Below are 144,179 nucleotides of genomic sequence, written 5' to 3'. Positions count from 1 at the left end.
CCTCTTCTCCAGGTTGAACAAAGCAAGTGACTTTAGCCACTCCTCATATGGTTTCTCCTCTAAACCCTTCAACAAATTCATGGCCCTCCTCTGTAGTAGCTTTATATCCTTAATGTCCTGTGGTGCCCAAACCTGCACACAGTACTCAAGGTGAAGCTGCACCAGTGCTTTGTACTTGTGCATCATCTTACACAAGACCAGACTTTTGAAATAACTTAGCTTCCATTTAGGCCCAAAATACATGGTCAAATATTTTGGGGTACATTTCAAGTGCTGAGGTTTTTTGAAACCTTATTTTCATGCCTTGGAGCTTGAAGCTTTCAAAGATGTAGTTCTGATTATGGAGCTAAATCTGGACTGCCAAAAACATTTGGAAAAATCCCATCTCTGGATTGGAATGGGGTTGGAGAGGGAGAAACCCCTCTGCAAGGCAACACCAAAGGGTAATCTGGGGAGAGCTCACTCCTGGGACAGCTCCCAAGACACAGTATCGGTGGAAACCTCAGATTTTGCCTTGTTTCCTCCAGTGCTGTTGCAGAAAGACCAAACACCTCCCAAGTGCCCTCATGCCACATGTTAGGCCTGGCAACATGTACCTGCAGTTTCATGCTATGAAGACAACACACCCATAGGCTCAGAATCAGCTTTTACAACATTACAGACACCCCAAAATGTGAAAACACAGAAGATTAACCTCATTGCAGGGCTACAGGGGCACCAAAAGGCATCCAGGGGAGACCTGTGCCCGAGTGCAAGGCAGTGTGGATGCAGATGGGCAACTTGATTTCAGCTATGTGGACTTGTACTGGGGGTCAAGGATCACGCTCATTTAATCATGGAAGCGTGACCTCACCATACAGTCTGGATGGTAATGAGGTATAGGTCTCAAGACTTCAGCCCTCTTCACAGCCTGAGGACACATTTGAGGTGTACCCCCTAGTTAGTAACAAAACTTGGAAAAAACCTGCAGGAGCAAGATGTGCAACAGCTGTATCATAACACATGACAAAACTGCGAAGTTAAGGTTGCATCTTCACTTTTGGAGGTTTATACAGTTCAACTACTTTTATTTTCAAACTTACTCCTCATTTAGATGGTGAAGCTCTCTAGAGCAAAGACAGTTGTTTTAGTTATGTTTGGAGAATGACAGCCTTACAGGGCTGTAAGCCCAGAAGTAGTGCTACATAATAGAAATAAATAAGACATTTGCAGTAGCACCCTTTATTTTTACTGATTTAATGTATCATTCAAGAGTAAAAGTCTCAGTAGAAAGCTAAGTAGCAATCACCTCTCATCCTGCTTTCAGTTGAGTTTAAAGGGTCAGATTCTGTGCCAATGCTACATTCATTCTGCTGAAGTAACTGGACCTGCACTAATTTACACCAGCTGTTGCTTTGGTCCATTTGTAAAAGTACAGCAATTTGTTAGACACATCCGTGGTCGATGGTACAGGTCTTATGTACCAGCCCTGCTGGTACTACTTGTTCCTTGTAATTTCTTGGATTTAGATCAATACAGTAAGTACCATTAACTATTCTTTAATTTTAGGCTTTCATGTCCCATTATATTACTTTTAAATTGTCAGCTGGATGATATAACAGGTAACATGATGGACACATCCAGCACCAATTAAGACTTAAAAGCTAATAACCGTCTAAAAATATAGATGATTGGAATTACCTGAGAATAATTTTATCAGAACATCTTTAGACACGTGTAGGTCTTTTATTCTAGCAGTAAATGCTCTTATCCCATGGCTCTCTCATGCAAGTGCAGCTGGAGGTAGGAAGGATATTCCAGTTTTGAAAGTGGCAGAGACCAGCAGAGTGATCCTTGTCCTCTAACTAAAAGTAGGACGAAGATTCCTTCTCAGCCGTGTTTGCTGCACATTGATTGGAGACACCTTATATCACTCCTGCATGAAAAAAAAAATCATTAATTTGGAGCAGGTAGAAAGGAGACGGAGAGATGCACACTGAGACTTTCAGCTTTCACATCCAGCAGACTAAGAAAGTTTCATTCCTAACAGAAAATCCATACAATGAGGATAGAACAAATATCTACGAAGGAAGCCAAGTTTAACTGTGCTACAAAAAGTTTGTGCCAGTGTAAATAACTTCAGTTAAACAACTTCTGACTTACAATGACATAAGTGAGATCTAGATATTCTTGGAAATATGTTATTTATATTTGATGTTTGGTTTCCAAACATGTATTTGTTGAATTCATCGGCATTTTCATTTTTTTTCCCCATACTCCTCCAATTTTTTAAACTCATGGGAAGGTAAGGAAGGAGATTTTTGGTTTGCTGGCCAAAAAGATTCAGTGGAATAAAGATGCCCTGGAAATTGCCACCATCTTTTCTGCTTTTTTTCTTTCTTCTTTCTGTAACTTTAACTTCTCTGTACTTGGAAGAGTTTCATTTCCATCTAGCCAAGCTGTTTGGTTTTTTTTTTCAATTTAAAAGATGCAAAAAAGAAAACTGAAAACTTGTTCATTCTGTTACATCTAATGCCAGAAGAGGGAAGAGGAGAAGAGGGAAGAGGAGAAAGAAAATAGTATCCAAAGTATGAAAAATTCTAACATATTTTGTTTTTAAAAGTTGAAAGAACAAGCATTTGTTTCATTTTAAAGATTAACAGAAGTGTGAATGAGGAGAGATAAAGCATTCTCAGTTGAAGAAATCCAGCTGAGAAATGAATTTCCATAAGAAGCTAGGATGATATAGAGACACTTTGCAGTACTTTTTTTTCTCTGACCAGAATAATTTCTGTAATTTCTCTTGCTCCTGTTACTCTGTACAGGACTTTGCATGAGCAGAAGGTAGTCTCTATTTCATATAATTGGGGCTTCGTTATTTAAACTATGCAGAAATGACTCAAAGTGTTGGGCATAAAAGCCCTACAATAGCTGAAGAAAAGAAATTTAGTCTCCAAAACTTCCTGGCTGTAAGTTAGGTGCTTCTCAGCTCTCTGTCACTATAAAAGAACTTGAAAAACTTTTCACCCCTATAATTGCTAGATAATTTATACCTCCCACATAGAAATAAGTAAGTGATAAAGTAAGTGTTTAGGCTACTTAGGCTATTCCTGAAAAGTAATTCCTTCCAGAAAAAAAAAAAATTCTACAGCGCGCGCGTGTGTGTGTGTGAAGAATAATCTAGTCTGACAAGAACATTACATACTTGGCAAAAAAAAGTCTTAAAAATATGGGGCTTGCCTTGCTGGGTGAGCCTGAATGGCTGATTATGTGTACTGTTTTGAAAGGTTTGAAATACATAATTTTGTAAGACAGCAGGGCACAGATCCTGCCCGTCTCTGAGAAAACAGCCTGACAAAGCCCTGTGATAAGAACTAGCAGTTTCCATTATTCAGAATAACCCTCAATTTGCCTTGTTCTCTTGCAGCAGTCACTCCCCAAGATACTAGGGTTACAGAGTCTGGATTTTGCTATGCATTAGGCAGTGGCTTCTATTGCTGTCTTTACAACCCATTTACAGGTCACACTGAGTGACCAAGGAGGTAGAGAGTCTATTTGCATTTTATTCTAGAGCTGTTCTAGAAGCAAAACTCAGAACCCATGTCTGACTGATAGTTTAAGATTGCATCTTTTCATTTAGTACTTCTAACACCCCAAGAGCGGTTTCTTCAAACCCTTTCTAATTAAGTGGCTAAACCATGCAAAAGGCTAGAGGTAGATTAAGAATTTTGAGACTATTTTGTTCAGATGTTAAGTGGTGTGTGCAGCAGTAAGCATATGGGCATGTCTTGGTTTGTGGGGGGTGGTTGCAACAAGTTGCAAGAGCAGCTCTATGTACTCACCAACAAGTACCTGGAGAGTCTTTATTTCTGCACGTGGCACAGGGAGATGAGAGAGGGTGCTGTGAAGTTGTGCTGAAGCACTGTCATTCCCCGCTCCTATTCAGCTCTACACTTCTCCATGGGCAAGGCTGTGTCATTCCCTAAGAAATACCTGGAACATCTCCTGCCAAACCAGTCAGAGAGAAAGTGAAGTGCAGGTGGCCCAGCCCCCATCACAGGTCTCAAAATAAGCTGCCCTTTAGTATCTGAAACTCATTTCCCTGGTAAAATGTCCCAATTTGCTTCAGAAAACAAGGAGGAAAAATCCATCTCCAAAAGATGACTTACCATTAGAAGGGGGTCTGTGTGAGCAGAATTTGTTCTCTCTCCAGCGGAGGAACCTAGAGCAATATTGTGTAGATTCATGAAAAAGCTCCTTACCTTTGCCTTGTCACAGGCAAACTCAGCCTGGCAGGTTTTGCTCTCCCAATGTTGTTCAGCTTTAGCATTAGGTGAAGCAGGCAGCAAGGAAAGAAAGGTGGGAATGACACTGCAGAAATCACAGTGAGCTCTGATCTAAAACCCTGTGTACAGCTCCATGCACCCCAAGCCAAGAAGGATAAATTCAGCTGAAACAGGTGCTTTGAAGGATGGTTATTTCAGTCAGAGGAAGAGAAAACCTGTTCCTGGAGGAAAGCTCAGACCTGGGCTTGCTTAGTCTAGCGAAACAAGAGCTGAGACATAGCTGGCTTAGAAGATAAACAGCAAGCAGAAGAAATATTTAAGGTAAAGAAAGAACATGTACTTATAACTGGTTGTGAATAAGTTCTAGTCTTCAGATTGGAAGAATGTTTTTAAACTCTGACTGAGTTTGGATAAGCTTCAAAAGTATTGGGAAGGGAAGGGAAGGGAAGGGAAACTAGTTTTATGTTTTCCCAGTAACAAAAAGGATGATGTATTGTGGCTTTCTGTACCATGAGAACCTGGACCCACTGATCCAGAAAAGCCTTTCACAGTTCTTGAATTTCTTTATTTCTCCACTGAATTTAAAACCTCTCCAAATGTCTTGATATATTTTCAGAAATATCAAAACCATAAAGAACTGTACGGGGTTCAAAAGACCTAAGCATCTAATATGGAAAAAAGCTGTTTGTTTGGGGTTTATTTTTAATGTTAGATTTCTTTATCTATTAGAAAAGTAGCCTCTAACCTGAATGCCTTTGCAGATCATTTTCCAATTCACGCCACAATTTCAAATCTTTGTGAGTAAGAGTAATTGAAATCTGTCCATGCCACTGGCTGTTACCCTATAAATAATATCAGAGATCAAATAGACGCCTAAATGAAGATATGGAAGGATCTAATTAAATTAAAGATTACAATATTATATAAGAAGAAAGAATTATGTTTAAAGTAGACTATACTATGTGACAAAGGATAGTTTTATTATTTCATTCTTTTGATTTGAATAACAATCAAATGATAGCTATGAAAACTCTAAATGCCTCAATGTGTAATTAAATATAGAACAATAGATTGATATGCACCAAGAAGCAACAAATATTCAGTTGAGAGCAACACTTTAATACAGCCAGAAGCATTAAATAATTATTTATACATAACAAACTAATCTGGACAATAGAGCAATGGAGAAAAAAAATGCCTTTTCCAGGGGTTACCCTTGGAACATGCCACCAACATTCCTTTAGATCTGATCTTGTCTCACTGGCAATAGTATTGGGTGTTTGTCAGAAAACTCAGTTGCTGTACAACCAACGCAGCTGCCCGATGAACACCGTATTTTGCAGTCTAGTACTAACACTGAATGTTGCCTCATGAGGAGTTTCACAGAAATTATTACCAAGAAAGTTCAGACTTTAAAAACTACATCTGGATCAAAGTTGCCTGCAAAGAAGGGCTGTAAGTTGCTGCATGTGTAATAAATGTCCTAATAAATGGTCATTTCAGCCAATATAGATTTTTTTTGTGACTCTAGTAGTTGGACAGCTCATCCATGACCATGGGTTATAAACACTTTTGATGTGCCTGTGCTTGATTTACAACTGTAATATATTTGTAACAATTAATAATGTATTAACCCTTTAATGAACCCTCCATGAACAGAATCTAAAGACCTAGGCAAGTTTAAAACTCTGACATTCCTGACTGTGATAGTTGTGTCAGAGGCTTGCAACATATTTCCCACATTCCCAAAGGCTAAAATAAATTGTGATTCATGGAATTTTAAAAACGTGTCATGCACTGAAGTCATAGAATAATTTTAGGCCAAAAAACAGTGCATGTCAATGTAGATGATGGACAGATTTTCTCACAAGACCCACTATTCATAACTGTTGTCTCAAAGCAGTGAATAAGCAATTCAGAGTTAACATCGACTAGTGCAACAGGTACCTGTAGAGTGCAGAAGTTACTAAACCTCAAATATATGCTTCAATAAATTAAAAAAAGTAGGGAAACATCTTTGGAAGCAGTAATTTGAAAAATCTTTAGAGAAAGCAAGCAGGTAGTTTTCTCTGTGCCCTGGTTCAGTGCCTCTGACAGCTCCCTTGGCCACTATCCCACCCCACATCCCATAAACTCTCAAAGCCTCCATGAAGTTAGTCCCGTGGAGAACTTGAAGCAGGAAGAAACCAAAACAAAAGGAGAAGCTGGAGTGAGATGTCCACTCTACAGGGTCTTACTTCATTTCCCTGAGCCTTTCTCATGAAAAACAGATGAAGAACCTGAAAGTAAGTAACTCTCAGTCTTGCGTATCACTACTATTCCTGCTAACTCCTTCTATGGTCCCTGCAGTACATGAAACACCAGATTTCCAGTCCAAAGACCTGCAATAGAGCTAAGACTGGACGAGTTATTATATGTCCATCTGTTTACCTCTTCAATTTTTGTAAGAAAGGCCTTTTTATTGTGGCTTTGTTTTTCTCTGGTTTATGTGCTTTTAGAGGGACAGAAGATGGTGGAGTGACGTATCTAACTTTACAAAGACCAAATATTTTCAAAAATTGACTTATCAGGGAAAGTGGTAGATGGACTTTCTGGGAATTTCTGATTTTATCCATCAGAACTTTTCTGCCCTGCTTTCAAAGCACCAGGCTGAACATGCCAGCTGCAATTCCACCAGAATCCATGAAACAGCTGACATTTTGCCTCATCTTTACAATGAGGAATAAGTCAGCCTTTTTAAAAACTATTACTTATCCTGGCAGGAAAATGGAGGGCAATTAATTAGCAATGGCAAACATTTCCAAGAAGATGAGAATAATGTATAAGTCTTGTTTTTTATATTGGTGCCTGATGTGACTTGAAATATCTATATGCTATTTCTGTTAATGTAACCTTGGAACAAAGACAAGAACAAGAAAAGCAACCTCTATTCCAGACCTTGCAATATGCTAAAAGAATTCAACCAACACCACAGTAGATGATGTAGTTGCCAGGTGACATGTGGGTCCTGATCTGGAGATAGAACTGAGAAAAGTTCAAGCTCCTCTACTTTACACCAAATAATGCTTTCCTCCAAAAGCCTATTAGGCTCTTAGGAAACACCTGCAAATCTAGACCTAATTAAAACCTTGACTAGCCTACAGAGCAGCTGATTAACTTGCAGAAAATATTATTTCTGTAACTGTATCTCCTCTCTGTGCTTCTGTTTATTCTCTGAAATTATTCTCTTTTAGTTTCTTCTGTGGACACTTGCCAGAAAACAACAGTAAGGCAACACTGAAAACTGGCTTAGTCTCAGAAATTATCAACTTCTGGCTGCTTTCTATTTGCACAGCACATGGAAATTCCAAACAAACCATTTGTACTGAAAACAGGCAAAACAAATCTGAATTTGGAAATATTTCCCCAAGCCGCTGAAGTTTTTTAAGACCATGGACTGAAGTTAGAGTAAATCTGGTCTCATACGCAGTTTCGGTGGCAGAGATTTCACCTCTTGCAAAAGACACTGTATTTGTGCCTCTCTGTTTGGGGAACAGGCAGGAAGATTCCAGTGCTTGTCAGAACCAGTCTCGTCGTCATTATATTCACAATCCAAAATATACTGAATATTTTTCTTAAGAGCCTTCTTTTTGCTGTGAGTGCTCATTCCCTTCCATTCCCCGTCAATAATAAACAGAAAGCTGCTCAGACCTGCCCGCACCCCATTGCTGTGGGCTCTGCTGCCATCAAGTGGAAACCAGCATAAACACTAAGGACCCCATTCCCTATACCTGTGGTTGCTGGTGTATTAATGCCTCAGGTGTCATCCAGACAGGAATGGACAACACACAGCAGAATGTAGCCAGCAGCTTCCCTTAGTCGCTGATGGCAAAGCTGTCTTCTCTAAAATGTTGCACTGAGGACTGTGCCTTAGGGCAACCGGTCAGTAGTCGTGAAAGCACGTTCTTTGTGAGAAATGAGCACCGCTCACCCTCATCAAAGTGTTTGACTCAGCAGGGTCATTTCTTATATGCATAGATATGTCTAAAACCATGTACAGATTGAGATGTCCCTCCAGAGTGTCAGGCAGTGGTGGGGTGAGGGCAGGTGAGATGGGGGTCGAGGGTGATGTCCCACAGCACTCAGCCAGAACAGCAGATCAGGGACAGGTATGGGGACCAGGGTCAGCCACAGCCCGGTGATGGCCAGACCAGCCCATGGTGAAGGGCAGTTCTCAGTCTGGCAGGAATTAAGTTCACATTTCCCACCAACCTGAGCAAACAACACAAGTATAGGCTGATCTCAGTGATGCCTTCCCATCACTGCTGTTGAAGCTGAGCTGATTTGCAGCAAAGTGTGCACAAGGCCTCTGACCAGCAGAATGATATGCTCTCCTTTGCTTGCTCTCCCTCTGGGCACACACATTTCTTGTACATCATCTTTTTGGTGCAGAGAGCAACTTCTTTGTTTGTTCTATTCACAGCATATGAAGACTCACCTGGCTGACTTCTGTGTGCTACAACATTTAGAGTTACATTCACCCCGCAGACATGAAAAAGAAAATATACTAAAAAACAAAATAGTAAAATAATTTCTGACTCGTAGACTTTTGGTGCTAGTCTATATTGCATATAGCCACTACTGAGGATGGGACATGTTTTCAAAGACTGAAAATAGTGTAGAAGTCTTTTCTAGTGTGCTGGTTTTGGTACACCAGACATCATGCAATGAGTGCAAGGAGAGCAGCAAACAGCAGGCATTTAACTGCTGTTTTGGAAGGAGAAACCCCATTTCCCTTTGCCATCATGCACACGGGTGGCCAACACTCCAGCACAAATCACACCGTCGCCAACACCAACCATCCAAGCACCCTAAAACATAAAATCACTGTTGAGCTGTTATCTCTCACAACAATAATTCTGGGGGATAGCCTATCTTTCTGACAGCAGACTTTTCCTGGGAGGCAAAGGCAGCTTCTAGGTTTTTTTCCCTAAAATATGTGGAAACCACATCTCCAGAACAAACCACAATTCCAAAAGTTTAGGATAATTGTGCCCACTGAGAGATAGTTTGTTTTTAGTTTAGTGTAGAAAATTTACATTGCAAACCTCAACTTTTTTAGGAATGAGACTACATATCAGCTTTTCTCTTTCATGTTTACCCAGGGTTCAATCATCAAGGATTCAGTCCAGCACAGAGATAGATTTCAGCAAAATATTAATCCATGCCATATTGATATGATGCATGGCAGTCGTGCTGTGATCCTCTGACAAATTTAATGCTGGATTTGTAACAAACGAGAGAAGTGAACTTTTATACTTCTGTAAAGTGTGTATAAGTGTTAAAGGGTGAGTGGGTCTTACTGATCACTCCTTGGCTCCTCAGTTGGTGAATGAACTCATGGATGGGAGTCAGGGAGTCTCGGCTGGTGCGATATTGCCACCGGTGCACTGTTGTGGTGGCGAGCGGCACCTGTTGTTCTTTGACCCTCAGCAACCCCACAACAGAATGGTCCTTCGAGAGGCCAGGCAAGGTAGACAGCTGTTTAGTTTCTTCTGTCTCCAAGGCAGATACACCAAAAGCCCACCTGTACCCTTTTGGGTCCTTGAAATACCCTCTCCTGAGGTAGTCTATGCCAAGGATGCACGGAGCCTCTGGGCCAGTCACAATGGGGTGCTTTTGCCGCTCATTCCCAGTTAGGCTCACTTCGGCCTCCAATACAGTTAGCTCTTGGGATCCCCCTGTCACTCCAGCAATGCTGATGGGTTCTGCCCCTAGTTTGATGGCATTAAGGTGCACAGTGCACCAGTGTCCACTAAAGCTTTATACTCCTGTGGGTTGGATGTGCCAGGCCATCAGATCCACGCAGTCCAATAAACCCAATTATCCCTTTCCTCCACCTGGCTGGAGGCAGGGCCCCTCTAGTCCTGATCATAGTATTCACTACTTGCTTCTTGTAAATGCGAATCACAAGTGTCTCTGTTAAGATCAGAAATAAAATCAGCACTTCTACTCCTCTATCTGGGGACCTGCTTACTGGAAACTGGAGCAGCAACTTTCCTGGAAGAACCCTGAGTGATTGATTTTCCTTGCAATTCACGTACCCACATGCCTAGGGTCAAGGGAGGTTTTCGATCCCATTGCCTCATGTCCTCTCCACAGTCATGCAGGTAAAACCATAGGGTGTCCCATGGTGTATATCCTCTCCTCTGAGCAAAAGGACACTTACTCCTAATGGCTGAAATACTGGTCCATATAGATGGGGAGTAGGACATAGCCTCTTTGAGCTGCTGAACCTTCTGGGACAGGTTCTTCACAGCTGAGATGAGGAAGGAAGAACTATGTGCTTTGTAATCCTGGAGTTTATCAGTCACATTCCCCACCATTGGTGCCTCATCATCTCTTCAGGACATCACTGCCAATGAGTGTACATGGGATAATGGTGCACTCCATACAAACTTCCGCCACATGGGTTGTGTGCACTCGGCTTCATCTGGATCTTTGGATGACTGTTCATTGTCCAGGTAATCACAAATCACCACAAGCACAGCTAATTCCCTCAGGTACTGGATACCTTTCTCCATGGTGGTCCATTTTCCTGGGCAATATATTACATCTTCTTTGAAGGGACACCTTTCCTTCGAGTCCGGACAGGAGTCACCTCCAGAGGCTGAGGGCTTGTGTCCCTTTTCCAATTGCTTTGTCAATGGCCCCTTCCCTGGAAAGGGATCCCGGTTGTCTGGCTTCCTTACTCTCTAATAAGCTGGGGGAAGAAGAAGGAAGGAGGGGACATTTGGAGTGATGGTGTTTGTCTTCCCAAGTAATCATTACATGTGATGGAGCCCTGCTTTTCTGGAGATGCCTGAACACCTCCCTGCTGGGAAGCAGTGAATGAATTCCTTGTTTTGCTTTGCTTGTTTGTGTGGCTTCTCTTTACCTATTTAACTGTCTTTGTCTCAACCCATGAGTTTTCTCATTTTTACTCTTCTGATTTTCTCCCCCATCCCATGACAGAGAGTGAGTGAGCAGCTGTGTGGGGCTTGATTGCTGACTGGGGCTAAACCACAGCAATAAGGCACAAAACAGTCACAAAGTTCTGCTTTTTATCATAGGCTATTATATCATATAAGTCTTTCATATACTGATCAGGTTCCATCCCCAAAATACTCATTTCTATTCCCTTTAGTCTCCATAGATTTTCTTCTCAGATGGTTAAAAAATTTCTATTTTCTAAGAATTTCTATTTTCTAAGTTCTTTCACATGAGGTCATTTGGGATTTTGTGTCAATATTGTCTTTCAGTTTAAAACATCTTCACTCAGTGACTATTTTCTCCTTTCTCTGTCATGCCTCTCCTCGTGTTTTTATATAGAGCAGCTATATTTCTTGCTAACAAAGCCAAACAAGCCAAAGTCTTGCCAGATCTTTCTGCATTAGTAGTATAAAATCAGCATGTACTTGCCTTCCATTGCACAAATATGTATGACCAAGTAAAAGAATGGCAATTGAAAATAAGGACCAAAAATATTGGGGGAAAAGGGGAAGCCACTCAAAAGCCCTGTAAATAGAGATGGGAACATGACAGATGTCTCTGTTCCACAGCCATACTGAGAAAAAACACAGCAGTAATTTGGTCTGAATCAAAATATAACTGCATTTCTATTCAAATGTTTCCACAAAGTAATCTGGGACAAATAGTTTTGGTTTAAGTGGAAATCTCTTATTCAGTCCTAAATGATGTGTTTAATTTGGCTGTCTTTTTGATTATTTGGTCTTTTTCTAGGCCTTGCACTTCACTTTTTGTTTAGAAAAGAGGTCTTCTTTAGATACGGTTTAAGAATTGAGAACTTCATAGGTTTCAGATAGGTTTGTCAAAACAAACATTTCAGCAATACAGAATACTTCAGTCTGAAAATGTCAAAATTAAATGTTTTGACATTTTCACAATTTATCTTTCTCTTTTACGGTGTTAACTATTTACAGATTCGACGTGACCTCACAGTTTGCTTAACTGAAATGTCTGGTTTTGGCAAAGTTACTAGTCTTCAGAAAATAAAATGGTCCATATCTACCCACTGGATCTGCCTCATCTTACTCTTCATCCTGGGAAAAAAGGTGGTTGACAGCATTATCTGCAAAATAACAAGTAAAATGGAGATGGTGAAGAGAATTCAGTTGTTATCTGCTTCTCCCAATACAAAAGCTAAGAAACAACAAGTGCACGTAGCAGATGGCAGGTTAAAAAAAAAAAAAAGTCACTGTAGAATTCCTTTGTACAGAATATTATAGAAACTAAAAGGTTTACATGGGCTAGAGGGATAAATTTATGGAAAAGAAGTCTTAGAGGATGACTAAAAACATAGACATGACCTCTGGCTCAGGAAGTAACTCAGCTGCAAACTGTTGAAGACTAGGAGAATATTTTGTCGAACTATTCTCATGTCCTTTCTCTGCTCCCTGTGGATGTACTTCTGGAATTTTTCTGAGGAAGGATACTGGGCTAGACAGACCTTTGATCTGACCCACTCGTCTGTTCTCAAGCACATTAGTGCAAATAGCGCAAAGAAACAGAATTAATGAAAGAACCAAGCTTGGCCGCTCTGCCTGTTGAGCACAGCTGTGTTTCCACAGTACAAACCCTATTAAAAGTGTCACATTTGATGTCTGCAATGCTCTTCTGGGTTCCTACTGAAAAGTGAGCAGCTGCCCTTCTGGGAGGGTTTAACAACCCAGATATTACCTGTTTTATTTCCCTATTGATAGCTTGTCCCATTGAACTGTTTACTGTACCATATTAGTCTACTTTATATCTTCTCATGTAGGGATTCAGATCTGTTGAAAACAGCAGTGCCAAAAAATAAGCAGAAAGCAACCTGCTAAGATCTTAAAGCAAAAGAACAGAAGCGGAGAGGGGAAAAACTAATATAACCTCATTTAGATATTAACTCAATAGCTTTAAGCCCATCAAACACCAATACTTTATATTTCACTTCACTCTGCATTAACATTTAGCACAGCGTGGGGGTGAAGCTGCTTCTCAAACCCAGCTCTCCCCACTCAATGCTGATTTCACTGAATGCTTTACAGAATGGGGTGGCAGCACCATTCTGCTTTCTCTTCTAAAATGAGCAGAGAGAAAATTGAGAAAATTAAACTGATTAAACATTATTTTATGCCTCAGTCCTTTAGTTGGGTTCTTAAGCATCATGGTGACAGCTGTTGGTCTCACTCAAATACGTAGCCTTGAAAAAGTACTTGAAAATCTGCTCTGTGATACATATGCACTGTGTGGAAATCACTGTCAGTGGAGTGGGAACCAGTGCATGGAGCACTGCAAGAACAGTCAGGTCAAGCAGGGGAAATCCCTGTTTTTGTAACACCTGTAACAGTTGCTTCGTTAATTATTACTCAAAAGAATAATTAGTTTTGCCACTTTCAGAAGCATATTGTGTTCCCAAAGAAAAAGCTAACAACACTCTAATAAGTATAAAAGTGAAAGAGGTTCTCAAGCGTTTGTTCATGGATCACTTGCTAGAAGTTTGTAGAGGTAAAAAAACCAGTTGGTACCTCATTCTGATTCCCAGCTGCATTAAAAACTGCAAATATTCAATATTATCAAAATATTACTTTCTCTGTCAGCAGCTGCTGATTTTTTTACTGGAAGGGTGCAACACTGTAATTGGGAGTTTATTGTCCATGATGTGGTGACAGAGTTCACAAAAGATTACATGGATCACACAACAAAAATCATGGTAAGGTTGCAAAAGAAACATTATGCAATGACTCATTGCTTAAGGGCTACATTAATTAAATATTAATTAGGGTCTGAAGTGTCATATTGAGAACTACTGAGGTCGCTTAAATTTGTGGCCCCAATTACAGCTACAAAACACTTGGAAATGTGCCCAAAGAGACACAAAACATACAGCAGTGTACACAGAAGTACTTGGGCGTAGTTCTTCAACTCAGTGCACGCTATTGCATGAAGGGAGGGAAAATGAGGAAGAAAAATCAGGGTGGAGAATGACATGTAGCTGTAAACATTATGCTACAGAAAGATGCTGCTGTTAGAGGAATAGTGAGAGGCAGGTGGGTGTGGAGAAAGAAGAGGGGTGGTCGCTGTTCATAGCAAAGGTGCCAGAGAAGGGGGAAGCCAGGAGAAAGGATGGGCTCAAGATGAAAGAAGCCCATCACTGCCCTGCACTGCAATGGTCTACCCTTGCCTCTACCCTAGTGCTCCCACTTAGGCTGGACGTTCCCCAGTAAGGCTGGAATTCATTTTCATCCTAAAGAAGAGGTCTAAAATAAGTCAGGTGTTGGAGCAGCAACTGGGAAGCTGATCCTGGTGGTTTACTCTGAAGGGGCGAGTCATATTGACACAGCATTGGCTTCTAGGTGAGTGTTCAGAAAGACCCCCCTGGGTCCCTTGTTTCACCAGGTGAAGGTCCCTTGTTTCATCTCATTCCAAAATTCTCATTCTGTAAAATGAGAATAGCTCCCCTCCTTCCTAAAGAATTTTGTGACAGTAAATAAATGCCTGGATATTCTAAAATGACTGCCTGAAACAAAGAGGTATGAAAAGCTATATGGAAAATCTCAGAAGGAAATTAATAATTTTTGTTTTCAGAGCAGGTTTTTAAAGTTTTACAGCAATAAGGAATGGTGGTCATTCACTGAATGAGGGAAAAGCAAGACATTGTATAGCTGCTCATGAAAAAGGTCCTGTAGGGAAAGAAAATGTCTTTGGTAATGCATGTGATAATTAAAAACTGTGTAATAAGGTAGCTGGACAAGAAGTCTGACTTAGGGTTGTGCATTGTTTCATTTTTCAGTGCTAGTCTTGCAATTTTAATAACATTCATTTACTTCTGACTGTGTAACACACATCAGAGAGATCTCAGATCACTAAATGACAGAGCATCCACTCCTTAATTGATCTAAAATATGCAGTAGGTCTTTGCAAATGGTATGATGCAGTTTTCTGAAAGTACCTTTTTGTTAAGGTACTATCAAATGCTTCAGAGGTTTGTATCTCAGTAAGCATATTGGGCATTGAAATTACTGGTTGCTTCATTGTAACTTTATGCACCAGATAGCTCACAAGTACAATGGTAGGGCTGATGAATTCAAGTTTTTCTCATACGTACACATACATATACAGACAAACACACATGCAGGTACTTGCACACACACCCCGCACCACCTCTGTCATTATAACTCTCTCTTTGCCTGAGTCTCTCTCATTGAGGGTATTTTAGACTTTCAAAAGAACATCAGTGATGTTCTCCTGCATTTTGTTTCTCTTTAAAAATGTTTTCCTTTGCCATTTCCCCCCAGTTCAGTGGCCTCTGCAAACTTGACAAGAGGGCACACTTTGTCACATCCTCCAGACTGTTGGTAAAGATGCTAAATGGGACAGGTCCCATGACAGACCCCTGCAGTATCTTACTTGTTAATGGCCTCCAAGGTAGAGTGTGACCCATTAAACCAGTTTTTAGTTTTACTCCCATCCAGGTCATAGTGCCTTAACTTGAATCATGCTTGTTTTATTCACCTTCCTTTACACAGTCCTATGTAACCAATATCAAAAGTCTTGTGTGACAAAGACACATATAGGTGTATATAGGAATTTGTGTTCTCCTAGGAGACAAAGTAAGTTGCATCCTAAAAAATGTCCTTACAATAACTGTAAGTAGTCTTATTAATGTTATGATTGTGAGAATGCTGTGAGACAAAAAAATCCAGGTTCACATTGCACAGGAACACAAGAGGATGACAGTCATTAGCAGAGATGATGAAAGAAAAGAAAAAAGACAGTGAGCACTAATTCTCTGCTGCCCGTCATTATTTCAGGGAAACTGGACACTTTCCAAAGCCAAGCAGTTTGTGCATTGCTATGCAGCAATGAAAAAGCCATTTGGGGTCGGCAGTAACTGTAAAATAAATGGACAGCAAAGGAATCCCTCATTACTCAGCTTGACTGGAGACAGAAGAATACTTGATGATGGCTTTTATATTCTGTCCCTGAAGGTGACCACAATTAAAACCAAGCCAGAATGATGATGGCTAATGGGATGCCACTGAGATTCAATCATTATGTAGAATTTCATGGTATGTGAAGTCAGAGCCAGTAACACATTTCTGTGGTCTAATTAAAAACAATAATGGAAATTTAATGAACACTGTTAGTGTAAAGGCAGAAATCTGTATTAAAAAATTGTCCTAACAAGAGAAGATGGAACATTTGTGAGAGCCGAAGAAAAGCCCAGCTGGCCGAAGGATCAAAAGGTCAAACATATTTCACTATTGCTTTTAGTTTCCTGTAGGAATTATAAACAGAAGGATCTTTGAGAAACTTGGTGCAAGAAAAATAACTTTAGCAGCACCTGAAACTATAGTGGGCAAAGGTATTTCAGTGGCATCCACTGTAGCCTGAAAGAAGAAATTGCTCACTTCTCTGGGTGAAACGTATTAACCTCTAACAGGCAGTGAGTTAATAAAAATGACTTAAGACTTCTTTCTGGCCTTAAACTCTGAATCTATGAATACCAGACGACACCTGTGTAAGGCCAACTGCTTGTCATTCATACTGTGATCCTCTTTCCTAAAGTATTAAAAGGACAATGTTCTTTTTCTCTAACTGCCCACTTGCACATCTTAAAAGAGTTTGTAATCATATGCCAGAGACTTTGCAAGTTGTTGCTAACCTCTGGATGACCTACTTGGAAGCTGTGAACTTGGCATACGTGCACAGAATTGCAGCAATGCCGCTACCAGCACTTGATAAAACTGGCAATATGACTAGGCCCTGGTTCTTTCATTTTTACCAAGTCCTTCTTTCCAAAATATGGATTTCACATAAATCCTGTAGCTCTCACAGCTTTGTCATGACAAACACAGCGACAGTGACTACAAAATGTGAGCTCTGATTTACTCCCATCACAAGACACAGAGGCAGCAAGGGCATCTTTGAATGAAACAATTCCTTATTCACAAAGCTTTGAGCACATACTAACATGAAAACATCTTCCACAAGGTAGGGAGCAAAATGTAAGCTCCTCTTAGGACGCAGGAGAAGGAATGGCTTTCCAAAAGCCAAGATGGATGGGAAGAGTAACAGGCAGAGAGAGGGAAAGTTGTTGGGAAATCCTCTCTCGGTGCTCAGGCATTGGCATTAGGGAAAGCACCCCGGGCCTCTCCCTGACTGCAGAAATCAGCTGCTTCCCTGGAAGGTCTGAGGGGCTTTATTGCCCTGCTGCAGCCCCAATCAGAGGAGTCTGCAACTTGTGCGATGCCAACAGCTTTCTACTTGCACCTCTGCTGCTCTTCCCTGCAGCACTGCAGTCTGCTGGTCACTTTTCTGTGAAGCTGTGCACCTTCATACCCCAAGGATGCTGGGGCAGAGTTTTGTACCCCTCTATTCAAAATGCTGTCATCCTCCCAGCTTGGTACTCCCAGTTCTGGACTACAGCATCGGATCCATTGGATTTCTCATGAGAAGCAATTGCTACCACTGTGCAAACCACCCTTTTTGGCTTTTTATCCCTTTTCACCCTTTGTTTTGGAACTTTTAGTGTAAAACATTATGTTAGGGAATGTGTAGTGCCTAGGAGATGCCAATAGGAGATAGCGGTGTCTTACATAGCCAAGAAGCATTGCTCAGTAATACATTTGAAAAAAGCTGAGGACCCAGTTAGCATGGACACCACATGCGTAATCAAAATATGCTCTGAGCAGTTTGATTAATGTAATGAATAAGGGTGACTAATAAAGAGGTGTAGTGCATCAGGGTGAAACCACAAAGGGATCACCAGCTGCACTGGAGAGGAAGACTGTCTGGGAATGCCCACCACCAGAACCACCACCACTGCTTCACCTCCCAGCTAACTGCCATGGAAAATTTGCTTTTCTTTTTCCTTTCCCATATCGCTTTTCTCCTTCCTTTTCCCTTTTCTCTTTTCCCCTTTCTTAAATCTGTGGGTTTTTTAGCCTTTCCTTGAAAATGGCCATTCACACCAGAGCTGATGCCCCTTGGTTCTTTATATCATCAGTCATATCCAGACACACTCTCTGTAAAACATCCATGTGGGTTTTGTTAGATAAAACAGCTGGGTAATCAATCACTTCAGTGATTCATTGCTGGTGCCTGGGGTGCCTAGGTTTTCCACTTTTAGGTTTGTAATGATTTAATCTGAATTAACACCTAACAAGCCTAAAAGTTCTTCCTTCTTCTTGTCTGTCTTTTCTGCATTTAAAAACTCTAATCCACAAAATGCCGAGTCTTTTTCTCTGAGCCAAACACTTCTTCTTTCAAAAAACTGTCCTCTCTGCCTCTCTTACCTTCATCTAACAGCCTGGAAGAATACTTACTGGATAGTTACTACCAGTCATCTCTGCAAACTCCTTTATTACCCATAACATTTTCAGTGTAAGGTTTAGAATAATTCCTTATAGTAACTTCAGATGGTGAAAAATGGGATGGAATTCTTTATAATGTATACTTGTAAAACTGCAATCTTGGCATTTTTAATATCACCTCAAAATCCTGCTATACTTTACCAAGGCTATTGTAGGAGGCAGCATGCACCAGTAGAAAAGGCAGTGTACTAAGACTCAAAAATGCTGGTATCTATTCCTGTCTGCATGACTCCCTTTTCTGTGGTTTCTGGCAAGATATTCCACCTCTGTGCCTTAGTTTCTGTGGTACTTTATTTGTGGTAAAGAGAGCATTGTCCTCACTGTTGTCTGCAAAGTATTTTGACTCTAGACATGAGACAGGATTTAGCTAAGTATAAGTGGTTTTTGTTAGATCCAGTTTGTTAACAATTAAATCTTTATTAACAAATAGGTCCTAAAATTAGACCATTGTGAGGTCAGCTTATTTCATTTCACCAAATCTAGGAATTTGGTGACAGTGGAGGAGGGAAGCTGCTGGAAGCTGCGTGGAGGGGTGCCCAGTAAGGTTCTGCTACTGCTCTTTTATACAATCAGTGCAAATGAAACATTCCCAATTTCCAGCTAATTATTAGGACTGTGGGTTATTCCACCCATTTTACCCATCTAGAGAGCAGCAGTCTCAGACATCTGATTTCCTGCTCTAGTTGAGGAGAGAGACAGATTCCTTGAAGAGCAGTCCCTCCAACTGTTAGGACACTACCCTGCACAATGACATCTTTATCTGGTACCTTATCTACTAAGCATACTGTAACTGCAATGTCCTGGCATTATACATACAGTTTTGTAGTTATATTTCTTTGGTTGCTCATAACCTTTTTGTGAAAAATTAGTCTGCTGAAATCCTACTTCTCATCTGGTTTCAAGAGATGTTCTCTTGGGTGACTGCAGACTTTCTATTATTCCTTAAATTTATGATTTGACATTTTATGTTGTTGATTTTTTTCCCATTTCTAGTACCTTGAATCTAAAAATAACCTACTTCTTTATTGTGTGATATCCTGAACCTCCTTTATATTAAGCACTTCCCATAACACAATGTCATAAGCAAGTTTTGTCAGCACATTTCCACAATAAAATGATGTGAAAATATTTAAGAAATCAGTCACTGGGCTACTCCTTGAGGAACTCCACTCCTCCCCTTCCTCCACTCAGTACATTCCCCTTCAAAAGAATCTACAACTATCTCTCCTCTAACTAATTCCTTATTCACCTGAAATTTTTTCTGCTAATCTGCATCTTCTCCAGTTTCCCATTTGGTGTGGTAGGCCAGACAGATGACACCGATGGCATTTCTTTTGTCTAGAAAATGAGTTAGCAAAGAAGGATGTCAGGCTATTCAAATGTGATTCACATTTAGTAAACCCAAGTTGCAAGTTATCTCATTCTCCATTTTTTCATTGCCTCTGGTTTCTTTTTTCATCAAAACATGCATCATGGGCCCTGAGGGCACTAATAGGCCTTAATTGCCCTGACCAGCCTTGCCTGAGGCCTCCACCCACCCCTTACAGCTCCTCCAGGAACCCCCACCCCTGGCTGTTCCCTAACAATATGTTCTTAAAATTCTCATACTTTTGAGATCAGAATAATGGGCCTGTAATTATATAAATACCACTTTTAACCAGCCTTAAATAACATTGCTGCATTTTCATGCTTTCCCTGACTTGAGATCTGTGTTGGAAGTACTGCTATTAGACCAATTGCTTTGTGTATTCTCAGGTCTCTTTACAGAGGAATCTAACAGAGATGACACTCTCCCCTGACATGGAGTCATCAATCTCTGACATTTTTATGTGCACCTCAGTTCTGGTAATTTTTATTTCTATATTCTTAATCACAGAGCTGTCCTGCCTTTGCCCATATGCTCAGTGTCATCGTCTTTACTAACAACTAAGAAGCACAACAATTAATGCTTCATCAGAAAACTTCTTTCTGTAGATCCACATTCAGTTAGGTCATTAGGTACATGCCTAACATAAAGGCCAGGGGGAAAATTTGCATGTTTCAACACTTCACTCTATTAGACACTTGCACCCAGTTGCCAAGCTTGCTGTCACAAGATTAGTGACTTTCTGCACTTCAGCTCACAAAATGTAGTCTTCAGGCGTCTCAAGGAGCTGACACAGGTGTCAAGAGACACTTTCCAAGGCTAAATATTGGAGCTTGCATTTTAATACAGTACATTATTACAGGCAAATATTCTCATCTAGCAGCTATGCACCATATGGTTATCTAGTTTCAAGCAGATTGCTAACCCCAGACTGCCTTAATGCAAATAAATCATGGCATTCTCTTAATATATTGGAGACTGCATCTGTTATCCTGCACCTGTCACTACTGCAGCAACAGAATGATTTATGGTTCTAAACTTCAGCTTGTTACGAAATGGCATATGGATAGACACACGTGCCACCATCAGTTTGGGGGACAGATGGAAACGTAGCACTGTCATAAACTTCCGACACTATTTCCCGATAATATCAAAACTCTCTGATGGACAGTTCTTTTGAGAAACACACCTAGAAGCAGGTTGCTTACCAACAGCTGAATGTTTCTTTGATAACTGGAACAATACTTAACATCTGCTGGTTTAACTTGTCTTACATGACATGAGGTCCATTTAAAACATTTGTCCATACTGGAGAAATTAAGATCAGTACATAGCTTTAGAGTACAAACAAGAAAAGAACTTCTCTAATTATTTGTTGTTTGCAACTCAGTTTAAAGGTGATTTTAAGGGAATTGCTTGCAAGTGTGTATATACATATACACACAGCTTACAGAAAACAGACATACTAATTTTTCAAGAACCAGTAATGAAATATATTCATAACTTGGTGAATAAAAAACAACTGCAACTTGCTTTTAAGTTGCTCCTTCTTAAAGATAGGATGAATTTCACCTAACTTTACCAATCTAATATAAACATGTGCGTTTTGTGACCCTATGGACAATGAAGGGCAAGTACTCCCATTTTAAAATAGTTGTCAGAGATAACTACCTCTTAAGTACTTAAGTGCAGAAAACATTTTTGTACTATGTGCCAAAATTTAATCATATAAAAGAAGATCATCCCCAAGACTTCTCTAAACATTAAGGTTAGGAATTAGCATGGCTTGTTCAAATTAAATTATTCATTCACCTGCTTGCCCTATTGTTTTTCACAAACTCCTTGCCCTAGCTTCCATCTACCAGTTGACTGTACTATCACATATCACCAAGAAACTCTTACTGATGTCTGGTCTTTTCACAGTGTTTAAACATAACAGCAAATAATTTCAATTACATCATGGAAATTATTCACGTAGCTTGAAATATTACCAAACACTTTGAAGACATTTACTTGGAAGGGTCTTGTTTTTTCCTGTTCTTTCATTTCAGCTTTCAGAATTGCCACACTGTATGCTTGGAGAGCAGCAGAATATGGTTTTCTTCATTTTCATATAACACCTTAAAGAGCAAGATGAGATGGATGAAAAATGCATTTCTGCATGGTTTTTCTTCTCTCTCATGGCCAGATTTGAGCATCTGAATTTCTAGTGCCTAATAATTTTATACATCAGTACAGGCAGACTATTTTTGATTGTGCTTTTCATTCGTACCAAGGGTCTGTAAATGCCACCTGATCTGGTCAGAAATTTTATGTAACACATTGTTGTACTGGAGTGTTTCATTCACATTACTTGTTTGATGGATACTTGCCTGGCTTCCTGCTAGCTCACCTGCTTCCTCAGCAGCCCCCAAGAGACTAAAAAAAAACTTATTCCTCAGCTTTTCAGCTCTGTGACTGCACAGGATTAAACATGATAGCTAAATTCACTGTTTCTTCAGAAAATTGCTGGCTGACTAATGAAAGACCATGCACTTGAGTAGTTACCTCTACATTCAGGTTCTTAAGAGCTTCATCCTGTCCCAAAGAAGAAAGCCTGTTGGACCCCCAACTCCAAAGTTCTCAGACTCTATCAGAGACTACCAAGCAGGATATTGTGAGACAGGAGCCTTCCAGATCCCTGGAGTGTATCTGCAGCTACATATTGAGGAATTTTGGCTCCATTAAAATTTCTGGCATATTAACTTCTTGCCCCAGTTCTCAGAACTATTTTTCATAGATGTCGAATTTGCTTTTTCAGCAAGCTGTGAACTAGACACCTTGCACTAACAGATGTTACTATACATCTCAGTAGACAGCTCACAGCTCGCTAGAGTTTTTATATTTGTTCGATGTTGCAAGATTTGCAGGTCTTTAGCTGTGCAAAATTGTGGCTAGGGTACTTAACAGGATTTTCAAAAAGGCCTATGGACATCTAGTTCCACTGATTTCAAATGTGCTTTTGCATTCTAAATATTGAAAACATTTGTGAAGTTACTATTATTGCCTCTGTGGCAAATATTCTGCAACAGAGGACAACGCTCCCTAGATTAGAGTTTTTTTACAGTCTTTTTATATTATAAGAACTATCAATGTTCTACGGTTGAGCTTTAGAGCCTAGAAGATATTTCAAATGCACAATTATGTCAAATTGTTAGCAAATTATCACTGCTTTCTAAAAAATGCATGTGTGGATTTCCATCCATGAATGGAAATTGGTCTTTCAGAACACACATAAATAAACTTCAGAATATTGGGCCAAATTCCGCCTTGACATAAACACAGTAAAATCTCAGTATTTTACCAAGGGTTCATAGACTGTAAATCAAGACAGATTTTGGCCAGTGCCAAGCAACAGAAATGTACCAGCCTTGGAGGAGCTCTAAGTCACAAATTTAATTTTTCTATTAAAATTGAGTTGGCTTACACAAACTGCAACTCTCAGTCAACAGCTTCACCCATAGGAGAAACAAAAAATGCTATGCCAACCTTATGCCTTCAATGAAAATACATCATCAATGTTATTAGTTATTTAAGGATGGATCCAAAGCCTGTGGAAGTCTGCCACTTAATTTAATAGAATTTGGAACAAATCCTTCAGAATCATAAACAGATTAATAGTAAATAGAAAATACTACAAAAAGGACAAAAAGCAATCTCAGTCATCCTTCATTGGTTTATATCTCCTACAGTTGGAAAACTACCCTATGGAAGTTACATATTTCTCATGTATGAAGCTGCAGATACAGACAAATGTGCATACAGAAATAAACATTCTTCAAGTTTTATCTTTTCTTTTCTTTATTTTATATATAGGCTATTTCAAGCTGAAACAAAGCAGCCTGAAAGAAAGTGGGAAAGTTGGCTAAAGATGTACCTTAAGTTTCAACATTCTGAATGAAATAGAAAAGACAAAGAAATCATTGCTGTCTGAAACTGTATTGAAGTTATTTTTAGCTGAGTTTAAAATGTTTCTGTAGATTACCAACTACTATATACAAATAGACTTATTTAACAAATCAGTAGCCTCTGGATTGATATTCTTTATAAAATGACTGTTCATAAATTTTATGATAATTTAGTGCTTTTCCTGTAGTTCTAGATTCTTTGAATACCATAATAATGTAGTAATTCCAGGCTTCATCGGAAGCCAAACTAAGTTTCTAATCCCTAGAGATAAAGAGAAAGCAGCATGCCAAGGGACAAAAACCAAACAGCTAACAAAAGGATCAATTAAATCTGTATGTTTTTTTTATCCCAAATCATAGTTATTGGATCTATTAGGATTTATCTGTGCTGAACTACTGTTAAGGATACAAAAAGGCTATGCTTGCATCACATGGGGTCTTATTATACTCTCATTATATCATTATATTATTATATTCTTATTTATGTTATTTTAATCAATGTAATTTTGAGGTGGAAAGTAGAATTTGGTTTGTGAGACAATTTTTCTTATGTTATTGGCAGTCCCTTTATCCCCTTCCTGAGATGCATTAGGGTCTCAGAAAAGACCGGAACCCCAGGCAGTACCCCAACAGAGTCAGTTCAGCAGAATCACTCTTTTGAGAGCAGCAGTGATGGTAAGAGATTCAGAAAATATGGCCTGCCTAAGAAGTTGAAAGAGCCAGGATCATTCAGCCTAAATGAAAGAAAAGAGAGCATGTTTGTAGGCATTTATATGAAATATTGCCAAAAAGTGGAAAGGACTAACTCATTCTTTATTCCTGTGATGGACAGGATGACAAGTCACAGGATTAAACTGCAAGAAGGATAATTTAAATTAGATATTAGAAAATGTAATTTGATATGGTTTTATAATAGCCCTTTGACCTGTCCCTCACAATCCCTACCACTGAATGCATATTAGGGAAACAAAGGATTTGTATAGAAGATAGTCTGTATTTTGATAACAGAAAAAAAGACTAAGGCATTCAAGCATAAATCTGCATAATTACCTAGATTCTTTGATTTGTGGAAAGTGAAAAGATCAAGAAGGCAAAAAAGTGGAAAGGAAGTGGTGACTTAGATCTACTTTTTCCATACACTTCAAGTGTACATTTTATCATAATGAATCCATAATGCAGGATTTCCCATATCCTAAAGGAATTATCCCATCATTCCTATTCAATTAAAAAAAAATTAATCAGTGTCTTTTTGAACCACACTAACCCAGTCCCTTTTAAGACACTGAGATCTCATTTATGCACACAATCACAAGTTTCACAAAATCAGTTGCAGTACAAGACTTTCATGTTAAGGGCTCATTATGCCAACCACTGAAATTATAAATAAACTTCTGCCAATTGCAACTCCACTTTTCAGTCCAACCTAGAAAAACTATGTAGTTACATTTATTTACTCCTTTTACTTGGAGGTATCAAAGCGCTTGAGAAACTTTAATTATTCTCACAACAATCCAACAAGGTAGCAAAGTGTTAGTGTGACCTGTTTAAACCACAAGAAAATAGAATGACAAAGACCTAGTCACTTTCTTGAGATCATGCAGAAAATAAGTGGCTATCATTAGAGCAGATTAAATAATTCTTCTTTTCTATTCACTAGATAGTGCTTCCTCTCTAACAGTGATAACATCATGACTCTTTATTTATGGCAGAATTGTGCTGAAGCAATTCCACTACATTGCAATAACTGATGGAAATAAAATGAGAATCTGGTCCATTGAGTGTGGCATTTCTCCTTGTTGTCATTTGCCCTTTGTCTCAATTTTAACACACAAATTTGATGTTTCATAATAGCGATTCATCAGATCGAGCTTCCAGAGCATCCAATTCACTGAAGCTGAAAGTGGAATTCCTCACTAGGGAGAGCCAGAGTCAATGGAAGTGGTAAAAGGTCAGCTGCAAGACAGTTTGCTTTCTAAACTGTATGTGGAAGTTATATTATTTGTGCAGTACCATAACAGGATGGATGTTCATTTGACAAGGTAACAATGCAGATACCTCATTGTGCTAATACCATCTTTCAATAATGTAATTACTTCACTAGATGAGGTACCTGATTCTTTAATTAAAATTAAGAAATAAAAAAGATTTTAAAACTATTTAATTGCATATATTTAGAAAACTAACAATGGATTATCTAAAGGTTGAGTAGAAAACATTACATCAAAAACAGCCTCTTCAGACACAGCGATTGCAAGTTTGACTTCTTTGGCTGTCTCATCAGATTCCACACTGAAGATAAAACCCCACATTGAATGCTTTTATTAATGTGCTCAGTTACTACCTGGGATGTTACACCGTCAATCTAGACATACAAAGCTTTCTGAATGACAGAGTAGAAAATAGTTTTCTCAAAACAGTCTTCAAGGTTGCTCTCAAATAGATTTATAGAAATTAAACCATATCAGCCACAGTTTCATTTTGGTGAATCCTAGTGAATCAATCTTTGCTAAGTTTACATTTAGATGACTTCAATATCTTTTTGTCTCTTGAACAGTTTTAGAACTATATTAGTTTCCTGAATTACTATTGCTAGACACCATCCATACCTATTACAGCATAGAAATTAAAGATTAAAAAAAAAAAACCCACAGTGCTTCTATTTGTCGTTCAGTAAGCCTAATTTTTCTTCGTCATTCAGGAGTGATTCTTAGGGAATGTTTCTGAATACTTTGATAACTCCAATTCCAAATTACCCTAACAATGAGTATACACCAACTCTTTGGCCAAAACTTCATTATAGGTGATATCATTGTTAACATTTTTGCTGATAGTTTAAGATAGGTTGGGCATTAGGAAAAGGTTCTTCCCCCAGAGGGTGGTGGAGCACTGGAACAGGCTCCCCAGGGGGGCAGTCATGGTGCCAAGCCTGACGCTGTTCAAGAAGCACTTGGACAACACCCTCAGAGACATGGTGTAAACTTGGGCACTCCTGTGCAGGGACAGGAGTTGGACTCGATGATCCTTGTGGGTCCCTTCCAACTCAGGACATTCTATGGGTCTATGATATACCTTATATGCTATATCTGAGTTTCGCCAGATTCAGCTGATCATGTCCTGTCCCCTGTCTTCATGACACTGAACCGTTATGCTCCATCGTATATATTAAGCCCTTCAGTTAACTGCAGATGAGAATAGAGCTACAGCAGATGAGAACAGACCTTGGTTCCTCAGTGGCAACCAAAAGCTTTTTGTCCACCTAGCAGAATATATGCAGTAGGTTTTTTCCACCTCTGCTTTACCTCTGTTGACATTAATTGTTGTGAAGTAGTTGTATAAAGTTATATTATTAGATCAGTGGCTTTTATTGAGTGCTCACCTGGGCATCTCTGCACTGCTTCTCAGAGGCCCACTTAAGGCTGTTAAGCAAATAGGTCTCAAATGTCTCAAATTTGCTTCAGTGAAAAGTTTTCAACAGAAATCCATTATTATTAAATTGGATCCATATATTCCTTTGCAAAAGAAAATGTAACAAATCAATCAAGAGAAGTGAGTTAGCTCTGTGATATTTTTTAGAAAAGAAGTATATCTTTAAGCACGTAATGGTGTTTGTTATTTCATTTCTGAATTCTTCACAACCTCTTTTTGATATTGAAGTGCTCAGAACAGTTCATTGTTGTGACAGCCTTTAATTTCTAACAGCTATTTAATGTCTCTGTGCACTCTGGTCTCCTGTACCTTTTCACAGCAGGAGCTATATATTCTTTCTGCCCCAAGGGCACTAACTAGTGTGTAGTTCTTTTCTTCTCTTATTTTGCTTACTTTTTCTAGGAAGACAATATGATTAACATCTCCCTGGAAAATGTTATGCAGCATTCACTGCACTCAAGGTCAGCTATACTGGTTCCCTTCTAAATGTATTAAACAAACCAGTCCTTCTATTACTACCAGCACTATTATTACTCATTAGTTGTAGTGCAGGAACACTGCAGTGCCTCAGCTTCATCCTGCTAGGCACTCCAGCAACACAGAGCAAACAACTGAACCTTTTGTCAAGGAAAAAAGAGGAAACAATGGATATGACAAATAAATGAGAGGAAGTGCACACTAATAATAGGAAATATTTTATGCCAAATTTATTACAGAGGGGAAAACAGAGAAAACAAATGTCATACTGGTGACAGGAAGGTGAGCTACTCTGTATACATAATTACAAATAATGTGCTTTCTTCTCCAAAACCTGAACAGGCCAGTCTGGAAAAGGCAGTGCATCCTGGAGTGTGAATCTCCTTTCTCTTCTGCAGGCAGGAGGGCTTACAGCAAAGCCTTCAACACATTTGTAGACTCCTTCTACCCTATATTGTGATTTTAATTACCAGATGTCCATGCACTCCCAGTTCTTCATAACCAGCTTCATATTTGGATACTGTGATCTCCTTAAGGGCGTGAAAAGACCCTTGAATCCCTAAAAGCCCCTGTTGTAATAGAACTTCGCTGGCTTTACTGTTTTCAGGAATTCACATTTCATATCCAATATCATCTGCCCTCTGGTGCATTCAAAATTCATCTCTGACTTGTGAGTGTGGTCATAATGTTTGAAGGGCAGTAATATTCTGGAAACTAATATTCTGAAAAGAAACCTTGAATGGCACTGTATGGATGCACCTTTTATTGTCTCCTTGGTGCCTGTAATGCAAGCTGTTTACTTTGGCATATTTGAAAGACCACACTGTTATTTGTCCTAAAACTCACTGCAGACTGATTTGATAACCATGCCAATTTCTTTCTGTTTCTGATGTCTTTAGTCTTAATAATTCAACTCATTTATCAGTGGCAGTAAAGGAATGGAATGCCTCTTGCTGTGCAGCGCTCGCAGAAGTACGAGTGAAAGAACTTTATCAATGCTACATGTCCAGAAAGTGCTATGAAACACTCAGCATGGTTCCTATATGTTATAATTCTGAATTCACACAACTGTAACCATTCTATTTGGTCCACTTTTCTGACTTTCACTCTATTTTCAGAGGAGTCCTTGACACAGATGCATTCAGCTTGCTGAGGACACAATGCTTTAATGGTCACATTAAAAAGCAGATCATCAGAAAGATTAGTTTCAATCCTTTGTTAATTATAAACTTATGTTCTGCTTTTAAGAAGCTAAACTTGAGGAAGAGTCAAAATTATGTGGTCTAGAAATCTACCTGCACGTATTTCCTGCAATATTTAAGTGATTTTTCAGGTGAAATTGTCACAAACATAAATAAAAAGAGTCATTGTTCCTCTGGAAAGACTCAGCTCATGGTTACCATTTGCATCCACTTTCAAACTTCACAGCTCCTTGATGAATTACTCTTTATATTGCATTGGACACATTCTGAACCGGTGTGACTCATTTTCCTGTGCTGGAGATCGTAGCATATCACAACACAAGAGCTACTAATCTCAGAGTCAATATAAAGTTAATTTGGAAAAGAAAATCAGCTTGCTGTACAACAAACTTAGCATAAGGTGTGGATAAACTCTGAAGAGACCCTCAAAGCACAAACAGAAAAAAGCACTTGCTTGAAGAGTGCAGGTGATCTGAAAGAAGCTGCGCAAAAATAAGCCACAAACACTGGAGTTTGTATTCATGGAATTTGATGTCACAAGGACATAATCATTTTTTAAGTTTATCATAATAGAAGATAGCTGGTTCAACACATGAGAAAATCATACAGCTAGCAAGGTAGCAAATACAATTCCACAATTTGGCTACCTTTATATAGATACTACATCTTACATACCTGTGTGGCAAGACAATTTCTGCTCTGTAGCTGTGGTAAAATCTACATCAGGTTCTTATTTGTTCAGTTTAAAAAACTGAAAGAAAAAGATATAAGTAAAACATGGATGCATAATTGTCTTTATTTTGTATTAATTTGTCTGTTCATCAAATATGGGTAATGATCATTTTGTCTATACGCTCTAAGCCTGTATGTTCATACACCTTGAAACTGGATGCAAGTTTTAAAATATTCTTATTTGTATAGTGATTAGCATGCATTTCATCACATACATATGTTCATTTTTTCCTTCCAGTCCTACATCAGTACTGAACACAGAATGAGATGTACTGATACACAGTTTGCTCCACCACAAACCACACGAACAAAGCACTTGCATATTTTGATGCTTTTAGGACTTAGTGAAACTAAAATGTAAATGTATACTGAAGTTATGGGTCTGAGCTTAGATGTTTCAAAGAAAAGGGGAGACAAGAGGAACTATCATAGGCAGCAAAAGACAGCTGTTGTGTTCAAGCACAATGTCATATAAAATAAGGATCCCCACAGCCCCTGAGTCCTTTGAAGGAATTCTCTTTCTTTGCAAGTTCATACTGTGACTAGTAATGCTAAAAAATGCCTGTTTCCATCCTTGTGTTGTAGTCTGTTCATACTCTCTCCTACTTCAGATAAAGAATACCCTGTAATCTGTTTCTTGTACAGAACCGAAAGCAAAACCCTGTAATGTCTTAGTTTTTTGATCACAGCTGAATGGCAATATAGACCAGAGGGACTAATGATACTAATGTATCAAAGAAATATTCCCCACACATTCAAATACATTTACCTAAAATTTTTCCACTTTCCCCAAGTAACATGAAGAAACCCAGACAGCCTTTTCAGAAAAAAAGTTTATTCAAAAGTGGATGAAACAGGATCTAAAACCAGCAGGCACCAGGTAACCATCATATTAATTACCTATGATTTTCTTTCAAGCCTTTGACTAACCCACCTATTTAAACTGCACCGTACCATTAGACCGTCTTTTCTTTATATGAGTATACTTATATTCCAGGCTCTGCAACCCAACAATAAGAAGTTTTTTGGAAGTCATTTAGTCTTTAAGTCATATAAAATATATGAAGACAGGCAACAAGGATCAGGATGCAAGACTCCTTTCGTCTCATCAGAGCACACCCTCTTCTCACCAGTCTGCAGAATCTAGCTATTTTTTTACTCTGATCTCATTAATCTTGAATTCTTCTACACACAGTAACTTGATCAAGGTCCAATAAAAGTGGTAGAAAGTACACCCTACTAGAGATACTCTAACTTTTGGAAGGGTAAGATCAGTTTTGCAAATCTGAGGTTTTTTTTAGTTTTCTAACCACAAGGTTGTGGTGCAAGAAATATCTCACACCATTACCGTCAAAGTCCAACATTTGGTTCTCTGATTCCTGAAAGACATGGGAATCAGACATAAACCAGACACACACTCTGGAAAAGCCAGGTTCCAGCTCAAATACAGCTCTGCATCTTGTGTTTCCTATTGCTTTTTGAAGTTGGTCCCTTCAATATGATATGTAAAGTCAGAATACTGCCAGTGCAGCGTAAAAGAACAGTGTTAGAGAATTTTCATGTTAATGCTTTTGGCAGTGAAGTCAGGAAAATAACAGCAATATTAAATAAACTGTGATAATTTTTAAATACTTCTAAAATCCTCTAATCAGTAAATCAGTCAGTGGTTTTGTATATAGAATTCCTTCATCAGAAATAGGAGACAATAAACTATGACCAAAAGCTTCAAAATGTAGTAAAAATGTGGCAACCATTGAACACAAAGATGTGACAATGGGCCGTACACCATGGGGTATGGCCCTGGAGAGAAGAGGGGTCCAGCAGAGCTGGTTGATATTCAGGGATCACCACCTCCAAGCTCAAGAAAAATCCATCCCAACAAGTTGGAAATCAAGCAAAGGTGCAGGAGGCTTGCACAGGTGAGGAAGGAGCTCCTAACTGAACTCAGACTTAAAAATAAGTGTAGAAGAGGTAGAAGCAGGGGTGGGTTAGGAAAGCCAAGGCCAGCCTGGAGCTGAATCTGGTGAGGGATGTGAAGGGCAACACCAAAATCCTCTGTAGGATTATGAGTATCAGTCATCTTGAATCACACTAGAACATATTATTGTGAGGAAAGAACAGACTGTTAAATCAAAAGAAATACAAATTCTGCTCTCCTTTAAAAGCCTTGCTTTCTCATTTAAGAAAGCCTTGAGAAAATTCAAAGCTTACAGAAAGTATTATTGAAGTAAAAGATACCTAACGGTAACTGCCAAATGAAGATGGTCAGGTTGAACAGTCTGCTAAAAAAGTATACATTTTTAATATATTATACCTCTTATGTTGTTTGTCACAAATAAGCAAACTAAAAAAATTCCAAGTTTTGAACTAGGAATAAAGTCCATGCCTTCTGATTCTGCTTTCTCTGTTGTTTTAAAGTTTTAGAGCAGGGATCTCTGTATACTACCTGATAAATGAAGTGTCAGATCTTGTGTGTATCCTGTAGGAGCCACTACAATGCAAATAAGTAAGTATAGCATGGAAGGGACAAGGTAAAAAAAAAGATAGAAAAAAGAAATAATATAAATAAAATTTATGTAAGTCAATTACAGACTTTCTATGTGAAAATAAATTTCAGGGAAAAATCTTGAAAAAAAATTAACATATCTAAGACAATTCATAACTTACTGTACAGAAGATTAATAGCTTTCTTTTCTCTTTATAACACCCTTGCCTTGAGGAAAGGGTGTTATAAAGCATAGTCAGTCTTTCTGGATGGAAAAGGAAAAGGAATGAAGGACTGGTGGATGAGCTTCAAGGGAGCTGGAACATCCAGGTGAAGCATAGACCTGTAGAGGCCATAAATCAGGAGGCCAAAGTGATCTTTTTATCCCATTTCCAAAAGAGCAAAAATCAGTTGGTTGCTGAGGACAAGCAGGAAAAAAAAGTAGGGTTTGGGTGCCTAAATGTTAAGGAACAACGCCCTGTTGGAAAGAAGAGGTATTGTCTATGTTTAATTAGTGTGACTCTAAACTCCTTTTTGATCAAGTATTGCTTATGTAGTGTTTGATGTTTTCATATTTAACCTAAGCTTAAAGACAGGATATCTTGGCCACCAGCATTATCTATTTGATTAAGGACAAATGTTCCTTTTGTAAGAAAATAAAGGAGAGTTGGCAAGAGAAAATAGCCTTGAGTTGTCCTTAGGTGACGTGACCATTTATGGATAAAAAGGGTTAGGGTACTTTGTCCATGAAGACCACTGGAGATCACCAAGGACTCCTGAAGAGAGGAAGGCATGTGCAGAAGGATCTGAAGTGGAGCCAAGAGGAGTGACTTAATGCCATTATGCAACCTGTGTAGATTAGAATGAATATGTATTAGATAGGCAGAATATGTATGAATTTATTGTATAAATATAACAAAGGAGCCAGCTTCAGTGTGCTTGATTTGTGGAAAACCACCAAGCACTCAGGTTTGTGCAATCCTCAAATAAATAAGCAATGTCTCTCCTGAGTGTGTGATTATTGACTCATTGCGCACCGGGTGTTGAATCCACTTTTTGGACAATATAAACACTGATATCTGGTAACATAGTAGAATGAGATAACTGTGATATCTGCTAGCACATATGAAACATAGAAGAAAATAATCAGGGGCAGAGAAACACATCCAGATCAGAAAGAAATCATTTAGTGGTACATACCATTGCATTATTGGTAGTTATAGAGCTTCAAAAAATAACACAAAGCTCCATAGATTTCAATTAGCAGGGCAGTCACAGAGGAATAATCATCTGAGAAAGCAGCATATACTCACATTAATTTCATGCCAAAAGTAAAAGCTAATCCATAATATTGTAGAAGATAATGATCACTCAAGATGTTAGAAAAATACTCATATGTAATATACGGATTCTTGAAAAAGAACCTACGTGTTAGGACAGAATTATCTAAGCCACTGATTATTGCTATGACTGCAACCTTGGCAAAAGATCTGCCAATAATACAATAGAAAGAGACTTAGTGACCCTACTGGCTTTTATTATTGAAAATTCACAAGTAAAGACATACACAGAGCAATGAACTGTATAACACTATGATGGGTTTGTTTCAATATTTCCTTTCATTAAACGTATTTCAAAAATATAAAATAAAAATGAAACCTTCAGCTTCCAAAGTGAAGTATAATGGATAAAAAAGATGAAAGTAATTTTTACTTTAAAAGAATGTATGTCTCAGGGTGAACAATTTCAGCAGACAGATCTCATTGTCCCACTCACAAACAACTGTTCTCAGAGGATAAATGGTATTCTAGAAACACTAATGTCTGAATACGATCCATGCCATCCAAAGCAACCAATGCCAAGTTTGCCAAACATTCCACATCTAAGCAGCAACACTTTCTGAAAGCACCAGAAAAGACTGTGAAAATTATAGAATGTAAAAATACCTGAAAAAGTGACACAACCCTAACTGCAGTACTATCTTCTTAATCAGAATTAGTTATGTGTAATGCCTCTAAAAATAACTTCTAAGTGGGGAAGCCTTCTCTTTCATATGCTGTTTAGAAACATCGCAATATAAAGTTTTAGATCTCAAAAGGGAATGTGTAGAATAAAATGTCAATGATCATCTGGCTTCAGGGTCCTCTGAGAGGTTACAGTCCTCTACAGTTAAACCAAATAAACAATACTTGAATAACTTACCCATAGAAATGTCACAAGGTTACCTTTCAAACTGGGATTAAGTACTTATTGATTCCTGTTCCCCTGCATTCAAAACTGTATTCAAAAAGCAGTCTTTTAAAAAACAAAACAAAACAGAAATCAGCAAGTCAAGGAATCAAAATTGTATTAAAGAGACATTGTTTTGACAAGCTTCCTTCTATCGCTTCACTAGCAGCAGCATTTTTAAAGAAAGGAATGCCATATTAACTAATAGAACTGTATATTCAAACCACCTGTGCAGTATTTGCTGCTATTCTAATTACTTTAGATGGTGGAAAGTATCACATTGATGTGAAAAGCGCTCCCTGAGTTTAAGATTCACTTCACTTAGCTTTAGACATATAATATACAGTTTTATATATGAACTAGGAATGCTAACATCCCTTTATAGTTATTGGTCAGAAATAGGGACTCTGAAGGCAAGTTTCACCAACCTTGTTTTAGCTATATACATTAGAAAGAGATTAACTGGGTCTAGAAATGCTTGTCTCTTTTCATGGACTGTTAAGTGACAGAAAGTCAGAAATTTCAGCTATAGACAACTACTATGTACAACATAGACCTTTTTGGTCTTGAGACTTTGATTAACTTCATTTGACCTAGAAAAATAGAAAGCAAGCATTATTTTTAATCAGATTTTGAGGTATCTGTTGCATACCTAAATGACTTCTAGGTATTTATGTTAATTGTAGCTTTAAAGATATAGGTACCTTAAACGCACATATATACCAAATATATTTTTATGCAATACATGTATTATAAAATTGATATAATGTAAGTGAAAAAATTGCACATAGTTTGTCTGTGCTCTTCTTTACTTCCTCCATATCATTTATCTTGGGTTCAAAAAGACAGTGGAAAAATCATGGAATATACAGCAAGCCTATTATCATTGCAATCTCTTTTTTTCCTCCTTTGTTTGTTCTTCGTTTTCATCTTCATCTAGTTGAAGTTGTCCCTGCTCATCGCAGGGGGGTTGGACTAGATGGCCTTTAAAGGTCCCTTCCATCCCAAACCATTCTATGATTTTATGATTCTTAAATTATAAAATTCCTACGGGAGGAATCTCTTACCAGAAGCTTCCTTAATTGAGGATTAAACCAGCTTAAATTACTTCCCATTTGTTGCATATCAAGAACACAGAAATGTGAAATTACTACAAAACAGCCACTATACTATGAACCAGATGCTAGACAGTAACTTGTTAAAATATCTAGAACACAACTTGGCACCAAGAACCTACTGCTATAGGTAGGTATGTTGAACCTGACCTGACTGAAACAAAAAATACTCACACAACTGGCTCCAAAGAACTATAACATAGTTTTTAAAATTATGCTTGGTCTTGTGTAAGTTAAACAGCTACAAAATAATTTTTTCATGTATCACATTTCAAGGTATTATTAGTGCAAAGCATAGTAAGGCCTGGAAAAAATCCTTGGTAGCAACAGGCAATCTGTCTTTACTGAAGCTAATAGTACAGGGGTTATAAGTGCAAAATGAAAAACAACAAAAAAGGGAGTCATAAAGGGGAACCGCTTAATAAGGAAGTAATGTATTATCAATTGACCAATGATTCCTTTAGGCATTTTTTCAGATGCAGCTGAGTAAAATCCTCTTCTTGATTCAAAGATTTTACCTTAGGCTGCTTCACTCTGTGTTACACCAACTAGGCACACTATACCTTACACAAACTATGCACATACCAAACATACCAACAATAACTAGCTTTCCAGACAGTGAGAAGGATGCAGAATTATAAGCCTGAGCACACACAAAAAGTGATGGAAGATATCTCCAAATCCACTGTTTGTACAACAACATGTCAAGTTTTATAACTATGAAAAATAACCTACTAGACCCTGAAAAGATGCAGGAGGCAGAAACGGAAACGTTCACAGATTTGGCTCCATGTGGCAGTAACAGATGACTAGCCATGTGGCTCAGGAGTGCTCATAAAAAAAAAGAGTAACATTCACTTCCCAAATCTCAAGGAGAGCAACGTTGTGAATCTTTCCAGAAAGCACACTGTAAATTTGCAAATATGGATACTCTCTGTACACTGATAAAGAATTCAACACCTCAAAAGAACACAAGCTTTTTTTTCCCAAGGTTTGTAAAAATGCAAGGAAAACACAAAAAATCTTTACTGGCATGTCAGCTGATGCTTTGGTCTGTGGAATTTTTCCAGCAGAAAACTCTGTGGGAAAAAACCCTTACACTCTATAGCAAGAACCATCAAATCACCTTAATCTTAAATGGTCAAAACTGGCTGCATTTTAGCACGAAGGTGCTAAACTGCAACAAAGACCTAAATACAATGTTTCCACACAAATAAATGATTACTTAAATAAAGAAATTGAAAAGCATATTTAAAACCTCATTTCCAGATGTGGTAATGCTAAAAGGCCATATTTATATATTTCCAATATCCCCGATTCTGATAATCTGAATGCAATCCCTCTGATTTCAATACACCTCTAACAGTCATTTTGTAAAATGACCAATGAAATGTGTTGAACCACACTGGAAAACAGGATGAGAATGCAGAACGCCTTTTCATTACAGCACATTAACAGAAACCTTAGATTGGCTTAGATTTATCTTTCTCTATCAGGCAAGATGAAATTTCATTAAACTACTTTTGCTGAAGTGAGTAAGAAAAACAATCTGTGAATGAAGAATGTATATGAATAATTAATGTCATGGCCACTGAGTTATTGAATCCCAGCCAAGAGAATTATTGGATGTAATGTGAGCACTTGTTAACCAAGCCAGGACTCTGTTTCCTAAATATTGCATGTACAATAGATAGGAAATGGTCACTGCTGCAACAGCCAAAGATAAAGGATAGACAGACAAATGGGAATATAATTAATAATATACCAATTTTCCATATCTGGAAATGAATCCAAATGGTTTGCTGGAAAGCATATGAAGCCTATGATAAAGTTCAGAGTTAAGTCCAGAACTCACGAGTTCACAGAACCACCCTCCTCTATTCGCTAAAGGTTATGACTGTATAAACTTGGCTTTTATAGTTTCTTTTCTTGCAGTAACCATATATAAGAACTCCTAAAATCCACACAGACTGATGCATTCAAGCATCCTCTGATACTTCAGGTGATCAGTTATCCTACTGAATAGTTCCGTTGCAATAAGTGCATGGTTTTGGTGTGAAGCATAAAATGCTTCAGGGAAATTGCTGACATGTCAGTGTGGCTAACCCCATCTCACTGGTCTATACGTTATCTAGGAAAAGGAATTTTTTTTTGATGGAGAAGTGAAACTTAGTAAAAGAAAATCTTGGACAAAGACCCAAAAAATACTTAAACCAGTGAGCTCTATCTGCCTGTTAAAGCAAATGTCCAGAAGAGTGCCACTGTTTCAGTCAATAAAATCTAGCCTGGATCACTAGAATTGGCCTTTAAGATCATTATGGCCCTGAAAGTAGGTAATGCAGGAGGTTCTTTGTAATACTGTGAATAGAGGTGGGAAAGCTATTTTTAGTAGGCAATTTTGTATTTGGTTTTTCAATTTAAATTACTGGGAATGTGGAGAGCTGAAAATATTGCTTTAATATCTCCCCAGCTGTGGACTTTTTCTGATATGATGGAAAATACCAATATCACCTTATACGTACGCAGCTGCTTTTGTCCCAGAGCATCCTAGGATATCAACAAGGTATTCATAAAAAAAAGTATATTCACTCAATCATAGATTGCAGGAATCGGATATTAGTCAGGAATACAAAACCAGTTAGAACAAGAGAGTAACCATGGACATTTGGGGCACTGATCTCACATGCAAACCCCTGTGCTTACAGTGCGTGATTAGACAGCCCTTAAAGTCAATAACTTTATTATTCTACAGCTGGATTTGAAAAATAAGTGGCACCAGAAAGGGGACAAAATTGCAGCCTTTCCTGAGATGGTAGAAGATGCAGAATACAGCATTTCTAGTCAAAAGTAATTTTTAATCTGAATGTGCTAAACAAGAATGTGCAAGATAGCTGTGAAGGATCAATACGGTATTCTTTGCCATATTCTGGTCTTCTTTGCAGACCTATGTCCACAGTACATATAGTTTTAATGAAAGATTATGAGAGTAGATAATGAAGTTCTGGAAATAAAACTACATTCACCATTCAAACTTTTTCCTTCATACCTTTTGCAAAAGTTTGAGCGGATTGATTCTCCATTTCATATTTGTTCAGTCCTCTGTTCCAGCTGACCTGTAGTCCTTTCCTGCTCCAGCAGCCATTGAGCCATGAAAGGCAGTGTGCTTGCATGCACCATAGACTCGACATTACATAACACAGGTACCTCATAAAATTGGACCAAAAAGCATAAACGTTGTATTATGGACACAATTTGTCTTTCAAAAGCTCCTTTGCCCAGCACCAGTTTGTGTACAGCTAGCAACCAGCATCACAAACAGCCCCAAAAAGACTGTTGTAAATGAGTGTAATGCACCTCACTCAAAAGAGAGAAGCAGCAAAACGTTTTATTGAGGTAGAATAATAATATGACAGGGTTCAATAAATTCAATGGAATTTAACAAAGTTTAACAGTGGTTTACCAAGGTTCAATAAGTTTGATGGCAAGGTTCACTCTATTAATTACTGCATGGAAGAAACATACAAAGGAAAATTGAGTTAGAATTGAGTTAGAATGGTTCACACAGAGACCGGAGATGAAAGGGGTGAGGAAGACCCTCCCATTGAGTCATGAGGTTCGGAGAGGACCCTCTTGGTTTCTAAACTCCTGATGGAGCTTAGATGTGGCTAGATCCAATCTTAGTCTCAGACTTAGACATTGGTGTATGTCTAATGGAATTATTTATACAAAGTTTATAGCAATTAATATCTAATAGCTACATGGATTAGTAATGTTTCATTAGCATTAATGCATTGTGCTATAAGTCACTTACCAAAGATGTGCTGTTGATAAAAGGTCTCTCTGTCTCAAGGAGCAGCCTTGAGAGGTGTCCCCGCTCAAGGGGAGATCACTGCCCATGCAGCCACTCTCCCTGCAGGGAGAGCTCAAAGAAGTCTCACTTAGGCTGTCATATTTATGGAACAAAGTGGTTGGCTTGTAGCCAAATTACATGCAGTGGGAAAGGTATGCATGAGAGTCCCTGTACCCACAACTTTCTTCGTTCCTTGATAAGTAAGTCTTGGGAAAAGCCACCTGCTATTCATGGGTTAATCGCAGGATCGGTGTTCCAAGCTCATGTATCAATGCTTACTGTGTCACTCTACTCCTTTGTGGGTTTTAGAGAACAGATTGAAACCAGAGGAGTTCATGGCCTGCCTACAGCTCAGGTCTTCACCTCCTTTGGAACCTGTATCAAACCGCTGCCAATTTGGTTAAGGGGTCAAGCACATCCATCACATAAACAAAGATGATTTTGGTCCATACTGGCATAATGTCATTCCTCTTACTTTACAGTAAACTACTGTTCTCCCAACTCCCTTCACACGTGCTCTGTATCTACCCTGTCCACACCAGTGCTGCTCCCATTCCCCTTATTCTTTCACCTACCTAGTCCTTCCTGAGCCTTTCTCAGCTCTTCCCTTAATCCTGGCATTTTCACACACCATGCTGATGTCTGTGAGGGCTGCTACAGGACCATCTTCTTTCTCAAGTCTCGTGTTTCAGATAGGAAGAAGGAAGCAGAAAATGAATCCCTTTGCTCGAAGGCCAAAGACAGAAATAAAACCAGAGCTGATTTCTTACTTTCTTGTCACCACTTTACAGTAATGGTATCAGCTTCTAAAGTATGCACACAAAAGAAAAACAGATCTAATTGCTGTTTCCTTGGAATGGCAATGGAAAAGGTGACTAAGCAGAGGTTGAATTTCATGAAATTTCATGAAATTGAACAGTGATGCTCATTCTCATGCTATTGAAAAACTGGCTCAAACCCTGGCCAGTTATTCATGAGAAAAACATAAAATTTGACAATGTCAAGTCTTTTATATCAGTAGCATCAGAAAACCACTCCCTGGATATACACCGTCTTTGCTGTTGGTATCTTCATTGCTTTGCCTTGAGACCTAGTCAAGGTCAGGTTGGAACCAGCAAGTAGCAGAAGGCGTCCCGTTTGAATGTACCAGTGAGGAAAAACACAGCCCCCAACCCAAGAGGGCTCAGCCACATTTGGCCAAGGAGGTCAGCAAAAGCAGGTGCTTTGAGGAGACTGCTGCCTAATGCCCCAGAAATGTCCAGCAGCAACTTGGCCAAACAACCCCAAAGCTATAAAAGGGCAGAGGTCAGAGTCAGCTGTAGTATTCTTTTTCCTGCCCCTACTGAGCTGTGAGATTGGATGCTGCAAGAGCCATGCCTCTCCAAGAATCTTTTGCCCTGGCCAGTCAATCACTCAGAACAGGTATAAGACGCAGAGTGCATACCTGTGTTTGTGCTTGCAGACACATGTGTGTCTGTGTGTTTCCCCATGGGTCCTGCACATTTTTCCGCTCCAATTTGATCAGCTACTCTCAATAAAAACTACATTGACTGTGGCTTATAACTGAGTGGCTACTCTTTTGGATAACAGCATAATGCTTACAGTATAGAAATTAGTGATGCCTGCTATAAAGTTGTAATATGGTCTTATGAGGTGGTGGTGTCCATGTTGGGAGGGAAAGTCAAGGATTACAGCTCCACCCTTAGAAGCCATCTGGTTCCTCTGCTGAAGAGTGCGAGAGCACTCCAACCCTCATTTTCAGCTTTTAGAAAATGTAGGGTATTTCTGTTAGCTCAAATTCTATAGGAAAGTCTTGCTTGCTTTTGCTTTTTCCAGCAAGCTGAAGCAAAGTTTCCATTGCTGCTGTTGCTGTTATATATCTGAATGCAGTTGGCCCTGCAAGGAGCACTTACACTAACCGAAGTTCCATCACTGTGAACTGCCAACCATTAAGCAGAACTTGATGTTCAAGTAGGTGCAGTATTTGCGCAGCCCAAACTCAGGCCTGAGCATGTAAATGATCAAGAGCCAGCAGAGGCAAAGAAAGCAGGCAAATGTTGCGTTACTGTTATTTGCACTCTAAACAGAATATGACGACTCTCAAAGTTAGAAGGTTGAGTTTAGATATTAGATTGTTTAAAAGCATTTTTCTGTTTCTAGAGAAAAGCAAGAGAGTGGCACAGACATTACCATATCTGCCTCTGAGTCCCTAACTGACTGACCAAATGCCCCTTTACAGTCAAGACAAATAGGGACTTAATTTTGCCAGACAAGCCAAATAGTTCAGGCCTCATAAAGAACTTCTGTAGAACACAAGATTGCAATACATTTTAATTGCTCTACCACTGCACACCAATACTAGTTCTAAAAATAACAACATCCAGAACATTAGAAAACTAAATTGTGAACCCAAAGATAAAAGAAATAAAATTAGTTAGGGCAGAGTACATGATCATCCAAGCATAACCTGGAAATACCATCTGAATATAACCAATATAGTGCTGCATTCTATATGAATACATTCATATGCAAGTGAGTAATATGAGCTCCCATGTCAGCTCCTCAATTGCTAACTCTGAAACCTTGAATGACAACTTAAATGTCAGCACTGTTAATTATTTCTCTACAAGTTATTTCAACAGAATATTCACTTAATGTGCTTGAGTCAACAAAGTAAATCTTAAATCTATGCAAGATTACAAAGGTTCCAATTATCCACCCTTCAGTTGTCAAACTTAAATGTGACCAAAAGCAGCTTCTACAATCCTTACCACACTTTGTGCCATTGAAAACTAACATTGTAAAGATACCGTAAAATAATTTAAATTTAAGATGAAACAAAATGCACAATTTGTTTCCTGTAATCCCTTCAGACAGTACAAACTCAAATTTATGATTTAGAGAGCTTATATTTATCTATAACTTGCCTATTTTAACTATGATAGTTTTTTAAAAATTCTTATGTCAGTGCGGCACAATATAGCAACTGAAGCAACTGTGGTATGTTATATAGCCACAGATTAAATGCATTATATGAAGTTTAACAGAGTTCTCTTTTTTTAATTGCAGACAAGATCACAGACAAGAGACTATTTCATTTTATATTTATAAGTAAAAACAAGTTAATCAAGAAATATTCTTGTTTATATAGCACTAGAAACCATCCCCATGCTGCTAAACCATAAAGTATTATTTTTATGCTGCAGTAGCAATAGCTACGAGGGAAAGACTATGCCATGGTAAAAGACACTACAGTAATGCAAAACATCATTATGAGTTTCCAGAAAAACATAAGCAGAAAGCTTTAAAAAAGGTATTTTTCCTTTGTTTATACATTGTCTAGCATTAGACAGATGAGATTCAACAAGGCTAAATGCTGAGTCCTGCACTTGGGTCACAACCACCCCATGCAGCGCTACAGGCTTGGGGAGGAGTGGCTGGAAAGCTGCCTGGAGGAAAAGGATCTGGGGGTGTTGGGTGACAGCCAGCTGAACATGAGCCAGCAGTGTGCTCAAGAAGGCCAACACCATCCTGGCTTGTATCAGGAATAGTGTGGCCAGCAGGAGCAGGGCAGTGATCGTGCCCCTGTACTTGGCACTGGTGAGGCCGCACCTTGAGTACTGTGTTCAGTTTTGGGCCTCTCAGTACAAGAAGGACATTGAGATGCTGGAGTGTGTCCAGAGAAGGGTAATGAAGCTGGTGAAGGCTTAAGAGAACAAGTCTTATGGGGAGAGGTTGAGGGAAATGGGGTGGTTTTGCCTGCAGAAGAGGAGGCTGAGGGGAGACCTTATCGCTCTATACAGTCTGAAAGGGGCTTGTAGCAAGGTGGGTGTTCGTCTCTTCTCCCAAGTAACAAGTGATAGGACAAGATGAAATGGCCTCAAGTTGCACGAGGGGAGATTTCGATTGGGTGTTAGGAAAAGTTTCTTTACCAAAAGGGTTGTCAAACATTGGAACAGGCTGCCCAGGGAAGTGTTTGAGTCACCATTCCTGGAGGTATTGAAAAGACATGTAGATGTGGTGCTTAGGGACATGGTTTAGTGGTGGACTTGGTAGCGTTAGGTTAATGGTTGGACTTGATGATCTTAAGGGTCTTTTCCAACCTGAATGATTCTATGATTCTATGATTATTTTTTTGTCATCGTTAAAGAATGACACAGAAAGATCAACTTGTAATTGTCATAGCAACAGGCCTAAAGGTACCTTTATCCCCTTTCTGCATTCTCTCAGAGCACTACTCTTAATTCTCAGGTTTCCTATTGCAGGATAAATTCTTATAATTCTCCACTTTTAGACTAGGTCCCAGCCTACAGTGTGATTTATCAGTTGGTTTACCTGGCAAATCCAGCTAAATCCAAGATCCTTCTGTTCGTCCCTTCAGTGATCTCATAAGCTTCTTAACAGAAGAGTAGTTCTCAGTTTAAACCAGAAACAAAATATTTAGAAACAGCATTCTGCCTCTATATCTGTATTATGTCAGGATTTGTCACCTCCTGCCCGTAAATTAGTTAGGCACCTTCAGAATCCTGATGCAGATTTTATGCCTGTTGTGATTTTCACAGATGGAAATCCCTTTTGCAAAGGTCCTTTTTAAATGTCATTCTTCTCTTTTTGCTTATGTCTTAGGGATTTTTTGTAGGTTTTATTGTGTCTCAGTGACTTCTGCATATGTGTTGATGGATGGCTTATACTGAGCCATTCCTTTTCTGTCTGTCACTTCTAACAGGGCTTTTGAAAATTAAGTTGGTATCTTCATAAACATCTAAACTAACATATAGAATGTAATTATTAAACTGTTATAGAGCTGCTATGAATCCATCACATAAATATCACTAAACCCATGTGATTTCTATGCTAAAGAAATGAGAGCTCCACTGAGCCTACTACAACAAAATGTTCAATCAAATTTTTCATCTGAAATTGCAAGGAAAGGTGTGAATATATCCTGTAAATAAAAAGTGTATTTACAGTTAAATACACAAATGCACTTACCTTTTACCTACCCTTGCATATTACACTACAAAAATAACACATCTTGAAGAATTCAAGTGACATATCTAGGAAGAATAACCAGTAGGTATATAATCATTTATCACTTAACTTACAACTCAGTTATGCTATTCCCTTAACACCATTTCTTTTATTCTGCTCTGGAAGTATGTTATATTGAACTGTATATTATTGATTTATTATTAGAAATGTACCAAAATTATCAAAATGATTATTAGACTAGAAGCATTTTGCTTCACTTAGGACTTCTTTAAAATCTCATGTTACAATTTGGTGGTGGAATGGATTTGCTAACAGAATTGTTTTCTCTCTTGCAGCAAAATCTGTTAAAATAGCTATGGCTTCACAAATATTAGGACAAGAGCTTGACAAATTCACATAAAGCCCACACCAGTGACAAAAGACATCTTCCACGACAAGACTCACTTTCCACGGTCCTCTCCAAAACAGGAATGTCTGTGGCATATACCCTGCTGGGGACAGGATACCTGTCAATGATGTGTTGCAATGCGACATAGAAAAGAAAAAGCGGAAAATAAACTCAGAGCTGCAGATATTGAAAGATCAACATTTCTCTTTACACTACTTCTTCCAGTTTTTCTACTGGAGCTGTTAACCTCAACTTGGTGCATGCATCCCAGGACCAGGCTGAGCTGGGGGCATGCTATTAACATTATAGAACATTATACCCCTTGGATCGTCACTTGGCTTTCCCTATACTCTCTTGTTACCAGCTAGCTGCGACAGTGGCTATCTTCCTAGCTAATTCTCCTTGGTTTTATGCAAGTATCAGTGTTGTACCTTACCTTGTTTGACATTTGGTCATACCCTGTTTTGTCCCTGCCCTGATCTACATCCTTTTTTCTGCAATAATGTGCTTATATTTATGTGCTTATATTAATGTTCTTATTAATTTTAACCTATAAACTGATTTGAAAGGACTTTCCTTTTTTTTTGCTGGCTATAATAATTTGTAAAGCACGTGTAAAGCATGTTCTTTAACATCAACAAGTAAAAGTTTTGGGTCTCATAAGGAAAGCTCTAGTCAAAAGATGATGTGGGTGAATAAAAGCAAATAGAAAATGTCAACAGTTTGAAATGTTTGGGGGTTTTTTTAATATAATGAATGAGATATTTAAAGGCACATCAGGGAGTTAGAAACACAACTCTGGCTAATGATGGTGGGAACTGTGCTTCTAAAAAGCTTTGAAAATGTTGATATGTCATTTTAAAATTACTTTTCTGAATTTTTTTTAAGTTGGCCCCCCATTCCATTTGGACATGACAGATGGAAGTTAAATTTCTGAATAACTGATTTCCACTGAGAGATAATGAGACGGGGAGGAAATTAAAATACATGGACTGGGAATATGACTGAAAAGTTCATTTCAGTTGCTCCAGATGAACAAACGGAAACTTGCTGGCAGTTACATTAAAAATTATTCCTAGTACGTAACACTTTAAATCATCCTAAATTTAAGTATTTGAAATAAATCAACCTAAATTTCACTATTTTTTTAAAAAAATGTATCTTAAACCAGTATTTAAATTAGAATAAATTATATCTGAAACCTTTCAAGTGTCAAAAATAAAATGTTTGTGTGATTTCTTCACATTAATTCTATTACAGTAAGTAAATAATGAAGAAAAGTGTAGTTACAGAAGTGTAATGAAGAAAATGTTTTCAGGGCTCTGGGAACAGCAGCAAGTCCCACAGCTTCCTCCCCTCTTCTGCAAGGGTTTGGCTGCCTATCCTCAAGGCCAGCTCTGACACGGTGCAGCCATAACCTGCAGTCAAGGCTGCTACAAGACAGAGCTGTGAGATGCTGTGCTGGGGTCGTGTGCCCTCAGCTCAGGAGCAGCATTTTAGCTCAGAGCCATCCTCCTGGGCCCTGCCTGAGCAACCGTGTAGCTGTGCCTGTGCTCAGCATCACACCTCGCTGCTCCTGATACTGCTGACTTGCCTTCCAGAGTCACCTCAGATCTGCCCATTGCTGCGGGCTTGTCTGGCTTTTCCTTGGTTGTGGAGGCCTCCAGTCACGGTCCTGGTGCCCGCTCTGCTCTTCTGGCTGGGTGCTGTGGGACTGCACTGTGTTGGGGAGAGCACTGCCCTGCACCTCGCCATCACCTGCAGCTGCTCCTGCTGCTGCTTGACAAATAAAGATCTAAGTGTTCCTTGGATATTCCTGAAATGAAATACAGCCATGAAAAAAGTGTAAAGCAAAAATAAAAAGATTTTTAGTAGTCTTTAAGAAAACTGCAAAGGAAAATTGTCCGTTATTTTCTAGTGTGAGTAAGCAAACTTTTTCAGGAACTGTCCTGCAACTCTGCATATAATATTATTTTAATCTTTCATTTTAAAAAATATTTTGTGTAATTCATAGCTTGAAACAATATTTCCGCTGACATTAAAACCATCTGCCTTAGCACAGCAGGTAGGAAACAAATTACATAGATTATTCCTTAGAACTGATATTAAAAATGCAGTTCACTCGGCTAATTTAAGTAAACAGTCCAAGCAAGACAAACAAAAAGCTCGAAATTCAGTGTACATAAATAGACTAGCAGCTCCCGAAAATGCTCCATGCAATCTCAGTACAATAAATACAAAGTGAATTGTACTGTCCTGCTAGAAAAAATCCCCTGATGTTTGAAGAGATCTATAAACCCTAAGTTTGGAAGCACAAGTCATTACTGTAAAAAGTTGAAATAGCTGTGATACTTAGTATGTTTTGTTGTTGAATAAGACAGACTGAAGTCCGCATAAATGTAGAGAGACGTGTCATCCAAATCTAGGTCGTTTGCACAATAATGTGAAAATCATTCTAAGCCATTTTACAAAAGTATAGCTAGAAAACGGTAATGTTCAGCTTTTGCATTATCTGGTAATAATAGAGTTCTAAAGGAAAAAAAGAAGAAGAAAACCACCCTGCCTACTGATTTCTTAAATTATGTTAAAGCAAATGTTCTTTATCCTGGGTGGTATTGCCTGAGGTGAAATTCACTCCAGCCTCCTTCAAATCGACGGTGGCTACTGGAGGCTACAGGGCCCTGCAAGGGACACGGGTGACACCGGGACGCCCGCGCGGCTCCCCCTGCCCCACGGCAGCCCCACGGCAGCCCCACGGCGCCCCTCCCTTCGCAGAGAGCAGCGACAGCCCCGCCACGCCCGGGCCCGCCGGGCTCTGCCCCAGCCCCGCCGCCCTCCCTCAGCTCTCCGGCCGCAGCCGCTGTCCGCCTCTCGGGCAGCCTCGCCCCGTGTCCCACCGCCTGCCCTGCCCCGGTGGCCGTTCCGCCTCACGCCGCCGCCCCCGCCCGCCTTCCCGCCTCGCCCTGCCGCCCTTCGCGTTACCGCGGTGACGGCAGCAGCCGCCCGGCGCCGTCCGCAACGGCCGCGGGGCGCGGCGGGCGGGGACGGCGGCGGGCGGGAGCCGGAGCGGGATGGGGGGGCAGCAGGGGTGACCGGGCTGCGGAGCTCATGCCGCCACCACAGCGACATCGGGTGCGAAAGGAGCGACGGGGGGAGCGCGGCAGGTAACGGCCGGGGAGGGGGCGGCCGCGGCACCGCCGCCCTGCCGCCTGTCCCGCCGCGGGGGGCCGGGGGGCGCCGTGGGTGCCCCCGTCTCCTCAGGTGCCAGACACAGCCAAGGCTGCCCCGGTGCCTGTGTCACCTCAGGTGCCGGTCTCCTCTGGAGTTAAGGGCGGTGGTCCTGCGGCGGCGTCGCCTCTGGTGCCCGGTCCCTGTGGAGCCGGTGCCCCTGCGGCGGCGTCGCCTCTGGTGCCCGATCCCTGTGGGGCCGGTGCGCCTGTGGCGGCGTCGTCTCGGGTGCCCGGTCCCTGTGGGGCCGGTGTCCCTGTGGCGGCGTCGTCTCGGGTGCCCGGTCCCTGTGGAGCCGGTGCGCCTGTGGCGGCGTCGCCTCTGGTGCCCGCTCCCTGTGGGGCCGGTGTCCCTGTGGCGGCGTCGCCTCTGGTGCCCGGTCCCTGTGGGGCCGGTGTCCCTGTGGCGGTGTCACCTCGGGCGCCCGGTCTCTGTGGGGCCGGTGTCCCTGTGGGGCCGGTGTCCCTGTGGCGGTGTCACCTCGGGCGCCCGGTCTCTGTGGAGCCAAGGCAGCGCTGCCATGCGGTGGTGTCTGCACATCTGTATGTACCGGTACCCACGCCCTGGAGAGCTCCACTGCTCACCCCCACGAGGAATTAGAGCTGTTCCATGCCACCCGGTCACCCATAATGCGGCTGGTTCCTGTTCTTGCAGCCAGGCTTATCCCACATCCTTGTGTCCTGCTGGACCCCACAGAACCGGACTGGTCCCAGCAACGGTCTTGTTCTGATCTACTGCTGAGATACTTGAGGGTTGTGTGTCTAGTGCCACATTTGCTAAGCAAGGGAGCTAATTGTCAATGGGAGTCTAAAACTTTGTTTGAAAGCAATTACAGGCTGGGTACAGGTTAATTAATTAGGGTGCATGAAGTGTATGAGAAATGGTTGATGAATGGAGCAATGGATCTATGACAAATTTAGGTTTATGTGTTTTAGAGTGTTTTGGCAAATCATTGACATCACACAACAGGGAATGATCCAAAACAAACTGGTCCTCCTGGATATCCAGGGCTATCCTCAAGCTAGCATCTCCTCTAGAGATCTCAGTGCTGCACCAAGTGCTGAGCTTGCTCCAGACATTTTTGTCTTGCCCGTTCCAGCCTGTAATTAGAGCTACATTCCCCTGCCCGTTTGCAATGGGAGAACTACAGAAATTGAAAGGAAAGCATAGAACTATCCACTACACACTACTTGGCTGTGTAAATGCACACATTTAAGAACCTGAATTATTTGATTTTTGCTGGTTCAACAGGTTAAAACAGCAATCAGTAATATGGAGCAGAACTTAGAAGTGTTTCAGGAACAAGCTGTCACTAAGTAAGTAATGACTTATTGTCTGGGAGTTGAATATATAATAGAATTTAATTATGTGGGTTTATTAAAAAATGAAACAAAATATTAATGATTTTAGAAGCAAATGTGATTCTGAATTTCTTTTGCTGCTTTCTATGCAATGTGAAGAGGTTACTGATAATTAAGACAACACATTGCTTTAGGTAATACTGTTTCTGTTAGTTATTTAAATTTTTAAAATCTTCATACCTGAAGAAAAGGAGGAAAAATGAAACCGATGTGGGTTTTTATTAAAATGTTAAGAAATGTTATTTTAAACTGTTTTAAAAAATAGCTGAAGTTGCTAGGCTACAGCAGTATAAACTTACATATCACAGCTCTTAAAACATTCAAAAATCTTAAAAACAAGGCTATTAATTGCTAAAGCCTTAGTCTTATTTTGCACAGGTAATAACCACAATTGTTCTTACCAAGAATTAAGTGCACTTTTCATCATAACACAATTATCTTTTTTTGATATAATCCAAGTTTAGCTCTTCTAGTGTTAACCTGAAAAAATATTAGTACAGCATAAAATCTTTCTAAAGAAGTGTAAACATGGGTGAGATTTTATGTAGGACCTCATCCCATCCAGCCTGTTCAAGGAACACAGTGATATAAAAAGTACCTCCCTGTACTGAGCAAAAAAGGATATTTATCTATCATAATTTGTAAATAAACGTTACCTATTTTTCATGTAAACCAGTTTATCATTATTATAGAAGCAGTTCAAGGTAATATGATGCATTTTAAGGGTAAAAGTATTTCTTAAAATAACAGCAACACACATTTTCTGGCCCAATAAAGTTTTAATAGGATTTGAAAGTGTGCTCTGTTGTACTGAAGAATTATGTGTGCACTTCTCATGATAGAAAAAAATTGCTGCATTCAAGTATGAGTATCTGAACAAAGTGGCCCTTATTTTGGCCTTGAGGGGCATTCTTTTTGTTAATGATATGACTGGTAAATACGGTCATATAAAAACTTGAATTTAAAAAAAATAAAAATATTGCTATTCTTTGGGCAGTTTTTTAACAAAACAGAAGCTTATTTCAAGAGTTGAGATCCTGCCTGGCCTTTGTTGTAACAGCATAGGTGAAATTTTAGGCCATTGCAGATGAATCTAGAGAGTGATTTTGTCCCATCATAAACCAGGTATTCTAGGTAGCTATTATTTCCATTAACTATAGAAAGAACCTGGAAGAGTAGTTTAGAATACACATCCAATGACAGGAGATATTTGTTTCAGCCTGTGCTGACAGTGTTCCAGAAATAATGCAGATAGCTTTAAAATTTGGGAAGATGGCTGAATAACGGTGGTAGAAATCACAACTGTTACATCCCAGCTGCAAGAACGCATAAATCGCAAATTGTCTATCCACAGATGTGTATGGCTGAAAATTGTTAAATAAATTAGTTGTAGTTCATATAATGGAACTTCGGGGTAGAAGATTCTAATGGACTATTTATCACAACCAGTTTATATATTCCCTATTCTAAAGCAAGTCTTAAGGAAAGAAAATGAATTAATATAAGCTCTAGAAGCTGGGTTAAGGATCAAAAACTAATAAATGTACTACGTAAGATGGAAATCTTTGTTAAGATTGTTCTGTATAGGTTTTGTTTGTGTGTGAATAGATGTGGTCATACATATTTTCCTATTTGTCAGCAAACCTGGGAAGAAGGCACGAAGTGGAGACTGACAGTATGAACCAAACATTTCTTAAAATGTCAGTTTCTAAATGACAACTTTATTCTAAAGTGTATGGACAATAATATTCTTTCTATATCTATTAGAAAACAATCAGAAAAATACAGATCTGTGCAGAACTCCAAAGCAAAAGGTAGATAAATAGAGCTAGAAAGGTTTAACTAGTGCAAAAACCATTTGTGATAAAGGCCTGGGGTTGGTAAAACTTACTATCTGGATTTTGGGCTATCTAAATTTGGAAACATTTAGCTTTTTCATGAAGATAAATAATTATTAATGACAGCAGAATATGAATCATCTCTATTTTCACCAATACGGAAATAGAATAAAAGAAGACTAAGAGCTTGCCTACATCAATCAAAAAATAAGATACCTTTAAGTGTTTTGAGCTCTTTTAAAGTAAATGCAACCCAAAAAATAACTGCTGCTTGCTTAAAAGTACAAGTCATTACTTCCATGTATGACGAATCCATTTGATGTATGCATTCAGCAAAGTGGGAATGCTGACTACATACGGGTAAAAAACCACATGTGTACTTGTTTTATGGGGAAACTTGTTCTTTGTGTGTTTACCTGGTGGCATATTAAATAGAAGATACCAGAGTTTTCTGCATTACACATCGGATGATCAAAATAAATTCTCATGACTGTGATACCGTATGATCGGCCATATTCTGAGGGGGATAGTTAGCACACTTTTCAAAACACTGAAAGGACTAAAACAATGGTTACAGCAGCTAGTAGTACCTCTGTGCTAGTAGGTGGGGATAACTGCCAGACACATCTTTGTGCAGATCTGTTTGTAACGCCACAGCCATGATGCAAAGCAGTTCCGGTAGCAGAACAGCAGCAGTAATCTATAGCTTCAGGTACAGCATTCCTTTTTCAGCTGCAGGTGTACCTAGAGGATCTGGGTAAGGAAGTGGACAGAAAAGGTGCAGATAGACTGAGAAGCTGTTTCAGAAGGGATTTTTCTTTCAGCTGCTCCCTTTTATATACTGGTGGCTCTAGGTTCAAGAAACATGCAAAAACTATCCAGAGAAAATTTTCTAGCAACAGATGCAGAACTTGCCTTGTGCGGGATGATTGGAAAAGGATAGGTGAAACTTAAGAGAGAAGGACGTCAGCCATGGAGGGTCTGAAAGGGTAACCTGATGATCCAGGCTAGAGGTTGCATTTGCACTTCCATAACAATATTTAGATGATCATGTGACACCCAATAAAGAAAGTACTCATTTCTGAAGGCTAAAATCAGATAGCTGAGTCATTGCTGGTGGTTCACCGAAGTGTTGCCACCTGCCAATACATGAGGCTGGAAGGGCACAGGTCCTTATAGCACTATCAGAGGAAAGGCAGTCCTGATGCAGTATTGCTTCATCTTCTGTTTTTAAAATCCCATTTTATATTCCACACAGAGGGAATCAAAGTTTGCTGCATCACTAGTGCTATTTTGAGATGAGTTTCAGGCACTTGGGGAGGGGGCATTTTTGTTTTGTGATACGTACGTCACAGGGTACTACTTGCTTGCACTTTGGTTATGATGATGATTCTATGACTCAAATTTTAAAATGGTCCAGTCAGCAACCAAGCACCACGCAGCCACTCGCTCACTCCTCCCTGGTGGGATGGGGGAGAGAATCAGAAGAGTAAAAGTGAGGCAGCTCATGGTTTGAGATAAAGACAGTTTAAGAGGTAAAGCAAAAGCTGCACGCAGAAGCAAAGCAAAACAAGGAATTCATTCACTCCTTCCCATGGGCAGGCAGGTGCTCAGTCATCTCCAGCAAAGCAGGGCTCCATCATGCATAATGGTTACTTGGGAAGACAAATGCCATTACTCTAAACGTCCCCGCCTTCCTTCTTCCCCCAGCTTTATATACTGAGCATGACGTTATATGGTATGGAATATCCCGTTGGTCAGTTGGGGTCAGCTGTCCCGGCTGTGTCCCCTCCCAGCTCCTTGTGCACCCAGCAGAGCACAGGGAGCTGAAAAAGTCCTTGACCAGTGTAAGCGCTACTTAGCAACAACTAAAACATCTCCACATTATCAACACTGTTTCCAGCAAAAAATCCAAAACAGAGCCCCATACTAGCTACTACAAAGAAATTTAACTCTATCCCAGCTGAAACCAGGACAAATGGCATTGCTAAGAGCTTTAATATTAAAAAGGCATTAAGATTTATGTGTGTATTTAAAAAGCCTTTCCAAGCTTCACACTGATAAAGTCTCAAAGATTTGTGAATATTAAAAAAAATTAAACAATTTTACTTTAAAAAATCATGTTGCATTTTAATGATGATATAGTAAATCTAACAGATTTGCTCCAATTTCGTGTAATAATTATCAAAACAAGGCATATGCACCATTTAAGCACCAAAAAAAGATATTTAATAAACACATATCCATGTTAAGGAACTCTTCTTTTGGGGGGGACCAGCACGTGACCCAGAGCACAGCTACAGATAGGGGACCACAGGATGTCTGCATGGGCACGGGGAGGGCAGGCATTTGGAGAGGTGGCTGAAGAGCGCGGATGTGAAAGGCTACCAGAAAAGAAAGGCAGCATTTTCATGCTAGCATTCACACAAGGTGGTGGTATCAACTACCAGAAGTAAAAGCATCTGCTTACATTAAGGCTTGGTTTGCACAGTCATTTACATAAGAGGAGCATGTTAGTCATCTTACTGTTCTTCAGTGGTGTGCTGGCAACATGCTCAGCAGTTGAAGGTTCTCTGGCAATAGGGATATTACCTCTGAGTGCATGGCTCAACTTGTGTTTGGTTGAGTTCCTAATCGCTTGGCATGTTCTTGGTTGCAGCGTCCCCCAAAAACATATGCCAGATTGTAATGTTTGTGACCCAAAATGGCATTGGGTGCTAATATTTGGTATTTAAATCCTCTCCAAACCTTCCTAGGATGGAGCGGTTACAGGCATACTGCTGTGCTTTTTAGCATTAACCCTTTGGTAGGCTGCTGCTACATTATTCAGATGCTGCATCGTCTTTTGTCTCTGTGTGACTGTCTCTACAGCAATTATTTTATAAAATAATATCTGTGCTCATTTTAAGGAACTAGCTATGTTCATTTTAAAAAAACCATAATGCCATTGAGATATTAGAATGACTGCAAACTGATTAGCTATCACAAAAGCACTTTATGTGCACACAGAGGTGTGTGCCATCAGTAGCCAAGACAATACATAGCTTTTAAATTTTCATAAATTAAAGAACCAATTAAATTATAACCAGTGGCTATCACTTTTACTTTTGGGGAAAATGTCAGTGAGATAAATAGTATTATTAAAAGGAAAATAGAACATGTCATAACCCAAAACAACGTCACAACATTCTTAGATTAAGTGCAGAAACTTGTTTATGAGAAGGCTAAATTAATTGTCATGAAAAGAGGTTACAATACTTTTTTGCATCAGTTTAGATATCCAGAGGGATAGTTAACAAATTTATGGAAGAATACAATTGCTGGTTTGTCAACAGGAAATTCAATATAGGCTTATAATCAAAAACAAAAAAAAGAAAGAGACTTGAAAATTATGCAACAGTATGAGGAAATGGAAATTAAATGCAGATTAAACTTTAGTGGTACAATGAATAGTCACTATGACAGATGAAAAAAGCAAAGAGAAAGCAGGTATACCACTAACAGTCTACTAACAGTATAACTGGTTGAGGTAAGGGAGAGAAAGTTGACAGTGGAGAAAAAACATTCGTTTTATTTGTACCTTCATTTAGATATGGCAGTAATTATATATGCTGATCTCTAAATCATTGCAGAGGGAAAAAAGCAGAAATTTTCACAATGATTATACCATTGAAAAGAATATTTAAAGGCATTAAATGTGAATTTTTTTTTCATGGCCAAGATAAGGTTGCAGCAACTAAAGATGCCACATTTCAATACATTTGAATATGTGATAAAGATAAGATAAAAGTGTATCTTCTAAAGAAAGTAATAAAGCTGTTTATTAGTGTAATTTATAAATAGAATCTCTTATTTAGAAAAAAATGTAAGGCAATTAAAACTAGAATGGGAAACAGGTATAAAATGGTATATACAGAAAGAAGGTATAAAAGTAGCTCTAAAACCAAGTGGAAAAGATGTAGAAAAGCTTACCAATATTTAACTCATATGAGAACAGGATATGCAGATAACATGCCACTAAAAAATTGTGTGGAAAGTAAATGTTTGCAAAAGTGAAATGAAAGAGCTGCTACCCCTCAAAAGATTAAAACTTCAACACATTATTCCACTGCCTAAAAACAGTCAGTGAAAGGTTTTCCTTCACTCCAGTGAGATACGTGCCCCTTTTGGTACTTTGTATAAAAATATCTACATCCAACATTTAATGAGCTCTGAATGTACTAAAATTGCTTAGAAGTTGTGGTATTTTTAAATAAAAAATGAAGCTAACAAAAATAATTTTATTTCAATACATGACATGAAGCAAGCATTACAGGGGTTAGTCTGCTAAAATTTTTGTCAAAAATACTGTCTTATTCTGATTTTGTATCTCAAGTAAACTGACATCAAATTGTGGGTTTTTAATGATTGACAAATGACTAATTTTTTTTTTTGGTGATGTGTAATTAATCATAGTGATAGAAAACAGTCTGGTTTTTTTCCATATGACTCAATGAAAATTAAGTTTTATAGAAAATGTATCGGCTCATATACATAGTTGAGCAATTTGTTCAATAGCTAACTTGTCTTCATAACAGTCCAAAAGCAGCTCTGAGTGTTAATGGAATACAATTTCCCTTCTGTATTTTATGGGGAGGAATTAGACAGCAGTGTACATGGTCTCCTTTATCTTTTTCCCAAACCCTGGAATTCTATGTGAAGTGGATAAGAGGCAGTAAGTCAGGAACATTTCAATAAAAGTTTTATTTAATTATGATATACATTTTTTTCTAACTGGGATGTTTCACTGGAAGTTGAAAAGATGCATGGGTTCTAGAAAGATTCTGACTTTTAAATAAATAAGTGCAAATCTGAAATGCCAGCTGTAAATTTACAGATTGAGAGAAGCCATCAGTTCATGAAACAATTGAGGTTAACTGGGCAATAAACTCTCCAAAATGCTTCAGGAAAAAATCTCATATACTCTAGAAGGACTGTATAATTTTGATGTGTAAAGTCATTTCTACAAATAAAAACTTTTAGTGTGTAGAAAGAATTATGCAATTTCTTGCATTAAAAAGTATCCACAGCCAAATTTTCTGTAATATATATCTTATTTAAATTTTTTCTTATATTCATCATCAAATACAAAGTTGGAATGGGTATGGAATAAATAAATCTCTGTATTTCAGTTCAGATAACTTTGAAGTTATCTTGAAGTTATCCAAGTTAAGATACTTTGTATATATCTGCTAAATGGTGTACATCAGGTGACTTAAACATTGCTTGAAACTCTTCACAGTTTCATTGTTTTAAATTAATATACTGATCCTATATAAGGGGCTGTATAAGAGGGCAACTAAGAGGGCAGCTTTGCTTTCAGCTTCTGATGGCCCTCCTAATATATTATAAATTAACCATATATCATTATTTTGTTACTTAGGACACATCTTATTCCTAAAGCAACAGTGTAAAATATTATCTGTTACTGACAATGAAGTTGCAATGTAAGGGATGTATTCCAAATTTAACCCCAGAAGTTTGGGGAAAAGATCTATGTTGCAGGTATTGTACAAATCTCTATAAAACCCAGCACACGGTCCCCCAAAGACAAGTCCTTTTTCAAAATGCACTCACTTCTGCGCTTCCTAGTAGAATTAAAGCTTACTATTATTATACAAGTCACCTTGTTATTTAAGTCCATTTTCTGCAAAGAGAATGGGAAAACAGAGTGTAAAAGTTGAACTAGCAATAAAGAATTGTGGTTAGATTTCAAGCCAGCTGTTTAATAACTTCCTCCAACAAAGTCTGCTTCCATCATTGTGTGCCCTTAGTGGGAAGTCCTGTGCCCATAAGCAACTTAATATTCATCTTCTCCTACTCTTATCCATTGAGGTTTGGGCCGGGATACTTTCAACTCAGCTTATGCTCATTTGGCAGTTCAGCCCTGAAAGAGCGGGAGAATATCAAACAGCATTTAAGTTAGGCAAAATTCCAGAATATGTAAATAGTTTTTACTTCAGGCAAACTTAAGAGAGGTGAAGTGAGACCATTTACATTTGAAGGCATCGTTTAGCTTTCCCATTTCTTTCTTTCTGATATTGAAAAGTGGTTATTTCCATCAGAATTAAAATAAAATCTCAGCAATGTGAATAAAAACTTTTCTCCTTTATTTGAAAAAAATAAATCTCTTTTTTTATATATTATTAGAGCTTCTCCATGTGAAGCTGAACTTCAGGAATTAGTGCATCAAATTGACATCATGGTAAACAGCAAAAAAGTGGAATGGGAAAGGAAGATGAAAGCTTTAGAAGCAAAGATGGATTTCCAGGATAAAGAATTAGCAAGTGCCCAAAGCAAACTGGATCGAAAAGGTCAAGAGGTATTTAAGAATATCACATTCTATAAAGAAAGTATTTATTCTGGGAGTTAGTTAATAGTATGCTCTAAATGGAGACCTGTTTGTTCTACCATGTAAAAATACCAAACACCCTTTAAAGGTCACTAATCATGCTTAGTGTTTTGTTTTAAAGTGTGCTTCTGTTCTGAAAAGTGATTGTAAAAATGTCATTGAAAGTCTCATATTTCTTCTATTTCCCTAAAGTCTAAATTAAATATTCTCAGTTTACCTGTAAAAAGATAATTTGATGTTTTTTCTAAATGCCAACACTTCTAGTTTCATTAGAAATTTTAAATGGAAATGTACAGTTCAAAAAGCTTCACAAAATTATGTCTTTGTAATTCCTGTTTATACCTGATTTTTGTCATTTGCATGATATACTGTCATTGTATGGTAATTTTATTATTAATAGTGAAGTTTCAAATTGTATTACCACTTAGACAGTTTTATCGAACTGAAAGCCCCAGTGTACCTGATATTGTCCATACTTCACAGTCTTGTCTGCTGAATATTCATTCAGAAGCATCAGTAATTCCTTGCACAGCACTCAGTTCCAGTTCAAGACGTGAAGTTAGGTGTTTACGCACGGGCATCCTTCTGTGAGCTAGATGCCTAAACTGCCAGTGGGAGTTCTGAAAATTTGAATTTTGAAAGTATCTCTCCCTAACGAGCAATTAGGAACTTGCCCTTAGTCATTGCAGTTCGAGGAGCCAAGAGAAAAATTCAGCTAGCCAACCCTTAAAGCATCAATTTATTTGCCTGTACAGAGATGTTTTCTGAAATATTTTACCATATTCCACCTAGCTTCTAGCTGCCCCTCCAGAAAAACACAGGTGTCATGTATGCTTTTTGGCATATTCCTCAGATCTCTATGAAACTCTCAGATAATTCAAGATATCTCAAATGGCACTGTACTTAGGGAGCTGAAATGAGTCTATAGTGTCTCCCAATATTTTTACATAAGTAGTTGAAAGTCATTTATATGATTATATAAGCCATTCAAGCAAAATTGTCACAAGAGGGCACAGCAGTTCATTGGTATAGTTGGGTCAGAAGTGCTTTCATTAAATGGTCTTTCATGACAGTTATACAGTATTATCATTAGATCATAACATAATCATACAATGAGTTTTTTTACTATAAAATCCCTAACTTGATGTTGATACGGTCTGGGTTTGTGGTATCCAGTTTTATTATTAAGTTACTGAATGAATATATATTTTTAATATCTATCTTTTAAGCAACAGCTTCTTTCAAAGTTTCAAATGACTATTCCAAAAATGATGTGTTTTGGAACACTTCAGAAAAGGTAAATCTGAATGTTTATTCTAACTGTAGGTGGGACTACTTCGACAGAAGCTGGAAGATTTACAGAAAACTAAATGTGAAATGGCTCAGAATTATGAAACTCAGCTTCAAGCACTAAAATCTCAGGTAAGAAAAATGTCAGTTTCATTATTTTATGATTGCAGTATAAAGAGCTTATACATGCCTAATGGTTTAGATGTACCTTTATGGATTTGGGAAAGATTAATTTTGTCATACAAATGATGATGACTACAACTTTCTACCAGGCTCCATTATCATTTCTGTACTGACATGTCCAAACTCTTTGGATGGATTTTGATGTGATTGTGGCATCTGTTATGAAGACAGATACTCGATTTCCTGACTTTGGGCTAATAACCTAAAACATTGGTGAATGATGAAAACAGATAATTAGATTCATACTAAAAAGATTCTGATGCACATTAGGAATTTTTAAGACTGAAACTGTTCTTGTCATGTCTTTGCTATAATGCTTTCTGGTATTAGTTTGCCTGATTTACAGGGATTATTAAAGTGATCTGATAGCTTTCCATAGGGGAACATAGTATCAAAACTAGAATGACATGGATTATTGGCACTGGGAATTTGTTTTGGCTTTATTTATTTTGGTGTGCGCTTGCAGTACAGAAAGCCAGTTGTATCCTGGGCTGCATAGAAAGGCAAATGGCCACCAGGTCAAGGGAGTTAATTGTCCCCTTCTATTCCACTCACATGAGAACCCACCTGGAGTACTACACCCAGCTCTGGGGTCCCGCCACAAGAAAAACATAGACCTGTTAGAGCAGGTCCAGAGGAGGGCCACAAAAATGATCTGAGGCTGGAGCACCTCTCCTATGAAGAATGGCTGAGATAGCTGGGGTTGTTCAGCTGGAAGAAGAGAAGGCTCCGGGGAGACCTTACTGTGGCCTTTCAGTACTTAAAGGGGGCTTACAAGAAAGGTAGAGAGAGACTTTTATCAGGGCCTGTAGTGACAACAGAACGGGCAATGGTTTTAAACTGAAAGAGGTTAGATTTAGATTGTACCTGAGAAAGAATTTTTTTTCAATGAGGGTGGTGAGGCACTGGAACAGGTTGCCCAGAAAAGCTGGGGATGCCCCATCCTTGGAAGTGTTCAAGGACAGGTTGGATGAGGCTTTGAGTAACCTGGAGTAGTGGAAGGTGCCCCTGCCCATGGCAGGGGGGTTGAACTACATGATCTTTCAAGACCCCTTCCAACCAAAACCATTCTATGGTTCTATGATTCTCGTTGACTGTGTTTGCTCTGTGCCTATTTTTTTTTTTCATCATTATTTTCCACTTCAGTCATGAATCTAAATTCTCAGTGAACTTCTCTGTTCTGTTTTTCAGCTTTTAACAAGTTAATATATGCAATTCTACATTGTTTTTCGTGGTATTATACTGTTTCCTTTACTCAATTCTTCTAACAGAGATTTAGGATTCCATTCCATTTCCAATTACTTTCTCAGAAGTAATTAAAAAGTTCCAGTCATCACACTTATCGTAGAATCATCTTGGATTGCATAACTTGGATATCATTATTTTCCTTTAGAGATTATAACACCACCAAAATCCATCAAACCAATAAATGTATAACTTTGTTACATTGGTTTTAATTTTATTTTTTCTTTTATGTATGGAAATTTGGCAAATAGTTTATGAGTAAGGAAAGAATGTTTTGGTGTTATGTAATTAACATTTTTAATCATTTGGGAAAGTAGCTAGAAACAGAAGCTGTTTGAACAGTTTAAAAGCTGTTTATAATTTACACAAATTACAGAAAAAGAAGCAATATCTTAGCGTGATTATTGAGAAGATAAACATCATACAATGAAAAATGGTGTGATTGTTTTTTATGTCTAAGTTGTAAGGTACCTTTAGCAATGCATAATTATCCCCAAAAATATAGCAGATCTCTGTTTTTTCATCCTTTTTCACATTTCCTGCAATATTTTTCACTTCTTAATTTTTTTATCCCATGCTAAAAATTACTGGGTTTATGTTACATCTTGTTGCTAAGAACTTCACTGAAATTGAGCTTTCTGAAATTGAAACTCCAGGTCATAATAGATTTTGATTGTGAGGTTGTTAATTACCCTACAAGTCCTTTTCATGATGAGGTGGGTTGACCCTGGCTAGACAGCAGGTGCCCACCAAAGCCACTCTATCACTCCCCTCCTCAGCTGGAGAGAGGAGATGAAATATAATGAAAGGCTGGCACGTGGGTCAAAATAAGAACAGGGAAAGATCACTCACCAATTACTGTCATGAGCAAAAACAGACTCACCTTGGGGAAATTAATTTATTGCCAATCAAATCATAGAATCATAGCATCATTAAGGTTGGAAAAGATCATTAAGATCATCAAGTCCAACCATCAACCCAACACCCCCAGGCCTCCTAAATCACATGCCGAAGTGCCACGTCTACATGTTTTTTGAACTCCACCACCTCTCTGGGCAGCCTGTTGCAATACCTGGCCACTCCTTCAGCAAATAAATTTTTTCATAATACCCAGTCTAAACCTTCCCTGATGCAACTTGAGGCCATTTCCTCTCATCCTATCGCCTGTTACTTGGGAGAAGAGACCCAACACCCACCTCATTACAACCTCCTCCAGATTAAACAACCCCATTTCCCTTAGCTGCTCCTCAGAAGACTTGTTCTCCAGACCCTTAACCAGCCTCGTTGCCCTTCTCTGGACACACTCCATCAACTTGATGACCTTCCTGTACTGAGAGTTACAAAACTGAACACAGTACTCAAGGTGCGGCCTCACCAGTGCCAAGTACAGGGGCACGATCACTGCCCTGCTCCTGCTGGCCACACTATTGCTGATACAAGCCAGGATGCTGTTGGCCTTCTTGGCCACCTGGGCACACTGCTGGCTCATGTTCAGCCAGCTGTCAACCAACACCCCAGATCCTTCTCCGCCGGGCACCTTTCCAGCCACTCCTCCCCAAGCCTGTAGCGCTGCATGGGGTTGTTGTGACCCAAGTGCAGGACCTGGCACTTGGCATTGTTAAATCTCATACAGTTGGCCTTGGCCCATCGATCCAGCCTGTGCAGATCCCTCTGTAGAGCCTTCCTACCCTCCAGCAGATCGACACTCCCACCCAACGTGGTGTCATCTGCAAACTTACTGAGGGTGCACTCAATCCCCTCATCCAGATCATTGATAAAGATATTAAACAAGACTGGCCCCAACACTGAGCCCTGGCAAACCCCACTTGTGACCTGCTGCCAACTGGATTTAGCTCTGTTCACCACCACTCTCTGGGCTTGACCATCCAGCCAGTTTTTTACCCAGCAAAGAGCACACCCGTCCAAGCCATGAGCCACCAGCTTCTCTAGGAGGGTGCTGTGAGAGACAGTGTGAAAGGCTTTGCTAAAGTCCAGGCAGACAACATCCACAGCCTTTCCCTCATCCACTAGGTGGGTCACCCGGTCATAGAGATCAGGTTGGTCGGGCAGGACCTGCCTTTCATGAAGCCGTGCTGGCTGGGCCTGATCCCCTGGGTGTCCTGCACATGCTTGGTGAGCTCACTCAAGATGTATCACTCCATAACCTTCCCCGGTACCGAGGTCAAGCTGACAGACCTGTAGTTCCCTAGATCCTCCTTCTGGCCTTTCTTGTAGATGGGGGTCACATCAGCAAGCCTCCAGTCATCTGGGACCTCCCCTGTTAACCAGGACTGCTGGTAAATGATGGAGAGTGGCCTGTTGAGCTTGTCTGCCAGCTCCCTCAGTACTCTTGGGTGGATCCCATCCAGACCCATAGACTTGTGAGTGTCCACATGGAGCAGCAGGTCGTAAACTGCTTCCTCCTGGGTTATGGCGGTTTGTTCTGCTCTCCATCCCTGCCATCCAGCTCTAGGGGCTGAATACCCTGGGGATAACTGGTCTTACTGTTAAAGTCTGAGGCAAAGAAGGCATTTAGTACTTCAGCCTTTTCCTCATCCTCAGTGGCAATGTTCCCCCTCCCCCCTGCCCCCACCCAATAGAGGATGGAGATTCTCCTTAGCTCTCTTTCTGTTGTTAATGTTTTTGTAAAAACATTTTTGGTCTCTCCTAGAACAGTGGCCAGGTTGAGTTCTAGCTGGGCTTTTGAGTTTCTAATTTTCTCTTTGCATGACCAAATGAGATCCCTGTACTCTTCTTGCGTTGCCTGCCCCTTCTTCCAAAAGTGGTAAACTCTCCTTTTTTTCCTGTGTCCCAGCAAAAGCTCCCTGTTCAGCCAGGTCGACTGTCTTCCCCACATGGTGACAGCCTACTCCTGAGCCTGCAAGACGTCCTTCTTGAAGAATGCCCAGCCTTCCTGGACCCCTGAAATGAGAGCAGTGTAATGAGAAACAAACTAAATCTTAAAAGAACTTCCCCCACCCTTCCCTTCTTCCCAGGCTAACTTCACTCCCAATTTTGTCTACCTCTTCCCCTGCAGTGGCACAGGGGGACAAGGCATGGGTTCTGTGGTCAGTTTATCACACACTGTCTCTGCCACTCCTTCCTCCTCAGAGGGAGGACTCCTCACACTCTTCCCCTGCTCCAGCCTGGGGTCCCTCACACAGGAGACAGTCCTCCATGGACTTCTCCAGCGTGCATCCCTTCCAATGGGTGCAGTCCTTCAGCAACAGACTGCTCCAGTGTGGGTCCCCCATGGGGTCACAAGTCCTGCCAACAAACCTGCTCCAGCATGGGCTCCTCTGTCCACAGGTCCACAGGTTCTGCCAGGAACCTGCTCAGGCATGGGCTTCCAATGGGGTCACAGCTTCCTTCAGAGAACATCCACCTGCTCCTGCATGGGTTTCTCAATGGGCTGCAAGTGGATAGCTGCTCCACCGTTAACCTCCATGGGCTACAGGGGGACAGCCTGCTTCACCATGGTCTTCATCATAGACTGCAGGGGAATCTCTGCTCTGGTGCCTGGCGCACCTCCTCCCCCTTTTTCTTCACTGACTGTGGTGTCTGCAGAGTTGTTCCTCTCACATATTCTCACTCCTCTCTCTGGCTGCAAAAATGCACAGGTTTTTTTCCCCTTTTCAATATGTTATCCCAGAGGCGCTACCACCGTTGATGATGGGCTTGGCCTTGGCCAGCAGCGGGTCCATCTTGGAGCTGGCTGGCATTGGCTCTGTCGGACATGGGGGTAGGTTTTGGCAGCTTCTCACAGAAGCCACCCCTGTAGCCCCTCTGCTACCAAAACCTTGCCATTCAAAGCCAATACAATCTGATATTGGGTAAATGCAATCTGTTTTCTCTTTGTGTTTTATGTAAAAGAATCTGGCACTTCCTAACCTACAAGCTTCTCTCTGCAAACCAGGTTATACTTCTTGCCAAGATTCTCCTTTTTAGTTACTGCTCTGACTACCTAACTTTTCTTTGAGTTTCCTGATTGATTTTCTTTTGTCTAAATGCAAGAAGTTTGGATTTCTAACTCTTAAGAATATACATCCCTTTCCCAGTCTGTGCCTCCAAACATTCCCTTTTCTCTCAGTCATCCTATTTATTTTACCAAAGTTTCCAGCACTGATGCCATTTGCATTTTATTTTCCTATTCCCATTCCTCCCCTTTCACCAAGCCATGTTTCTTCATGCAATATCCTTCCAGGGCGCACTGACTGAAGGAGGAGACTGTTAAGTGCCTAAGTTAGGAGGCCTGCCTAGATTCTCTAGGTTGTAAACAGAAAGTTTACCTGTCAGAATAATTGCAAGCACCTATGCTAGAAGGCAGGGATATCCCTTTCTGCTCCTTTAGCTTTGACTACGTCTCCATATTGAGTTTCTTAAATTACAGTGCTGCAGTGTCTAAAGTAGTCCCCGATTCTTGGCTGCACAAACTTGTATCTAAAATAGAGAGCTTCCCTGACAATATTAATCTTTGCCTTATCTCCTTTGTCTCTTTTCTTTTGCTTCTTATCATCACTTAAAAGTTATACCTCCTTCTACACTGTATAATCTTAAGAGCTACAATTTAGTTCTGCACAAATGGTGTGTTACTATTTACCAGTAGTATCATATCTTTCCCTGCAGAGGTATTCTTAAAACCCCTCACAATTTTTGTTCCTTCTTAGTCTTGGTAGAAATAGACAGGATCAGTTTTTCTAGCTCTAAGAATGCTAGGCTATTCCGAACAAATTTCTCTCTGACATACTGCTTCTATGGTCTTCAGTGCTTTTTACCCTTGCTGTTGATAAAAGCAGCTTTTTAATGAGCAACATTCCCACTGAATTGATTGTATGCCTGTCAAATGCAGTAAACCCTGTATTTTTCTTGTATTAGGGAAATAATTCCTGATATGTAACCTGAAACTCTTGGGCCATGCTGCTGCACCCATTCAAATGTTCATTTTGTCATAATTAAAGAGCAAAAACTTTAGGGGTTCATCTTCATTACTTTCTTCCTTCATTTTTTTCTATATTAATGTTTAGTAGTTATTCTTATTTTGAAAATGACAGAAATCCCTTGGCAAAAGAACAAGAATCCATTCTTGCTCTAAGCACTTCAGCAAATAATTTCCTCACTTCGACACTTAAAAGCTAGACGTCTATGTCTGAGCTACCTCAGGCTCCCTTTAGAATCAATGGAGGGAAATGGACACCCCTAGAATATAATTCATGTCAGTGTATGACAAGAATTTAAGCTAGCTGAAATGACTCAGCATTTGGAGGCAGCTTTTTCTAGCGCAGAGTAGCTCAGGCTTGGATGTCTAGCTTTCAGAAATCTAAACTTAGATGAACCCTACCCCAGAACTCACTAAAATGCCTCATCTTTTTTTCTTAACTTGTGCAACATGCAAATAGAACAACTTGGCCCTTATTTTTAAAGCAAATATCTAGCATTAAATGGAAAGGTTCTTGGCTTTTAGTTACATAGACTATAATCTGTCTGAACTATCATACTTTCATTAAATAAATCTAATATTCAAACTAAGTTTTCTCATTTTTGGCCATTCTGTTCCTTTTTAGACTGATTTCCTGAATTGTTGGAATCTGTAATTCCTAGCTTTTTTAGCATGAACAGTCTATTACCTTTCTTTATCTGGATTTGTTCTTCCCAGGCAGTTCGCATGTACCATAATGTATTCAAGGAAAAAAAATCCTGTTATTTGAAAAAGGATATCTTTCTTCCAAAGACAATGAGTTCCATGTTGTTTGAGCCTGGATAATCTGACCCATTTTAAATATTTTATCTTAATTGTGTTCTCTGGCAAGGTCAATTTCAAATACAGGCAGGTTCTCTGCAAGACTTTTGATTTAGTTTTAAAGGTGATAGCTCAGGTCTGTAAGTCCATCTCACAGGATTTCTATTCAGAAATTCTAAGTTGGTCAAATCTATCCGTGGACCTCCCCATTTCATGAAACGTTCTAGTCTAGCACAATCTATCTTCTCGTCATCTTTTCAATTCTTTTTGCTGTTCCATGTTATGAGTTCCCAAAATCATCTCAGATGACTCTAGGAAATTTTCAGATTATTTTTTAAACTCCAGTTCCTGTTCTGAATCTTTTTTGGACTTTTTTGGACATCTTTATCTGCACAGACCTCGATCGCTTATTCCAGGTAGGTTCATTAGGATTCCATTCCATTTCCAGTTACTTTCTTGGAAGTAATTTCTTTTCCAGACAGTAGTTTGCTTGAGCATTTAATAAAAACATCAGATTTTATGGATTTTGTTTGATTAGGCACAGAACTTTACATTAGAGTCAGAATTTTTTCATGAAGCCATAATTATTACAGAGAATGTAAGCCATCATATATACCTGAATTTAGAGGAACACAACAAGACACATGATCAGTATTCATAGTTGTAAGGTTCTTTTCTAGTTAATAGTCTTCACAAAGTTCTCTCACTCTTCTTCCCTCAGGACCATATTTTTAGCATTACCTTTCCCAATATCCTTCGTTTTCCTTTTTTTTTTTCTTTTTCAAAACCTGATGCACATATCTCTACCAGACAATGACAGTTTGCTATATCAAACCTGTTAATGGCCACTACCCCCTTTGCTTGTGTAGTATAGCTAACTGGCCATTTTTCTGAAGAGGCTGGTACCTTCTGAAGAAGTGGGTACTTCTACTGGTACCTTCTCTTCTCTGCCTCTGACTCCTTTGCCTCTGACTCCTAAGCCCCACTTTCATGGTAAAATCAATAGGCACAACAGGATTAAGTGTCTAATTCTCGTAGATGCTCTTTGGTACTTAATGGTTCCAGAAGAATGCAATCATCACATACATCATATTTCAACAATTTTCATGGTGAAAAAAGAAACATGCAAATTTAAAATATGTTGATGATAATCCTTCATTCTGGCTAGTGAAGGACCCTTTAAAAATGTCAACACAAGATGGCAGTAAACAAGTATAGAACATTTCATATAAACTTTGTAGAGGAAATGACACTATGGGTACCAGAGCCATAAAGGATTTCAGCAGAATTGAGTAGCTGTCAAATGACCCCGTTTGAACAGTTCATTAACATTTATATGAGAGCTTAGTGTTGTTCATCTCTAAAAAATTAACTTTATTAATTGATTCTTTGTTACATTGATTAACTATTTAGAATGCTGAAGCTTCAGTTGGCTACTCTAGTTTAAGAAAACTTTGGCCACGTGGTCATCCTTGATAGATTCTGCATGTTCAACTCTGCTTTCATTTTTAGTTTTCAAAGTTGACACATAGTTATGAAAAGCTACAGTTACATCGGTTAAAACAAAAAAAGGTTGAAAGCAGAGAAAAGTGTGAGGAAAGCCTAGAGACACCATCTGAACTGAGCAATTTATACAAAAAACTGGAGGTAAGAATATTGTTATCATATTCTAATTTTAATATGGCTTTAGAACTAATTTGTGGTTTGCAGTTGTAAACTTTAATTTCCTGATAATTGTACAAAAACTACATCATTTTCTTGCTCTGGCAAGTTTATTATTCAGGTTTTGTTCTTTTATTAGTGTTTTTAGTAGTTTTATGAGTTAATGTAGATAATTTTCTTCATAAGTGTAACTATAAATAAATTTTACTTTTTTCTGATTGATCTATGTGTACTGGATAATATAATCTGTCGCGGCATGAGAACTTTTACATATGCAGGATACTGTCACATAATACCTACCGTTAATTCAAGCATTATAGACAACTTTGACCACGTAGCACTAGACAGAAAAAGGATTTAGCATTGGAAGACTGTTTATTATACACATACCTTGCCAGCACCCATGTGCCTAAGGCAATCCACAACTTTGACCTCAGTACCTAGTTTCCTTAGGTAGCACATAAGGATCAGACAATTAAAAATACTTTCCACAGAATCCAGCATACTGAGTGGGGGCTAGATATTAAGAGATGCTGACAACAGGATTCAGTCATATTCCCTATCCCTCTAGACACAGAATGGATTTTAGCTGATTTGTTCTTGGATACAGGAAGATAACTGATTTCTGGTCATAATGCCTGCCCTTGACTTCTCAGAGTTAGAAGTTACTTTATGATCAGTGGAATGATCAAATATTTATTGCGCCAACAGGAGAGTTAGCCAGCACAGAAAACCAGCATATAGAGTGTGTCTCCAAGTGGTGGCTTCTCCCCAGATATTCTTCTGGCTACATTCACTGGTGCAGAAACTGAGGTCCAGTCTCATTTCTTGTAACTGAGCAATGTAATCTCTACCTGTACCAATTTTTGCTTCTTCTCTTTTACTTAGCCAATAAATTTACCGGTATCCTGTGCAAAGTGAAACCACTTTGAAAGGAAGAATTTCAGAGCCTGTTAAAAAATAATATTTGTTTGTTAGGTAGAAAATTAACATGGGAAGATGCTGGTTCAGATTCTGGCTGGAGAGATTATTAAACTGAGTCTTCCACATATGGGGAGAATGTTCTAACCACTGGTCTGATGAAGCATAGGAGGATCCCAGGAAAAATTACAGTTTCTCTGGCCATCCTTTGTAAAGAGCATAATACAGTACTGTGTGCTTCGAGCGTTTACTAAACTGGGTCCTGTAGGGAAAATAAGCAGATGAATACCGGTTGAAAGTGTGAGCTAGCTGCCTAGTTGCTAAGTATTTTGGAGACTTGCAGTCTTACGATGTAGATTTATGTAGATTTATGATATAGATTATTTAGACACTCTGAGAACTTTACGGTCCAAAATTTAAGATCTAATAGATTTTAAGTACTTTCATACTTCAGCTGCAATTAAGAAGGGGTTCAGGATTTGTATTTTGGACTTGCCTATCTTCTATGTTACTCTATAAGATATAGGACTAACTTCTATGACCTTCATGTGACTGTTCCTACATAACAGGACACATCCTAGCTCTACATAACATTGCTGCCTCTTCCACATGGAAAAGTCCTTAACATCAGAAAACCTACTACAGTTTGGACTGCAGCATAGCTGCCAGTATCTGCTACTACAGGAATAATAAATGGGTTATACATCTATCATTGACTAAATATATCACTACTGTGAAACCGTCTGATCCAGCTAATTTAAGAATGACCTTATTCAAGATTAAAATGTGAAAATAATGTAACACAATGTTATCATTTGATTAATTATACAGTATGAAAAATGAGTGCTTGGAATATATGCAGCAAATTCTAGTATTCAGGAAATAATTACCGTGTTGAAAATCTACTAAGCTCAGCAGTGCTTTAGTAAGGCCTTGAACCTGCAGTCCTCGTTACGTAGCCTGAAACTCCATTTGTATCACATTTTGTAACATGGGAAGATATTTATCGGTTTAAAATGCCAAAGGAAATATTAAGAAAGCTATAAGAGAAGATTTGTATTAATCTATGTTGGAAAGCATTCAATTTTGTTTCAGTAGCAAATAAAATCTTATTTTTTAAACTTTGGGGAATATGCCGGTTTAGGATAATTATAAAAAATCATCTATCTTTTTTAGAACCAACTTTTCCATTGTGAAAAAGGAAGTTTTCACAACATGTTGTAAGTTTAATAGTTTTCACTGTGTAAACAGTATACTGTTATTTTGCTGATTCTTCAGACTAAAAGAGGAACAGCTCTAGTGACTGGAGTTCTACTTATTTTGTAGGGTACTGCCTTTAAAGTCTAGTTGTAAACATATAAGATCCAGTATGATTTAAGAGCAAATTAAAATACACTACAAATAGGAATATAAATGCAAATACAAAAACAGTATTAGATAAATCTTATATCATAGTTGTTTAAAAAGCTTTTGTTTAAACTAGGTGAACTCAGAACCAGAAGTAGCAATTTTTACGAGCGCAAGATGTAAAATTTATTCACAGTAGCTGCTGTCCCATTTATTAAAAACAAAAGAAAAAAGCAAGCACTCCAAACATTTGTCGGAATATTAAGGGTTTGATTCCCTGCTGATTACTCTACTTGACATCGATACAACTTCAAAGTCACAGGAAGTACCCTCCAATAAAATGGGTGCAGTATACTCATAACTCTAAGATCTATAGCAATGGAAGTTACTTAAAATATTTTATTGTTTTTATTCAATGATTATGTTTACTGCCCAATCTTTTCAGATTAACAGTCTTTAAGACTGGATTTTTTAATGGTGGGGATGGCTGGATGTCTGGTTTATGTCATTATTCTTTTTTTCCTCTTTTCAAAATTATGGAAATATTATGTATTAACTAAAAACCCAGATTTTCCTTAGAACTATAAAAATTACAAAGTTATTTAGATAAAAGAAAAAAGTTATTTTCCCTGTGTTTACTAGCTTTGTTTTACTGTCTTTCAGGAATTTAAGGCAAAATCAAGAGAATGGGATAAGAAGGGGACAATCTGCCAGAATTATCTCAATTATTTAGATGCTCAACAAAAATTACTGTCCGAGAAATATAATCTATTTCAGGTAAAATTCCTACCTTCCTGCTTTAGGAATAAAATGAGCTGTTAGCTTAGCTAGAGTTATTTTAACTTAGTTTAGAAAATCTGAACACCACTAAGCTTATAGTGAACCTGACAATACATGGATATATTTGTAGTGAATACATTGCTTTAGGTAGGGTAGACCCATCCTGAAAGATCTAATGATACATGTGGTTATTTTAATTTTATTTTTCTCATTAAAATGAGAAAATGAATAAGTATCATGATGAAAATTACAATATTTCTGATTTTAAAAACCTGCAAAAACAGTTCATGTTCCTTTTTTAAGTATATTGTGGAAATGCTTTTATCTTCTATGCAATTAATTGTGATGACAAGTTATTGAAAAGTATCTTACCAAGTAAGTAGTACATGCCATTGCTATATCGACTCAAATATAAAGTTCCCTCAAGTCCAAGACAGCCAAAATAATTTCTATATGCGACTCCAAAATCACACTTGGAGTTGTTTGTGGGATCACTTATCCCTTTTTTATCATACTTTTCAGCTTTCAAGTTACCATTCAGTCCTTCGTTGACTTTGTGATTCATTTTTACTTCCTGATGCACTTACTACTTTTTTATTTAGCCTATTGATCTAGAATATATTTTTTAATTCCTTCCAGTCCAGAACAAAATATTGATTTAATGATGTCTTGATGACTTATCCTATCTAAAAGAAGAGAATATAACTTACAAATTAACTGGGCCACAAGACGGATCAAAAATTAAATAAGGAGAAGCCAATTATGTAGCTGACTGGTAATCCGCTTTTCCACTGTTACTAAGCTCATTGGATCTTAATTTAGTGAAACACTGTCTTAACAATTCCTATGAGACCCTTTACCCATATCCAGAGTTTCCAAGGATGACAGTTAAGTTTTGTTTATAGAGGCAGAAAACATTCTATTGCAGCTATTGAACTTCCATAGAAATGTGTTAAAAAAGCAAGGCTTTGACTAGGCAAAACTACTGACATATAGCATGGCATGTACATGCCATTGCATGTTGATTATATAGTTAGACAAATCAAAATGGAGCGCGCAAGGTGATCATCTACATTTTTCTGTTGAGGCTTGCATCGCTACCATCAATGAACTTTCTTTGAAGACGATTTTCTTCACAACTGTAACATAACACCAACTAGTTTATTAAATAGAAGTCTGATGGACTTCAGCTTTAAAAGCATTAAATGGTCCCATGTCTTTGCCTCAAACTCCTCTTTTGTGAGGTCATTGATTTCCAGCTGGAGTCTTGCGCTATATTTTTCACAGGATGCCTTTTAGATTTTGGTGTGTCAGACTCCATAACTTAGATGTCAGGGGGGACCTTATTTATTTTCTATAGAAATTAAACTTACCTGCAAATTTCTTTGACTTTTTATTTGATATTCAGCCAGTGGTCGGTTCTACTTCAGTGTTCAGCCAACAGAAATACAGGAACATAGTAAATGACATCAGAAGCTGCCTAAAGCATGGGTTTTTTGCAATCCTTATCAATGAGATATGGTATTTGTAACCCTATTTATTTTTAAGACACTTTTTCTTGCTCAGATTGACCTCTGCACATGATATATGGTTTCCAGGTTATATTTTGTTGTCATTTTTCAGCTAATTCTCACTCTTCTGAAAGATTACTGCTGCTTGTTAATCTCCCAGTAGAGGGTTCCATGTGGATAACTTTTTGAACAGCAAAAACAGTTACCATAGTAATTGTGCTTCTTCACAATGCCTGTGCATTCACAAATACTGGCAATACCAATTTTCTGAAGTTTTGGCTTTAAAATTTTAATTAGTACAAGGAACTGAATGGAGTGTGGGACTCTGCAGAATCACAGAATCAGAGAAAGTTGGAAGTTGGAAGGGACCTCTGGATATCATCTTGCCCAACCCCCTGCTTGAGCAGGCACACCCAGAGCAGGGGGCACAGGAACGCATCCAGGCAGGGTTGAATGTCTCCAGGGAAGGGACTCCACAGCCTCCCTGGGCAGCCTGTGCCCCTGCTCTGGCACCCGCACAGGAAAGAAGTTTTTTCTCATGTTTAGCTGGAACTTCCTGTGTTACAATTTGTGCCCGTTGCCCCTTGTCCTGTCATTGGGCACCACTGAAAAGAGTCCAGCCCCATCCTCTTGACACCCACCCTTCAGCTATTTATAATCATTGATAAGATCCCCTCTCAGTCTTCTCTTCCTCAGGCTGAACAAACCAAAGTCTCTCAGCCTGTCTTCACAAGAGAGGTGTTCCAGTCCTCTCATCATATTCATAGCTCTCCACTGGACTTGCTCAAGCAGTTCCAGATCCTTCTTAAACTGGGGGGCCCAGAACTGGACACAGCACTCCAGATGTGGTCTCACTAGGGCAGAGTATAGAGGGGGAGGATAACCCCCCTCAACCTGCTGGCCACACTCCTTTTAATGCACCCCAGGATACCATTGGCCTTTTTGGCCACAAGGGCACAGTGCTGGCTCAGGGTCAGCCTGCTGTCCACCAGCACTCCCAGGTCCTTCTCAGCAGAGCCGCTTTCCAGTAGCTCAGCTCCCAGTCTGTACTGGTGCCTGGGGTTGTTCCTCCCCAGGGGCAGGACCTTGCACTTGCTCTTGTTGAACTTCATGAGGTTGCCCTCAGGCCAGCTCTCCAGCCTGTCCAGGTCTCGCTGGATGGCAGCACAGCCTTCTGGTGTATCAGCCACTCCTCCCAGCTTGGTGTCATCAGCGAACTTGCTGAGGTTACGCTCTGTCCCATCATCCAGGTCACTGATGAATATGTTGAACAGGACTGGACCCAGCACAGACTCCTGGGCAACACCATTAGTTACAGACCTCCATCCAGACTCTGCCCTGTTGATCACAACCCTCTGAGTTCCATTGTTGAGCCAGTTCTCAGTCCACTTCACTGCCCTCCCATCTAACCCACACTTCCTTATCTTGTCTAAGAGGATGCTATGGGAGACAGTGTCCAATGCCATACTGAAGTCGAGGTAAACAACATCCACTGCTCTCCCTTCATCTACCCAGCCAGTCATGCCATCATAGGTGGCTATCAGGTTGGTCAAGCATGATCTCCCCTTGGTGGTTCCATGTTGACTACTTCTGATAATCTTCTTTTCCTCTACATCCCTGGAGATGGTCTCCAGGATGAACCTGCAAATGATTCTTCCCCAGGTTTAAGGAAAATATCAAAGTAGTACAGTTAATGTAGTAACTGAGCTGTTTATACAAACTATTTAATGCTAGCCCTCTAGTCAAAGGTTAATATCTATCCCGAGGCACACATACACACAACTCCTACTGAGTTCAATGAATCAACGAAGAACATTTCTCTCAAATTATTTTTTATAGGTAACTGTTTTGAGTAGGTCATCATAATCACCTTTTTCACACTTGGGTCTAATTAACATTCAGTGCAAGTGAAATACACAGCCAAGGAGAAAAATCCTTTAAAAAATTTTGTGCCCTTGAAAGTTTCTGAAACATTTTTCTTACTGAGGGCAAAGAACTTGAGAATAAAAAAAGGAAGTATCCTTTAGAGAAGTAATGCAAACTGTCCCAGTTGTGCCATCTGTTCTCAGCAAATACTGGTGAAAATAGAAATAGCTTTATGGCTTTAGTAGTAATGGTCTGGTCTTAACAATGTACGTATAATTATTGAATTTCATTTGAAAGATTTTCTTGATTTTTAGAAGCAGACCCAGAATTACCAATTCCAAATAAGCAATAAGAAACAAAAACAAGAAGAGGTAATTACCAATGGCCAGCCTGAAAATGAAAAGGATGAGTTGATTATTGAAAAGCTAAAGGCAACTGTGAATGAAATTGCACTAAACAAGAATAAACTAGAAGAGGAAAACCTGAAACTCCGGGAGGATCTAAAAATGTACCAGAACCAGTGCCAGGTAGTAATAGTTTTTCTTCTTCATGGTGGCTGTGGAATTAGTGTTGGACCATTAATTACTTAAGAGTATACTTTTTAAAGTTTTACTGAGATGGCTATATTTAAAAAAGCCTGTACATTAGTTATATTATTTGCAGGAATACAGAATGAGCTGTGAACAGTACAATTTTTTGAGTAACACTCAAACAGAAAACAGAAATATGTTTGATATGTAGTAGTATATTTCATTCTTGTCTGCTTATCTAGGGTTTTATAACTTTTCTATATCCATAGCATCTACAGGAACTTAGCCTCATTCACTTCGTTCCTTGAATATAAATTACTCCTATCAGATCTCTTTATCTGATTTTTACCTTGTTGTACACTGTGCCATATAGCTAGCAAATAAGTATATAGAAAAGCGTATGGTATACTTTCTATTGAGAGAAGATTTTGCAGTCAATGAATTTTTAAGTTGTCAGCTATGTGAAGAACCATCAGTTTTTATCTTATCCATAGTGTACTGTTTTTGAATGTAGGACTGATCTATGAAGACAGCCATTTGGGCCTCTTCTTTTGGTTGTGATGTATGAGTTCTGACAAGACTGAGATAATACAAGATCTTTACAGCCTTTTTATCAGCTGTGTTTGAAACAGATCAGGAATGAGATTCTTGTTGCTATTTTTTTCTGGTAACATATAAATTATGCTTTTGCTTATTTATTTAAGCACTTCAAGGTTTAGTAATATATAGAGTGGCCTACAGTGGCCTCGACTCTTTCTGGAGAAAGACATTCTGTTTCTGTTTATAAACAACCTTGCAGAGTTATAACTTCAGATGCAATATACTTTTTAGGACTTAACATACATGTGGTGGAGGTTAATTTCAGGTGTTGTCAGAACAGCCAAGTTTAGCACATGTTGTTTGTACATCTCTTTTGCACATTAGTTCACTGAGTCGTTTGCCTATATACAAGTTATTGGTATGGAAGCAAAAACCTCTGTTTTGAGGCTTGTTAAAAAGGCTGCCTTCAAAAGTAGTGGGACTAGAATATGGAGTGGAACAAAATCAAAGTAGAGAGGGAGGTGCTGATCTCTTCTCCATGGTACCCAGTGATAGAATGCGTGGGAATGGTTCAAAGCTGCTCCAGGGGAGGTTTAAACTGGACATCAGGAAGCATTTCTTTACCAAGAGGGTGGTCAAACACTGGAACAGGCTTCCTAGAGAGGTGGTTGATGACCCAAGCCTGTCAGTGCTTAAGAGGCATTTGGACAATGCCCTTAACAATATGCTTTAACTTGGTCTGCCCTGAATTGGTCAGGCAGTGGGACTAGATGATCCTTGACCCTTCCAACTGAAATAGTCCTATTCTATTCTATTCTATTCTATTCTATTCTATTCTATTCTATTCTATTCTATTCTATTCTATTCTATGGCAATTGGAGCAGGTGGATAGATGCTGTACGACAGAGAGAGTAGATGTCATTGTGCTGTGTAGCCTTTACAAAAATCTTCAAGCTAGAGGATTTTTTGAATCATGTGAATAGAATACAGGAGCTTTAGGGGAAGCACTGAAGACATGTTAAGTAGAAGTGGAGCTAGATGTACATCACATTATCAGCTAGCGGGCAGAAAGTTGCAGAACAACTGTGCTGGTGGCGTGGAATACTGCTGTGTTAGAAAAGCCACATTTGCAAATAGCTGCAGAAGGGAAATACCAATGTAAAGTCAATGTATGGTGAAAATGTGTAGCTCAGAGAAAACATTTTTTAGGAATGTCTGTATGAGAAAGAATGAAGTGCAAGGCCAGTTGCAAGCCAGAAGAAGTAAGCAGGTTTCCGTGAAGGGGTGCTAGGTGGAGGATGGGAATAATTGGACCTGGTGTGGGTAAAGGAGAGAGGAGTAGATGGGAATCTTGGTGGGGAGAAGGCTGATGGCAATGGCAGGAAGCCTACTATTGTGCCTCATATATCTTCTATGACTATGACCATTTCATGTATGCCTCTAAATATTTCTCATACTATTAATTAGCAAAGAAGCAGTGATAAAGTGAAATGTATGGAAGACCATACAGGCTCTACAGAAAATACGAACTTTAGAAGATCCAAACTGAGACTGCAGACTATTTCTCTACCTTATGAATGGTATGACAAACTTAACTGCAGACATACATGAGAGGCAGCCTGAACACATCACATAGGAGGCTTGGTTCCTGGAAACTCTGCATTAAGTCAGCTGCTGTACACTAATTTACATAGAAATACAGCATATATTTGTATTGAAAAGGTTGAACCGCTTTGAGTAGAATTAGAACATAAGCTGATCAGGAATTTTTTGAGACTTCCTTTCTATACCAAGCATGGCAAGCTAGTTGAAGCAAAGCTTTTCACAGAAGAAAACAGAGGATTTGGAAAAGTCTTCAATTTGAAACAGACTCTTAAAAATATGTTTCATTAGATATTTTCTAAATAAAACCTAAAGTTTTCTGGTTCAAAATTAATTTTCGTTTTGGTGTTTTAACTAGATGCAATAGCTATTTTCTAAAATAATAAGTGGTACAACTCTAAATGATTTTTTTGAAGTCATGTGTGAAACTCTTGACCTGAAGTTCCGTTTCAATTATTATTGTGGCTGCTGCTGTGGCTCCTGTTGGTCCTGCTAATATTATAATTCACAGAAGAAAATACAATTTATGTAAATATGTATGATGACTGCAGTCTGCCACAGATGATATGACTTCCACCACACAGTTGTGCAGCATTCATTCCTCTTATCTACCCCAGAATGAAATCAGAGGGGTAACCCTCCCCCAAGTTCACGTATTATAACATAATCGTGGCTATTTCTTGAATGTTGAAGCCATGAAGATGATCACAAGCAAGTCTTGCAGACAATTTCAGCAATTCATTAAGATTTATTTCACTTGGATATACCCAGACTTGCATTTCAGAGTTTAAAAAAGCTCTCTCAGCCTTAATTTAACAAAGGGTAAGACGAATGAATCTGTATATGCAGTCCCTATAAAAAACACAAAAGCACTTCATATCTGTCTTCAACAGCCCTTTCATCCAGAGGAAAACCACAGGCTTCTTGCAAGGAAGGTCATTCTAATATGAGGCTCTAAGGAAAATAAACCTTTGAAGTTCCTTGCTTGCGGTGTTGTTTCTGGATTCCAGTTGTCTTTTGAAAGTTTAAAGGCTTTATTTTTGCTTTTAAACTTGGAAAGTATGAAAGTATATTAAAATGAAATGAAGAAATTATGAAAAATGCTAGTGGTTTTAGTGTAATAGTTTAAAGGCAAAGGATCAACATCCTTTGATTATTTTTTTTCTGGAATATGCTTTTGGATCTTGAGTGAGAGGAAATAAATATTCCTCAGATATTATTATTGCAAGAATCTGATTGTTATTGTTACTTTTATTATTTGTGGGTTATATTTTGAAGTTCTTATCTTTAGTAAGTTTTCAGCATACTTTTGGGAAATTCAGAGTTTTGGGGGAAATCAGATTTTATGATGCCAAATATAACATGTATCTCCAGATTGTCTATCACATTGTCAATCAGAAATTAAAGGTAAAATAGAAAAATCTTTCTGTGATTATTTGAAATTTTTGTGATGTTCATTTAAATAAGCAATTAACTCCATGCAGATAGAACTAGTTTTGGAGATGATTGAGCACACACCTCATCTAAGTATGTAGGTCTAGCTGTATCTGCTCCAAGCTTCCAGCCAATGTTTAATGAAGACATGCCCTAATCCTGCCTTTCTCTAGCCTTGTAGTTTTCAAGCTTATAAATTTGGAAATGCTGTTAGGAAAATAGAAAATAGAAGTTACTTATGGCACTAATTCTCGTATAAGAAGCATGTTCTAGGGTGCAGAACCTGCTGAAACAAGCAAACTATGTACTTTAGATGCATTTAGTACAATAAAGAACTTCTGAATTATGTTTCCTATAATAGTTTCAGAGACAGATGCATTGGAACATTGCAAGAGCTAAAGAATATTCAGCATCTGATTTTTAGATGACATTTCTGGAGAAAGGAACTGTCATGAAAGCAATGCCTTTCTCAGAAATGAAACTCAAAATAAAAGCATGTATGTCCTTTCATACAAATTGTGGAGGTATCCAAAATGATGTGTTAAAATACAGCATTTTGAGCTGTCTGATTTTATTTAACTATTTATGTATTTGCTTGTTTCTTTAGAACATGGAGGCAGGCTTTTCAGAAATGAGAAATGAGCTGCAGTCACGGGATGCACTCTGGAGAAGGATACAACTGGAATGCCAACAGTTGCATACAGAATTATTGAAAATCAGAGACTATAAAGATATGCAGGAAATTCCAATGAAGTATGTATGTTGAAGACAATATTTAAATTAACAAGTACTTCTGAGCTAATAACTTTTTTCTTATATTTGATTTAAATTAAGTATCTTAAAAAGATACTCTGGATTCAAATGTCAGATTCTAAACAATTTTAGAATAAACATTTTCATTGGCAATTATATATGAGAACATTGCAGGCTCTGTTAAAAGACTTTAATACTGCCTAGATCTTTACAAATCAATGCTTTTCTTATATGTTTACAGTCTCTTTCATTTTCTCAGCATTAAAACACTTTGGAAGCAGCGCAATTTTAAGATTCTTCCTAACCTCCTTTGAGTAAAACATTCATCTTTTTATGGTTTATCTGATCTACTGTAGCTATTTGAGATTATATGAAATACCAGCCTACAGGAGAACTCAGGGTTCTTTCTACATGCACTTGCATTGTCCTTAATCTCTATAAATCTCTCAAGATCCAACCTGGTTTAGGCCAAACCTTTGATTGTGGTTTTTTTTCCCCCCCATCAGTAAGCAGGTCTTCCCCAGTTTTACACTGTGGAGAGGATACTGTAAGGTAAAGTTTATTGAACATTGTGCTCATTTCATGTTTTATTTATTTCTTATTTAAAGGCATCAGTCATCTTGTGTACAACTTACTGAACAACTAGAAAATAAGACTGCTGAGTTATTATTGTTGGCACAAAGCCAAGAATGCCAACCAGGAGAGCTAACCAAGGTATTTCATAATATTTCATAATATTAAGTATTCCCAGATCTTAGGTGCAATATAGGATTTTTGAAAGAGAGTAGAGTACTGACCTTGGGTAGGTGCATATGCAGAAGAGAGCAGGAAGATAACCTGTGGGTTTAGGAGAGCATGAAGTTTTCATATATGAAAAAGTCTTCATATGTGGTTGCATTTCTGGAGGTAGTTGTATAGCTGTAAAATTGACATTCTGATTCTGTGCGCTAACAACAGAGCTAGCTACTTCACTGAAATAACAGGAGAGGCCATGCCTAAGCATCACTGTGGTTCAGATAATACCATGCAAGTAATAAACCCTCCAAGGCTATGAGTAATTAATAGGTTATAAGAGGTAACTTGTAGCTTGTAGGTGGTCTCAGATGTAAGATATGCTAACAGATCAACTGATAGAAGTCACTATGGCAGGGACCCACACAAAGCTAGGTTTAATCAGTCACCTGCCGCACAGTCTAGGGCAGCGCTCTTTAGTTTGAACTATGCATCACATTGTATTGCACATTTCAGAAGTGCTGTGTGCAAGCGGTAACAGCATGGCACTGTGGAATGGCATATGGCTTGGCAGGCCAAAGCAGTTTGGGAGTAGAGGATACTCGGAACTCCTCTGACAGGCATGTTGCAGTTTTGCTGAGTAGCAATGTAAGCAGGAATATCTCTAATTGGATGCAGCTGACTTGGATGCAGCAATTTTGGCACGATAGTCATGATCTAGCTCTTAGCTTTTTTGCGTCTACATCTATTTGTTTATAATTCCAGTATTTCTGTGTAGTTTGCATAAATAAAAACAAAATGCCATCTGTTACTGATTGCATACAGTACTGCAAGGAATTATTAAAATGGGTTCAAAGGTTGTTATGCTGGGTTTTGTAGTTTTGTTCTGTACATAATAAAAAAATATCCATCAGTACTAAATTGTTCGTTATAGTAGAAAGATTATGAAAATGATCGCTGTGTTGATTCTTTGGAGAACTCTACACAGGAGATAGTGCAGGAAGTGTGACCTTAAATTTTATATATAATGGCAGGAAAAATTCTCATAAAGTGATTTACCATTTATATCCTTTATTTCTAACATAGTTTCTCATTGAAGAGTCTCTAGATTGATATATTTATATTGCTCCTAAGTTAATTTAGGCTGCATTAAACTTATTTTAAATGTAAATTAACTTAGGAGCAATATAAATAAATCATATTTAGTTTTATTGAATGGATATTTCCTTGGATATTCTTTGCCATAAATTCCAGTTCTTAAAATTAACATTATTTTTATTACATTCTTTTTAAATATTAATTTAAATGCCTTGTATTTTGTTCATTTCTAATACTAAATAGGCGAATGAAAGCACAAGAGAAGGGTTGAAAAAAGATGTAAAAATAAACAAAGCTATGTGCACTGACTCATGAAGACGTTTTATTATACAATCTCAAAAATCTCTGATTTGGTTAGTAGAGTTGGTGTCTTGGAAGCAACACCAAAAAAAGTCACTGATAGGTAGCAAGTGATGCAATCATATTTACTGCACAACATTTTTTCTTTTTGAAACATATTTGCTACAGATAAGAAACCGTGTTTATCGAGAGGAACAGTCCCATTGCTCTGAGCAGGAAAGAATGAAGACAGAAATCTCTGACCTGATAGAAGAGCTTCATCAGAAGGAGATCGCTATAGCAACTATCATGGAGAAAGCTAGTCTTCTGGAAAGACAGCTAAAAATGGAGTTAGAGATAAAAGACAAATTGTTAGCAAAACAACAGGTATGCAAGCAGGCAAAACCAGCCTAAATCATTTTACTCTACACTACTGATAATGACGTACATTATCTGTGAAAAAAGACATTACATTTCTTGCTGTAGTTCTCATCAGCAGTGCTGTAATATCTGTGAAGTATAGTAAAGCAGCGAAATTGATACTGGGACAAGAAGGCACTAGTAAATGTCAACTAAATTGCAATTCATTCTGACCATCAAATGTAGTTACCATTTTAACATGCAAAAGATCTTGAAAACTTCCAGTTTGCTGTTATTATATGCGCCTTATCACTAGAATAGTTTATTAGATTATCTAGAACATTTTCTAATTTTTCAGATTTTTTTTAAAAGCTTTTTGAAGAGTGTCACAAATCTGCTTAGAAAATTCTGGTATTTTTAAAGTGGAAAACTGTAAGATACCAGAGTTTTAATGGCAAATTTCAGTTTTAAAAACAAATGTTATCTTCATTACTTAGTTTTGTAAATCAAAAGAACCTTCATATTTAGAGGTTTCTGGGTATCTCTGGGTTTTCTGAGAGGGTCACTGCATATTGAAATTTGTGATTAATGTAAAACTTTACTTTTGACAATAGGAAAGTTAGTGTTTGGGAAAATGAAAGACGTCTCCTACTGTGTGGCAGTCTTTATGAGGCCATATTCCCTAGTATATCACTCAAAGAGTGGATGTTGTTCCTAGGCATCATGACTAGGATTTCTTCCAGTTTCAGTGGCCTGCAAGATCTGTCCCTCTTTATGTCTTGTAACTGCATGTGAACTCCCTTCTTTTCCTAAGTGATTGCTTCTTTCAAAAAGGTAAATAAAATCAGAGGCATTGCATTTGTATATCTTTTATACATGGTTTAAGACTTCTTTCTGCTTTAATATTGCCATATTTTAAAAGATTATAGTTATTTTCATATTTCTTTATGTATATTTTGTAAAATTTACTATATCTATACTTAGTGCTATCTCAAGTTAACAGTAACATTCTTGTATTTAACTAAGAATTAAATCTTTTCCTAGTTGTTGGACTTCCGATACAAAGTTATCAAATCTGAAAACAAACATCTAAAAGATATGGTGGAAAGCCAGGAGTGTAAAAGTTGCACGGTAATTTTTTTTTTTAATCTATGCAATGTGCAGAACATTTACTTATATTTATTGTAAATATAGATTGAGACCATGGCACATTTAGATATTTCTGGCTTGCATAAAATAAATAAATAAAAATATGGTGTGTGACATGATCAAAACCAAGTGGTATTCACACAAAGCCTGAAGATGGGTATAGCTAGGAATAATTTTGACCTTAATCATAGTAAACTAGAAGTAAGCTAAGTTTTTCAGTAACTGTCTAGACACTAAACACTTTTTGGGAGCCTGTTTTTTGTAAGTGAAATCACTCATTTCAGAAAATATTTCTTTTTAAACAGTCATCACTCTTCACAGATACAAAAATATGTCCCTTTTCTTACTATTTTACCCCTTTGTTAATATGATATTTAAATAACAGTGTAAAAAAACTGACATCTTTTGCACCCACCTAGCTTATTTTCAGAGTTTAGTATTTATTTCTCTCCAAACAGGGGATATTTACAGTTTAATTCATAAAATTATGAATTTATATTATCATGAATAATATCATGCACAGCTATAGTTTATATGGATGTAAAAAATATTATATACACTGCCTTCCACAAAAAGCTTCTAAACATCCTGTTTACGGAACATCTGCAGTTGTTGTATCTATCACTAGAAAAAACACTGGAATGTTGCTTGTAAATACTGCTGTAAATACATCTTTGGGGGATTTGTAGCCTGTAGACTGACAAATGCATGAAAGAATGTCATGTTTTCCACACCCTTAAAATTGCATATATGTCTATCAGTGATGTATTACCTATACATACATGTACAGTATTACAGATATATTTATGTGTATATATGATATATTACTGTGGAAGCATAGATGGGTGTGTGTGCGCATATCTAGCTCTCCTCTACAATGATATTCTTCATGAAGATTGAGAAGAGCTGTCTGACAAGAATCCTTCTAGGTATCACGTTTGTTAAATTTTAACAGTAAAATCCAGTTACTAGATAGACCAAGGTCACTACACCTACCAGTGCATTTGTGGACTTAATAATTCTTTCCTACTTTACTAGTGTATTGTGAGGATCTAAACATTAAAGACTGTGAGGTATTTGATATTAAGATTGCAGGGACTGGAGATTTTATGGATGTGTTTGTACAGTACAATAGAGCACTACACAGACCCCTCGAACTAGTGCCAGCCCAAGTCAGTATGGGGTAATGCATCATCAGGCAGGGTTACTTGTTTAGATTTCAAAAGCAATGTAGCTGTGCCAGCTCAGTTTTGGGGCTCATGGCATTATAACTGTACTGCTGATTCTAGAGCTTTTAGTGGTAGGGTGACTTAGCACTCTCCTTCTGCCTCTGTTCTGCCACTCCTCTCCACTTAGGAGACATAGCTAAGCCCCTACCCCCCATCCTCACACAAAATACTAAATTTTCTTATACTTTCTCGCACTTCTGTGCCAGCTTGGCTCATAAATTTCCCCTAAAACTAGCTAAGCAATGCAGGGTTTACAGGAAGAGGTGACAGCAAACAAGTTAGTGCAAGGAAGTCAAGCTTTCAGGTGCAGGAGCCCAGCTGCACTAGCAGTATACTAAGAAACAAATCTTTAATATTCATGGGTTACTATGTTCCAAAAGAATAAGGTAAATCTAGAAATATGTGAAAGCACAACTTAATAAAACATATGGGTTTTGAGTCTTTTCTGTGTAATCTGATAAATCTTCTGAGAATTTTCTGTTGCTGACAGTATACTGTTATTGCAAATGGGTTTACACAATGCAGTGCAGTATTCTGCAGAGAGATACTTCAAATTAGCTAGCTCAGGTGTGCAGCATAGGCTTTATGGAATAAGTGATAAGACAGAAAAGAAATGGGGTATCCTGGCTAGTCAATTTCCAGAGCCAATCTTCATCTTCCCTTCTTGATATCCTAGTGGATGGGGATCTTTAGCTCCTAGTCGCCATGTACGTGCACTTTCAGTATTTTGACTTGTATACCACGTGGGCTAACCCAGCTGAGAAGCTGGGTTTGGACGGAAAGCACTGTGCTAATGTGGCCTTACTTTACTGCTTCTGAAACTGAAGGTGACGGTATCTTGACACAGATATTAAATTATGCCTGTAGGCATACCCTGTATCTAGTATAGTAACGAACTTTTATAATTTTTCTTGTTATTTTTGGTGGAATTGTTACTGGAGGGAGCAATACAGTCTGCAGCTATAGCTGTTATGTTTGCTTTTATGTCATAAGTTTTACCAAGCAAGCAATGAATTTACAACAATAATATTTCGAATGCATGTTTGTTGAGAAATTTTAATTTGTTTTATTGTATTATAGAGGCTGTTATCCCTTCTTTTCCATTTATCTACAGCAGTTTTTTTTTTCTGGAGGCAGTTTTCTTGGTTTGCTGTAAGTGCTGCATGATTATATGTGGTAGCTAAAGTGCTGCCTGATTATATATGGTAGCCAGGTCTTTCTGTAGCATAGAACATTGTTTTGTGTTTGCTTGTTAAAAATACTAACATCTATTTATGGTGGAAAAAAAACACTATTTAATGATGGGTTTATCTCCTTTCACAGAGTATAGATTTATCTAACAAAGAATATGGAGATTTCGCAGCTTCCATTCACAAACTGGAACATGAGAATGTAAGATTACAAAATCGTCTTGTTAAACTACAAAATGACACAGAAACATCAATACTGGGTCCCATGGGCACATATGGAGAAAAAGAGCACAGCTACCAAACCGATTCAAAGATACAAGAAAAGGAAGAGAGGTAATATTTAGATTGTACACATTTATGAAACTTCCTGTAAGCTTTGTGGAAGCATCTAACTGGGTCATACTGTTAGACTTCTTTTCTGTTTCTGTTCATTCAGAACTCTCACCAACATAAATATCAGATCTCGTTAGTATATTTCTAAGACTTTTTTCCAGGTGGCTAACTGAATTTGGCAATAAATGAAGTCCCAGAAATGTTTGATCATTATTTTAATATTTGGCACACGAAACAACTTAGAAAACTTTTTATATGCTGCCTAAGTAATTCTTAGTTCAGGTTTTGCAACACAGGACAGAATGTATTTTTACTGCCACATAAAAACAAGACAAGGGAAGGGTATAAAAACCAACATGAGAGGTAAACTGCTCCCCAGGAGGTTATCTTAATAAGCAGTTTGAACTACAACTCCTGCTGAAAAGCTTTGTGTCCCGCCAGTTTCATTTGTTGGAAGTTTCATTAAATGTATTTTAATGTCTTGTCTAGTTTTGGTGTTCTTGGGTGACCTTATTTTTAAAAGAAACATAATTTCAGATGCCCTGAATAAATCATTACTACAATACACTCCTTGTTAGGGAAAAATAATGAGACTTAAGAACACTCAGACTCATAGAAAACATGTTGTAGTGATAACTTCCTTCTTAATTCCCTGCATGCAGTGAAGCACTGAATTACCTTCAAACGTGTTATAATCATGGCGCTGCACTAATAAAAAGAAAATTAAACTTCCTGTTAAACAATATTTCACAGTACAGGAGAGCTAAATAATTATAAGAGGCTAAATGTTTTGATCATTGTAATAAAGAACTTAGTGCTAATGTAAAACAGTTCTGTGAAGCAAAGTTTAAATAATTGGAGCCAAAATTGTACAGGGTAAGATTTCAAACTCATACGTTCAGTCTCTGGCAAAATGTAAAGTGATTTTCTCTCTGCAAAATAGAAAGGCGCCCCATTATATGTAGCTACATTCTTGCCTAAAATTTCCTTTTAAATATGATGTTTAGTGTTGGAGATAGTATTCATGTCTATGTAAATATATATATGCATAGTCTATATGTGTATATATGGAAATGGCAGGTATGGCTGTTTTCCTACTAAGCTTCAAATGACATTGAAGGTTTTGATGAAAAAATATTTACAAACCAAGATACAGACTATTCTACACGTGTAGGTCTCATAATTTCACAAAAAATTGGTCAGCGCAATTTTTGCTCATTCTTCCACCCTTCTAAAGTGAGAAAATGTAAGATTTTTTCTTCCCATTTTCTCAGGAATTACACTTGCTGTACATGAGGAACTGTGAAATTTCATTCATGGGAATTTAAGTTTAAGAGACAATAGAACTATGCAGGTAATTTGCAGGATTTTGATTACATAGCCATTGAAGACCAATGTTAAACCAAAACTGGGATAGAGAAAACTGGGAGAGCTAACCTTCCTCACAACACAAATCTCAACAACCCTACTGAACACAATCTAAATTATTATTCTAATTAATCTGATGGAACAGATATATTGAGCCTGGTTTTCAGGATCTAAAACGTGCATTTGATTTCCTAAATGAAAAGCTATTTAGCTAAATAAATACATACACAGATTTCAAAAAATGTGCAAATTCCACATGTACTGTATATACACATCAGCCAGACAGTCTTTCTAAGACTAGGCCCTCTCTATATTGTCCGTTCTCTGTTCCCCAGCAGGGAACTACCTCAAGATTTTCTCAGAAAACTGAAATTAAATTTTCAACCATCGATTGTGTGCAGATAAACCAGGCAATTGATGTTGGTTGTGTTAAACTCTGGAGTATGTTTTATTTTACTGTGAGCATAAACCATGTTATTTCTGTTTTAGTTTGCAGTACTGTTTCCATGGTACTTATGGCACTAGAGAAAGGGCACAAAGATTTTTTTTTACATAGTAAAAAAACATAGAAAACGTGGTGCTTGTGCAAGGAGAGGGGGGGTGTTTGTGTTTTAAATAGCAATTTTCAGGAGCTGTACATTTTGTTTTTCCTATTTGCATTCAGAAACCTAGAACGGTTTCCACAATGAAAAAAAGGTCTTCAACCAAGTATATTCTACACTATTTTTCAGTCATGACTCACAGTCAGTACTCGAATCCTGGGCATGGGCACAGTCATTAGATAGGAGACCTCTAGAGAAAATACAGGAAATTGCAGGAAGTTATACTGGTCATTTATAAAGAAGCATGATTCCTTCTTTCTTTCAGTATACAGTGAATTCCTAACTGTTGCAAAGTAAGATACGCAGGAGTGGCATCTTGTTGCTAAAAAGGACTGTGGCCACATCCTACCTCTAACCACTTTCATTAATTACTGTTCTTATCTATGATAATTAACTTACTTCTAATTGCCATTTACATAAGCTTTCCCCACCCTCAAGATTTCAATGCTTTATTTAGACTTCAGCCACATACAGTTGATTTAAATTTTGGCATGGTTGAAGAGGGCTTTCTCTGATGACACTCATTTGTTTAGCCTGTTTCTTCCAAAATTAAAACATGCCTGTGAGTTCCCAAATGAAAGGCTACCTATTTACCATAAAAATATACACAAAATAGGTAATTGGTCATGCCAAAGTGCACTTCCGTCATCTGGCAAAAGTGACGGGGTAAAGGCTAGGACTGAATACCTGCTAAGGTAGCTGGAGATCGCTTAAAGGATCTGTGTTGACAGTGAAGTATCTATCTAAGGTTTTCACTACCCTTTGGAGGTCACACACTCTTGGTCATACTCACCACTCTATCAGTTACTGCAGTAAATAAACTGGAAGCAGTGAAAACAATCTCTTCAGGAAAATACTTTTTAACCATTTTTGAAATCAAGCTAGCAGTTATACTTGCAAGGTAAAAGCAACAACATGAATTCTGAAGACATTCTAGTCATTAAAGATCTGTTGTTTTCTTTTTCAAGACCAGGTATGTCAACTAGCACAAGCTGTGTAAGGAGTCTCTTTTGCACCACTGAAGTCTTTGATCACATAGAGACAGGGCTTATTTTACATAAGAGGCTGGAAAAAATTGATTCTTCCTATATAAATTCCCTTTGCAAGGACATTGTTCTTTCCCTTCTTGTCCCATATGTCACCATGTCAACAGTGGTATTATTTTTGTGAAGTATATGTATATGCTAAATACTTTATGACAGTAAACCCACTGAAAGCATAAGTTATTCAACTGCAGTTACAGTGTATTTGCATTGCCAGTGTTAACAAATGGACAGTTTTTTACAAATTTGCAGATATTTGCTTACCTTTACATTTGTATTCAAAGTAGGACTCTGTTCTTAGATATTATTTTGCACTGAACTGGCAGAAATTTAAACCCCAACTGTGAAATTTGTCTGAAGTGAAGGCATACTATCCATATCAAAGCACCTAAATGTAGGTGTCATGTTTTTCCAAGATAGCAAACAGCCCCAGCAATCCTATGGATTACAGTCGGAAGTGAAGTTCCTTTAAAAAATCAGTCAGTGGGGGTGGGGGGTGGGGTGGGTATCTGTTTTTACTATCTAAAATCTACCATAACTGTAGGCAGCCAAGTCTGGGAATTCTGGTCTTAGTGAAGTAAGCTATAACATAACAGTAATAACTGTTATTAAATACATAGAGAAGCAGTTCTGGGGGAAAAAAGAACGTGGATCACATAGACTTTACCAGGGGTTTACAGAGGGAATTACTTCCAAAAAGGTCAGAACACAAGATGAAAAAAGAATCTGTGATTTTATTATTCATGCCATCTATCTTCAGTTGTGGCAGATTTTTTCACTGTGCCGTTCATCCAAACAATAGATGGAATAGACTTTAAAATGGGGAGGGGGCGGGGGTAACGGTATTCTCCTGTGCCCAAAAAGCAGAGTGTATTTATTTACAGAAAAGCATGAAAGAAAGGAGAAAACTGTGCCTCCATAAAGGTAAACATTTTCAGTGATTTAGAAAACTGGAAGGTGAATATTCTCAGAGAGTTGTATGTTAGAATGTGTAATAATAATATTACAGCAATAATTATAGCATCATGCTTATAATTTGCCTTCCTGTAGCATTCAGAGTATCTTAATCACTACTTCTTTTATAATCAGAGAAAAATATGTTCTTCATTAGTTCTCTGAGTTGTTCTGCACTATCCATTTATGAAGTACTCAGTTTCATGTTTCAGGGCTTATGGACAAGCAGGGTCCAGTAAGTCTACAAAGCCACCTTTTCCCAACACCAAATATTTAAGATTCGAAAATGATGATGTGATCTTTCTGCAGAAAACGCCGTCTTTTCCCTGTGGGGAACTGGAAAATTCTACTCTGTTATTAACAAACACACACACCCCTTTTTATTAATAAAAACAACAAAAAAAGGCTGGTTTTGGATCTGAGGAGCACTGCATAATCTTGAATATTTGTATTTTTGTGGCAGAGAACTTGATCTTTTAAAACTTTTCAAAAGCTGCATTTCAAACTAGTAAAGTGTTCTAGGATATTTGCAATGATAGGATCTTTTAAAACAGCTGTCATGTTTAAGTATAGTAGTTACCTCTGAAGACTACAGTTTTGATTTTTTCATAAGGACAGACCTCATTACAATGGAAGTTTTTACCTCAGTCAGAAATATTGTAAAAGAAATGTAATAAAATCTTAAATAATCTAATTGTTTTAGTATATAATACAAGTAAAGATGCAATTGAAAATTAGTCTAATTCAGACAGAGAACTGGGCAAGCTGGTCTCAAAATTCTTTGCTCTTATCAATATGGCATCAAAATTGTTCAGTTAACTGTCAGGAGAAGATGATATTTTGAATAGGAAGAAAATAACTTTCTTTTGTTTTTTAAGTTGCTGTTAACCGTGATAGTTTTTGATTTACAGGACTACAAATGAATAAAAATATATGCTTTCACATCCATTCTAGTCACTGTAAGTGGGATACAAGAGTTATGGAACATCATTATAAAATACTTTAAAATTCTTTTGTAAGCTTGAAGATTTCATTTATTGTTGCGAAAGCATGTTCTTGTACGATTTTTAAAAAGTGTATTTCAAAAAATTCTTCACATCTTATATTAATTTCCAGTGTGTTATCATTAAATCAGTGGCAAAATTAGTATTGCACTAAAAATGCAGGATCACAGATAACTGTACTAGTTTTTTATTTAACTTATTTAAACATTTATTCTAAATGCTAGCTATTTGAACATAGTTGTTTAGGGTGATATTAGATCAAAATTGAGTAATTATCCAACCACTAATAATATTTTTTGTTTCCCGTCTCACTCTTCAGTCTTTCATTTCCTCTACTTGTGTGTCAAAATTCACTCGAGTTCCTATCATATTATAACCTATCAAGACATGGCTGAAGAGCACTTACATAGCTTCTTCCACTGAAAAGCTGAAGGGATGATAACCTTTGGCAGAGGATGGGTTACAAACACTTAAGGAGTATTGGTGTCTTCAGGACCTGAAGCGAGATTGTCTTTTAGGTCTTGTCCTGCCACAATTATAGGAATCACAAAATCACAGAATCACAGAACCACAGGTTGGAAGGGACGTCAGGGATCATCTAGTCCAACCTTTCTGGGAAGAGCACAGTCTAGACAAGATGGCCCAGCACCCTGTCCAGACGACTCTTGAAGGTGTCCAACGTGGCCGAGTCAACCACTTCCCTGGGGAGATTATTCCAATGGGTGACTGTCCTCACTGTGAAAAATTTCCCTCTCATGTCCAGTCGGAATCTCCCCAAGAGCAACTTGTGTCCATTCCCCCTTGTCCTCTGTGTGACTCTTTGCAAAAAGGGAGTCTCTGTCTTCTTCGTAGCTGCCCCTTAAGGACTGGTACATGGTGATGAGATCCCCTCTGAGACTCCTTTTCTCAAGGCTGAACAAACCTGGTTCTCCCAGCCTATCCTCATACGGCAGCTTCCCAGTCCTTTGATCATCTTGGAGGCCCTTCTCTGGACCCCTTCCAGCCTGTCCACATCTTTTTTTGTATAGAGGGGACCAGAACTGTACACAGTACTCCAGGTGTGGCCTGACAAGCGCTGAGTAGAGTGGGATAACGACTTCTTTATCTCTGCTGGTGATGCCGAAATATGGCCAGGTTATGCAACTTTAACTCCAATGAAACGGTTTAAATTAGCGTGATTTAAGTCACAGCTGAAGCAGACAAAAAATGCACACTCAGACATTTACAGCATCTTCAGTGGAAAGTTGCTAAATTGCTGTAACTCAGTAATGCTTAATCTTATGCCCATAACTTCATGCATGAAGCAGTTTGAACAGCTAAGTAATCACAATTGCACAAACAAAAAGAATAAAAAAATCCCTTTGGCTTTGCTGTGATAGCTTAGAGTTTTAACTGGTTTTCATAGTTGATTTTTTTTTCTCTTTTAGAACTTTCCAAAAGAACGATGCATGGAAAATGGAACGGCAACAGACTGCTATGTTCGCAGCCAGTGGATACCACAGAAACTGTAGTCCTGCTTTATGTGGCCAAGACAAAATCACTGGTTCAAACCGTGACAGCACTTTATCTTCTCATACACTTCACAGAGGTCATGAAAAGAAAATAGACTCTAAATCTCCATCACCACAAATGGGGTATCCTTTGGGCTTTGGTGGGCCATTTCATGAAAAAGGCAGAAGAGACAGCTTACTGAGTCCTGCTCACAATGCGGAAGAATTCAAATTATCAGTAAGTAACTGTTTTCCTGTTACACTTATATTCTCAAAGATCCATCTGTGGACCAAATGCAGCCTTGGAGAAGCCAAAAATTAGATCACCTCTGTTGTCATTATTATTTATACAGTGCCAGCCCAGCAAAAATGGAAATACCTTATCCTAACACAAATGCAGTTTTTCTGGAGATGATACATCCCCTTCTGGGCCTTGCCTCTGTACTAATAACAGTGGTGATAATTATCTGCCATTATGTGACTGTGAGAGAGATTTCTACATTTTAGCTCATTGTCTTCTATATTGGGTCACTCTGCTACATATTGCCTTCTGTAAGGGCACTCTGCTTTAAGCGTATTGCCATAATGCCTGGAAACTTACTTCCTTAAGTGCTGTTAGACAAATCAAGTTTCTACAGCATTCAATTGATGGATGAAATTAGAGGAATTGCAGCAACTATTTTCTATGTGTTAGCTATTGTATTCAAAAAGGAACAGAATAACTGCTGCAATCCTTATTTTTCTTTATATGAAATAGTAATAGTGCAACATTCTTCATTTCAGTCTTCATAGGCTGGAGATTACCAACCTCCACGACAAGTGGGATAAATCCCACTTTGCCAAGGGCAACTTCTTAGGAAAAATTCTCCATAATTCTGTGACTTTAGATCTCTTTAAATTTGAGCTTTATCCTCTTCTTCAGCTTCTTCTATTCTTCCTTAGGCCTCTACTACAGGCCACTATTTTTTTCCATTTGAAAACTTAGCACTTGTTTTCCAGACCTCAATCCATGCAACCACACCATCATTAAATAATGGAACTAACAGATTAGTAAGGAACAGAGTGTGGCCATCTCTCTGTCCAGCTGTGATATGTGCATCTTTGTACCCTGGAGATCCTGAACTGCAGATGTGTGGCTGTGCCTGTAGAGGGAGAAGAGGGAAGACTTCAGCATTTACTGGGGGCAATCAACAGGCAATTTTCTTGCCACTCATCACCTGAAGTAGGAGGGAAGAGGCATTGTGACACCAACAATCATCGTCAAGCAGTTTGTGGTTGTCGTACCCCAGTTCTGCTGTCCTCTTCAGAAATGGGTGCACATCCTTTCCTGTTGGAGATGTGGCTGCTGAAGGACTGTCTTCATAGCCCAGAATCTCACTGTGTGTAGGCAGCACCTAGTGATGGCCTGCCTGGGACGCAGGGATTGCAGTGCAGCCCTTCACTGAGCATGGTACCAGCAGCTGTGTCCCAGTAGTCAGAGAACAGGGAGAGAACCACATAGTCCTGGGTGTTTGACCTCACTTCCGTTTTTCTATTCTTATGCTTTACAGGAATTTTAAGTAAATTACTGTGTCTTGGGAGTCTTCCTCTTTAAACTGCTAATCATAAAAATAATTGTTTGGACTTTTTTAGGAGAGTCTGATAAGTACCAATTCTCCTTCTCTCTCCTGTCAGAAATGTCAGACAGAGACACCAGACACAAAGCTTCTGTTTCCAGCCAGCCCAGGGAAAATGTCCATTCTGAGACACTTTTGCAAGCTGCGGGGAAACTATTTCCCAGCTGGTACTCAGGACAGGGTTGATGCCAAGACAGTTGACTAGATTATAAGGAAAACACTTTCCAACTGGTGCGTGGGCAAAGTACATAATGAAATTATTAAGCAAGGGATAATTCTTGTGCAGTGTCTAAGTCCAAATCAGCGGCACTGATTTGTAGCATGGTACAAAGCAGGTACAAGTCCAGAAGATCACCAAAATTAAATCATCACTCAGACTGATACTGGATACCACAGCTTTAGTGCAGAGATGATTCAACAGTCTGTTACTGTAGAGCTCTGTGTCCAAATGAAAAGCCATTTCAACAAGGAGAAAGAGTTAAAAACATACAATGTGTTTGTAAACCAGGGTTCTTTGCCAGGGTTTTCAGGACTGATGTTTCACCTAAGTGAAATCTCCAGTATGCTCAAAACTTTGAAGATGTTTAACAGACCATTTTTCTGAAGAATATTTGTAGTGCCAATTGAAAACATTGGAATCGCAGGTGATGTCCTGATACCTACCAAAATTACTCTGCTGGTATTTAGGGAAGGGAGAAAATAATCTCTAGGGCTTTAGACAAAGACATCTCTCCTCCCAGTAGAGAGTCTTCAGACAACCCTAGTAAGTGTTCCACTGGAACCTCTGTCCTTTCACATTGTTATTTAGAGGTTACATGTGTAGGGAAAGTCATTCCTGCCTTAGGGTAAACCAGAAAGCTCAGCTGGGATTCACTGGCAATTCCCTAACCCCAAAAATTCTTGTTTCAAGGCTTTTCAAATCTAGGGAAATTCTCTTTCTCTGAACAGTACTTTTGGGTATGCTCTCTTTCTGAAATGAACAACTTCAGCAAATAGTTACCTAATCCATTCCCAGTCTCTGGGAAGACTATTAGATAGAACAGTCCAACGTTCAGCTTCAAGTTTAATCTTTCCCACAGAAAGTAAATAAATACATATATACATACATCCATATATACATACATCCATATATACATACATAAAACAGGCAATAAGATTATTTGCCACTTCAGAATAGTCCATTTTTCCACAATTACTCCATTTAAGGTGGAACAAGCAGTTATGTACATTGTGCTTCCCAGTCTGGATCTTTAACTTGTAGTCACAAATACCTTCTCATGTTTCTCTTCAGATGATGGACAGATATAGTCTGTTCTTGTCAAGACTTGGAAAGACAAGAAAGACTTAAGCTGTAGGAAGCAATATCTAAATTAAGCATCACGAAACTCTCTAACGTTAATGAGGGGAAATTGCTTAATAAATGGATTGCAATGGAAAGTTGTGGAAATTCTACCGCTGGACATTATTAGGAATGACTTTGGCTGTCTTGAGCCTACCCTGAGGCAATTACTATCACCTAGCTGGTTAGGTACTTAGGCCCTCTAAAAACTGTCCCCTATGGCTTGGCAATTTCCTAGTCATCTCAATTTTGATTTTTGTATATCAGCAGAAGAATGTTGAAGATGGGCATCTGTACCTGCTGCCTAAGATGTAGTGTAGTGTAGGGTTAGAGGAAACTACCCCCAAAAGCCCCCAGATTTAGTCACAGTGGGACTAAAATTAGACAGACCAATTTCTAGTTTTAGTGTTACAAGAACTTTCCTGGAAAGTAGAAGGGGCTAAATATGAGAAGACTAACACTCTGGGATTTGACCACTTATGGTTTGAGCACTAAATGTTAGAATATCCCAAGTATTTAAGCTTTCTTGCTGCCCTGCTGAAGGTGCATCCAAGAATGCTGGGACAACTCATGGGACAAGAGAGAGATTAACTCTAGGCAGATTAATTCAGCAGTCTATGAGAGAGAACAGACCTAGCTTCCTGAAGTACTTCTCCCCAGCAATCCAGAGTTAATTCATAAACACTTGGGGTAGTTCTTGCTTAAGGAGAAGAAATATTTAGCACATATTTCATATGCAGGAATATGCATCTCTATCAGGTGCACTCCTTTATTTCCAACGAATGATGAGACAAAAAGGTGATTCTCATTACTGCTGTACACCAAAGAAATACGGGATCAGCTGATGCTGTAGAAATGAAAGAGTCCCTGTTGCCTAACTACGCAAACAAGTTAGGCTGAAAGCTTACCAATGAACCCATGTTTATCCAGCTCCAGTTAGAAAACCAAAAGATGTAAGTGTCTGAAGACACTGAGGAAACAAAATTCAAAACTAGGGACCATGAATCTGATCTGAGACATGGATTAAAGCAGTTTCTTTACAGTTTTTCTTCCTTAGGCACAGAAAGTAAAGGCAATAAAGAATATAGTGAAAGAACAGACCAGAGGCTTGGAAAGCCAAGCTTAGTTGCTAACCAGAGATGTTGACTTTTAGACCTGTTTAGACACAACATTCTCTCAAAGTGCATTAAAAACAGTGTATTAGGGACCTATCTAAAATGATAGTCTCTGATGTCTGACCCTCAGGTAAGGAGCCGTAGGGAAGCATGATATGCTTATTTTAAGTGTTAAACGTTCTTCTCAACTCCAAGGAAATTCAGAAATTTCTGATTTGGAGTTTACAGCGTATTTCAAGAAAAAACACATCAAAGTAAGTCCCAGATGAAGGAAAGGACACTAGCATTTTAGGAAGATAGCTTGATCATGAGGCCAATATGTTTCTATTGACAAGTCAGCACTTACAAACATTGATCTAATGAATCTCTGAGAACCTCTCATAACTTGATATAACATTTCTGAAGACTAGCACTCCTGTAAATCTGCTGTCCATATGGAAAAGCCCAACATGAATTCTTTTCTCTAGGTGATGACACCTAATAAATTCATACTTCACATTCACATTTTCCCAGTTTCTTAGGCTTCTCACTGGAAGTGATTTCAGAGCTCGTATTCAGTAAGCAAAACACATAGTGATTCTTTAAGTAAACCCTCCAAATAAAATGTATTCTTCATAATACAAAAGCGTTCTTCAAATCACAGAATCACAGAATGCAGGGGTTGGAAGGGACCTTTGGAGATCATCTTGTCCAACCCCCCTGCTTGAGCAGTCACACCCAGAGCAGGGGGCACAGGAACGCATCCAGGCAGGGTTGAATGTCTCCAGGGAAGAAGACTCCACAGCCTCCCTGGACAGCCTGTTACACTGCTCTGGCACCCTCACAGGAAAGAAGTTTTTTCTCATGTTTAGCTGGAACTTCCTGTGTTACAATTTGTGCCCATTGCCCCTTGTCCTGTCATTGGGCACCACTGAAAAGAGTCCAGCCCCATCCTCTTGACACCCACCCTTCAGCTATTTATAATCATTGATAAGATCCCCTCTCAGTCTTCTCTTCCTCAGGCTGAACAAACCAAAGTCTCTCAGCCTGTCTTCACAAGAGAGATGCTCCAGTCCTCTCATCATATTCGTAGCTCTCCGCTGGACTCTCTCCAGTAGTTCCCTGTCTGTCTTGAACTGACAAGTTTCTGTGCCCAGAACTGGACACAGCACTCCAGATGTGGCCTCACTAGGGCAGAGTATAGAGGGGGAGGATAACCTCCCTCAACCTGCTGGCCACACTCCTTTTAATGCACCCCAGGATACCATTGGCCTTTTTGGCCACAAGGGCACAGTGCTGGCTCAGGGTCAGCCTGCTGTCCACCAGCACTCCCAGGTCCTTCTCAGCAGAGCCGCTTTCCAGTAGCTCAGCTCCCAGTCTGTACTGGTGCCTGGGGTTGTTCCTCCCCAGGGGCAGGACCTTGCACTTGCTCTTGTTGAACTTCATGAGGTTCCCCTCGGCCCAGCTCTCCAGCCTGTCCAGGTCTCGCTGGATGGCAGCACAGCCTTCTGGTGTATCAGCCACTTCCCCCAGCTTGGTGTCATCAACGAACTTGCTGAGGTTACACTCTGTCCCATCATCCAGGTCGCTGATGAATATGTTGAACAGGACTGGACCCAGCACAGACTCCTGGGTAACACCATTAGTTACAGACCTCCATCCAGACTCTGCCCTGTTGATCACAACCCTCTGAGTTCCATTGTTGAGCCAGTTCTCAGTCCACTTCACTGCCCTCCCATCTAACCCACACTTCCTTATCTTGTCTAAGAGGATGCTATGGGAGACAGTGTCCAATGCCATACTGAAGTCGAGGTAAACAACATCCACTGCTCTCCCTTCATCTACCCAGCCAGTCATGCCATCATAGGTGGCTATCAGGTTGGTCAAGCATGATCTCCCCTTGGTGAATCATGTTGTCTTCTTCTGATAACCTTCTTGTCCTCTACATGCCTGGAGACAACCTCCAGAATGAACTGTTCTGTCACCTTTCTGGAGATGGAGGTGAGGCTGACTGGCCTATAAAGCCCCAGGTCCTCCTTGCCCTTTCTGAAGACTGGAGTGAGATTTGCTGTCCTCCAGTCCTCGGGCACCTCTTCTGTCCACAATGACCTTTCAGAGATAATGGAGAGTGGCTTAGCAACAGCATCTGCCAGCTTCCTCAGCACTTGTGGGTGCATTCCATTGGGGCCCATGGATTTGTGAGGATCCCATTTGCCTAGGTGATCCCTAACCCAATCCTCCTCAGCCAAGGGGAAGTCTTCCTTTCTCCAGATTATCTCTTTGACCTCTGGGGGCTGGGATGCCTGAGTGCCAAATACTTCAAAATAGTACTGCCAACTCTGTGATTGAACCCAAACATCACAAAGAGAGATATTTGTGACCTAGCCCACGAAGGAATAAATGTGCATGCAGACATGGCATTCAGAATCTCAGGAACGACTCTTCGTATGAAAACATTGATGATGTATGGATCAGAAATGCATGTGTTTATGAGGAAGACCAGAAGGCAGGTGATCTCCCTCCAGATTTTCTCAAACATTGGAAAATTAACGTTCTTTTTTATCCCTGCTAAGTTCAGGGGTTGATAGAAGAGTGTTGTGGCACAAAGTGATCCAATACCTTTCGGTTCCTTATTCCTACATGGCAAATTAAGTCACTTCTTCATCCCTGCCCTGTTAAAACACTAATTTGGGGGGACTGAGAAAAAGAAGTTTCTGCTTTATCATCTGTGAATTTCATTTTAGGAGCCTTATACATCAGAAAGCCTCTCTCACTCTAGAAGGATGGTATTACATTCAGAACTTATTTCCAGCTATCACTTACTTTGAAAAGGGGTTTCCTATAGGAAGTCTCTAAATTTCATCTCAAGGTCTGCTGCAAAGCGTTTGAATAGAATAGTGCTTTAAAGCATTTCTCTAGTTAGTATCTTTTGGCCTGAAAACCTGCCAAAGGGCAGTTTTAAACCAGGATGAAAGCAAAAACCAAATCTGCCTCTAGTTGCCATGGAAATAGGGAATATCCCATTCTGACACAATGGGGCCTAGAATAAGAATATACAGGTGTAATAGAATTAGCCTTTTCAACAAAATATTTGAATATTTAAATCATTTGTTGCCAAGCTTACTACCCTGGACTTCAGGAGAGCAGACTGGGACCTCTTCAGGGATCTGCATGCTAGAGTACCATGGCTTAAAGCACAGGAGGGAAGAGGGGCTCACGAAAACTGTTTAATATTCAAGGATCACCTCCTCCAAGCTCAGGAGCAGTGCATCCCAACAAAGAGGAAGACAGGCAAAAATGCCAGGAGGCCTGCATGGATGAACAAGATGCTCCTGGACAAACTCAGACACAAAAAGGAAGCCTACAGAGGGTAGAAGCAAGGACAGGTAGCCTGGGAGGAATACAGAGAAATTGTCCAAGCAGCCAGGGATCAGGTTAGGAAAGCTAAAGCCCTGATAGAATTAAATCTGGCCAGGGACATCAAGGGCAATAAGAAAAGGTTTTATATGTACATCAGTGGAAGACTAGGGAAAATGTGGGTCCTCTGGAAGGAAACAGGAGAGCTGGTTACCTGGGATATGGAGAAAGCTGACATGCTCAACGACTTTTTTGCCTCAGTCTCCACCAGCAAGTGCTTAAGCCACACCGCGCAAGTTGCAGGAGGCAAAGGCAGGGACTGGGAGGATGAAGAACCACCCACTGTAGGAGAAGATCAGGTTTGAGACCATCTAAGGAACCTGAAGGTGCACAAGTCATGGGACCTGAGGAGATGCATCTGTGGGTCCCGAGGTAACTGACAGATGAAGTTGCTAAGCAACTATTCATGATATTTGAGAAGTCATGGCATTTTGGTGAAGTTCCCACTGACTGGAAAAAGGGAAACATAACCCCATTTTTAAAAAGCAAAAAAGGAGGACTCGGGGAACTACAGGCCAGTCAGCCTCACCTCAGTGCCCAGCAAGATCAGGGAGCAGGTCCTCCTGGAAACTATGCTAAGGCACAGGGAAAATAAGGAGGTGATTGGAAACAGCCAACATGGCTTCACTAAGGGCAAATCATGCCTGACAAACCTGGTGGCCTTCTACGAAAGGGTTACAGTGCTGGTGGATAAGAGAAGAGCAACTGACGTCATCTACCTGGATTTGTGCAAAGCATTTGACACTGTCCCGCACAACATCCTTGTCTCTAAATTGGAGACGTGGATCTGACAGATGGACCCTGGATGGATGGTGGGTACAGAATTGGCTGGATGGCCACACTCAAAGAGTTGCAGTCAATGGCTCCAAGTGGAGACCAGAGACGAGTGGCGTTCCTCAGGGGTCAGTATTGGGACTGGCACTGTTTAACATCTTTGTTGCCAACATGGACAGTGGGATTGAGCGCACCCTCAGCAACTTTGCTGCCTGGGATGGTCAACATGCTGGAGGGAAGGGATACCATCCAGAGGGACCTTGACAGGCTTGAGAGGTGGGACCATGTGAACCTCATGAAGTTCAACAAGGTCAAGCGCAAGGTCCTGCACAAGGGTTGGGGCAACCCCAAGCACAAATACAGGCTGGGCAGAGAATGGACTGACAGCAGCCCTGAGGAGAAGGACTTGGGGCTGTTGGTTGATGAGAAGCTCGACATGACCCATCAATGTGCACTTACAGCCCAGAAAGGCAAATGTTTCCTGGCTGCACCAAAGGAAGTGTGGCCACTGGGTCGAGGGAGGTGATTCTCCCCCTCTGCTCCACACTTGTGAGACCCCACCTGCAGTGCTGTGTCCAACTCTGGAGCCCCCAACATAAGAAAGACATGGACCTGTTGGAGTGGGTCCAGAGGAGGGCCTCAAAGATGATCCAAGGGCTGGAGCACGTCTTGTATGAGGACAGGCTGAGAGAGTTGGGGTTGTTCAGCCAGGAAAAGGGAGGGCTCCAGGGAGACCTCAGAGCAGCATTCCAGTATCTGAAGGGGGCCTACAGGAAAGCTGGAGAGGGACTTTTTACAAGGGCATGTAGTGATAGGACAAGGGGTGATAGCTTTAAACTAAAAGAGGGTAGATTTAGATTAGACATAAAGAAGAAATTTTGTACGATGAGGGTGGTGAAGCCCTGGAGCAGGTTGCCCAGAGAAGCTGTGGATGCCCCATCCTTGGAAGTGTTCAAGGCCAAGTTGGATGGGGCTTTGAACTACCCGGTCTAGTAGAAGGTGTCCCTGCCCGTGGCAGAGGGGTTGGACCTAGATGATCTTCAAGGTCCCTTCCAATCCAAACCATTCTATGATTCTATGACCTAATTCTTATTTGATGCGCTGACAAATAAACTCTCCCTTTTACATTCCAGGAAAAACAAAACCAGAGATTCTAGACTAATAACTCAATCAGTTATTAAAACTATTTAACATATGGTTTAATTAACATAATAAATGTCAATCATCTTTCCCAATATATGATCATATAAAGACAGAAAATTGTCTTTCTCTTGGTATTACAGCTTCTATGCTAAGTTTTTTTCTCAGTCCACTGTTAAAAATTCATGTTATAGAATTGTATTTATCTATACAAATAAACATTTAATTTATTTAAACAAGCATAATATCTTTAGGCAAAAAAATAATTATTTCGTATTTCTTTTGATAAAGGCATTCCAATGAATGCATCTTAAATATTAGCAAAAAGAATTAACAGAAATTGCTGCTTGAACATTTAGAACTTGTTCCAGCAGAAAGTCACTCATGTCCTTTGCTGGCTTTTACTAACCATGATCTTCTATTCATTGCTCAGTCTCCCCCCGAGATGTCCTTCCTTGCAACAACAGAAAAGTTCCTTCAAGAGGAAGAGAAACATACAAGAGAGTTTGAAGAACGATTAAATTCACACCTTGAAGAACTGCAAAGACATTCTGAAAATACTCTTAAAAAATATGCCTGGATACAGCAAAGCAGGCATACGTAAGCCAGTCACACAATTAAGAAAATAAAACCTAGTAATCACCCATGAGATTCTTAGAACTAATATCTGCAACTAGCTGCTTAAGGTATTTAGGCATGTTGCCAGTATGATCTATTTTTAACACCAAGGTTTCAATAAGATAACCATTACCCTACAGGTTTAGGTGTAATGCAGCTTGACTCTATTACAAAATATCATACTCTAAACATATTCTGAAATACACAGGTGGGTTTTGCATAGTTAAATTGTGTGCAGCAGAGACCCTGTTGCAGTGCTGTAAATTAGGAAAGATACTTTCAATTCTGTGATGTACAGAGGACTAATAAGTGGAATTATTCCCTTGACAATAAAATCAGCCAAGAGAAATTCTCTAGGCCGCACAGAACAAGAATAATAAGGGCCTTTAGCCATGCCATAGCTCCTAGCATAAAGAGCTTGTCTATGTTCTGGTTATTCCTGCCTATAGAAATAGCCCTTGGGACTCTTAAAATGAGAAGTTTGGGCTCTTTCTTTCCTATGCTCTAAGCCATGCAGGTCCATGAGGGGAACACAAATAGATGAAGCATGTATTTTGAAGCCACTGTACTGCCCCTTTTACCAGACCTATAGACTTCACCTGGGGCAGAGCCTGATCTCAGGTGCTTTGCATGCTTTACACTAATACTTCATGATTTTAAAATCCTGTGTCAAAAGCACATGTTCGGGTGCTGATGTTTCGATACTATGTGTACTTGTTGTTTAGCTACATTGGAACAGGGAGAAAACCTTTTAACTTCAGGCAACTTTTTAGGTAAGTCCCTAAATTCTTTATCTTTTTCTACAACATAAGAAAACATTATAAAACTGAGCAGAGTTAATGCAACTCCATGTGCTGAAAAACTGCATAATGTTGAGATTCTTTTTATTTGCAATTCATACTGAATTCTATTGCTGTGCAAGCGAAACAGAAATTACAGACAGTGTTGATGAACCACCAATTTCAGTGAAAGAGATACTGAAGAAGTGCTTTCCTGCATATACTGTTGCCAACTTCCTGGAAAAATCTGGATAAAAATAATACCAGACTGTCAAACAGCTCCAGTTTGTGAGTAAAATGTCTCATTAATATTCAAGACCACAGCAAAAATGTAAATTGTTTTTTGAAGCTATATTTCCATTAAGACAAAATACACTACATCACACTTACACAAAATACCAAGATTTTAAATACCAGTTTGGTTTGGTTTGCAATAAAATGAGTAATGAAAATGAGGACATCAAAGAACATTTTACAGGAAAATTCAGGAAAATTACTAGACTCAGCTGGAGGAACGAGGACTGAATAAAAAGATGATGGAAGGACATCTGAACAAACTAAATATATATGCATCCTCAACTCAAGGCAAGTTGCATCTGGGAGTTTTAAAAGAACTAATGAAGACATTTAGGAACCTGTGGAAATGAAGCTAAATTTTAAGCTGGGAAAGATCTGTAGAAGCAAAAAGACAGAAAAATGTTGTCTTTCAGAAGGGCAAAAGGAAAAAAAAAACACGGGATATTAGCCAGTTAGCCAGATTCTTTTGCCACTGCAGGATTTAATCATACAGCAAGACATTATGCTCCAGATCTTCAAAGAAATGTATGTGTCGGAGTCCAGTCCAGGCGTGAGAATCCCTCTCATGATACAGGTCTGTGTGGTGATACAGAATGAATTAATGGAATGATCAAAAAATGAGTAAGATATTTTTCTAAAGCTTTTTAAGATCTGGCCAAGCTACTAACTTTGGCTAATGAAACAACAGAGTTAGTTTCAGCCTGCCTTTTGTGTAACACCATATAATAAACTCCCCATGAAAAGCACTGCAAACTGCAAAGTGCCTGTATCTGAACAGCCTACTTGTGTACTGTTATTTCCTGCTCAGAGCATATTATGCCACAAATGTCCTGAGATAGTATGGATCAAAGTGCCGTGTTTTTAACACATACTTAACTGAAAGGTCACCCTTTTCTTCGCCAGCCAAAATCACGCAAAGTTCCACATCTGACAATCCCTAATTTAAACGAGCCCATTGCTGCAGATATAGTCAGAGCCACACCGCTGGTTCTGAACGCTTTAACTGCATTAAAAGGTAGAAACTTGATTGAACTGGTGAGAGGTTTCAGAAGGAAAATACATACTCCTGATGTTATCACGCCAAAAATAGTGCGTACAACGTGTACCACATTTCAAGTTATTTGGAAAACTTTTTAAAGAATGATGGACAGCAGAAATAATGAAGACTGAGAAATGATATACCTTATGAACAGGGACTGGAGATGTATGTACACTGTCAAAAAAAGCAATAATCAGAAGGGTCCAAGGCTATAAATGTCTGAAAGCACCAATAAAAATGAAAAAAATGAATTATTAATCATAAGTTCATTTGACAGGACAAGGTGCAATGTTCAGGAGCTAAGGATTAGCCAAAACACACAGAAAATTTCTGCTCTACTTTGTGAATAGCTGGGCAATGGAAAAGTCTTGTAAGCTGCTGGACTTCTTTTATGATTTTTCAAAGCTTTACTGAAAAGCATTTTTTTGGCTCCCAGTTGAAGGGCTTGTTTTAAATAAAAAGAACAATGGTTCAGGCTGCCACCAGCTTTTTTTGCTGAAGGAAAAACAGAGGTCATGTACACACAGTTGCCGACATGTTTCATCGAGATATAATTTCAAAATAGTTGGTGGTAAAAGAGCTGCCAGACCATTGCTGTCCAGTTCACTTCCCCAGATTTGCTCTGATGGGGCTGTCAGTGAAATGACAGTAACTGAACAGGAGCATTTAAAAGTGGCTCATATGAAAGTTGGGTATTTAGCGCATTTTCTTCCTACCGTTTCTTACTCTCCTTTTTTGTATGGGAAACTTAGGAGTATAAGAATGGAAGTGTGTCAGAGAGACGGCGGGTACTCTGAACCATGCAGAGAGGAATGCAAACAACAGCAGCAAAACACAGTGCCAGCTGAACACAAAAATGGACAAACATGAAAAATCACAGGCACGGCTTTCCTGCTTTTCCAGTGGGTGGACTTAAACAATGGCTTTAGCTCACCCAGCCAGAGGCTCATCAGCCTCTGCTGTGCTCAGAGATACTACAGGAAGTGCCTAAACCCCCAGTCTCACTGTTCTGGCTTCATCACAGTGTGATTGGTTATAATTCCTGATTTAACAGAGGTACAACAAGCTCACACATTCAAGCCTGGCCGCCACCACTTAGTAATTTAAAACTAGACTAAACTCCACCAGTGGGAGTGAGAAAGAAGTCATCAACAGAGACTGTCTAACGAGATGAGCCCCGGGGGATCATACGTCTATGGTATGTCATGCCAGTCATTGACATTTTATTTACACAGCCAGCTCAGGCATGTGCTAGCCGCTAACCAGCCCCAGCCCTTTCTGCCCATGGGTCTCCTGGAGACTGGAGAGCTGGAAGGAGGCAGAGGGCACTGGGGAAACCTCCTCGCCCTGTATCACACAGGTGATGGGATCACATTCCCACCTGCCTTTGCAGCCTATAACAGCCAATTACATCATTCACAGTCACTTTTCCCCCATTTAATTCTATGCAAAATAGCTATGCACTAGGTTTTACACCAACTGCCTTGTGCTAGGGAAGCTTTTTTTCTTCTCAGACACAGCCGTCTGCTGAGAAAATGCTAGGTTAAAGATTGTTCATAGCAGAGCTTATTCGAATTGGCCAAACCAGTGCGGGAACTGTGTGTTGTTTTCTCCTCACTGTAGGGATCAGATCTCAAAGTTCACTGTGTCTGAGCTACTATTTAACCACATGGACACCCTCAAATCCATAAATAGGCTGTAATTTAATGTACTGCATCTAAATTTCTGCTTGTGGATTGAGCAACACCCCTAGACACTGATACACTGTGCCCCAGTGTCCCCTCCTAAACCAACAAATCCATCAGTTTGTCCTCTAATCTACTCTGAACCAAACTGCTAGGGGCTTTGAAAGAGATTTATCAAGAATGCATTTGCCCAGTTACTTTACGGGAACGTGTTTGCATGCAAAGAACAGTCCTAAACCATCCCGTCACTGAATTTCCTGCAACAGATGCAAGATTTACTTGATGTGAACCCTTATATCAACCCAGATGGAGCAAGAAACCCTACAGGAGTCCTGGTCCTCAGTATCCCATGTAAGCACCACAACAGGAATTTCTTTGGCTGCAACTTTTTGACCGACTACAGGTGGCACACAGAAGACACCACCAGCTAACGGCTCCATCTGGAGCGATGATGACGACACGGCTGGGACACGGATGGCAGGACTTGGCTTTGCTGGTGCACAGGGTGTGACCTGGAACTACCCGCCCTGGTAAGAAACTTCGCCTAGTAAGAAACATCTCTGTGACGTAGCTCCAGAACAGAGGATTGAAGTGCAGGCTCTAGTTCACATCTTCCAGAGCCACGGGAGCATCAAACCTGCATGTGTACCATTTGGGCACCAAACATAAGTAATCGGGGGGGGGGGGGGGGGGGAGGTGCATTTTCTCTGCCACGTGTATTTAAAAGCACTGTTTTGAACATCAGGATGTAAGTGAACAATTTTTTGTTGATGGATTGAAACAGAAGACCGAGAGCCAATTTCTCTGAGCTCTGAAAACACGTGTAGCTCTTCCTTCAGACCACAGCAGCATCACTGGCTTCTCTCACTTGGTTTTGGGGAGCCTGGGCCATTTACAACACAGACGGGCATTTACCCACTGTGAGAGTACTTGACATGACTCCTTTATTTTCTTAGCACTTCGAAGACATTTATAGAACTCCATTCAAACCTTGATCTTTAAGTATTTGACTCAGATTTGACTTATGCTTTGAAAAATTGGTTTTAAAAAATTGCTTCTGTAACTTGATTTATCAGAAGGCAATGGCAGGTTTTTAATGACTTCACCTGATAATGAACACTTTTGGAAGCCATATTATAAGACACTGCCGAAGAAGTATCTCAGCATGAGTTTTCTGGTAAAATGCCTCTAATAAATCATTCAGTTTTGCCCACAAGCTACTGTATGCTGGGAAGAGGTTTGAAACCCTATTTCTAAAACATTTTTGAAGGCAACTGACACTTGGAGTAATACATACAGTTAAAAAAACAGAGAGACAGTTACACCTTTGGCTGAGAAGTTCACAGGAGTTAATATTTGGGCAACTGCCATTAATTTACTTCCCAACTATTTCCCAGTGATTTCGACAGTTTCTGTCTACAGAGGCTTCATACCATTCTTCCAAACATGTATTCTCACATCCGATACTAGTAAAAGGGAATTTGATAGAAAATGTCAGGCTCCAACTTCATTGTTTACTAGAGAAAAATATTTTATTTTTTTACGATTCAAACTGTGAAATCAATTCTGGCTTCTGCGTAAGAAACAATTCAGAATGTATAACACTATTTTCCTCTCAATTAGTACTCAGTAAAATTGCACATTTCAGGGAATTGAAATACAGAGTCTCTTATTAGCATTAAGCTATAGGTTCCTATTAATAAAATTTGGCTCTGAAAGGATGATTATCAGGACCTGAAGAATTTGCAGATGACAGAGACAAAGAGAGGGCATAAGAAAAAGCAGCAGAAATGAAACATCTCATTAGAGAAGTAATCTTAAATATTATTGAACCCAGCTGACCTTCTACCTATTTAGTCGTTATCAGGCAGTTAATTGCTCTTATGTGTCACAGACTCAACTCTTGCAGAAAATGAAGGGGAAAAAACCTCACATAAGAGCTCTGAACACTTTCAGGGAAGGCTTTCTGAATTAGGAGGTTATTGCTTGGGCTGATAAAAAAGCCCTGCAGGTAGAACAGACTGAAATAAACCTGTGACTTGGGGATGGGAAAGTCACAGGGACTTCGTTAGAGCCACTAGAAACTATCACAGAATGAGCAGGGACAGGAAAACCCTGGTTAAAGATCTATGAAAGAGGAAGAAGAGGAATCTATGCAAGAAGTTGGTGGAAAGTTTCCATCTTAGACGCCCAAGACACCAAGCACCCTGCACAACACACATACTTACGCACACTTCCTCAGGCAGCAATTTCATTCAGCTGAACACTGCCTTTCAAAAAAGGGCAAACTATCAGAGCTCCATCGCAGCCAAGCCTGACTGAGGATAGAATAAAAATAGGACAAAAAGGACTTGGTGCCTGGAAGAACAGAAATAGCTGGGAGACTACACAGACTGAATAATTACTTTTACAGAAGACCCATTTCATATCTCTCCAGTTGAAGGAAGCAGTTCTCAGCACCAAAGCACAGACAGCGTTCAGCCTCAGCACGTGGCTCGATGAGTACACAGGGGCTCCATAGCAGCCCTGTCACTCGCTGGGTAAACACTCTTTGGGTGTACCACGGGGACCACCTCGTCTGTGTAGTTTGTTGTGCGTGTATCCCAACCATGCCGCAAGTTCCGGGGCAAAAAGCCAACTTAACAGTTTATCCAAACTCTTCCTTTCAGTTCTTAGCAAATTTTGTATTTCAAAAACATCTCAGCCTGCAGAGCCAGTTTAACTCTAGGCAGCACCAACAGTGGTGGCACAGCAAGTGTCATGAGCCGTGGCCGTCCCAGCCTCCTTGGGTATCTTTCTCGTTCTCAACTGGGGCGGTTTGTAGCTGGCCATAGGCTCACCTCACTTTGGGAACACATGTCTTTTGGCAGGGAATTGCATTTGCTTGCCTAAATTATTTGTTTTGCAACACATCTTTGGTTGGCAGTAGCACCCTGCACAGGAAGAACACAAAGGGTTAACGCAGGAAGCAAGGCATGGTCTTCCGCCGGCACGCCTATGAACAGTCCCATCAACCTCCCTGGGCCCATCCCCGTGCCAAAAGACAGCCCAGGAAGTCAAGTTTTGAGGGGCCTTTGACTTTAGCACAGAAATATTTCCTGCCACACTTCAGTGCGCTGTAGCATCGCATTCCTCCTTGCCTGGCCTGTATTTAGGCAGCAGTTGAGTTGTCAGATTCCCTCCCCAAAGTCTTCTGAAGCTTAATACCTACTGACTGTCTTTATCATCCAAATATTTTAAGAGCTGTAGAAGAATACAGGATTATTGAAGCATTTTGATCAGAATTTGTAGTTTGATTTCTTAGAATAAACTGCCCAAGCTGTGCTCACAGCTTCCTTGGGGGGGGGGGGGGGGGGAATATCACGAGACAGCAGCTCACTTCAGCAAACAATTAGAGACCTAAGTTACACTAATGTTACTTTTCCTTCCTTTAAAAAATAATAATAAAAAAACACCCAAAACAAGCCAAACCAAGGGCTGTATCCAAAATCACCTTTTTATTGCCACTTTATACAGATTTAAATATTTAACATTCAGATAAACAGCTATCTGTGCTCATGTAGTTACTTGACCATAAACTGGTAGAATCTCCCTTTCCAACTTCCGTAAGATTCCTCCTGGCGGATCCTGAAGTATTCACTTTGCATGCTGGCATCTCACAGCAAAATGAAATTATTTTTGAGTGAACTATATAGTGTTTAATAAAAAAATTATTACACAATGTAGGCTTTCACAATAAGTCACATTTTTTTTGCAAAATAATTTGAAGATTCCAAGTAAGACTTCTCTCTTTTATTCAAAAAATAAATATATCCTTTCTGAATCAAAGCACTTCATATGACATTAAGTACAAAGAAGAAATGTACTTCTTTGGAAGTTCTGAAATAGACATACAAGAGCTCATGGGAGCAACATTATCCATAACAGTGATAAAAGCTGAAAGCTGATTTTTTACAAATTTATAGCAGAACACGATTTCCTTTTACAATATAGAGCTTCAAACCGATGTAAGAAAAACACCATTTTAAAAGTCTGAAAGGCACATGAACTGGACCATAAAACGTACTGGCACATTCACTAATACGTTTTATGTTACATTCCTAAAGAGAAACTGTGGGACCCTAACCAAGAGAAAGACTGAAAACACCAGCAAGTTCCTTTGTAAAGTACTAAAAGAGTGACAGAGAGTTCCTTTTGGCTCGATAAAATTATTAATACCCCAAAGCTAGAAAGTCTGAAAAGCTGCATCATTCAGTTGTATTTGGACGAGTCGCTACGTAAACAAATACAACAATCAGCAGTACTACCACAGCCAGCGTGGGAAGCACGACGGTGGTGATTTGTTGCCGGGCCTCTTGCATCGCCTGTTTTCTCTCCTTTTTATCTTTGGAGGTCTCTTTTTTGGGTTTTCCTCTCAGCTGCCTCATTCTCCTCTTAGGACCTTTTGTTCACTGGAACGGGGGAGCAAAGGCGGTTGAGCGGCAGGAAATAGTCCAAGGTCTTTTGAAACAAGGGGTTGAAGAATTCCTTCTCCTTCAAGTGGCTGGCTGTGCAAGAAACTACAAGAGATGGAAAAAAACAATTCTTTTGAGCAAGACCTATGCATATTCTAGTTATTAAAGCCCTTTGCAGCTCCACTTGGTAAATCTTTTCTTCAGCCGGCACCAATATCCATGCAGCTTCTTTCAAGGAAGTGGAATCGCAGTGCACTAGCTCAGCTAATCAATAACACTTCCCCTTAAAAACTACAGCAGTTCATCACGGCGTGTGCGTTTGTCCAAGAGCGCTGAACTTGCACTCCATTAAGCCACAAACAAAATCCAGCACCATACATTTTATCCTCTAAGGCAAACAAGATAACACAGCTAGAGACTTAAAAATAATATCAATTAGTCTTGCGTCAACACAAGAGTACTGGCTGCCCCTTCCTGTGACAGCAGCAGGCTCCCAACTGAAGGTCTGCAGCTCTCCACACACCTACTGAGCGAGGAAGGGCACACACGCACCCTGCCGTAAGGAAAAGCATTACGCGTTTATCATCCTCACCAGGTATTTATCAGAATAAAGGATATTCTAATAGGAAGAAATGCCGGGAAAGATCTGGTTGACTTACATTTCTGGCTCTGCTGCCATGCAAAAGTCTAAATCGTAACACGACTCAGTGCTGTCACTCTTAGTACAGCTGTCATTTTTATAAGAAAAAGATCCCAAACGATAACCAGCCTGGTTACAAATCACTAATCACACTCATTAAAAAGGTAGTTGCTCTGAAGTATCTACTACACCAATTTTTAAAAGCAGAAGTATCTATAAAGCGAGATCAACAAGAAGACCGCAGGATATGAAAGCCTCTGAAATTAGGAGAATTAGTAGGTGCTTAATACTTCCATACCCTCAGTTTTTCACCCTGAAGCTGCCTACACCTATGTAATTCACTGACCATATGGGGAGGAGGATGCCAGCTGTTTGTCTGTTTCCCTCTTTGCCACATCCCCCGTTTCTGCAGCAGCACAATCGCCAGACACAGGCCAGCTACAGCTAAACACACTTTTGGAGGCTAACAATTACTGGTGTCAAATATTGAGTTGAATTGAGAGTAAACTACGTACTGATGTTTTTCTGTCATTCCCTAACATACTCAGAAGAAAGCATATGAAGAAATTAGTGCGTCAATGTAACAGCCTCTTTTCTTTCCTCCTCCTTTATAGCAAAATATGAAGATAGTTTAGCGTGCTGCTGTAGGTGAGCATGTGTCAACAAGCAGAGCTGCAAAGCTTGCTCAGTTCACCACAGACACAATTTCCTCTCGATGTGTCATCTCTGGTCAACGCTACAAGTTGTCTTACGACTACTTTTTAAAAACAGAAGTGGTTTTCACTGAAAGTGAGATGCTTTCTGTTGGTATTTGCACTCAACCTTATTTGTCAGCCTGACCACAGAAGCAAAACGGAACTAAAATGCTCGTGGACAAAACAAGAATCCCCACCGATAGGTTACATGCAACTACAAAGCAGTTTTCATCGTTTCTCGTAACAGCAGCAACCTGCCTGCTGTGAATCTCATCTAGCCAATTACGTTGGTGAGATAGTGCGCCAGTTAGGGTAAAATGTTGAGTAACTCTAGTAACTCAAACTTATGGAAGTGACCAGACTATCAGAGCAGCCATGTGGTACTGGGAAACCAAGAGCAAATCAATGGGTCAGTATTTCCACCTCTACATGGTTCTTCCCGGATGCAACCTGAAAAAACAACAAAAAATGCCATCAAGTGTGACAGGATCCCAGTGCTCAGCTGGACTCACCAATGCTGCATCCCACACACACACACCTTTCATACAGTTGTTTCTTCTGATCGTAAGCTTTGCCAATTCAACCGGGAGTCTGAGGCAAATGCTTCATTTCAGTTTTGATAAAGCATAAAAGGAAAATTTTGGTGATTGGAATTATTTTCAAAAGAGGAAACAATAAAGTTCAAGTCTTAGAAAGAACGAATTCCTTCTGCAAGCTGCAGCATTAGAATCGAAAGACGTAACAGATTTAGTGAAACCAGAAGTGGTCAGTGAACTTCCTAATGGGCAGGTAAGTAGCAATTGGATGGAGCAACTATACACGACGCCCTGTTCCAGTCTTTTAATCAAACAGGACTACTTCATTTCTAAACTTCCCTAACTGTGTCTTCTGAGCAAATCCTCAGCTCTCTTACTGGTTCAGGCCAGAGCCTTTGGTATTCCACCTTCTGCAGGCTATGGCTTTCTGGCTTGGTTTTGTTGTTTATCACTTCTCTAGCTAATTATTTAATTTCTTCTGGGGCAAAAGAAACCTCTATTTTACCCCTTCCATTTCTGTTTTGTTCTCTTCCTGCTCTGGTCACAAACTTTATTACCAAATTCTAGAAAAACTACTATGCAAAATGAAGTTTTACATTCTCCCTTTGGGATAGCTAGACAGCCAGGGCATCTCAGGCTACAGTATTTTCATATTGTTTTCTGTCTCTACTGTTAACGTATGTCAGTGGGTTCTGTATCTGGATTACTCACCAGACCCAAGAAGCGATGGACAGTAAAAGCCTGTGGGACTTTCTGCGTACCATAGTAACAAACGGGAGTTGCCATGAAACCAACCTCTCTAACAATAAATGCATGCCTTGCTCTGTGCAGCATCACTTGCTACCCAGACATTAAAAACATCAGGATGGTTTCTTCAAGTCTCTTGAATATTTCATTCTGAAGCAAAATTATACCAAGTTAATTACATATACTAGCTAACATCTGACGGCTTAGAACAGAAAGCCTTCCCGCAAATGTCAGCAGCACTTGAATTGCAAGCTGATGCTTTCCAGTTTGGGAATCTGGCATCAATCTTCAAATACGTTTCCAGTAGGTTGGGTTACTTGGCTTTGCTACTGGCAGAGATGGACTTGCACAGAAACTGGCCCACAGTTTTCAGAGAGATGAGCCTTAGGGTTCATCTTAACTGAACCATAAAATGGAAGCAGTGAATCTCTGCAAGTTGCTGCCAGGCACCTGCTGCTGCTGGGAGCCCGGACGCAACTGCCAGTATTAGACAGTTGCCACAAGACACAACGCTCCCCCACATGAAAGGTCTGGGATGTTATACGCGCTCCTATGTTTGTGCTGGTACAAAACAGCACTTAAAAAACAGCGCTGGGCTGCATAAAAAGCAATTCTACAGCCCATGATGTGCAAGCAGAGTAAGAGCACCACAGCTATCCCCTTCCACTGCCAAGCCTCCTACCAGCCACCCTGGACATCATTGGAAGGCAGGAGCCTACTGACAGTTATGGAAAGGACGAAAAGGATACATAAAGTATGGCAAGTCAGGGCCAGGGCCGGGACTGCAATGTTAGGGTCTCATTCCCTGTGGCAGAGCCCACAACAACAAATTACTGAGCTATGTCCTTCAGCCAGTAAACACCCTGCCTGTGCACTGGGAAGGCAAAATTCAAGCAAAGAGAAGAAGGAAATATAGCATTGGGATGGGTGTAATTAACAGTCTAGTTAGCACTGCTCATTTAAAAGAGTGAGTAGCTATTGGAAGTGCAACGAGAAAGTGATGAAGAACAGGTACTTCAGTCTTGTGGGAACTGGAACTGTAGCTATCAGCGAACCCCACGCTGCAGAAGAACTGGAAACTCACCTTTTCTCCTCAAATGGAAGCTGAGAGTCTCCATTCCTAGTCTCCCCCGAACAGGAGAGGGCTCACTGCCACAGGCTATACGCAACCTCCTACGGCTGCTTCCTGCTTCTAGGAATTGATCAACCTGGCCCATGCTGCTTTTACTGGAAAGTCAGTGACTCCCTCAACTGGGACATTTATAGGAAAAGCAGAGAAGGGCTTAACACACTCTAGCAAAACTGGAATATCCATAGTCCACAACAGTGTGACAGGAGTCTGGCACTAGCCAGACCGTAATTTCACTTTCCTTTTATGGATTTTGCAATTTAAAATTTGGTAATAAAATTGCATGGGGTGATGAGATTATTTGTAAGGTCACTATAGCAAAGTTTTCCCCAAAAGCAGGAATCTGCTGGCTAGAAAGAAACCAACTCAATTGCCAAGTGAAGAACATGAGTGTTGGCTTGGTATATTTGTTTGAAACATCCATTTCAGAGACTACCTCTTCTGACACTGCAGTGCTCCAGCTTGACACTGAAAAGCTAAGGCTTCAAGCAGAACAAAACATTAAAAAGTTCGAGCTACTGAAGACAAAGCGAAAGACATCACTCTTCAACATAATAAAAATTCACAAATTTAGTACCGTGGCTTGATGTCTAGAGCAATTACATTCCTTCCTGCCCTTCATCCAAATTGCTTTTTATATATAAAAGTGCTCTTCATTCTACCTTCTTGGTTAAGTTACTCTGAACCATTTTGCAGAGCCAACCTCAAAACCTAAGAGCATAAATCAGTGGACTTGATGAATCCACTCATACCAAAGCTGAAGCATTTGCCAGCACCTTAAAGCAAGTCAGCTACCATTAAGCAGGGGTAATTTTGTACCAGAAAGCTGTAGTGAAATTTGTGGGGACTTGTGTCAATCAAAACATATCAACAATCTTCCAACCAGAATTCACGGCAATCAGCCGTCTCTTTTTTTTTTTTTTTTTTTTTTAGAATTAACCCTGACCATTAGTAATCAGCAATTAAAAGCTCCTCATACTACACATGGCTATTCCCACGAGCCAGGAACAGCAGCCCTGACCCCAGCTACATCAGCGCTTGCTGAGTATTGCAATCCTTCATCTCCTACATGCAACACATGCACAAAAGATTCTGTTTATCCGCACTTAGTGTAATTGCTCGTCTAGATGTCTAAAGAACTTATTATCACCAACCTTACAGCATGAATGTATTAACCATGTTAAGCTCAATAATTTTTCTCCAAATCCAAAATGACAAGTGTTTGCAAGCTAATTTGGATTAACCTGTTCTAACCTGCTACTGATACTGTAAAGTTCTGGAAGGGCAAAACATCTTGAAATTCAAATGATCTGACAAGAATTAATTTTTATCATTTAAATTTCCCCCTAGGGCCATGGATGCTGCTCACAAATTCAAAAAAGAAAACAGACAACAAAGCAGCAGACAATCAGGACACACTGTATTCAGTGGGGGAAAAGGACACAAGACACCTACACAGACAATACTCTTCAGATTATTTCAGCGGTGAAGAGCCCCAAAACCAGCAGTTCCCAATCACTGGGACACACCTGCATCAGAGTCAAGAACAACTAAACCCAACAATCTTACCAGCTTGTTACTTATTTCTGCTACAAGGCTGATTGCTTCAGGGTATATCAGAATCACAGAATGGTAGGGGTTGGAAGAGACCTCTGGAGATCATCTTGCCCAACCCCCCTGCTTGAGCAGGCACACCCAGAGCAGGGGGCACAGGAACTGAATGTCTCCAGGGAAGGGACTCCACAGCCTCCCTGGGCAGCCTGTGCCCCTGCTCTGGCACCCTCACAGGAAAGGAGTTTTTTTCTCATGTTTTAAGTGGAACTTCCTGTGCTCCAGCTTCTGCCCATTGCCCCTTGTACTGCAGCCACAGGCTGGAAGAAGAGTCAAGTCCAAGAGATGGAAAAAGGAAGAGGTGAGGACCCAAGGGGTAAGAGAAAGCCTGGTTAGCATGGAACCAGTCCTAAGCACTGAGTGGTAGTTAAAACAGCAGCACTCCCCAGTCTCATAATAAAGACCACCGTTCCCAGCAGTGAAAGACTGTTCCTTGCCATGCTGCCGAAACCCCAGGCTGCGGGCACAGCGTGGTCCCAGCAGGAGGGACACAGTGGCTCTGGGCAGCCTGGAGCGGCTGTGCAGGGCCTCATACACATGAGGCTTTAATCCTCCCTTACCTCGTGCAACTTCAACCTCACTGTGGCCAAGCCGGTGGCCACCACAAGGAGGTGGCAGCTTCTGAAAGAGCAGAAGGAAACGATGTGAGGCCCCAGCCAGTGTCGGAAGCCTGGGACCAGCAACGTGGCTGAAGTAATATCATTCTGGCTTCTACCCTTAATTACAGCAGTGTCTAAGCAACAGATAACACATTATTTCCTACCTTTGAAACCATGCAAATGTTTGGGGTTTTTTTGTTTATAATGATTGAACTGCATGCAATACCGTTACACGAACCCTGGGTACTAAAGGACAGGACTTATTTTAGACTACCCCATGGAACACAGGTTTATTTGTTTAACATTACTCCATAACTGATTTTACCTCGAGGTGAAATACCACATTTTAGACAGGGAATTTTCTTTCCTAGCCATTGCGAGAGTAGACATAGCCAGCTTAGAAATACATGGCTAAATGGGAATTTTAAAAAGCATTTCGGTAGGAGCTTAGCATGATTTACAAACAAGATTACTTGTGCAGAGCTCTAGATGGGAATCCACAGACCTCAGTTCTGTGCACAGCTTTCCATCCACACAGGTTCAACTTGGCTCGTTTTTTTAACCTGTGTTTCAGTTTTGGCAGGTGTAAGAGAGACAAATAACAATCCTCACACCTTTTATGAAGAACGCCTTCATCCCTTCAGATGGCTGCTACCTTGGTGGGATTTACACAAGCACTTAGATCAGTTTGCACCCAACTCCAATGCTGAGACAGAAGCTAAATCTGCTCTTGGGTTTGTGTCAGGCGCATTAGGCACCTAATGCCTTGCAAACCTGACTTGAGGAAGGGGCTTTTTTAAAAATAAATTTTTTAAAATTGATTGCTTGATTTTAACAGTGTCTATGCAACTACAGTAGTGATTGTCCATATTCAAGAACAATTATTACACTCCATTTTAAACACTAAATGTAAAATGATAGTTAAAAAAAAATAATCTTCATTATTTGACAGGCTCTAAAGGAGCAAAATGTTCTGTGTAATCACTTGTGTGGGTGACAAAGATGGATAGAGCAGAGATTTGCCAATTTGACTGAGAGAGCTGAACCCTACAGAGCAAGCCTGCCCAGAGGATTAACAAAACACTTTAATCCCAGTCACATCCTCCCTCCCTCCCTCAACCTCCTCAGCCAACCCACTTTCAGCAATGCAGAAGCAGCCCCATAATTAAGTGAATACTCCAGTGGCAGGACAATTCCTTTTGGTACCAAAACACAGCTCTGTGCGACCACTAACAAGGGGAAATTATTATTGCCTGCTTAAAAAAAGGAACTTTTCACTTGTACAAGCCATGCCCCCAATGAAACGATCAATCTAAGCGAGCAAGGGCTCTGCAGGACAAGCCACACAAATAACTTGGGCTTCTGCACTGTCAGATGCTCTGTGTGACCCAGTTCTGTACTTTTAAACAGAAGATGCACAAGCAGAATTGAGGCATAGCTGAAGATAGTGCTTGCAATGCTGAATTTGAGATCTTCATGTTTCCGTGGCACTATCTGTCATGATTTTGGAGTGTGCTAAAAATGAAGAAAAGCTTTAAAAGAAAATTTTTTCCTTTGTGAAAAATGGATTTTCACATTACAGCATGAGGCCAATTCTTAATATAATAAAACTTTACCTCAGTTTATTTGACTGTAGCAAGGAATTATGATTAGCAAATCAAAATAACTCTGTTTTCAAGGGTAAAAGCTTTTAATTACACACATAACAATATGGAACTATTAAGATGCTGGTTTAAGTCAGTTTAACATTATTTTTTAGTGAGGGGTGGTGAGGTTTTTTTCCAAATTACAGACCTAAATCTGAATTGACCCATCATTATTGCAGCATCACATTTACTGAAAATGTAGCTTTGAGAGTCTCCAAAACACTCACAGCATTTGGAAAATGAAAGCCAGCATTGAGTACTGCCAGAAAGTCAGAGAGCAAGGCCGCCAAAGCAAAAAGCTATTTTCACAATTCTGAGGACTTGGATGTAGCAAGTAATCTGTATTAGAAACAAAAAGCCACGGATCTCTGCATCTGGGAAGGCATTGTTAAACAGAGATGAGGTGACAGTATTTTTGGCGCATAGAACAGTGCAGTGTAATCCTATCTGCCCTGAATGCAGCAGAGAAACAGAATTCCGTTAAGAAGAACAAAAAGGCAAGCCCTTTTGCTCCATGAACAGGTGGATAAACAACCCGCATTCTTCTTTGTAGATAAAGAACCAGCATCAAGACAACTTTTGCAATAGGCAGTCCAGTGAAGAAATACCACGAATGTTTACTGAAAGAATAAGAAAAACAAACATGTAATTTCTGTCACTGCATGAATTCAGTTCCTAGGGGAGGCTGTAAGAGAAGAGTGTGCCATTCGCCATCTACACAGCTACAGATGATCTTGTGCATAAATGCAGTAAACCACAACACGTAGCATATGACTTGATATTATGTGTTTGCTCAGCCGTTTTCTTAAAAAGTAATTTTCTCAGCCATTCCTGACAAGACTCCTTTGGATACAAAACATTTATCTTTCCAGTGTATTTACAGAAATTCAGTCAGTGTCTAAGTAGCTACGCTAAATAAATAAATAAAAATAAACAAGTCACTGGTGTCAGAGTTCCTCAGAATTCACATGCTGCCCTCCCACACCAACCCCAAGCGTCTGGCATCTGCAAGAAGGTGCAGCAATATGAATCTGGTGTGAAAATAACATTTCTGTTTTCCAGTACAGCTGCGTTGGGGTCACAAGCCCACCGAGACCTGGACTGTCACTGCTAACTCACACCACAAGCCAAACTGTCACCAGAGGGTAGCAGTGCTCATCCTCTGAGCTGACAATGACCTAGATGGGAAACACTTTTCCTACGATCCAGCGTGCAGTCTGGTTGTTACTTCTCCTGTTCAAACTACCAAGTTCCCAACACTGTCACTCTGTGACACTAGAAACGTGTTCGAAACAGATCCCCAAGACACACGCCAGGCAGAATGCCAGCAAGTCCAAAGCCTGATGTTACAGTTCTGTAATGCAAACAGGAGAGTTGAGGGACTGTCACTGCTTTTCCTTATAAATCTACTGTCGTTAAAACTTTGGCACTGAAAATTCAGTCCAGGCTAAACATTGGCAGGCATAAAATCCATGCCCACAGCAATAACTGATCGCTAAATCTAAACCCACAAAAATCACAAAGGCAAGGAATAAGCCTGGGGCAGCAGGGGCACGTGTGTACACACGTGTGCGTGCACTGGAGAGGGGAACAATGGAGAGCAACTGACAGAAAAGCTGAAAGAACAGCTCCCAGGATACCAGGAAAACATCTAGAAACAACATTTGTACTTCCTGACCACAAGACGATCTGTGTATGCTGGACTCAAACTACTTGTGAAACAGTTTCTTTCTTCAGAAGGCACAAAGGGAAATCTCCTTCTTCTGGCTCTCGATACAGAACTACCTGCAATAGGAGAAAGTAACATGGGTGGGTACCAACACTCCTGAAATCCTCCTGAGACAGTCCTGCAGGGGAGAATGGACAGCACTGCACCCACAGTAGCACTTAGCATTTTATTTATGAAGTAACTTGGAGGTCTTGGCAGATTTAAAGCAAGCTGGATGCAATGCCAGAGCACGCTGGACGAGGGGTTCAGATCTCAAACACACACCCCCTCCCCTCAGGGCTTGTCTGAAGTTCTGGTTTTTCAAGCTTTTCTTGGCAGGATGGTTTTCTAGTAGGAGGCTGAGGAAAGCCTGCTGGCACCATGCCTGAATCTCCCTGCTTGTACACGTGCCAGGGAAGGACTGCATGACACTGGGAAGTAACTAAATCACACAGAAATCAACCCAAATACAGTCACTGAAGTGGGTGTCTGTGTTACTCCCTTCCTTGCTTGTTTTCCATGTGGGGCAGGTGTCTTAGAGCTTGTGCAGTGCTGCAGCTTGGCAGATTTCATTCCCACCTCTGTTGCCTTCTATAGACTCTTGTTTGAACCAGGTAATCAAGTTACCAGTGAATGAAAAATAAAAACCCTCTACCTTACATGGGAACAGCACCATAGGTTTAGGCTAGAGCTGTTCCTCCGGCAGCCAGAAATCTGCGCCTTTCACAAATTCCTTTCAAATTACAGAAATGTTCTCACCACTAGCGCAACAACAATTCAATCAGGACACCTTTTTTTGGGGGGGAAGGGAAGAACTGAGACTTGCTACACAGGATGGGTGGGGAGAGTTTTTTCTTCCTATCACCGGCCTCATTAAAATCTCATTCTGTTTACTTCCCAGCTTAAACCTGAAGTCTTATTACATTTCGCTAAACAATCCCACATTATAACAAAGCAGCAGGCTTTCCTGCCATGATTGATAGACTCTGCTTGCAGTTATTTAAGGAGAAGGCACATAATTACATACAGCTGGATTAGGCTGATCAAATCCCTGTTAGTGTCTGTCAATATACACACAATAAGACAATGTGACATTAATGTAAACTAATTTAATTGCAGAAAGTTTAATTAAGACTTAATAAAATTACAGGGACAGAAAGAAAAAAGTTTTGCAGTCTAACCATAGGGAGTTTCCCAGCAAAGCCACCCTCTGAACACAAGCCTGATTTTGGCTAATCAGTTCTGCACCACTGGTTCTTGCGCCACCTATTTATGTACTCCTATTTACAGTCCTACTGCCAGGACCTTCCACCAGCTCAAAAACTCAGAAGCAAAAGCAAATGCTATGGAGCTGTGCGCATAATGAAGTTCATTACCAGCAAGCCCAGGCAGTCAGAGGAGGATGTCTCAGAAGTTCCTCTACAACGTTCAGCAAAAGCTATCGATCAGTACCACAGTTCAATCACCATGAAGTACAAGTGACCTTCTTTTAAAGCACTTATTAACACCAAAACATTACATCTCCTGGCGTAACAGTATTCATATTCATATTCTCATTTATTCCTGTACAGTCTTCCGTTCCACTTGGGTTGTTTTTAAAGCAACGCACTGTATTCACAGTGCTCTCGGAGCATCACCAATGATACACAATCATGAATTAACCCCAGTAAGGTCACCACAAGATACCAGCTTCATTCCGTACTGAACAGATCCAAACTTTCCCAAGGGCAGTCATGCTCGTGCACTGCCTATGTCGTCTTTTTCAAGCAACTCCATACAGATGCAACTGAATTCCTAACCACAAGTAAAATATATTAAATGGTTGGTGTAGCAAACAAGCCGCTTTAGCTTACGTAAGCCCACACATGCAACGCCAGGGAGATCTGGGCATGGATGCCAGGAGTCCTGTTGTCTGCACATTCCCTTTCCCCCATCACTCTGCGGTAAGGACTCTACCTGTTCAGTGTGTGCAAGGGTGTCATCACCGTTTCTAACCTAGATGCCTTAGCCATTTGTTCGCCAGGCATTTTCCAAGAGAATAAGTGAGATGAGAAGGGTGCAGGAGTGACACTGTGCCACCACAGACCTCCTCTCCACCAGCAAGTGTGCTGGAGTTTTACTGCATTAAAAAGTAGGATTTCGGATCTCACGCAGGGCAATTCACAGCTCCCCAAAGCACCAATCTTCCCACGCTACGATTTCCTAGAATGTTCCCTGCCAAATTAAATCAATTTGAGTATCTCATTACAGAAAAAAACACTGCAGGTTTTGATTCATTTTTAATAGTCTCTGCCAGTTGAGCCTGCTGCTCTGATCCGGTTTACTCAACGATTTGTTAGCTGCTCTGCTCAGCCACCTCTCTGCGGAGGCCCTACAGTGCTTCAAGAATTTTAGAAAATGCCGAATGATGCACAGGATCCTCACCAAAAGCCTTATCCAAAAAGGCAGCAAAATCTCTGCGTAAGCCCATTTCCCAAACGTGACCATTTCCTGCAGAATTAGCTTTTGTCATCTGGGGGAAGGGGAAAAGGGAAACAAGGGAAAACCTAAGAAACATAAGTGCTAGAAAGGACTACAGTACAATCTCCTGGAAAATATATTAAAATTCAATACTGTATTAAAACTGTCCAAAGAAATTAAGCCCTCCCCTGTTCAATCACATTCCTCCAAAGCTCTTGGACAGTCTCTCCATGCTAGGGACAAATCGCTGTTAGATAACCTTTTCTGAACAAGTCTATCACTCATCCTATTTAATGTTCCGTTTCCTTTGGCAGCACAGCTATTCCAGTCACCCTTCTAAGCCAGAGCCTTTGGTAATTTTTCTTTTCTGTTCCACTGCAATTCTTCAAAGCATCATAAAGGCAAATTTAATAAGCACCTCAATTTGTATTGCTTTCTATTTATAATACTGCAAGCACCTGCTGCTGCTGAGATCTAAGCAGGTATCTTTCTTACTTTGTGTAGATTAATTCAGATTAATCTTAATAGTTTCATATTTTAAAGCAATTTCAAGAAACACTGCTCCAAGCTGTGTGGGTTGGTTGGTTGGTTATTTTTGGTCTTTGGGAGATTTTTTTGTCTTTAGGGGGTTTTTTTGTTGGTTTTGTGGTACAGTTGGTTCTCCCCCCATCTCCCATTTTTATTAAGATGCTGCTGACCAGCTCTTAAAAATATGACTCATTTTGCTTCATCGTTCACACCAGCTGAATTCGATAGTATGTGTTCTGGCATATTCAGTAGATGCCTCTTGTCGATGCAGCAGCAGGCACCCAGCAATCCAACCACATCAAGCTGTACCTTGAACCGGTAACAATGGAAGTCAAGTCAGCGTTTGGGCCCAAGGACAGCTTGGGAACTGTGGGCGTACAGGAAAGGGGTGTTTAAAGGCGCCTGCCCATGATCCAGTAGACATAGGGTTTGGATCACGTATTATTTGACCTTCTCTCAAACCAGGGATATATTAGTTTTTAATCTTATCTAAGTGCCTGTGAACACCAAGTGACAGCTAAGGCTGCACAGTACAGAAGTTAAGTCCTACGTCTGACCTTTCAGAGGGGCTGAGGAATCATGTCCTTAGGCGTCTCTCCAGAGTCTGTATTCCACAGCTTACAGACAGAATATTAATGCCCGCACCCTGGGCTGTGGACATCCTGGTATCTGCAACATCAACACCAACTGCTCTTGCTGTTATTTCATTTAACGAGACCACAGATAGGAAGTTTAATGCAGTGGGGGGAAGGAAAGAAAGAAGAAAAAAATTGTGATGCAGCACAAGTAGGTGAGAGAGATGATGAAGCCCAGAGAGAAAGAGCAGGAAAGCCCCCTTAGTGTGCAAGAGAGGAAGGGAAACAAAAGGAAAGAAACCACTGCATGGAAGAAAAGCTGCGTGGAAGTGAAAAAAAAAAAGACTAAAAGAAGCGGATGGAAGAGTCAATCCATCGGAGAAGACTGACATCAATTATTGTTCTCATCTCTGCACCATGTTTATTTACACTTAGTGGCTGACAAGCGAGGTTTGTGCTTCTCATCCATCTCCTACCTATGCATTTAGGTATGATACAGCACACTCCACCACCACCTGCCAGGAGACCTGAGAAGACTTCACAGGACATTATGAGGAAAATTTAATCTCAAGAGTGGCTCTCAATACCTCAGACCCCACAGAGGGATGCCGTGCTATTTGCCCTCTGCAACATTTAATATGGGCCTTAAAGGGGTGGGATTTTAAGCACTCCCATTAAAACACACATCTTTCTCAACAAAAGAAAGTCTCGATGCTGTTTTTATTCAGCCTGATCTTGCCAAGATTTCTGTTAACTTCCTGAGAAAACCACACTCATAAATGCATAAAACCAAGCTTTCCAAACTGTTTTTGACTGCACTTGTTGAAAAAAATAAGCAAATGAAAAGGCTCAGAGACACAGGAAAGCATTGTAAGGTACTCAGTATTACACCCTCCTCTTACTTACCTATCTACAACAAAAGCTCAATACAGCAATTAATTTGAGAATCCACAGGTTTTTAACTTTCTATTAACATGAGAGAGATGATACAGGTTTCCTCAGAAAATAAATGAGGCACAGGGACCTTGCGCATCATTTAAAAAGAGATGCCACCATATATCTTTTCAGCCTCTGGCTGCAGCTTCCAAATTACTGTCCCAAAACATCTGTAACCTTCATGCATTCTCATCCTCTTCCACAATTACTTGTTATCACGTGAGAAGGATTTGAACTTTTGCAACAGCTATATTGAGTAAATCAGCTATAAACAGACATGCTATAGATACTCCAAGCCAATAGCTAATTGTGATTTTTAGTCTTTCAAGCGAATAGAACAACTTAAAATGGCAAACATTGCTCTATCTACCCATCCATAAATTAGGAGTGACAATAGCAGATTATTACTCATTCACTCAGAGCGTTTGTTTGGCCCTGAGAGAACTGGCTTTATTCCAAGAGCTGGCAAACATTGGTTAATATACATGTAAATGTTTTATTTCTCTCAGAGTAGGCGATTTCACAAAATGAAATACCAAATTCGAGACGACCCTCATTTTTCTGCTGATGCTTGTCTCAGATGCAGTGCTGCTGAAAGCCTTTGCAAGCTTTTTCACACCGAGTCAACAGGGGAAAAGCCACCTTTTCTTTTGAGAGTAAGACAATTTCACTGTGAAAACATGAAAGCTTTTATATAAATATTAATCATTGAAGTTGTCCTGGAGTTAAGTGGATGGAGACTGGCTTATACAAGGTTGCAGTACTGACTTGGTAATAGTGAGATGTATGAAATGGTTTTGCAAACACTGCTCCAAACAGGCTGTTGTTCCTCAACACAAGAGCTGTGGTGCCAGAAGTGGATTCAGCGACCCCAATGTTTAATCTGAGAATATTGCAAGATAGCACTTCAAGAGTGAAGGAGGGGCATTTTGTCCTTTGAATTTCTAGTGCAAGTGTAAAGGAAAAGGAAAATGTTATTTTCCTCAAAAAGTGCCATGAATTGAAGTGGGAAGAAGAGGGGAGACTAAGAAAAGGGATGGAGGTTCAACACAGAAAGGCAAATAAACCAAGTATCTGGACAGCAAACCAGGCAGTGGTTTAACAGAGCCTCTTACTAACCAGTCCAGAACCCGAATATTCTAAATGAAGCCAAGTGTAACACACCCATACTCTTCAGCATGGGCTCTCCAAAACCCAAGAGAATCAAATAGCATGTTCTGTGCATTTGGAGGTGAGGACAGTACACACCACCTCCAGCAGGACTCAGAGAACCATCTTTTTCCTACAAAGGGCTACAGAAATAAGAAGATATCTAGATCTACTTACTCCTCCTATGACACAGGCCATCAACCATTGCTTACCCCTCTGTCCAACAAAGAAGTGAGATTTTTTTTTTTTTTTGTGAATTAACTGAGCCTTGAAACTCCAACCACAAAGTGGATTTTTGAGAAAGGGAAGGGAGAAGCATAGCCTTTTATCTACTGTACCATATGTGTCATCTCACTTTCCCTGAGGGCACGCTAAAGTTTCAGTCAGCTGGGGATGCTAGCAACAGGTCAAATTTTTTCATAAACCTCTAGGCAGAAATGGTGCAATATTAATATACATCGGAATAGCAAGTTTAGAATGAAATACAAAACAAGGTAGAAAACACTGGCTAAGATCACAGTAACTTGATGGAACACAAGAGCTAGAAGTGTACAGCACTTTAAAAAAACCCAACCATCGGGACAGCTGCAGTCAAAACTCACCTCTTTCAAGTGAAAGGAAAGATGGAAGATGAGCAAACACTGATGGGAAGCAACAACTACCTACAGAGGAGACCTTCAAAAGATACCAGACTATGTACGTGTGGCAAGAGATAATGGTAAGTTCAGTTCCCATCTGACAACTTGCCTCATTTGCTACTACAGTTCTCCACAGGATTCAGCCAGGCCTCTCCATGGATGTGAGCATCTACAGATATGACACGCACAGCAGATCTGTATTTTATGGAGGTAAATACACCAAAGACTGCTAACATTAGAATTCCTTTTCCTCACATTCTCCATTTTAACAGGAGAACACTTTAGGCTTTACATGCTATTACATTAACTGAAGCTACTTTTGAAATCTTTTTCATATTTACTTCCCAGAATTACATGATTTTTTTTTAACCTGCAGAAAATTACAGAGATGATTACTGCTAAAGTAAGCACACTTTCCAGTACTTGACAATACTTTGCTTTGAACCTTGAACCTAATGCTGCACTTTCCAGTGGTGCTTTCACACAACGCATACTCTCCCTCCCCTTGTATGCGACTGCTTACGTGACACACTTAGGTCTCATAAGGAACTCTCCTGAATGGAAGAGCAACACAACCGAACAGGACAGTGCCAGGTTCAGCACTGAAGAGGATTTTAAAATTTATTACAGGGTATCACTTCGGCACTCAATGTTACATGCGGCTGAAATGAATACACATGCTGGGCAGAACTGCAAGAGAAGGTGCCTCTATAGAAGGCGACAGCACTATTACCAGATAAGCTACCAGTTCGACATCACTGATTACCACACTGGACAGAGATTTTAACTCATCTAGAGAGCAGACAGCTAATCGGATTTCTTAATGGGCTTCTCTCAGTTTCACTGGGGCTGATGCATACTGCATAAAGGATTTGGAAAGAGATTTTTCCCCAAATAGCACATACTACTCTACTACAGCATTCTGTTATCATCTTGGCTTATGCTTATATAAAGTACCAGATGGAAAGCCAGAAGTTACACGAACAGTCACAGAGAGGTTAATCATTAAATTCAACCTATGCGAGGGCAGCAACAAAACTGACCTCTTTAATAAATTGAGCTTGGATAAAGGTAGCATTGATTTTCCTAAAGAGGTTTCATTACTTAACTCCAGAGTTGTGATTTCTTTTGAGAGTGTGAAGTTAAGAGTTAATCCAAATTTACTATTTCTTTTCTACCCAAACAGAAACCAACCCATTTGAAATGCAGAGAATATGACAGACCTCCCTCCCTTTCATTGTTCTCTCCCCTCTGAGAGAAAAATGAACTTCACAGGACTTCAAACCTCAGGGGAAAAAAATATCCATCAAAACCAAAAATCTTAAAAAACCCCAGCTCATCTTTATTCTACAAGCTTGTCTTCCAGCAATGAAAATCCAACGCATATTTTCTCCCAACTACTTTTATCTCTTTATTGTTCTTAACGCTTTCCTAGAAAGGAGTTTCTTTAGCACACAAGTGAAAAACTTCAATTGGATGAAGGGACGGGGACTGTTTGGAGCTTCGTCAGTGAAAACTCGAGGGAAACATTTGAATACAGTACATGACCCCAGGTCTTTCTGCCATATCTTCTGCCTTCCAACTCTGATCTTCCCGTTCTAATTTTTAAAAAGTTATTTACATCAGAATCAACCAGCTGACTATGACAAGCTATATACCATGAAACAGAAGAGTTACTTCTTTACCTCCTTCAAGTATGATAAGGATCATCCATAAAACCAGTGTGATCTGATTTCCAATTTCCCACAGGTACCTTTTAGTGAACCATGGCAATTATGCCCATGACAAATAGGGTGTCTTACAGACTTGGGGCTTTTCTAACTTCCTGAAATTACTGTTTTGACTCACTTGCATCTCTGGGAATGTGAAACTTACTTAGATAAGGTCTAAGAGAAAGTGAGGAAGATTAGAGAGACCAAGTTAATTAGGGGAAAAAAAAAAAGAAAAACAGGGAAAAAACCAAACAAGTACACATCTTTTAGGAGAAAAGGGATTAATGCCTTCCTCTCCTATTCAAAAGCCTTGCCTCTTTCACAGTTAAGCAAAGTTTCCCCAAAGAAGCCATCACTGATTGCATTCATTTGGAATTATGTAAACAAGTGTTGCAATATGAAATGGAAAGCCAGAAAAGGATATTAAATCACAAGATATATACATCCCAGAACTTTGTGTGTATCTCTTCGGAGAGCAGGAACAAAAAAAAATGGACATGAAAAAGAAATAAAAGTAGACAAGAATGTGGAACCTGAAAAGCTCTTTTGCTTAAGGTCCCTAATGTCTTAAGAATTTATTAAGAGATTACATTAGAGCACCTGAATTTCAGAGAATTACTTCAGAGATGGCTCCTGTTGCAGCAGTTTCTGCTGGAATACTTTACTCTGGCTGCCAGCCAAATCTTTGCTATGCTGATGCCAAATAAATGATACCCAATTTCAAGGACAGATGCTGTTGTGTTGACACATAATTGATACGTTTATATTCAAGGCTCCCTGGAATTCTGTAACAGCAACACTTTATTTACAAGAAATACAACTGACAGCAGAATTCACAGGGACCTGCACATAGCTGATGCCGCTACACTGCTAGTATTGTGAGTCTGGAGGGAAGAGATCAGTCCGTAACCAGGGTGGTCAGGAACAGCAGAGACCACAAATTTCCCAGGGCAATGGAAAACACAGAGAGATGGCCCAGCAGTAAAAGTTAACTGGCTCAGCCAGAAACCAGCTTGCTCAGAGAAACAGGAAACCTGAAAGTTTTCAATACAAGTTGCATATCCCTTTCCTGCAGAGCTTGTAACTGCGTAGGAGATGGAAGTCATAGAAACGCCACAGCATTGAAGTAACAGATATGTCCATAATCTCCTTCTCTCTTTGACTTCCTTGGTTTCCAGGCAGGAAACAGATTAGCAACCTTTAAAAAATATATTTAGCAAAGGTATGTTCCAAAGAAAACGTTATATACCCCCTCCTTGCATGTTCACTCTCCTGTAGGTAACTTGAAATAAACTTTCATAAATAGTATTTATTTTGAATGTATATATTCACAAATAGAAAGCAACTCTATCCCTCCTTAAGCTTAACAAACCATCAGCATCTACTGTAATTCTTACAGGGGAAAAAAAAGCCAATGACATTACAATATATGCCTACAACCTAAATTGTTTTTGTTTTTAGTAACACAGCATCATATTACTTTCACACAATGAATAAGAACATTCACAGAATGAAAATATTCAGAGAAAAATTCATACCCATTCATTTCACAAAAAAAAAAAAACCAAAACCCAGCAACAGCTAAAATTTGGCACAAAAGACAGCAGCAAATAAATGCCATATAGCAAAGTTTTCAGTCATTTGTCCAGATAGTATATGGTGCTCAGCAAACATGCAATGTACAATATCCTGCCATGATGCCTCTTTTTAATTATAGTAAGGTTAAGCTTAAAAATACTTTTGAATTGCATTATATGGGGATTATCAAATACATTTGAAGCTTGCAGATGAAGAGGAATCACTAACTGGAAGTCTTTTCATCCCCTGAGAAACACATTTTGTTGACTCTCTGTTAAACTGTGGTTTAGAACACTGATCCCAGCCCGGAAAGTTTCCGCAGCTAAATACGCTTCTGCTGCTTGTGGGGCTTTATCTGGCTCTCAAATACTGTCTGTGCTTCTCTGCTAGTACCACAAGAAAGATTTCTTCCACCAGTCACCTCTTTCCTTACATTATACCAAAAAGGGACTGATGTCAATTCTTCAGACTCTGCACACTGCAGCTCTTTCCTTTAATTCTTCATCTCCTGTGCTTCTAAGGGTTGCTAAGGCCAAAACTGTCAGAAGACCTCTCTTCACACTGAATTTCTCCTTCAGGAGTGCCCAGCACAGAGTACAAAGATAAAAGTTATACATGGGAAAAAATATGCATTTACCGTCAAAGCTCGTACCTCTCAAACTCCCAAACTGTCATTTAGTTCAGCAACATGGGATATGTAAAATATCCAGGTTTATATCCTTGCAAAAGCATGAAGTGGTTGAAAAGGTCAAGGGAGTGCATTAAACAGATAAGCTTTAGGAGCCAGTGGGTTCTTTTCACTGTTGTGAGAGGCACTGGAAAACCAATCTTTCCCAAGAAAACACATCATGATATTAAAAATGTAAACACTCAGCACACAGGTACCTTCTTCCAAAAACCACACCAACCAAAAAAAACACCCCTCCCCCTGTCATGGTTTGAGCCCCACAGAAGTTTTTCAAAGCCACAAAGCACAGCTGCAAGTAACCTCCCACAGGCAGCTGGGCATCTCAGGAACATATACAGAGAAAGGAGGAGGGAACATGAAATAACAGCTAGGCCAGCCGTCAACAGCTTTGATTTACCAGAACCCGTCATGGGGCACAATGGGCTGGTACACCACAGGCAGACCCCATCTTCCTCACACCTGTTCAGAAAATATTAGATGCAAACCAGCTCCAGTTCAAAAGCCGCAGTGATTGGTTAGACTGGTGCTGTGCCTGAGCTAAAAAGGGCCAGTCTCTCAGCACTGCATTTTAAATTGAGCACAGCTCTGAAATAAGAAAGCTAGAAGGCTTACAGAGAAGATCCAACTCCTGTCTAATTATTTGAGAGTGTGGGCAGAGAAGTGCAGGTCATGCTGCAAGGCACTGTACAGCTACACCCTATCTGTGTTAGGAGGGGCGTAATTAGTCCAGGAGGAGATCAATGTTAAGACATACAGATCAACTTGAATATTTCTGCTTGTTACTGAATTTGCTCCAAAGATTTATTCCTACAGGTTTCTTCGGATGTTTGGAACTCCCCTTGCTTCCCCTTAAGCACAAGCTAAATTTAATAACTTACTTTTTCTAAAAAATCATCATGTTCAATAATAATAACCCATCCTGTTATTAAGAAAGGCAAGGATTTGAAAAGTCAAATGGATTCTCACTCCTACTTCAACTCTTGGCTTCTGCACTTTGTTCCATTTGGACACAGAACAGAAAGGTCTCACTTTCTCCCACTCAGGAAGGCAGTGCTATAACTGGAAGACATGGGAAAAACAATAAAATGGTTTTATACAAATATTTCCCTTCCTCTTCCCATTCTATAATGTAATCCCAAAAAAATAAAAAGCAAAAGCGTGTTTATTGGAGATTACTGTACAATGAATTAATATGCTAAATAGATTATGAACAGAAAGAAGTAAGTCAGCTTCAACTTTTAGAAAAGAGACTTAGAAATAGTTCAGGCAATCAGATTCCAGAGCAAATCTTACTTTTACAGACACTGTTTCCTATCCTGTTAAATATTTCTCTTACCACTGCGGGATATGCTTAAACAATGGAGGGAAACTGGCTAAGGCTTGCTCTTCAGCTTGAAAGAATCTCAGTTCAGCAGCAAGAACCAGCATCAGGATTTCTGAATAACGCTGTCAAACCCAAACATTTAAGCAAGAAGCTGACATGCAGCCCTTTCCTCCATGCTAAAATCCTTCACCGCAAGTAACCCCAAGTCTCCAAGCCTTCAAACATACTTCACGGATTATAACAATGTAACTACAAGCCACCCCTTTAAACAGTTACCAATTCAGTCAACCTGAATTTTTCTGATGCTATGCAGCATCACCATCTAAACCCCTCAAGCCACGTAAGACAGATGTTTATCCTTCGGTTTCTGTCCTAAACTATGCTGAATTGTATGCTCTCCCACCCGAACTGGCTGCACAGTGATGGCAGGTGTAGTGGGTTGATGGCACAGTAAGTGCGGTAGTTTCTAAGCAAACCTAAGTTCACAAAAACAAACAACTACAAGTGAATTCCCTGAGCCTTTTTGTGCCACAGCTGCAGGCTCCGAGTCATATTTTATACTGGCACCAGTAAGGTCTAATAAAAGGCTCTGAGATCTTGGATCTTATTTGTACCGTGACAGCCATGAACATAAACTATGCATTTTTAGAACTAAAAGCTGTATCCTGCAGCTTCACCTGACCAATTCCTTATTTTTGTTACCCTTCTAATGGGGTGTCAAAGTCAAGCACAAGATAATTCATGACACAATGATGCTATATAAAGTGTAAGATGCTATTGACATCTAACTACCAGTAAGCAGCCATGCTAGGAGCAAACATTTTAGAGGCAAAGCACTTCAGTGAGTTTTAATAACAGATTTATACAACATACCTCACCCCCAGGCGTCATACTAAGCACTGTACCATGGTCAGAGAGCTCGTTTCCAAACAAAACCAAACTAACATGGGGTGAAACAGCAGCGAGACCGATTTGTAAACAGAAGGCAGTCTGAGAAGGAGACAGATATACACCCTGAGGTTTGGCACACCCAGTCATGCTTATCCATACCTCTAGCATGATACGAAGTCCAAAATCAACATGGCCTGAACACAAGGGTTTTATATTTAGTAATAAATAAGGCTAAAGGAGCCTTATTAAAGACCCTCATCTAAGAGCCCATCTGAAGGCAGATAGTACTTCAAGCATTAAAAGCCCCTCCAGCCACCTGCTCCGATTTATTTTTTTTCCAAGTTTACCATCACACAGCCACAGCTCTTCAACTCTTTAACCATAGTATATCTTTACTCTTAATAAATTTTTTTAGAGATGCCTACGGCCAAAAAAAAAAAAAGTAAAGTCACAGTTACACAAGTGCTTGCAAACAAAAGTACCAAGGCAATACACAGTCCCAATCAAAATGGCATAAGTAAATGTAAGGCCACATCATGCTGCAGTCCCCCCCATCCTACCAGCTCGTTTCAGCCTGGAGAAATCATTTGTGCCTGCGGCAGGGCAGGCCACGTTTCAACTTTTCATGTGACAAAGACAGAAACACATTGGTTTAGGCAGAAGCAGCTTTTGCACTGATGCTGCTCTTTATTTTCCACTCTTTTTGTGAAATACAGAGACAATTTCTGAGCAAAGCCTTTGGGGAAAGAGCTTTACTTCAAAATCACTAGTCCTCTGTCTAGCACAATAAGAGGAGAGAATGCAAATTAGTTTCAATAAAAGCAGCTGGCAATCAATAAGAAAGGGCTGGTCTCCAAGAGTAAAACTGGTTCCTCTAAGGATAAGAGTTGAAAGGGGAAAAATATAAGATGATGAGTAAAGGAAGGACAAATGTAAACAACATGGGGGGGGTGCACAGAAGGAGAAAAATCTAATGATGCAATTAAAAGAACATCAGACAAACTGACAAAAAACAGCCGGGGGTAAAAAGGAAAAGAAAAATGCAGATAACTACAGTGTAAAGAAAAGGATCATTAGAAAAAGTCTAATGGAGAACATGGGCAATCCAAACAAGATAAAATAAAAATAATGAAAGGGAGCAGATAAGAGGCTAGCTGGCACTAAGGCTTAAGGCACCAGTCATGAGTTCAGGTTCTAGCCTGGTTTGCAGGCATTGGTAAGTCTGATAATGAGTTTCAGCATTCCTGCTACCGCACATCTGGCCATTTCACAAAACCTTGTACACTCGCCTCCTCTGACCTCCTGCCATAATGCAGAAAGTCAATACCCACCTGAGTGGGCCAGAACGCACCCACTCTGCATGCAGTCAGACTCCTTTTCTAAGTCCCTTCACCTCAGGAAGTCAACAGGCACCTGCAAAGCACTGAGAAAAGCCCTGCATTATTTTTACCACTGTTTAAAGAAAAGAAAGAATTCCTCAAGACCGACACTTTCACTGAGTCTCCCTATTATTGCGTCTCATTTTTATAAGCCAGTTAGAGAGAGGATACATTGTGGTCGCAGAAGCAGCCTTCCCTTGCAGCTGTTACAGATAGTACTCGATATAAAGCGGAAAACACAGGTATTTTGGCACTGTTAGCAACCTCCACTCAAAAGAAACCTAAAAATCAAGTCTCTTGCGTACTGCAAGTCAGTGTCACAAATCACTATGAACGCAGCTCCAGTTTCTGGTTTTATTAACATCCTCCACCGAACACTTGGTTAACATGGAACTAAGGTCCCTATCTTGCATGTGTCTAATATTGCAGATTAGCAAACAGGAAGGCAAGCAGTTACTTTGCTCAGCTTTTCAGCCCCAAAGAATCTCACCAGCAAACTGCACAACATAGGTCCTTTGATCCCAAGAATGTAGCCCCCATCTTTAATAAAATAGCTGCTTAAACAGCATACATTAATTATACGAGGTGGAAAGCGGTGTTTTCTACACTCGCATGAAACTGCAGAGGAAAGTCCTATCACTGCGCACCATTTATTTAGATTAAGTTTTGACCACCATACTGATGGACTAGACAGAGAAGCCTCTGCCAAGTTGCTAATATACTTAAAATTATGCTTATACTTTCACAACTTTAACACAGAATAATTCAATTGGGGCACGCCCTACGCTTTGAGAAATTTTACAACACTTCTAATGACAAAATTGGTCAGAAACTTCTTGTCACACTGACATGGAAAAGCACAGAGCTCGCATTTTAAAAAGCGAAAGAAGTGACTAACTTCTTTGCAATGAAAAACGGCATACAAGAAATCAAATGGAGCAGGATGGAGAAGATAAAAAAACCCTGAAACTAAACTAGTGGTAGGGCAAAAGACAACAAAGAGAATATTATCGCACATTCTCATCCCCTCAAGATACACATGTACCTAAAGGGCTCACAAGTATCTGATCTCTGGCTGTTTGCCACATTCAACATACAAAGCCTGCTTCCTCTATTGCCTACAGCAATTATTTTAGGGTTTGTCTTAACAAGTAAAAATCTCTCTCAAAAAAAAAGAAAAAAAAAGCAGGGGGAGGAGGCCTGCACTGTTGCAGAGTTTTATATCGACAACCTCCTGACCTGCCACTACAGCTAAGATAATTACAGCATTTTAACAGCACATTTCCCTAAGGTAGCAAGCAGTTAAGTCCTTTATATACCGAAAGAGATGCCCTTCCACATTAGCATGGCCTATTAGCCACAAACAGGATTAAGAGCTCAGCAAATCCTCACAGAGCCCACATCTGTCAACATAACTCTTTCCCATAATGGGCAGAAAGGAAGGTAACTTCTCAGCTTTAAGGAGCACTTACTGGAAAGCTGATACTGCAATAATTAAAAAAAAAAAAACCAAAACACCAAACCAAAAAGTGAGCAACACAGAACAGCACAATCATGGAGACCCCTCAGGATCTCTTACCTCGTGAAAAAAATGCCACCTGGTTACAGAACCTGTGGTCTTACAGATCACCACTGCCGTTGCTCTGGCGGCCCTGTACAGCAATCAACCTTACAGGGTCTTCAGAGAAGACAACAGCCAAGATCTTTTTGTGGGACGTTTCTCTAAGCATGACAGGATTTCCATAATCACTCAAAAAATAGAGAAACCCAGACTGGCATGCAACACAAATTGCTACTGGATATTATGGACACCAATCCCCCCCCAGAGATGCTTCTTGCAGTGTATGGTGGAGAGACACATGTACAGAGACAGGGATCATTTTATTCTGGAGCACCTGGACCAAAGTAGTTGAAACAAGAGATGCCAGATCCATTCTTGAAGGGCTCAGACGGCTTTGGGAGTAGCTGGGGCATAGCTGTAACAGTAAAAGCAAAACCCAGCCCAACTCAGCGGAGAGAATTAGCGCTCAGTTCCCTCACACCCTGACACCACTGCAAAAGATCAATGTGCCTCTCTCCGAGCGCAGTCCCCATGACAGCAGTGCTACCTGCTGAATCAGGGCAGGTCTCCTGTGACTCTTCGTGGAGAAATTCTTTCAGCTCCTCTATACCACTGCTTCTTGGTAGTGCACACACCACTGGGACAAGCCTTGCTGGGCTTCAAAGAAATAGTCAAGGGAGAAGGAGAATGGAGGAGGAAAATTTGTAACAAAATCGAACAAGGAAACTGCATTACATTAAGTGCCATGGCCAAAAGATTTAGTCTATAGTCCCATGAGCCAGCTCATATCACCTAATCAGCATGTGTGTCATATATATATGCAAAAGGATTTCACTGTCTATTTAATGCATGGAAAAACACGATTAGATTAAAAATAATTTAAAAAGAGATTATTCTGCTAGCATACAGATATATCAGGAACCACAGAGGAAACAGTCCACCCTCTCAGTTACTGTACACCCCTCCAAAGAAGCAGCAACGAACCAGTGGTCAGCTAGGAGTGCGACTGGGTGTTGTCACCTCACACAGGGCAATTTCCACGCAAGTCTGACACTCCGGGTCAGCTTCAAAGCCTAGGCGGTGTTTCACAGACAGGAGGTGTGGGCATGCCGACACTGCTAAGTGTCTTGTGTCTCACACAAAGCAGTCCCATCGGTCTGTCACCACATCCCAAAAGGGTGCTAAGTGTGCTAAGGGCTCCCTAGAAGGAGGGTTTTCCGATGTCCACCCTGGCAGCATCTGAAGATGTCCAGCTCTGTAAATGGCTTGTCTCTGTATGCCTGCCAGTGCTGTCCATGCTCTTCCGTATCACCCCGCATCTGTGGTCAGCAGCTCGGCCAAAACCCTCTCAAGGAACAGGAGACCTGTGCAAGTCCACGCTGGAAGAAGCACTAAAGAAAGAGGCTGCACCCAAAACTCCAGTTGGTAGATATTCCTTCTCAGCTTCCCACAAAGCATGACGAAAAGCAGCAGCTAAAAATGCTGTGACAAAGAGCAGTTTATTTATCTAACAAAGACCAGGTGGAATTTCTACCTACAAAGGTTGAGAACTGGCTAAAATCAGCTTTTTCTTAACTTCAGTGTAGGAGATCTGTATGTTATAAATAGGCCACTAAAAGGCAGTTAAGAGAGAGAGGCAGAGCAAAAAGTTATTAAAAATGTACTAATGAGAAACTCATTTCACTTTTTTTAACAGGGCATCAGGGAATTCCTACAGGACTTCTGGTTCATCTAAAGGAGGAAAATTTTAACAAAGCTAAAAATAACTGACAATCACATTTTCAAAATTGAGAGAAACATGGAAACCCCAGGAAACCCCAGCTCCAGGTGGGACCACACTGACTGACAAAAAAATCTTATACAAATTTCACACAGGATCGGGACCCTGGAATGGAAATGTCTGTGACAGAAGAACATTTATTTTCTGTACTGCTTTAAAAAGAAGGTTTGAACCGTAACCAGTTTAGAAACACAACAGAAAATAAATAATTTTTTTTCTTAGGTACCCAAGAATGAGAACTGAAAGCTAGGAACCGAACTCGCATCAGCACACCGCAGGGACAAAACACGCACAAACAAAGGTGCGGTGCTTAAAAAAAAAAAAAGAGAGAGAGAGAGAGAAGAGCCAGATTTTTACGTTCAGAATGGATTATCTTGATTTTTCTTTTCCCCCCTCGGTCACCTTTTAATGCTTTCCTAAGCTTTTTTTTTTTTTTTTTTCAATAGGCTGCTTAAACACAGGTCTCAGCCATTTCTCAGCACAACTGTAGTCGCGACTGGGGAACAGAAATTAAGAAGGGAAAAAAACCGGCAAGAACACAAAACCTGAAAGCCTTCTGCCCGTCTCTTTAAGAGTTACCTCCCTCATCAGCCTCTCAGCCCTGCTTCTCAGGGGCTGCGACCCAACCCCACCGCGGCGGCAACACGTGAGCTCCCGGCCCGGAGCGGCGGGACCCCCGTCCCCCGGGCCGCCCCCGGGCCCCCTCCGCGGCGGGACCCCCGCCCGAGGCGGGGCAGTTTCAGGGCTCGGAACCGAAGGAGGCCGGGAGGGTGCCCCGGGCCGCCCGCCGCCCTCACACACGCTGAGGCGGCGGCTCCCGTCCGCCGCCGAGCCCCGCTCGCCGCCCGGCTCCCCCCTGCCCGCCGCCGCCAAGCCCAGCTCGCCTCCCAGCTCTCCGCTGCCCAACACCGGCTTTAAAAACTTTCCGGTTCTAACCGCGGCGCCCCGGCCGCCGGCCCCCGGGGCCGCGCCCGCCGCCCCGGGAAGGAGCGCTCGGAGCGAAAGTCCGCAGGAAGTTGGCCCGCCCGGCAGCCGAGCCCGCCGCCCCGCTGCTCCCCTCGGGGACACCGCGGGCTCGAGCCGCGCGCCTCAGCGCTCCCCGCCGCCCCCTTCCCAACGCCTCCACCGCGCCGCCGGGCCCCCGGGACAGCGGGCCCACCGTCACTTGGAGTTGCGCTCACCCGAGCCCGAGGGACGGGCAGCGGCGGGAGGAGAGGGGCAGAGTCCGAGCCGGCCGCCGGCAACTTCCCCGCTCCGCCACACGTGGGGCCGAGGCGCGGGCTGGCTTCGCTCGGCGCAGAGGACGTGGCAGCTCCCTCCCCGGCCCCGCCGCGCCGCGCCGCGCCGCGCCGCGCCGGAGGCTCCTCCCGGCCCCGCTCTGGCGGAACGCTGGGCGCCCTCTGCCGCACGCCGAGGGACCCGCTGCCCGCGAGCCTCGCCCCGGTCCGGCCGGCCGCGGCGGCGCTGCCGCCCCTGAGGGGAGGCGAGCTCTTGCCGCTGCGGCGGGATCTCAGCCCCAAGGGCGGGAAGCTGAGGGACGAGGAGCGGGGAGTCGCCGGCACCGCCGCCGCCCCTCAGCGCCCGCCTGAGGGGAAACCCCCGGTACACCCGACCCCGCTCCCGCCTGGGGCCCGTCAGGTGTCCGGCTGGCGGTGGGGGACAGGCCCGTGGGACGGGGCGAGAGAGGCAAGGGTGGAAATCCTGGGCATTCCAAGTGCAAAACCTCACATGGTTACTGCGTAACGCACGGAAAGCATTACTCCAAGTCATGCCATTTTGCATTTATCAGTGAATTAAAAAGGAGAATTCCAAAACAGGTGAAAGCTGCCCAGCAGAAAAAAGATGCGGGGGTGCTGGCTGACAGCTGCTGAACATGAGCCAGCAGTGTGCCCAGGTGGCCAAGAAGGCCAACAGCATCCTGGCTCGTGTCAGGAATAGTGTGGCCAGCAGGAGCAGGGAGGTGATGGTGCCCCTGTACTCGGCACTGGTGAGGCCGCACCTCGAGTGCTGTGTTCAGTTTTGGGCCCCTGAGAAAAAGAAGGACATGGAGATGCTGGATCGTGTCCAGCGAAGAGCAACGAAGCTGGTGAAGGATGTGGAGAACAAGTCTTCTGAGGGAACTGGGGTTGTTTAGCCTACAGAAGAGGAGGCTGAGGGGAGACCTTATCAATCTCAACTACCTGAAAGGAGGTTGTAGTGAGGTGGGTTTTGGTCTCTTCTCCCTAGTAACAAGCAATAGGATGAGAAGAAATGGCCTCAAGTTGCATCAGGGGAGGTTTAGATTGGATATTAGGAACTATTTCTTTACCGAAAGAGTGGTCAGGCATTGGAACAGGCTGCCCAGGGAGGTGGTGCAGTTACCATCCCTGGAGGTGTTCAAAAACCATGTAGATGTGGCACTTCAGGGCATGGTTTAGGGGACATGGTAGTGTTGGGGTGACGGTGGGACTCAGTAATCCTAGAGGCCTTTTCCAACCTTAATAATTATTCTATGATTCACAACCGCACTTGCTTTCTTGCGTATCAGCAGGATAGAAGCGCTGCTTAAGTTGATAAAACTCTGCAATAATGGGCCTAAAAAAAGAAAATGGAGAGCAGTCGCCACATCCTCCTGGAACAGGGGCTAACTGGCAACAGTGGGAGGACTGAGTTTGCTGAGGAACCCTGTTGCCCCCAGCCCAAACTGCTGTTATCTCTGCACCGGCAGGACCCCAAAACATCTGTAGCTGCTTCCCAGTTTCCATGGTTTAGGCTGGCTCCATCACAGAGATATTCTTCTCTCTTACTGAGGAGAAGAGACCTCTCAGCGTGATCCTAAACAGACAGTAGCTGTAATTGGTAGAAAATAAAAGACCTCAGACATCTATTTGCATTTTCTTCTTTTCAGGATTACATATTTTAAAACTAAAAGACATTACTTGGGCTTCATGGTTGCAGAGCGCCTGACACAGGGTTTTTTGCTGAAAAGGTCAGCTGGGAGGAATCTCACCATCCTTCCAGGTTAGCAGCGACTACAAAACTCTTCCCAAGCCTAATGGCATCGTCCTTTTCCTCATGCCTTTCTTAAAATGTTTTCATGTAACAGCGTTCATGTCAGGCACCTTAGTGTAACCTTAATATGCCTTCTAATTGAGTGATATTAGACTGTCATGTTGTTACCTCCTATTGGTCTTCTTTCTGCTGAAAACATCTATTTCTTCCAGAGCGGGCAGATTTTTAATCTTGAGGTGCACTGCCAATTTGAGATTAGAATCTGACTTTGAAGTTGTAAAGAAGTGCTGTTGCTGATGTTCAAATAATGCTGAACCGCTTAGGGCTAAAGCAGAGAAGAAATAAAATTGTGTTTTTCTAAAACATCTCTTGCACTGTGGTTATCTCAACGGGCTTTATGAGGTAATGTCAAGTAAAGGATCACCTTTAAGCAGAGCAACTGTTCTGTGCACAAACAAACCTTTGAACATAGAAATTTTTGGCATTAGAGTTATCTATAATAATTTAGTAGGGCTGTTATGTATGTTTAATGATCACCTGCAACACCGTGAGAAATCTTCAATAATCGCCACCTCTTAAAATCATTAAGGAAAGATGAAGTATGTGTATATATTAAATTCCTCCTTGGGCTGACTCTAGGTAAGAAAATTCAGCCCTGTAGATTTAAGGTTAAAGCAAATGTGTGAATCTTTCCTATGTATTCCAGTAAAGCTGTTACAGTTATAAAGTACGTAATTTGTTGTTAAGTTATTAAGTTATGTATTTGTGCTAAAGTACTCTAACAACAAACTAAGTTTGAGCAATAGATCTGTCTAATGCTGGCTGACACACAGTTAATTGCCCCTGTAATCGCTCTAGCCTCAGCAATGCTCTAGCAACAGGACGTCGTCATTTAGGAAACACAGATTCATTTCTAAGCTGTAAGCAGAAGGCAGTATGTGGACCGTATAGGATTTTCCACCCTGCATCTGTCCAAAATAGATATGATTAAGTACATTTTTGTTTAGCTATTGATTTATTCACCTGGCTTCCTCAAATGTCAGATATATATGTATGTTTTTTGTCCAAGAAAAATAGGGCTGTTTGGAGTATTGATTGCAGCAGTGGAGTCTGCAGTACAGCTCAGTAAAAGGTTCGGCTCACATTTTAAGACATTGCACTGTTCTTTAGTAAACCTGCACATCCTTTGGATGTAGATGTAAAAATATCCTGCCAGGATTATATTATAATCTTTATTACTTTATTTTTAATCCAGAAAAATAGTCTTTTCAGGTTGAGCTATCAGTGTGCAGTAACCTCCCCCTAAACCTGCTCAGAATTGATAGATGTTATACATAGCACTGTAAAAGGATGGGAAATGCTATTACCAAATTCAGTATTTTTCCTTTTGTTGTATCCTACTTCTGTGACAGTAGCAGCTTAGACTTTTAATAAACACGTGTTTTTACTTATGTGTGTGTATGGAGAGAAAAAAATTACGCATAAACAGTAATTGAAGTGTAATAACTGCATAGCAGTTACAAGATCAAATACAAAATGTAATGGTATGGGTGCATATATGTATACTCTACAAGGGCCTTTCCCTAGAGAATTTTTTCTTTCCCTGAGAACTTACCGTGGCAAAACCTTCCAGATGATACCTTTCCCAGCTGGCAAAATATTTCCTGATAATAAGAAACAAATGTTGCTTGTCAAATCTCTTGGATTTGTGATTTTCACAGACGCTAGCAGCTCTGGACTTCTTTTTCTCCAAATGGTGCTGGAGCCACAGCTGTCTTACAGCAGATCCTTCCCAACTCTGTGCAGTTCCACCTCTGGATTTTGCTGTTGTTTTTACCCTTTAAGAACTCCTCTGTCCTGCTTTGATTTTTTTTTGGATCCACACTTTCTTCAGATTTACTCTGGGCTCTTGTTTTTCTTATTCTCTGTTCATACCATACTCCTGTGGGACCTCCCCTGAATCGCACCATCACGGTCTTCCTTCTCTCATGTTAAATAGAGAGATTTAGCATGGAAATCTCCTGAAACACTCAAGCTATTGTGTGATATTCATCTGTCAAGTTTTGGATGGGAGGGATGTGCCATGGAAGTGCCTGTTCGTCTTTTACTGACTTTAAAAAGTATGTAAGTAGATCAGATTTAGACATTGAAAGGAGGGCAAGGTGAATTCCATCTTATGAGACTTCTCTGATGCCAGTGAAGTCAAAGACAAACTCTGAGTAATTTCAGTACTTAAAGATAAGGCCCAGAAACTTTTTGTGCTGGTAACAATGGTACCTCAGGTGATGGATAACAAATGCTGCCTTTTCTAGCTCAGCAGCTAACTCAGAACAAGTGTGACCATTAGTTATTACTGTCTGAAAGTAGTTTGGTGAATTGTGATAGAAAACAAAAGACTGGCTTCGTCTGCTGCCATTAACTTGGCATAGCTCCACTGAAGTTAGGGAAATTGCATTGATTTACACAAGGAGAAATTCTGATCTAAGAACATTTGAAGCTAAGACTGAAACACACTAAGACCCTATCCTTTTTCCCTAGAACTCCAGTTTCCAGCAGGCCTCTTGGACTTCAGAATTCCGTTATCAGCAGGACAGGGTGTGTAATATTCTGAAAGATTCTGTAGAAATGTGACATCACCAGAACTTTGGCTAATCTTATCTGAAAAGCATAAAAATATTATTCAGAAACTTCTGACAGATAATTTATGTTTTGTGTGTTGGATACACTACAATAACTATTATATTTTGCAGGCTAATTCTGTAGTGCACATTTAGTCTTTTTACATTTCATTTGCTGTCACAAGTGATCAAATGACAGATAAAAAATTTACTTGATAATAATTGAGTATGTCATCTGCTTTCAAAGGCTTACAATTCTAAAGCTGAGAAAGATGGAAGGAGGAGAAATGTATAGTGTTACATTACACTTTATCTCTCAGGTAGCTAAATATTGTGACTAAAAGTCAGATTAGACAGTTACATCTGTACCATGTGTTACAGAAGTGGAAAGATAAGTCATGGACTTTCTTCACTACAGACTACTGATATAAATGCTTTAGTGGATCCGTTTATAATTTTTCACACTGTCTTCTCTTTTGGCACTGAACTATATGAAATTTACAAAAGCAACACCTGCAGCTCTCTAAATCACAATCATTTTGAAAGTTGATGTCAACGTATAACATTTTTACATTCAGTCATCATAAATGTATTAATGGTTATGTGACTTACAGTGAATCCCTGAAGACGTATGCTCGAGAAAAGATTTTCTGATTCAAGATGTCTCTCTCTCTGAAGAACCTGTCATACCAGCCAGACTTTCAGAATCTGCACTATAAACACCATGATGTAGTGCTGAGCAACTTCCTGCAAGTTAAGAAATGCTTTCAAGTCCTATTGATCTTCTAGGGCTTGAAGGAAGTTGACTGTTTACAGGAAGAGCTGAGATTTTTAAAGAATCAAGTGCAAATTAATTCTATTAGCTTACACATTTGTAGTTACTTTTAGGTATAGTTTGACATTTTCTATTTTTTCTCTTGACATAAAAATATACTTAACTGGCAAACACCTCCTGTCACTTCCTTTAGGATTCTCACACCAGCCATCAACTTCTTCTGTTGCTGTTGAAGTTATCTTAAGCGTTAGAGGACAAAATGTTTTGCAGAAACTTAAGTGTAGAAAGCTTTTAGTTTTAAAATTTAATATGCAGGTCTATGACTTTCAGCCTCCTTCATATATATAAAAATACTAATGCTGTGAGCTCTTTTATATTTTTCCTAAATCATAGCAGCCAGATATCCAAACACGTGATTCTGCTGAGCATTTTTTCTTGAAACAATCAGCCGAATTCCAGACTAGAGCTGTTGACTGCTCAATGATCTGTTGAAAGATCCAGCAGAACTTGGCACCGATAGTATTTACAACATGTCCTTTATTCTTTCTGGCACATAATGGAGCCTTCTGCTGCCTCCTGCTTCCCTGATGATCACCTTGCAGTAACTGGGGAAGTAAAATAATGTAACTAAAGGGAGTGTAGGTATCCCCAGATAACGTGAGAAAATCACGCAGCAGTATTATCCAGCTTTCTGTTTGGCATGTTTAGCTGAGAGAGATGGGTCCTGTGCTTTTTTGACATAGACGTCACTATACTTCTTTGTGATGGGCCTTCTCATTTGATGTCATTGCAAAATCCAAAACGTTTCAGTCAGAGTGGGATAGATTCAACCTTGAAATAAAATGCAATCTCTGAGAATAACTAAACAGTAGGGTGTCTTTACAAGGAAGCACTAGATCATTGTAACTTAGTTTTTTTAAAGTAGGATTAATATCCTTTTTTACAAAATATGCATTAATCATCTAGAAGAAATTTACAGCCCCTGTGCTGAGGTTATGGCCTGGAGACATCACAGTTCCTTTCCATCTCAGAAATTATGAATCTGTGGAGCATTTCCTTTCTTCACAGGTCATGGCACAGTGAGCAGAATTGTGTCTATAGTCCTTGCTTTGC

At 40.0% G+C, this 144,179-nt stretch overlaps 2 protein-coding genes across 2 annotated transcripts; one reads left to right on the top strand and one right to left on the bottom strand.

Annotated features, from left to right (window-relative positions):
* The first annotated feature begins 31,598 nt into the window (after positions 1-31,598).
* DEUP1 (deuterosome assembly protein 1) lies at positions 31,599-101,966 on the top strand. The gene is made up of 17 exons (XM_064449920.1): positions 31,599-31,730; positions 38,393-38,487; positions 47,511-48,034; positions 48,196-48,623; positions 49,350-49,414; positions 57,487-57,658; positions 59,015-59,110; positions 67,656-67,790; positions 70,737-70,850; positions 74,545-74,757; positions 78,944-79,089; positions 79,698-79,803; positions 81,388-81,585; positions 82,603-82,689; positions 85,260-85,459; positions 91,858-92,158; positions 101,734-101,966. Exons 1-17 carry the CDS (start codon positions 31,599-31,601, stop codon positions 101,902-101,904), a joined length of 3,183 nt encoding a protein of 1,060 aa, XP_064305990.1. The 3' UTR covers positions 101,905-101,966.
* A 7,230-nt stretch (positions 101,967-109,196) lies between these two features.
* SMCO4 (single-pass membrane protein with coiled-coil domains 4) lies at positions 109,197-138,032 on the bottom strand. Its single transcript, XM_064441376.1, has 2 exons — positions 137,864-138,032; positions 109,197-110,277 (listed from the first exon to the last, which is right to left on the bottom strand). The coding sequence occupies exon 2, from the start codon at positions 110,143-110,145 to the stop codon at positions 109,966-109,968; it is 180 nt and encodes a 59-aa protein (XP_064297446.1). The 5' UTR covers positions 110,146-110,277; positions 137,864-138,032; the 3' UTR covers positions 109,197-109,965.
* Between the last annotated feature and the right edge of the window lie 6,147 nt (positions 138,033-144,179).

Source organism: Phalacrocorax carbo, chromosome 1 (assembly GCF_963921805.1).
Source record: "Phalacrocorax carbo chromosome 1, bPhaCar2.1, whole genome shotgun sequence".
Classification (NCBI taxonomy): Eukaryota; Metazoa; Chordata; class Aves; order Suliformes; family Phalacrocoracidae; genus Phalacrocorax; species Phalacrocorax carbo.
The sequence above is the reverse complement of the archived record's forward strand: the minus strand, read 5'-3'. Positions and strand labels throughout refer to the sequence as shown.

Coding starts and splice junctions, on each gene's coding strand:
- DEUP1 (XM_064449920.1), top strand. CDS start 31,599: ATGGGGTATGGCCCTGGAGAGAAGAGGGGTCCAGCAGAGCTGGTTGAT. Junction 82,690..85,259: donor AGGAGTGTAAAAGTTGCACG/GTAATTTTTTTT, acceptor CTCCTTTCACAG/AGTATAGATTTATCTAACAA. Junction 92,159..101,733: donor CGGAAGAATTCAAATTATCA/GTAAGTAACTGT, acceptor TTCATTGCTCAG/TCTCCCCCCGAGATGTCCTT.
- SMCO4 (XM_064441376.1), bottom strand. CDS start 110,145: ATGAGGCAGCTGAGAGGAAAACCCAAAAAAGAGACCTCCAAAGATAAA.